Source organism: Phoca vitulina, unplaced genomic scaffold, assembly GCF_004348235.1.
Source record: "Phoca vitulina isolate PV1807 unplaced genomic scaffold, GSC_HSeal_1.0 scaffold1, whole genome shotgun sequence".
Lineage (NCBI taxonomy): Eukaryota > Metazoa > Chordata > Mammalia > Carnivora > Phocidae > Phoca > Phoca vitulina.
Window position 1 is genome coordinate 60582164 of NW_022589704.1, and position 123972 is coordinate 60706135.

The 123972-nt window shown below is 42.2% G+C and overlaps 2 protein-coding genes, 1 non-coding gene and 2 pseudogenes across 8 annotated transcripts in view; 1 reads left to right on the forward strand and 4 right to left on the reverse strand.

Moving 5' to 3' along the window:
- Window positions 1-18896: 18896 nt before the first annotated feature.
- LOC116637989 lies at window positions 18897-19000 on the reverse strand. Its single transcript, XR_004300580.1, has one exon. It is a non-coding gene; the product is annotated as a U6 spliceosomal RNA (small nuclear RNA).
- Window positions 19001-42870: 23870 nt separating this feature from the next.
- On the forward strand, window positions 42871-48914 carry LOC116649086 (annotated as a pseudogene).
- On the reverse strand, window positions 48748-90525 carry GAD1 (glutamate decarboxylase 1). Of its 2 annotated transcripts, XM_032408328.1 has the most exons (18): window positions 90319-90412; window positions 89965-90090; window positions 88741-88885; window positions 85319-85381; window positions 79642-79800; window positions 78021-78263; window positions 72300-72390; window positions 64886-64998; window positions 63669-63784; window positions 63505-63584; window positions 63227-63281; window positions 61812-61928; window positions 60584-60648; window positions 56937-57015; window positions 55679-55828; window positions 53237-53344; window positions 51018-51107; window positions 48748-50227 (listed from the first exon to the last, which is right to left on the reverse strand). In XM_032408328.1, exons 3-18 carry the CDS (start codon window positions 88820-88822, stop codon window positions 50054-50056), a joined length of 1785 nt encoding a protein of 594 aa, XP_032264219.1. In that variant the 5' UTR covers window positions 88823-88885; window positions 89965-90090; window positions 90319-90412; the 3' UTR covers window positions 48748-50053. The 2 variants fall into 2 exon arrangements, with proteins under 2 accessions (XP_032264219.1, XP_032264218.1); XM_032408327.1 differs by lacking the exon at window positions 89965-90090 and having other exon boundaries at window positions 90319-90525.
- Window positions 90526-98233: 7708 nt separating this feature from the next.
- Window positions 98234-101699, reverse strand: LOC116630159 (annotated as a pseudogene).
- Window positions 101700-105106: 3407 nt separating this feature from the next.
- ERICH2 (glutamate rich 2) overlaps window positions 105107-123972 on the reverse strand; it is a 29356-nt gene continuing 10490 nt past the window's right edge. For 2 of the 5 annotated variants that reach the window (XM_032408344.1, XM_032408337.1), the window contains 5 exons: window positions 121218-121366; window positions 118185-118372; window positions 113087-113144; window positions 107001-107072; window positions 105107-106350 (listed from right to left, as the gene is read on the reverse strand). In XM_032408344.1, the coding sequence (XP_032264235.1) occupies window positions 106229-106350; window positions 107001-107072; window positions 113087-113144; window positions 118185-118372; window positions 121218-121366 (589 nt within the window). In that variant the 3' untranslated portion in view covers window positions 105107-106228. Of the gene's footprint in view, window positions 106351-107000; window positions 107073-113086; window positions 113145-118184; window positions 118373-121217; window positions 121367-123385; window positions 123913-123972 lie in introns of those variants that run through there. The other 3 variants (XM_032408359.1, XM_032408350.1, XM_032408334.1) reach the window with 2 other exon arrangements.

Consider the following 123972-nt stretch of genomic DNA (forward strand, 5'->3'; position numbering starts at 1 on the left):
TGAAGTATTCTAGCCCAAAATGTTTAACTTGCTTCTACCATAGTTAGATCTTCCAGTTGTATACAGAGGATAGAGGGAAATGTCAGTAAAATGACATCACAAGGAAATAACCAGGCAAATAAAAGAGGTGGACTGTCCTTCAGAACAGCTGGCCAGTTCTTTTCATCAAATCAGAATTATAAGAAAGGGACTATACTGCATTAAAAGAGACAGGAAGGATGTAATCAGGAGATGCGATGTAAGGTCTTGAGTGGAAGGCTGATTTGGAGAAATTAGCTGTAAAGGACATTTTTGGCTGAAATGGGAAAATTTGGAATATGTACTGAGTATTCGAAGCATTTACTGACATGGAAAAGTGGAAATTATTGACTGAAAAAAAACAGGTTACAAGACACAGTATGTCTGTGAACAATATGAAAACATTTTTTGTGAGCAAAATACATATGTATGTATAAGAAGACGTGAGAGGATATGAACCAAGTGTTACAGTGATGATTTCTGGGTGTGCCAAAAATGTTTTACTTTTTGTTTTTGCTGGTTCTATATTTTCTAATGCTTATGGACTGCTTCTGTAACAATAAAAGTATTTAAAATTTTAAAATAAAAAGTCATTTATCTTTCTTTGCTGTCAATAAACCAATACCAGGTTTTTAGGAGGCCTAATCAACACATGAATACACAAATGAAATCTGCAGTTATTAGGTTCCTCAAGGGCAGGGACTGCAGTGGAGTCAGCTCTATGTTCCTAATACTTAGCAGGGTGCCTGGCAGCTAAGTCATTAATGGATTTAATGTAAAGGAATACATATAAGAACTAGATTTGATGATGTTCTTGTTCTGCTTGACAATTATAATCTTCTTCATGGTGGTGTCATAAGCTGTTGCTATGTTCAATTTTTGTTGAAATTGTCAGATTTTTGTTTCCCAGACGTTTGGCGCTAGCCATGGTTTGCAGAACCCGGGATGTGGACCTTTGGTAGTCCATCAGCAACTCTGGCCCTTCCTTAGAGCTATATTTTATTTCAGTCGTATGAGTGACTATCTGCTATTCCCCATACAGGCCATTTATTTTCTTCCCTTCTTTACCTTATTCATGCTGATCCATACATCTGGAGTGCTCCTTCTTACCTTTATACGTAGAAAAATTCTAACTATCCTGTTAGGTCCATCTCAAATTTTACTTATAGATCCCTAAATTCAGAGGAATGCCTCTCCTCACTCTTAGTTCCTAGAATAGTTAGTTCCTTCATTTCTGGAAACATCATCTTTGTCATAGGCTTGTCTTCCACTATTTATGGTCCATTCATTCAGGGTGACAGTCAGGTTTTTTCATTTTCAGATCCCCAGTTCCTGGTTGAGTCTTGGGAACATGGTAGTAAAGTTTGTTAATTTGAACTCAATGTGTGAAATAGCCTCAAAGCCTTTTCTTTTTCAGGATCAGTTAATAAGTTACCCCTGCTGCTCCTATTTGTGCCTCATCAAAATCTGTGTTATTTTTTAAAAAAGATTCTATTTATTTATTTGACAGAGAGAGAGAGATGCAGGCAGAGGGAGAGGAAGAAGCAGACTCCCTGCTGAGCAGGGAGCCCAATGCAGGGCTCGATCCCAAGACCCTGGGATCATGACCTGAGCTGAAGGCAGACGCTTAACCGATTGAGCCACCCAGATGCCCCAAAATCTGTGTTATTTTTTAGTGGCAATTGGTAGTGGGTGAGGTGCAAGGCTCACCTAATTTGGGACCAAAAATACGTGCTAACCATTGCTCCAATTTTCCTGGTGCCAGTTCTTTCCCTCTTGTAGTTAGGGAATATGCTCAGAAGGCGACGAATAAAATCCTAAGTATGTGGCCAAAGCTAATATAAATAAATATAACATGATGGAGGGGAATACATGGGAGATTATTGTCCAAGACAGTCTCAACTGAAGAAGGAATCTGCGGCAGGCAAGTTGGTATTTTGAAACCTCACAAGCAGCAGAAAAGTGAAAGCCCATAAAGAAACAGTTCGTGATGGAAGGATCTCTGTATCATATTGACTAGTGCAGCCTAATATTTTTGCCTCCAGACTACCCTGGGAAAGTTTGGCTCCTGCTGCATTTGGATAACAACCACGCTTCACAGTCAGACGCCAGGGCCTCCCTAACCCATGGCCCCTTCCTGACCTAGTTAGTTTAGCTGAAGGAGCAAACCTCAGGAGGGGTCATGTTTCGGGCCATGGAACCCCAGTCATAGCTGACTGGAGTAGAGGGGAACCCCCGACTTACTGGAAACCAGCACCTACACTAACTAATAACCTATAAAGTAGCCTGTTAAGAAAAGCTCTGTGGCCCCTCCCCGCAAAAAAACAAACAACAGATGGTAATGATTAACTAGGTCAATCAGATTTTCTCTTTGGGGACTTGGAACTGGGAAATACAAGAGACTCAGTGTAGGTTTATCCATGTATCAGAATGTAAACTCCATGAGGCTTTGCCTGTGTGTCTACCACTGTATACTTAATACTAAGAATGGGCTGGCATAGAATAGTTGCTCAATAAATAGTTATTGAATGAATGAACGGTCCTGTTAGTAGAGAAGTGCTAGAGCAGTGGTTCTTGGGCTTGGATGTGTATCAGAATCAGGGAACTCTGTGAAGATACAGTAGCCCAGTGCTAGTTTATTTCAATGAACCTGGGTCCCAGTAGTCTTTATTAGTTTCCAGGATTCTGGAACACACAAAATCTGAGAACTACCACACTAGAATAATGCTCAATGCATGCTGTTTTGTGGGCACATAACCAATGAGAATCTCTAGAGCTGAGAGGGATCCTTCCAGCAATCAATCACAGCCCCAAGGCCCAATTTATACTGATGTACCTGTGTTTCTTTGGCATTCCCATCACCTTTATTGCCAAACTTCTAGTTTATTTTTAAACAAAACTTTGTTTTGGAGTTTTGGGAATAATTTTAGATTTACAGAAAAGTTGCAGATAGTGCAGAGAGTTCCCATATGCCTCTACCCAGTTTCCCCTACTGTTAGCATCTCATATAACCATGGTACATTTGTCAAAACCAAGAGACCAACATTTGAACCTTAGCATTAACTAAACTCTAAACTTTATTTAAACCTCTCAGGTTTTTCTACTAGTATTTTTTCTGTTCCAGGATGCAATTCAGGATCCTATATCGCAGTAAACTGTCCTATCTCCTTAATCTCCTTAGTCTTCTTTGGTTTGTGCAGTGTCTCAGACTTTCCTGATTTTCAGGACCTTGACAGTTTCAAAGAGCACTTGGTCAGGTATTTTGTAGAATATACCTGCATTTGGGTGTGTCTCATGTTTTTCTCATGATTAGACTGGGCTTATAGGTTTGGGGAGGAAGACCATAGAGGTGAAGTGCTCTTTTCATTACATTGTATCAGGAGTGCATGCCAGTAACATGACTCATTACTGGTGATGTTAACCTTGATCACTTTGTTAAGGTACTGTCTGTCTTAATAGTAAAATTACTATTTTTCCCCTTCCCCTGGGAGCAAGTCACTAAGTCTAGCTCACCCTCAAGCTCCATCTCCTGGAGGATAGGAGATTATCCAAAGATATAATTTGGAATTCTTCCATAAGAAATTTTGCCTCTTCTCTCCTATTTATTTATTTAATCATTGTATTTATATTAGTATGGACTCATGTATACTTATTTTGTACTTTGGTTATAATCCAATACTACATTATTCAATACTGATAGGAATTCAAAATGATATATTTTGTTGTTCAAATTATTCCAGCTTTGCCCCATTGAGACCACTCTCAGTTTAGCTTGTGTGTGTCCTTTTGGCAGGCTCTCATCTTTTTTGTATGTGGTAAAATACATAAAACATAAAGCCTACTATCTTAACCATTTCTAAGTGTACTGTTCAGTGATACTAAGTATATTCATGCTGTTGTGCAACCATTCTTTTGTTATTTCTGTACTTTCTGGCACTACAAAATGCTCCAGGCTCATCTTCCATTTTTTCTGTTCCAGCCCTAGAATCAGTCATTCCTCCAAGAAGCCCAGTTTCTTTAATTGGAGAATGACATTCAGAAACCAAGATCTGGGCTCTGGGTGTGCTCATTGCTATTGAAATGTCACTGCTTTTAGACATTCTCAGCAGACAAAGCTAGGAAACAATATAAATTGATCTATGTATATACACATATCTATAATTATTTCTATATCTGTATAGATATTAAACTAAATAGGAGTTCATACCACCTTGATTCTAATTGAGCCCCACGGGATTCATTTTAGCACTTTCCTTTTGCTTATTTGTAACTTCTTTCTCTGACAGTGAGAAACTTAGCTCTCATTATCTACTATTACATACTTATTTTTTCAAATAAGTATAGTATATACATAAAATACTTTCAAAATTGTTAATATGTATTCCGGTAAGAAGCAAATTTATCAACTAGAGTACCATATTTGTATAGTTTTCTGTCTTTAGCTTTATTTATTTGAGAGAGAGTGTATGAGTGCATGCAAGTGGGGGGAGGGACAGAAGGAGAGAATCTTCAAGCTGACTCCCCGCTGAGCATGGAGCCCTACAGGGGGCTAGATCCCGTGACCCATGAGATCATGACCTGAGCCGAAACCAAGAGTCAGATGCTTACCCAGCTGAGCCACCCAGGCACCCCTCTATCTTTAGCTTTATGGTTTCCAGTCAAAACACCATTTTCCAAAGTCACTTAGGTCAACTCCATTTTCCCCCCTACCCTCTTCAGTGTGATATATGAAGATATACATATATACGTCAGATATATACAATCTTCACTTGTGGAATACAGTTAGATTCACTAGTTCCAGTCTGTATTCCAACCCAGGGATCCCTGACATTCTGGTTGATTTCCTTTTTCTTTCTTTCTTTCTTTCTTTTTTTTTTTTTTTAAGATTTTATTTATTTGAGAGAGACAGAGACAGAGACAGAGATAGTGAGAGAGAGCATGAGTGGGGAAGGGAGGAAGAAACAGTCTCCCCACTGAGCAGGGAGCCCAATGTGGGACTTGACCCCAGGACCCGGGGATCATGACCTGAGCCAAAGGCAGACACATAGCTGACTGAGCCACCCAGGAGCCCCTGGTTGATCTTCCCTTAATTTGCACACATTATAATTCACTCTTTGTGATGTACAGTTCTATGGGTTTTTACAAATGCATGCATCTACCACCCTACTACCATACAGAACATTTCCATCACCCTAAAAATTTCTTTGTGTGTCCCCTTTGTGATGAACCACTTCCCCTTCTTTTAACCCCTGGCAACCACTAATCTGTTTTCCAACCTTATAGTTTTGCTTTTCCCAGAATGTCATATGAACAGAATTCCATAATATGTTGATCTTTTGGTCTGGCTTTTTTCACTTAGCAAAATGCATTTAAGATTCATGCATACTGTGTGTGTCTGTAACTCATTCCTTTTTATTACTGAATAGTATTCCATTGTATAGATGTACCATGATTTGTTTTCCAGTTATTTGTTAAAGGACATCTTGGTTGCTTCCAGTTTTTGACAAGTATCAATAAAGGTGCTATAAACATTCACATATAGATTTTGTGTGAACATAAATTTTTAATTCACTTGGGTAAAAACCTAGGAGTGGATTTGCTGGGTTGCATGGTAGGTTTATGTTTAACTTTATAAGAATCTGCTAAACTGTCTTCCAAAGTGTCTGCACTATTTTGCATTTCCACCAGCAATGAACATGCATTCCTATTGCTCTGCATTCTCACCAGCACCTGGTATTGTCAGTTTTGGGGTTTTAAACATTCTATTAGTTATATAGTAGTATCTCATTATGGTTTTAATTTGCATTTCCCTAATGACAAATGCTATTGAATATCTGTTCATATACTTATATACCATCCATATATCTTCCTTGGCAAATTGTCTGTTCATATATTTTGCCCATTTTAAAACTGGATTATTTATTTTCATACTGTTGACTTTTAAGGGTTCTTGATATGTTCTGGATATGAATCCTTGCCAAATATGTGACTTACACTGACGTTTTGGCTTGTCTTTTCATTCTCTTAACACTATCAATCACAAACATCTATAATTTTTATAAAGTCCAATTTGTCAATTTTTTAATGTATTGCACTTTTGGTATTATATCTAAAAACTTATCACCAAACCCAAGGTCACACAGATTTTCTGCTGTGTTTTCTTCTATAAGTGCTATAGTTTTACACTTTACATCTAGGTCTATGATCCCGTTTGAGTTACATGAGGTGTGTGTCTAGGCTAACTTTTTGTGTGTGTACGCACATCCAAATGTCCCAGCACCTTACGTTGAAACAACTATCCTTTCTCCATTGAATTGTCTCTGCATCTTTGTCAAAGAGAATCTCTAGAGCTGGGTATGATCTTCCCAGCAAACAAACTCCGGAATAAGGCCCAAAATATACAAATGCTCTTACGTTTCTTTGAGATTTCCATACCTTTATTACCACATGTATTTTTAACTAAAACCTGTAGTTTTCAAGGTAGCCTGTTTTTTGGTGGGGTTTATTTGTTTGTTTGTTCGTTCAGACAAAAGAATCTGCTTAAATAGCATTCCCAGGTCTACTTCTTTCAACTGTCTCCTAGCAGCTCAGTCTTTCCTGCAACTTTGTAAGTCTCTTTAGGGAATGAATGCTTAGGTTAATTATTACCTGTTGACCCTTTGAAAATAAAAGGTGCTGGTAGGACCAGTTAGTAGCACAGTTAGAACAATATTGACTTACTGTACCTGCTTTCCTTGCCTGATGGGTTTTTTTCCCCCTTGATATTGTGGAGAGATGGAAATTCATGAGTTGCTCCAAATTATTCCCTCAGAATGTGGACGAGGTTGGTGGAGTTCTGCATGGGTCCTAAGTGTTAGAGCAAAACCAATCTTGTCATCCCAGGTAATTTATTTCTCCTTGCCCCTGCTCTGGATCATGGGACAACGTAAATCATGTCATTAAAGCAAAATGTGTACAGTGATGTTAGGGGCGATTGTTGACAGTCTCTGTGTAAAGATCACAATGTGCTTTCAGGGACTTACAAAGGGCTTGAGAACACATTATTCCTCATTCCCCCTGGAAATTACCCCAAGGGGATAGCTGTTTCATGTGAAGACAAATTCTTTCCCCCCCTGACACTTAAATAACATGTAGGTGAGATAGTCATTCTTAGTCAAATTGCATTCTAGCTGTGGACCTGTGAAATCAAACTGTCATATGCTTCCAAAATATAATCAAGGATCAGCAAACTTTTTCTGTAAAAGACTAGATAGCAAATACTTTAGGCTTTGCAGCCCCTACATCTCCATGGCAATTACTTAACTCTGTCATTGTATATAGTGAGAGCAGCAATTAACAATATGAGGAATTCTTAATCTCAGGAAACAAACTGAAGGTTGCTGGAGTGGTGGGGGGTGGGAGGGATGGGTGGCTGGGTGATAGACATTGGGGAGGGTATGTGCTGTGGTGAACGCTGTGAATTGTGTAAGACTGATGAATCACAGACCTGTACCTCTGAAACAAATAATACATTATATGTTAAAAAAAAAAAAAAAAGAAGAAGAAGATAGCAAGAAGGGAAAAATGAAGGGGGGAAATCAGAGGGGAAGATGAACCATGAGAGACTATGGACTCTGAGAAACAAACTGAGGGTTCTAGAGGGGAGGAGGTGGGAGGATGGGTTAGCCTGGTGATGGGTATTAAAGAGGGCACGTTCTGCATGGAGCACTGGGTGTTATACGCAAACAATGAATCATGGGACACTACATCAAAAACTAATGAGGTAATGTATGGTGATTAACATAACATAATAATAAAAAAAAAACAATAAGTAATTGAGGGGCGCCTGGGTGGCTCAGTGGTTAAGCGTCTGCCTTTGGCTTGGGTCACCCTGGGATCAAGCCCCGCATCAGGCTCCCTGCTCCATGAGCCTGCTTCTCCCTCTTCCTCTGCTGCCCCCCTCCCCCGGCTATGTGCACTCTCTCTCTCTCTCTGTCAAATAAATAAAGTCTTTTAAAAAAACAATAAGTAATTGAGTGGGTGTGGCTGTGTTCTAATAAAACTTTATTTACAAAAACAGGATGCGCTGGACTTGGCCCATAGGCCATGGTTTGCTGACCCCTGAACTAAACAAATCAATTTGCCTAGTTAAAAAAAAAAGTCTTAGTGTTTTTATTGGGATCTTGTTAAACTTATTATTTAGAGAGAACTGACGACTTTATGATGTTGTCTTTCAATCTTAGAATAAGAAATGATTCTCCATTTGTTTAATGCTTATGTGGTATCTGTCCTCAGTAGTTAATTTTTCTTCTATTTATTCAAGTATATATTCAGATTCAATATTTTAGTTCTCATTATTAGGGATACTAAATGTATGTTTAGGTATTCCTTGGCTATTTTCTTTCTCTAGAATTTTCTCTCTAATCCTCTTTATCTCTGTTCATCTGTTTCATTTCTCTTGCTTTTCTTAATCTTGTCCTCCTCGTCTCTTACTGTGTTTTTAACAAAGTCTGTTCTCCATTGTGTTGCCTTCAATGTGGGCTGCAATAGAATGCTTTCAGTGGCAAGTAACATAAACCAACTAAAAGTGGCTTATAAATTGAGGCAATTTTATTATTTCACATAACAAGAAGTTTGGAAACAGTGAAATTCCAGAATTGGCTAACTCATGGTCTCAATGATGTCCGGATACAGGGTGGGTGAGCTTCTCTCTGCTTCTCTCAGCTTTCCACACATGAAAACCAGATGACTATAGCAGCTCCACACATTACATTGTCATGTGACAGTGTATGAGAAGAGAATACATTTTTGGCTTTGTATCTTTTTTAAGACCAAAGCACACTTCCTTAGAAGCCATCCAGAACACTTATGCTTTATCCACCAAGGTTGTATCATATGTTCATGCCTAAATCAGACTCTGACAAAGTGAATAGAATTACCAGGCTTGACCTCCCTAGTCCCAAGGTCAAGGCCCATGAGGCACTTACTATATAGCTTTAGTAATCAAGTCATGCTGATATTGGCTACAGTATAGACACACAGATCCATGGTATAGACACGTATAAGATTAATTGATTTTTGGCAAAAGTACTCAGGCAATTCAATGGAGAAAGGACAGTCTTTTCACCAAATGGTACTGGAACAACTAGACACCCATATTAAAAAGAAAAAAAAGAAAAGAAAAAAATCTCAACGCATACCTCATATCATATACAAAAATTAACTCGAATATATACTCAAGTATATAGATAATATACCTAAATGCAAAACTTAAAATATTTAAGCTTCTAGAAGAAAACATAGGAAAAGATTTTATATAGGACACAAAACATATAAACCATAAAAAATTGGCACATGACATTTCATGAAAGTTAAAAATTTTAACTCTGCAAAAGACGATTATTAAGAAAAAGGAAAGATAGCCATGTACTAGAAGAAAATATTTGCAAAACACATATCTAATAAATATATATACAATAGATAAAGGACTCTCATAGCTCAATAATAAGAAAACAACTCAATTTTTAAATTTTTTTTAGTGTGGGGGTGATGGGCAGAGGGAGAGGGAGAGAGAGAAAATCCTAAGCAGGCTCCACGCCTCGTGTGGAGGGTGATGCAGGGCTCCATCTCCCAACCCCGAGATCATGACCTGAGCTGAAATCAAGAGCTGGACGCTTAACCAACTGAGTCACTCAGGCACCCCAAAACAACTCAATTTTTTAAGTGGACAAAAATGATTCAACAGACATTTTACACACAAAAAGATGTATGGATGACACATAAGGACATGAGAAGATGTTTAACATCATAAGCTTCAGGACGTGAAAACTAAAATCACAGTGAGATACTACTATACACTTATCAGAGTAGCCGAAATAAAAAGAACTGACACTATGAGGCACGAGCAAGAATGCAAAGTAACTTGAATGCTGAAACATTGCTGGTGGAAACACAAAGTAGTCCAGCTACCTTGGAGAACCGTTTGGCAGTTTCTTATGAAGTTAAACAAACGCCATACGATCCAGTGATCTCACTCCTATAAATTTACAGCAGATAAATGCCTACAGAAAATGAACATACAAAAACATACAGACAAGTGTTTACAAGAGCTTAATTTATAATACCAGTCTCAGTATTATATGTCCATCAACTGATGAATGAACTGTGGCGCATCCAAACAATGGAATATTACTCAGAAATAAAAAGGAACTATGGCTATGACATAGATGGATCTCAAAAGCATTATGTTAAGAGAAAGAAGCCAGACAGCAAAGGCTACATGCTGTAGATTTTATTTATTTATTTATTTATTTGTTTATTTATTTATTTATTTAGGTCATTCTGGATAAAGCAAAATTATAGGGACAGAAAACACAGCAGTCTTTGCGGGGGCATGGGAGTGAGGGGACGGAATTGATTATAATTCCTGATTAAAGTGTCAGCTTGGCTACAGGCATATACATTTCCATCTCATATGAATCTAACTGCACAGGAATATATATCAGTTGGACTTTTTGACTGAGACTTACTGTTTTATTAGAAAATTAAAATTCTTCCATGAAACACATAATTTTAAAAGAATAAAAAGTATTGAGAGGCCAATAGACGTTTTGGTGAAAAGATAGAAAGTAGATAGGAAAAGAATCATAAAGGAATTGACTGTAGTTTGATTCAAAACAAGCGAAATGTATTGCTATATATAATTTCAGATGGGTTTCCATAAGAGGTTGACTTATGCCTCTATGACTTCCCAAATCAGGATTAGTTGGGGTGGGGGGGGGGAACTTGGGAGACGTGAATTTTTCTGTATAATGAGATGAAGGATTAGAATGTTGGGGAAGGGTGGGGAGCAGGAAGAGAAAAGAGAGCAACACTAGCATGGGGGCATGTACATGGGTGGAGCAGAAAGAATTGAGAGCCCTCAGGGCAGAGCACCCTATAAAGGGTCTCCCTCTGACTACAAGTGCCACCTTGTGCAACCAATCAAGTAGGCTTTGAGGGCTAGCATTGTCCAAGCAGGGACAGGAGGGTCCACACCCCCAGGGAGTTTGTGTCCCCAGCCAATACCTTCCATCATGAGCCAAGGATGTCATGATGCTTAGGACACTCCCACCATTGCCCTAGACCCTGTCTTTGGGGATGTGTCTCTGTTAGTCAGCCAGAAGTGCTTCCCCAGCCCTATTTTGGAGGAAAATTTCTTTCAATAAGAAAGTTCGGTTCAGTTAGAGAAAAATCGATGAGTTCTCACGCTAGTATATTCTTTGAAGAGGATGCTCTTCCTTTTATAACCAAGGACATGTATTCTTTCCAAATATACCTGATTCTTCTAATGGAAGAGTGTGGTCTTCCATCTGTGCTGTGTTTGAGTATACAGTTAGTATATTCTAGGAGTTTGGGCTTAGAGAAAGGAATGGGTTAGCTTAAGCTATGAATTCCTTCTTTGCCTTCTAAAAGGTGACAAGGGGTATGGAGGAAGATTGACAGTGGTATTGCACACCCATCCCCATCCTGGGGCCTTCATTTGCACCTGCTCAGATGTCTTATTTGAAAAATACTTTGTGTTGGGGCACCTGGGTGGCTCAGTCAGTTAAGTGTCCAACTCTTGATTTCGGCTCAGGTCATGATCTCAGGGTTGTGAGATCCAGCCCTGTGTCAGGCTCTGTGCTGGGCATGGAGCCTGCTTAAGATTCTCTCTCTCCCAGGGCACCTGGGTGGCTCAGTCGGTTAAGCGACTGCCTTCAGCTCAGGTCATGATCTCAGGGTCCTGGGATCGAGTCCCGCATTGGGCTCCTTGCTCAGCGGGAAGCCTGCTTCTCCCTCTCCCACTCCCCCTGCTTGTGCTCTCTCTCTCTGTGTCAAATAAATAAATAAAAATCTTTAAAAAAAAAAAAAAAGACTCTCTCTCCCTCTGCCCCTCCCCCCCAGTTGGCACACACCCTATCTCCAAAAAAAAAAATTATAAAAAATACTGTTTTCATAATACATTTACAAAAATATACAAAAGCAAAGCAAGACCAAAACAAAACTACTATAAAAGCATTCGAGGGCTTCTCAAAATGAGAAAAAAACAATAAAGAGTCTACCCTAGTCCCTGGCTCTTTGACAGGTATGGATGGGAACATTTTCCTAAAGCCAGTGGTGCTTGCCTTTTAAGAAGAGTTGCTAGTGTTCAGTGGAGTCAGAGCAGGTAGATATTGGGCGAAGGGTGTATCTGAGAGAGGACTTCAACTACCTCCATTGTTTCCTCAGTCTGTACTTTCTACGTGATTAAGTTCTTCTTTCCAGCTCTTAACTCAGCCTAGCGACCCGGTGGGCAAAGCATCCCAGGTGGGACTGAAACTACCCCCTCAAGCAATAACGCCTGACCTGATATCAGCAAGACCCCATGTGATTGACCCCAAGACAATGATCAACTGACCTTTACTGCCCACCTGCACTACCCTCTGACCTTTGTCCCACGTTTTCCTTATATAAACCTAGAAGTTTTTTCAGCACTTTGGAGACAGTCTTTGAGACATTAGTCTGCTGTCTTCCCGATGTTGGCCTTACTGAGATAAATTCCTTTCTTGTTTCACCACCGCTCATCTGTCTTTGGATTTTGTCAGGGGCAAGTGGTCAAACCCCATCTGTTTGGGACCCCTAAAGCCCGGTGCTCTTGCACCCCTGCACCCCAGTTACATATATATGGAGGTACTGATGTGGTGGACCCTGGGTTAGCCAGAGCAGGGTCACAGAATAGGGTAAGAGCTGCTGAAGGACCTACTGTGTCTTTGCTGTGAATCTGTCTGGGAACTGAACTTTGAATTCCAGAATGAGGTCTCCCCACCAGGTGTGTATCTTGAGGAGGGGAAGCCCCTCCCCAAGGAGGCTCTTCCTGGTACATGGCTTGATGCCATGACTGTAGAGCAAAGGGACTGCTCGACCACTTATGGTGGAAATATTCATGGTGCAGCCACACAGCATCCGGGTGAAAGTGAGGGAAAAGCTGGGGATAGAGTGAGGGGTACAGGAAGAAAAATAATAAATGCAAGAAAGGAAAGAATGATCTAGCTGGTGGGAAAGAATGGAAATGCTCCCATCATCTCTAATCGCGAACACCCCCTTACACACACACATACACACAGCTTGACTCAGCCCTTCCCTCCTGGAGACTGATCAGGAAGCTGCAGTCTCAGTAGAAGTGCTTAGGGCTTCTCTTTGATCATAAAGAGAATGTTTGATCATAAAGGAATGTTGTCAGGCCATCAGCTTCTTTGGGGAGGGTACCTTTAGTGCCTTCCTTCCAACTATGACACTAAAGGAGAGGAGAATTTGCTGAATTTGGTCACTGCTCTTTTGTTAGGACCAACCATCCCACATGTAAACCCATAAATGTCAAAGTCTGGTGATGATGGAGATGACTCACATGCACCATCTTTGCTCTTTCTGTCCCCTGCAGAGAAGAGCTCCCTTTACTGATTCTTTCTTCAGTGAACACTGCTCATCTTTCAAACTGAGCTCAAGCATCACTACAGAAAGGTTTCCTTAACCATTTGATTAAAAATTAAAAATTCTGTTTTAGATGATAAAAGGGACTGATCTTAAAATAATACAAAGATATATAATTAAAACAATAAAAAGTCCACTAACTCTTACTCTCTACTCTGAGATAATCAATGTTGAGTTTGGTATGTATAGTTCCATTCTTTCCCTCAACAAATATAAACTGATACACACCTAGGTACAAACACGTTGCCTGTTCTTCCCCTCCCCACCACAAGGTCACATACCCAGGTCTTTGCAATTTGCTTTCCCTTCTCCTTTTGTTTAATAATATATCACGGACAGGGGTGCCTGGGTGGCTCAGTTGTTTGAGCGTCTGACTCTTGGTTTCTGCTTAGGTCATGATCTCAGGGTCCTCGGGGTCCTGAGATTGAGCCCTGTATTAGGCTGCGCACTCAGTTGGGAGTTTGCTTGAGGATTCTCTCCCTCCTTCTCTGCCCCTCCCCCTCATGTGCGTGCACGTGCGTGTGCTCTCTCTCAAATAAATAAATCTTATATATATTTCTATTTTAATAGCAATATCATAATTCACAATTTGATACTTGTTACAATGCCCAATTTTATTTTAAATGTGCTGTATTATCTAAGGCTTCCAAAACAAGATGATTGCTAGTGGTATCTTACTCCTGCTTTACATGGAAATGTAGTAAATAATTTATTTAATATGATGTTTGTTTTTAGTTTTTGCTAACTAATCTTTATTACGTTGAGATGGAATCCTGCTAATCTTATTTCAACTTTTTATTAGGAGAAGCTGCAGAATTTTTTCAAATGAGTCTTTGACATATTTCCATTTAATCCATGATTTTTCTCACTTATTAGGTTTTTTAAAACGTTGAAGCTGTTTGCATTCTTTTCGTCATGGTATCATTTCTTCACTATACGGCTGAATTTCATTTACAATACAGTATTTTAGTTATTTAGAAATTTTAGATCTATATAACTGAAATTGCTCTGTAGTTTTTCTATTTATCAAGCTCTGTGTCTCTATAGCACCATAATCATAACCCTATCATAGTACTTACGACCTTGATGAAAATCGTGTATCTAATTGTCTATGCATCAGCAACCGAGAGCAGGGGACGAGGTCATGTTCAATTTTCTGCTTTGTGTCAAGCACAATGCCTAGGACAAGGTAGAAGCTCAATGCATCTGTGCTGAATGAAGGAATGAAAAGTTTTTAGAAATGTTTCCCTTTAATCTAACTTTACCTGCTATTTATAATTTGCCATATATTATCTTTATATCTCTTTTATTCTAATGCCAGTAATGTCCACGTTTCTATCTTCACTAGTTCCCTTATGGAAATACCATTGCTGAATACAACATTGCAGTTAAAATGAATAAACTACAGCCACATGTGTCAACATGGACAGATCTCAAAAGGACAAGGTTAAGCGAGAGAGCAAGGATACATACAGCATGACACTGTCTATACGGTTTTAAACATGCAAACAAGACCGTGCCCTCGTGCGGGTTATGTGCTGTGGGCGCTCAGCCCCACTCCAGCCTTTCTGCGCACTCTCCGTGTTGCAAGGACTTGGCAACCTGTGAACGCCATGTCACAGGCTCTGGTCGGACGTCACAGGAGATGAGGAAACGGAAGAAAGGGAGAAGCCATTTCCCTCTCTGTTCCGGTTGTGCTTCCAGCAACGGCAGCAGCAGCAGCAAGAGGAAGGGGTGACTGGAAATGAGCATTTCCGTATTATCTGTGGCTATTTTAGCAGCCGCAGGGCCAGTGTGCTAGCAACCCAGCAAGAAGGAAGCCAAGGGAATAGCTCCTCTGGTCCCATTCTCCTCTTCCCCTCAACCCCTTGCCAGTAGCTCCTACGGGCCAAAACCAGCCAGGCGTCAGAAGTCGAGAGAGTACAATGAGGCAGTCTGTACGGCTCGGTTTCCTGGGCCCAAAGAAGGATAGAGAATTGATCTGGGAGGCAAATGGATGAAACTAAACATTAGCCCATTTGCTTCTCCAGCCCCTTCTCTACTTCTGTAATTCTCAGTATTAAATCTCCCTTTGTGTGTAATACATAGAGTGATTCCCATTTTCCTGATTGGACAGTAACTGATTCAGCCTAGTTTATGGATACCAACATATGCAGCAAAGGAACAACAACTTGCAGAGGAATAATAAACTCCATATTCAAGATAATGGTTACTTCTCAATGGAAGAAAGCAGAATGGCCCTGGGGATAAGTACACAGGCAGCAGCCTCTGTGTCAGAAATATTTAATTTCTTAAGTTGGAAGCTGAAAATATGGATATTTTTAATGTTATTCTCTATGCTTGTTATATTATTCTCTATTTTGCATATGCCAGAACTATTTAGCTATCCTAAAGATAATAGTACATGCCTTAGAGACTATTGTGATGATTAAGTGGAATAATATATGTAAAAAGGGGGGTGCCTGGGTGGCTCAGTCAGTTAAGCATCTGCCTTCAGCTCAGGTCATGATCCGGGGTCCTGGGATCCAGCCCCGCGAGCCCCGTGGACTCTGCTCAGTGGGGACTCTGTTTTCTCCCTCTGCCTCTGTCCCTCCCCCTGCTCGTGCGTGCTCTCTTTCAAATAAATAAATAAAATTTAAAAAATATATATGTAAAAAGGTCCTAGCTCAGTGCTTAATATGTGACAAGCCCTTAGCAAATCATAGTTTCCTTTTCCTGAACTTTCAGGAAGAATAAGGCCTTGATTTTGATAAACTTTTAATTTCAACAATTATGCTATGTCTCAAGGAGGTGCTTTCTTTCTTGTTTTTTAAAGCCTTTCATGTTCCTTCTCTGATTATAAGAGTGGTGGTGGGTCAATGTAGAAAATTTGAAAAATACAGAAACATATAGGGATGAAAATAAAAGGTACACTGTAATTCTGCCCCCCATAAACTGCTGTAACTATATAAAAATATTAAAATTAGAATAACACTATATAGTTCTGGGACATGGTTCTTTAACTTCACAATATAAGATAAACATTTTTCAGTATCAAATATTCTATGGCGTCACTTCTGCTGGCTGTATATTATTCAAGCAGTTGGGATGTTTAGGTTTTTCTAATATTTCACTACTATAATTAATGGTGCAATGAACTTCCCTGTTGAGAAGTCTTTGCCCACGTTTCTTACTATTTCCTTGAACAAAACGGTTGTGGAAATTTTGGTCAGATGGTATGTGCATTTGATGACACCTTATGGCTATGGCTATTTTGCTTTCCAGAAAGACAAGAAAGATAAGAAAGATAAGAAAGACAAGAAAGACAGACAGACAGAAAGATTGTACCAATTTATACTGCCTGTAGCAATGCTAGAGAGCACTACTCTTCCACATCAGGAGGGTACTTTTTGTTTTTTTAAAGATTTTATTTATTTATTTGACAGAGAGAGACACAGCGAGAGAGGGAACACAAGCAGGGGGAGTGGGAGAGGGAGAAGCAGGCTTCCTGCAGAGCAGGGAGCCCGACGCGGGGCTCGATCCCAGGACCCTGGGATCATGACCTGAGCCGGAGGCAGACGCTTAACGACTGAGCCACTCAGGCGCCCCAGGAGGGTACTTTTTACAAGAGAAACTGGAACAGATATGGACTTAATAGTGGAATGTACAGCAACAGATTCTAACTGGTTTGATGTTTAAAGACTACCAGCGAAGTGCCATACCTTCACAGAGCAGAGCACTTCTGTGGGCCACTGAAATCGAATTGTAACAGGTTGCCATGCAGAGGGATTCCAGTCAAGCTTCTAAGTGTCAACTTCTATCTGGAATCAACTAAACATGGACACCAGTTGGACGTGATTTGGGCACCAACTGATCTGTGGGTTTTCTAAATCCAGACCCGATAGTGATACAGCTCGAATATAATGCAAAACAAGCTAAGCACTCTGCTCCTGGCCAGGGCCTGCGACTTCAATTTCTTATGTCTTGAATATTCAGCTCTAACCTTTCTCCTGCCTCTGGTCTGAAGGGTCTGAGACGCACTCTGAAGTGGTTAAAAAAAAAAAAAAAAAGGAAGATAGCAAAAAACATCGGCTAATAAGAGCTTCCACTCTTTGTTAATTAATTTCTGCAACTCTAACCCTCTGGCATCTGCCAGCCTCACTCTGTATTGGAGCCAACGAATTTCAAAAATAATTAAAATTAATGAACTGCTCTTTGTGATAGGACCCTGAAAACTTAACAGCGATAATTAGTAGGAAGTGGAAAGTGGGGAAAGTGTCACTTGCTGATAAACAGAATTTCCTCATCTTGTTGATACAAGAGTCCTGTCCATCTGTGAAAGTGATGCTCTATTGAGTCAAAGATGACCTACGACTGGGTTTATAAACTGAAAGTAAATGAGGGACAAGTACCGATCTTGAAAATGATCTCCCTAGGCTAAAATCAAACCCCTCTCCCAAAGTTCCACAGTCATTGTATCAAAATGTTGGTAAGAACTCATGACAAAGTGTCCAGCAACCTTAGAGAGTCAGGCATCTGGCCGAAACAGGGCATCGAACTTTACAGCCCTGAGTAACAAAAACAAACATGGGAATTAATGGGTGCTGAGAAGTCAAACACATAAATTGATGGTAGCTCTCTGATTTCAGTTTGGGAAGGATTTTTCAGTGTGAATTTCTTTCTTGAAAGTGAGTACAAATAAAGAGTCTGGAAATGGTGGAAATGGCTTAGTGGCTGGAAGGAAGTGACCGATCTGAGCAGGGGGATCTCACCTAAATGTGGGGTTTCCCCACAGGATTCTGCATATGCCTGCATTCTATTGTAAGATGGTTGTATTTATGTATTTATTTCTAAAGATTTTATTTTTAAGTAATCTTCACACCCAACTTTTGGCTTGAACTCACAACTCTGAGATCAAGAGTTGCGTGCTTCACTGACTGAGCCAGGCAGGTGCCCCAATAAGATGACTTTAGATGGTAAGTGGTCAAACATGTTTTTTTCAGCTTAATAGTTAGGGATTAATTATAATTCATATTTAAACCACTCAACTAGCACAGTAAAACCTTCGTTTCACAAGACTATACTTTCTCTTTCAAAAGAAATGTATTTAAGTTTAAAAAATGAGAGGAGTTTAAAAATTAAATATGAATGTAGGTAGAATTTGGTTCTGCCAAAAATTGAAAACTTGGAATGTTGTGGAAAATTTCAAGGTAGCTATTTTATAATCTTCCTTCTTGAGGTTTAGGAGGTACATTTCATCAAATCTAAGAAAATTTTAATTATAAAATGAAGCATTATTTTATGTACCACGAAGAAACAAAATGCTGCCAACTGAACTATGGCCCATGCTTTCTTAGCACTTAGAATTTTATTTTATGTTTAATGAAAGTGCTCTTTTAGACTTACCAGTCATAATTTTTTTTTTTTTTTTTTTTAATATGGAACGCTTCACAAATTTGCCGGTCATCCTTGCTCTGGGGCCATGCTAATCTTCTCCGTATCATTCCAATTTTAGTACAAAGTGAGCACAGTCATCATTTTTTTTTTTAATCACATATTACAGTGCTCTGTTTCTGTGCCTTCCTGCACGTATAATAAGTTTGCATCTCAATTCATAGCACAGTGGAATCATTTTGAAGATATTTTAACAACAATAAAGCTCAAGTCCTGTGGTAGTGACATTGCGCATAACTCAAATGAAGTGGCAGCCAAGCACCTATGACCACGTTTTCGCATGTAGAGGCAAGGGCGCCCACAATACTTTTTTGCTGCCTCTGATTTCAGAAGAATAAAAAGGTGGGAAAAACTGTGCATCTTAGAATCAGTAACATACAATAACACCACCTTCAAGGGTCTTCTTAAATGTCACCAGGGATTGTTTCCTTTCTTGTGTCCTGGGCTTCTTCCAGGAGCAGAGATCACCAACAAAGGTGAGGTCATTTCGAAAGCCTTAGAGGAAAGAAGGCGTTGGATATCAGAATGCTGTGAGATTTCACACTATCCTGTGCCGTACGGGGTCCTAACTCAGTCACTAGCCAGGCCGGTGCAACGAGGCGACTTCTTCACGCAGCAAATCATCACACAATTGTGATCTATGTGCAACAGTCCCAATCAAGTCAAGAGTAGAGTTTATGTAGGATTGCCCCCCGTGGCTTCATTACCCATCATGCCTTGCACAAACCAGGTTATAGATGAAAGACAGTTGACAGGACAGCGAATTGTAGATAATTTACAATCTCATTCCTCAGTGAAATAATACTGATCTCTCAGTAGTGATATCTGCTAATAAATGCTGCTTATGAATGGCATTATGAGGACTTGCTATCAGCCAAGCACTGTTCTAACTGCTTTATTCTCTTAATTAATTTACTACTTAACAAGCCCCAAAGTAGATACTGTTATTATCCTGACCTTACATATGAGGATGCTGAGGCATGGCGTCGTCACTTAACTTGCCCAGGATCACACAGTTGTGAAATGTCAGAGCCAGATTTGAACTCAGGCAATTTGGCTTAGCATTCATGCACTTAACATTATTGTCTCTACCATATAATACTGAAAAGTTGTCCTAAAAGAATAAAAATAAATATGATTATCTAAATCTGCAGATATGTAGTAAATGTATAAATAAACCATGCTCTCTGGATTTTCAATAAACATTTGTTTATTGGTTGTTCAAAGAATGAGGCAGAAAGAAGTACTCCACGGTATGTTAAAATTAACAGTAGCAAAACCCACACAATCAGCAAATGCTCTGAAGAGGGGGAGGGAGGACTGATCTTAAGACAGTGACCGTGAAGTTGAGGCAAAATGTCAAACCAAAGCAAGAAGTTTCAGGCTCTCCAAAGAGCCCCTACAGAGGATACATTAACTCAGCGTGTAAAAGTCCTCACGTGTGCCGGTCAAGGGTTAAATTCAGGCCTTATTTTGACCACACAACCCTGAGACAACATTTGGAATTAAGTGAGCTACAACAATGAATTACCTTGAACTGAAATCAAGTATCACGAAGTCTCGTCATTGTCTGGTCTGGATCCCGGCAGGCTGTGGTGAGTATTGTGTTAGGAAAGCTAATTAAACCAAGGAATTAAATTTTTTCTTTTTTAAAGAAATGGCCATTGGGTGTTAATCAGCTGTAAAGAAGAAAGCAGAAAGCCAAGGGGATCCATAAAAGAGCTTTGCCCTGTAAGCACAGTTGCTCACCTCTGACCTCCATAACTGGGAAAGAATTTGGCTCTGGCGATATTCTCTGTGAAGTTAGCAGCTTGAATCACTGCCACCAGCAAATGAGTTTTCTCTCCTCAGAATGAACTCTCCTGAACCGCTGAAACAAAGGTCTATGTTCCTGAATGGCTATTGTTTGGAAAATTGCTAGAGATACTGCAAAATCTGCTCCTTTCCCCAACCCCCTTGCCTGGAAGCTGCGAGTTGTGGTATTTAGCCCCAGGTCCTATGGAACAAAACTCACAGAAAGGAAAAACTGGCTGGGCAAGTAGGTGATATGCCCAAGGTGAAAAGTGAAGACAGGCATAATGTTGAGCAAGTAATAAAGGAGGAGGGACTTATTTATTGTGCTACCTCTTACCTTTGAGATAATCCACATGACCGAATTACTGATTTTTGATGGCACCAGAAAGTGGTATTTGGGGACAGGCAAGGTCGAGCAGCTGGATTCTACGGAGTCTGAAGTCTTCTCTGAGTCAGCTGTAGTGAATGACTGACCAGCTGCCACAGGGTCATCATATTCAGAAATTTCCACTTCTCTCGTGTCAATGGTCTGGAGATTTTCACATAAAAATGCTTTAATACACATTACTGTAAAAACTGATAGATGTTCCACTACCATTTCTGGTCCTACTACTTCTATCACTACTCAAAACAATCTCTTGATAGCTTGCCTTTTGTGAAAACACATTCCCGTGAGGTAAGTTGGCTGGCCATAGCGTTACATCACTCTCTCCAGCGCCAAGGAAACCATTTAAGGCATTGTTGCAAATCCCCTTGTCAACCCCAGGTCCTGTTTAGTCACGTGGTTCCATAAAGACAACATATCACTTGGAGAGTATTCTAACTCATCCATTCGGATCCTACCCCGTTCAGTGTTCTGACTATACGTGCTAACTATTTGAAATGAAATACCCCCTAGTCTGCTGAATGCTGAAAAATGGAGTCCCTTTGAAGAAACAAAAACCAAATCACGATAGAAATAACAATATTATTGTAGTATATTTATTTATTTTGGCAAGCGCAGTTCCTGGCTCATAGTAAATACTCAATAAATATTTATCAAATAACTGAAGCATAAATATGTGGTGGATATTGAATGCAGCTGGACATTTTGTATACCTCCCCCACCTCATGCTATCACTCACTGTCTTCCGGTCACTTTTTCTACGTCTTGGCTCCTGGACTGTTCTAGATCTCCCCATATCCTGACCCTACTGTGACAGCCAAGGTGCAAGTAGTCACCCAAGGGCTGCTTCAGTTCCCTCCACATTCTTAGGGGCACATGATCTAGATCTCCCTCCTCTCCGCGTCTGCAGCATGTTACCTAGGGGCTGGGGGTGCGGGGTGGGCATGTGGGAGCACGTGGGCTTGTCCGCCAGCTCCCGGGACTCCTAGAGGCCTTCCTAGGGGACCCCTCTCTCTTTGCCCCTTCACCTGTCATGTGTCACCCATCCATTACATTCAGGTGGCAGCAGTTACGCCTGTACAAGAGAGCCCAGAGACAGTCCCAACAGAGAAAATGGACACGGGACATAGACAGTTTTCTAGGGAAAATACACGAAGCTCCAAGAAAAAGAAACAAAAAGAACAAATCCCACTTGTTGCCAAAGAATACAAAATGAAAAGGATTAGGGTATACCTAGCAGAACGACAAAAAGTAAAAGGAATTGGAGAGAGGATGGGGAAAGGCACACTTACTGTTTGGGGAAAGTAAATCCATACAACTTACTGGAGGACAATTCGGAATACGTATAAAATCCTTAAAAGAAGGATAGTGTCAAATTCAGGAATTTCACTTCTAGGAATTTTCCGAAGGAAAAAGAAATTAGGTAAGATGTATAGTTGACCCTTGAATAACACAGGGTTGAAATGCGTGGATCCACTTACATGTGTATTTTTTTTTTTTTTTTATAAATACAGTACAGTGCTGTAAATGTACTTTCTCTTCCTAATGGTTTTCCTAATAACATTTTCTTTCCTCTAGCTTACTTTATTATAAGAATACAGTGTCTAATACGTATAATATAAATGTGTTAACTGACTGTTTACATTATCAATAAGGTTTCCAGTCAACAGGAGACTATTAGTAATTAAGTTTTTGGGGAACCAGAAACTATATATGTGGATTTTTGACTGAGCAAGGAGTTGGTGCCCCTAACTCCTGCATTGGTCAGAATCAGCTGTATATACGGGGACGTTCAATATAGCAATATTTATAATAGCAGAAGCAGGAGTTTGGTAAAATAAATTGTACTCCATTCTCAGAATTCTGTGTGATCATTAACATGATGTGTGTGTTTGTGTGTATGTGTGTGTATATATATATAGACAGATACAGCTATATAGATATAGATATTTGACACAGGAATTTTTGAATATTGTGTTCAGTGAAAAAGCAGACCACAGGACAGGTGACTGGATGTGATATTTTTGCAAAAAGATTTCTCGCATGCTTATGCTTGAAGTCTGTAGGGATATATACAAAACAGTAACAGTGGTAAGAATACGGACGATCTACATTTTAATCTTTCTTCCAATATACATTTGTGCTTTTTGGCAAAGTAAGTGTGTTATTTCAGCAATAAAAAATAATTGCTCATGTGCAGTAAGAAAACAAAGAGAGGTTTTCATTTTTCTATTCCCAATAAGAAAACCCACAAAAATTATAACATTTTAAGTTGAAAGTGTTCTTAAAGACTAATTTAACCCTTTATTTTACAAATAAGTGGACTGAAGCCCTGGGAGATTAACTAAGTTGCCCGAAGATGTCACCCCAGGCCACTTCAGAGTGAGGCACAGAGTCACAATCTGAACCCAGAACGGCAGTTCATTGCACTTTCTCAAGCAACACGGTCCTTCTGAAGGGGGCTCCAGCACAGAAGTGTTACCAGGAGGGCTGAATGGCAGCCCGGTCTGTGGGCACAGCCAGTCGCTGGCTCTCAGTAGGTCTTGAAAATGGCCCAGAGCATGGCCGGCTGAACAGCTGAAAGAAAACTTTCAGAGCATGAAAAATGTTCCACCAGTCTGCCTGACAAGCTGTATTTTCCCATTTGGTAGGTGAAATCCTCTACAGAAAATGCTACACTATAAAGAGCGCCTTTCTCTGAGGTGTGAGTGACATCTTTCATGAGGAAGGCTCTGAGGTGATCAATTGGATGCCAGGAATAATTAAGCAAGCCCCACAGCCAGGAGAGGACTAATGCAGAGCCTCCATTCAGTGTAGGTTGTACCAGATGAATAGATCAGCTGAGATCAATTAAAAAAAGTAATTAGAGATTCTTACTCATGTGTGCTGCCCTTGCCACAAGGTTAGTTCTTGAGGTGACATTGAGAGGCCTCGCTTCTTCAGTTTTGGGATCTGGGTAACACTCTGGATTGATTCCTGCATCTTTACATCTATCTAGGAGGCAGTTAGCCCTCGTGCAATGGAGCTCTTCAACAGTGCTCGCTCCCTTGGTCCCTTCACCCAGCCTCCTTTAGACTTGGATCAAAATCCAGTCAGATTTAAAATCATTTTCTTCTGGTCAGGCCAAGGGCCATATTAGCATCTCTGAGCTGGTCAGCAGAGTATTTTCAGTTCGGTAACACCCTTAGCTGCTAAGTTGATCTGGTAGCTATATATTTTTCCTGAACTGGTCTTAGGTACCTTTTCCTTGAATCGATCTTTTCTCCTTGCTTTCCAGGGGGTCCTGGGCTAGGACGGCTCAAGAGCTTATCAAAATGTGAACCGTACTTCCATTGGCATGGATTGGGTTGGGCTGTGTATCACGGAAGAATGCCTAACATCTGGCTAACATGGAGAACAGTTTCTGGTCTGGAAGTAGACCCCCTAGGTGTGGTGTTATAGCAGCTTTCTGTGTCCTCAGAGACTCAGCCTGCTATTTTTTTTATTTGCTATATTGATCAGAGTGGCTTCTATTCCCAATGCCATCTCATGATACTGAGAGTTCCAGCCATTTCGACCCATTCCAGGCAGCAGAAAGGATGAAGAGCAGAAATTACATGAAAACAAGTTCCAGTGGAGCCTTGTTAGCCTGGGAGGCATTGTCTTCTTAAGGTGACTTTGATCCTACATACTCTGATCCAGAATGTATTTCTCTGGCATTTTAACTTTTAAGAGGCAGGCATTTCCCTCACTTCCCATTTCTGACACCTTACTGTAGTCCTAAACTATTATAACCAGGATTATCTTAGAGTAAATGATCTCCTTTTACCTCTCTCTAAGTTCCAGGGCAGGATTCCTCCAACTTGTCCTAATGCATCTCAAACAGCCCAGATCTGCCAGTGCAAAATACTCTATCCCTAAAGAAGTAGCCTGTTATTCCTCCTCTCTTCACTTTTAAGTCCTGATTTTACTGATCAAGTCTCTTAGAGACTTTTCCCCATACTTAACATTATAAAGAACTTCCTTATATTTAATCTAAGTGCTTCAAATATAACTCGAACCCATTTTATGTTTTACCTTCTTTGGAAATGGAGACCAATTAGCTCTATTAGACCTAAATCTAAGACTATACTTTCAGTGGTTTGTATTATATCTAAATCTTAGAAATAAGATAAGACTTTAGTTAACAGGTGAGATATGGTGGATTTATTTAGATTTCTATTTGGGGGGAGAGGATTGCAGGGAATTGTAGTATTTTTTTTTAAAGATTTTATTTATTTGAGAGAGAGCGCACAGAGGGAGAGTGAGAGGGAGAAGCAGACTTCCCGCTGAGCAGGGAGCCTGATGCTGGACTTGATCCCAGGACCCTGAGATCATGACCTGAGCCAAAGACAGACACTTAACCAACTGAGCCACCCAGGTGCCCCAGGAATTGTAGCATTTTTAAAATACTATTTAACAAGCTAGAAAATACGTTGGAAATATAGTGTCTATAAGCACTGTACTTCCATGGCTCAAAAACTCATGCAAACATTTGAAGATATCAAGGTCCAATCTTGTGGCTATGACTTGTAGAAAGGACTAGACTGCCTGCTTCAAGGTCATGCTAATATAACTCATCTAGGAATCAGTGACAGATATTCCATGCCTGGTCTTGTTTATCTGGGATAAGAATTTAGTATACCAGAAAATTTCTCAATACCTGAATTAACCCTTTGTAAATCTAAGATTTTAATTAAAAATAAAATTCTGAGGAACAAAAAGAACTTGAGAGGAACCATGCCATATTGAAAAAGAGTATGATCTATAGAGCCAAAGAGACTTGGATTCAAATCCTAGTTCTGTCACTTAATGGCTATATAGTTCTGAAGTCACTTAGTTTTTCTGAGCCTTGGTTTTTTCATCTGCCTAATGGTATCAATCATACCTGTCCTGCAGGTCGGGGGCAAAAGTTTGGGAGGTATATTGCACTAAGCTGGTAGACTGTAAATTGTTTACTCCATAAACGTTTCTAGATTTGAAAACTAGGGACATGGTAGGCTTCATGAGGATTGGACAGTGTCTTTTTTAGGGACAAGCTGGTCAAATCAAGATTTCAGTCATTGGGCACCTGGGTGGCTCAGTTGGTTGAGCTTCCGACTCTTGGTTTCAGCTCAGGTCATGATCTCATGGGTCATGAGATGGAGCCCTACATCGAGCCTCAGCACTGCACCAGTAGGGCTCAGGGCTCCGAGCTCAGCAGGGAGTCTACTTGAGATTCCCTCCTTCTGCCCCTCCCCCCACTGGCACAGGTACGCGTGTGTGCTCTTTCTTTCTCAACAACAAAAAAAAAGATTTCAAACTGTACTGAGGGGGAAAGAAAGAAAAGCCAAGATAAAACTGTAAAACAAATTCTGTGAAAGGCATCAGGAACTTCTATTTTTGTTTTGAATTTCTTTGTCAGGGCGAATTCCCTTCAGACAGGAAAAAGAAGAATGGGGCAAGTTCTGACATAAGGAAATGAGCTCAAATAGGGGAGAAGAGCTTACGGGCTCACCCAGCTCAGTGGTTCTCTGTCCCGGCTGCACCTGAGTATCATCTGAGGGGCTTGTAATTATTGATGCTTGAGCCTCAACCACAGAGCTTCTGATTCTGTGGGCACTGGGAATTAGATTTTAAAAAACCTCCACTCACTCTTCAATGGCTCTTAACTCTGCTGGCACACTAGAATCACCTGGGGTGCTTAAGGAAGCAATACCCTGCTGGTGCCCCCACCCCAGAGATGCTGATTCCATTGGCCTGTGAAGGGACCCAAACACTAGTAGTTTTAAGGTTGTGCGTCTAATGATTCAGGTGATTCTAATGTGCAGCCAGGGTTGAAATCCAGTGACCTAGATGTTCTAAATTAGCTTGAGTGACCTAACCTGATTAAGTTTCAGAGTACTGAAAACACTTGCAAATGAAATCGCTGAACCCCTTTGATCATCTTTAAGGAACTGTGAAGAGTGTGTTGGAAGAATATTTGGGGTGGCTTTGGAAAGACTCGAGATGGGAAAATATGATCCCAATTTTCAAAAAAGTCCAAAAAAAAAAAAAAAGGTACTCTAATCTGTAGTTCTAGCAACTTGGCATTTAGCCCAGGCAATATTTCTTTTTATTACAATATAGTTTATCAATAGCAATCAATACGAGCTTGCACAGGTTCAACAAGAGACACATAAACTAACTGTATTCCTTATTTCAACAAAAGTACCTGACTTCTGGATAAGGGGCATATAATGTATAAATTCACTAAAGGTACAGTAGTCCCCCTTATCCACAGGGCAATATTCCAAGGCCCCCAGGGGATGCCCAAAACTGTGGGTTATAGGCTATGTTTTTTTCCCATACATACACACCTATGATAAAAAGTAATTTATAAATTAGGTACTATAGAAGGTTAACATATCTAATAATAAAACAGAACAATTATAACAATACATTGTAATAAAAGTTATGTGCATGTGGTCCCTCTCCCTCTCAAAATATCTTCTTGTACTGTACTTACCCTTGTGATGTGAGCTGATAAAATGCCCATGTGATGAGATGAAGTGAAGTGAATGATGTAGGCATTGCGACACAGTCTTAGGTTGCTATTGACCTGACAATATGTCAGAAGGAGGGTCATCTGCTTCTGGACCGTAGTTGACTGCCAGTAACTGAAACTACAAAAAGCAAATCTTCAGGTAAGTGGGGACTACTATATGTGGCAAAATTGTGTGTGTGTGTGTGTGTGTGTGTGTGTGTATGTGTTAAGGAACCAAGATCCATGCTTCTCAAATTTTACTGTGCAGTGAATCCCCTGAGCATCTTGTTAAAATGCAGATTCTGATTCTGTAGGTCTAGAGTGGGGCCTGAGAATCTGCCTTTTACTGAGCTCCACAGTGTTGCACTAGCCCACATGCCACACTTTGAGTAGCAAGAGTGTAGACTGCATGACAGTAGTTAGGTAGATTAGTAAGCAACTGAATAGCTATATCAAAAGAAGATTGGGGCACCTGGGTGGCTCAGTTGGTTGAGCATCCAACTCTTGGTTTCAGTTCAGGTCATGGTCTCAGGGTTGTGGGATCGAGCCCTGGTATCGGGCTTCACACCCAGTGATAAATCCACTTGGGTTTCTCTCCCTCTGCTCCTCCCCCGACTTGTGCACTCTCAAGCTCTCTCTCTCTTAAATAAATAAATCTAAATAAAAAGAAGGTTGGTCAATGGGTGACTGTCATTCTGGAGGAAGGTTTCTGCAGTTGGGATACAGTTTTAAGAATATTAATAGTGGCTTAGACATTTTCTAGCTGCTTATCCAATTTTCAGAGGACATAAGGAGAGCTGGTTGACATGAAACTGGAAGAGCTGACGACAGAATCAGCATCCAAATAGCTCTCAACAGGGCCTTCTTCTCTGACCCAGCAAGAAGAGATGGTTCATGTCACATTCTTTTAAAGCCTGCTTTCCAACTGACTGCATTACTAACTAGATGAGTGGACTCAGGTAAATCAGGTAACCTCTTGGACTCCCTGAGTCCACACTACTAACTAGATGAGTGGACTCATCTGTAAAACAAATGGGATTCTCAGCTCAAATTCTGTTCACGGCATGTGACAGGAAACTCACTCAAATTAGTTTAAGAAAAAAAAAAAGACAGACATGCATTGGCTTCTTTGGGCACAGTTAAAGCCGGTAGGTCAAACTAAATTATCAAGGTACTCTCTCTTTCTCCCTCTCTCTGTTCTGCAGGACCTCCCGTTCTTCAGGCCACCTGCAGGCCTTGTCATGTGACGGGAAGAAGGCTTGCTAGTTTAAAAAGATCTAGCTACCATAGAAAAGACTCTAGAGAGTACTCTGGGGGTCACATATCCACTTCTGCACCAACCACTGAGGCCAGCCGGACGGTGTGCTAGAACTGATCCAGCTGTCAGTGGCCTAACTCTGTGGAAAAGGGTGAGGAAGGAAGTTTCCTGAGAGAGGGACAGCTGGGCAGTACCCCCGTGTGTCTACTTGAACCCTTCTATCCATCTTATCAGTCTGTCATTTCATCCATACAGCCCATAGAGTTTCTACAGGTAGTATTTCCATCACCTGGAGTCCACTAGAAGTACATGAGACTTTGGCCACAGGAATTTTGAAAGTCTAGTAGGTCTTGCTATACTGGCCCCAAGAAAGGACTTGTGAAGCATTTTATGGGGTGCTTTTGGAGACCATTAAATAAAATGGTTTTGTCATAAAGCAGTTGGGAGTTTATCAGTTGAATAAAAATATAAGAGGGCCATTTCCATGAGCCGGCTGGTAGAAGTCTTATTAAAATGAGCAATAGGAGCCAATACTAGCAGCGAGAAAAAACATGAACAAAGATCTTACTAGACTTCCATAAGGTGGTTCCCAGGGCAACCTACCAGTGAAAAGCAGGAGCTGTTACTCTGGACGAGCTGATGCAGAAAATGAGTGTGTCAAATGCGGTCTTGAAGCTGTCACTGTGCCCGTTTTCAGGCAGGGACTTCCATTGGTCCAGCAGAGAATTCAGGGCGGCGGGCACCTTCTCTGGCTATACCCACAGCTGCACGAGGGTGACTTGACAAGGTGCAGCCTACGACTTCAGATTTCAGAAGCCACTGGGCCTTTGCCCTGAGGTATTTAAGATGGGGAGAAAACCTTTCATTCACTCCCTAAAGGTAATTTACAGAGCAATTATCACTGGGAAAGGTAACATAGGGATGGCACAAGATCCTATCATAAAAATAAGCTTTGCTCAGACATGCTCTGAATGTCTAAAGATGAGAGGAGGAGAAAGGGAAAAGGAGGTTAATGGGACTGAAAGCAAACTTTGAATCCCTGACACTTTAGCCTGGGGTCAGTTCTTAGGAGAAGTGTTTCCCTGCATAAAAAATGTCTGGGAAAAGCTTACTATGGCCTAATTTAAAAGGGAAAAAAGTAGAGGAAAGATACTGTTTTCAAGTACTTACATGTAAGAAATCTTTTAATGGGCTTCATCTATAGAAAATAAAGATTTTCTGAGAAGTGGGCCACAGTAATACATTCTAGTCCAGGGTCTAGTTTCAGGTTACTGAAAGGAGATGTTGGGATGATCAGAGCACCATATTCAAGGAAGACTTTGAAGGGAAGATGGAGCTAGGTTTGTTGTGGGTGAGACTAGGGGGGCTGCCTTCTTTTGAGTCATCTTTGTGGGCTATTGTACTTTCACATAATAAACGAAAATCTCAGAAATCTTCCCTTTAATTTCACTTATTGTTCTTCTAATGCCATTCATGAGGCAAGGCAATCCATCTAATTAAGTGTACTTGTATATGCAGGTGTTCCCATTAGAGAAATAAAAATCAATGGCAGATTGTGCTAATTTTCACAGCCAACAATATTGGCCCACATTATTGGACTGTTATTAGAGTTAGTTTGCTGTTTATCTGTTGCTAACTTTTTTTTTTAATGATAGCATCAAGTGTAATTATCAAGTAATCTTCAGGGCATAAAAAGGAGCTTCATTCAACTCCTCAGTAATAACAGTCATTACTGTACTCTCTAAAAACAATTGGCTAGTTACTTGTAGCTTCCAAAGAGCTCCCCAATCCGGAAAACTGCAAATTACATAGTAATGATTATTGAGGTTCTGTGGTAACTCCAGTCATAATTTCAATGTAATTGGTAGAGCACAAATAACTATGAATTATGTCATGTATACAATCTATTTACAGGGAACTCACACAGTTATTTGTGGTATGCATAATAAAGCAAAACTTAAATTGAATGTTAATTTTAATAAAAATCACTTTTATACCTCATTTTCATTTGAATGGATACCATCTGTTCTCAGGTGCTAGTAGGGAGCAAAGAAAAAAAAAAGAACTTTGAAAATACAATTATTTGTTGTTTCCACCTTTTCAAATTTAATGCTGAAAGCCCATGAGTGAAACAAGAGACTTTAATACAGATTATTCTCCACCGCAAGGGGTTATCAAAGACATTAATAGACATTAATTAAGAATATATTCCTAAGCATACTAAGAAAGCTCTTGGATTTCAGTCTGGTGTCAGATTTGAGGTCATTGTCTAAGTTGAGGATCATCTAGCAGCAAATCCTCAAGCTAGGGCTTGATCACAAGTAGTTTACTTGGGAGGTAACCCCCAGAAACACCAATGAGGGAGTGAGGATGTGAGGTCAGAAGGGGAAGGAAGCCAATAAGGCATGCATTACCACTGTGGGCAACTGGTGGTCAATGCTGCTGGGGAATCTGGAGATGACACGAGGGACACACCTCAGAATTGTCCCAACCAGGGGCTGAGGAAGTGTATTTACCCACCCACATGTCATCATCTGGAAATGGCTGAGGGATGCTTTAGGGGCATTTACTCTTCAGGCTTGCTTTGAGAGTGGGCAGAGTGGATAAGCGGCCAAGTGTGCTTCCTCAGACAGAGTCACATTCTCCAAAGCGCCCCTAACACATGTGGCAGACTATTAACTGAAGATTTGGGGTAACAGAGGGGATTTACATCTAAATGAAAAAATTCATTCTAAATGAACTTTTAAACTGAATAGTGAACATTGCTATTTGTAAAGGTCCTTGCCATCCCTCCCCTCACCGTTTGTTACGGGTTGAACTGTGTCCCCCCTAAAAAGATATGTTGGAATCCTAATTCCCAGTACCTCAGAATGTAATCTAATTTAAAGATAATTCTACACAGAAGAAATCAAGTTAAAATGAGGTCACCAGGATAAGCCCTAATCTAATGTGACAAGATCCTTATAAAAAAGGGGACATTTGGACACAGAGACAGACGTGTGTGGAGGGAAGATGATAAGAAGAGACACAGGCAGAAGACAGCCATCTGCAAGCCAGAGAGATAGGTCTGGAACAGATCCTTCCCTCAGAGCCCTGGGGAGGAACCAACCCTGCCTACACCTTGATCTTGGACTTCTAGCCTCTAGAACTGTGAGACAACACATTTTTGTTCTTCAAGCCACTCAGTTTGTTGTACTTTGTTACAGCAGTCCTAGGAAACCAATACCCCATTGTACCCAGATCCCCATGCCACCAAGACCTTTCTCTTTCTCTCCTGTATTCCCACTATCATGCTCTTTTGCATAACAGGGAAAGATTCAAATTTTCTGTGATTTTATTGTGAAAAGCAACTGAATGCTCTTTAACTCTTTCTCATCGAGGTTAATCTTCAAGGAGCCTAGCTGTTCATGACCAATCCCATTCATTAGGCTTTCTTAAAAAAAAAAAAAGAGAGAGAGAGAGAGAGCACACAGTTCTTTCCCTACCAGTTAACTTGTTAACTGTCTGGCCTACCAGAATAAAGACCACATTTTCCAGCTCTCTTGCATCTAGATTTGGCCATATGACTATGTTCTGGCCAGTGGAATATAAACATAAGTATCTTAGGGTGATTTCCAGGAACCTTTCAAGGAAAATGACAGGAGGTATGAACCCTTTATCCTCTTCTTTGTTCTGTCTTGTTGGTTATAGACAGATAGCTGGACATAGAATCATCACTGGGGCTTAGGAAGAAGCCATTCCTTGGGAATGGAGGCCATGCTATCTAAAATAAGATAGAAGGAGCCTGGATCCCTGAGATCTTTATGGAGCAAGCCACAGTACTAGCCCTGGGATGCTCATTTTTGGACTTCTACATAAAAAAAACAAAAACAAAAAAACCCTTCTTTTTAAAGCTGCTACCCCCTCCCCCATTCACAACTCAACCCAATTCTAACATATATTCCTTCAGCTTTTACAGCTCCATCACAAATTGGAAAATTCCTTTAGTGTTTGCTAGCTGAAATCTTCCAAGAGAAAGATCTTTCTAGCCTCATTTTTTAAATGCTTACAGCAGAGATGGCTGGCTTCCACCAGAGATTTTGTTCCCTTTCTACTGTGTAGAGTCGTGCTTGGGAAGTAGTTGTACAGTCTAGGAATACAGTCAACCTCGCATGTAGGTGAAACTGTGTGTCTCACTTATGAACCAAAGCTCTTAAGAAGCACCTATTCTCACTTCTCCATCCTCTCTTTCCCCGTTAGCCAGCTGGAAGAGAACTCTAAGGCCATAAGGGGTAGTGGAGTAATTCTATGGAAGGAGACTGGGATCCTGAATTACCATGTAGAAAGCTACCTGCCAAATATCATGTTGAATTATAAGGTGAAAAAGAAATAAGCATTCTTTGTGTAAACACCTGAAATTGAGAGATTTCTCTGTTTCAGGAATTAGCATTACCCTAATACAAGGCAAATCTGTATGCCAGGGTCCCCCTTTCTGACTGTGGATTGGCTGCCTGTGGTAGATGTTGAACTGCTCAACAATTATATCTGGTTCCCCTCCTTGAGGAAGGATTATACTTCCCTGTCATCTTGATCCCAGGCTTGGTCATGTGACTTGCTTTAGCCAGTGGAATGTGAGTAGAAGTGATATGCTTAATTTCCATATAGAAGCCTTTAAAAGCCAAAGGATGATTCATCACTAGAAAAGAAGAGGTTAGCAACTGGCCAGCAACCAGTTCTCCTTCTCCGTGGTATACCAACAGGTAGTAGGTGGGATTAAAAGAAAGGAATTGTTCTTTGTAAATGTGCTAAGTACACCTCCTGGTGACAGATAATAGGGAATCATCACCTAGGAAATGCTTTCAGCCGGACGCTTATCTATGTGGCTTAAGGTAAACAAATTTGAAATTTATGCATTTATGGGGCATGACCCACTGGAAAACTGTCAGCTATGTAATGATTAGAGTATAAATTAGATATTTCATAACCGAAAGTCTCCCTTTTTCTAAGTGAAGCCTTCCTTAAAATTTTAAATCTGAACAAGAACGTGTTCTAATGCAGAAAGGGAGAACCACACTGGTGGTCCCAAGTTTCTCCATGTTTCATTTGTATCTTGGGATTGCCTGTATCTTTTGAATTATTAATACATTTTAGTACCTGGTAAGATCTATGAGCCCTGTGAGTCTGATTTGACAATTCAACCTTTTGTATCATCTTGGCCATTTTGTTCCTCTGCTGTGTGACCAGCAATGCCCCAGTAGGTGGTGCCCCTTCAACCTATCTGGAATTGAAAACAGTTTGGAGAGGAACCCGACCTGGCATATCATGGACATGGGTATGATCATCACCCCTCTCCCCACCATATTCTTCTAAGCCATTAATACTGTGGGTGTTACTTGTTAAGGCAACATAACCTAACCTATCTTGACTATCCTGGGGTCAAGTATCTGCTCTTGGCCAAGTTTTAGGTTGGAATAACATGCTTAGATCCATACCTTCATCAGGATATTCTAGGCAGGACAGTCCCTTAGAAGGGGCTATGGGCAGGTAGGTAGAGTGATCATGTTTACTGCCACTTTATTTCTGACCACTGGCACTCTCCATAGTCCTTTGCAATAGGATTGAGCAACTGTATTATTTAGGATTCTTTTGATTGTAAATGTCAAACTCAATTCAAATAACACTGGCCCACTCTCTTACACCATACACAAAAATTAACTTAAAAAGAATTGAAGGTTTGAATGTGAAACCTGAAATCACAAAACTCCTAGAAAAAAATATACGCAGTAAGCTCTTTGACATAAGTCTTGGCAAAGAGTTTTTAGATTTGACATCAAAAGCAAAGGTGACAAAAGCAAAAACAAAGCGGGACTGTATCAAACTAAAAAGCTGCTGCTCCGCAAAGGGAACAATCAACAAAACAAAAAGGCAACCTACCAAATGGGAGAAAATATTTGCAAATCATATATTTGATAAGGGGTTAATATACAAAATGTATAAATAACTCATACAACACAATAGCAAAAAAACGCAATCGGATTTAAAACTATGCAGAAGAGGGGCACCTGGGTGGCTCAGTCAGTTGAGCGTCTGACTCTTTTGATTTCAGCTCAGGTCATGATCTCGAGCCCTGCATTGGGCTCCCCACCCAGTGGGGAGTCTGCTTCTCACCCTCTCTCTCTCTCCCTCTGCCCCTCCCCACCACTCACATGCGCTCTCTTAAAGAAATAAATAAATCTAAAGAAATAATAAAAAATAAAATTAAAATAGGCAGAAGACCTGAAGAGATGTTTTCCCAAAGACGACATATAGGTGGCCAACAGGTATATGAAAAGATGCTCAACATCACTCATCATGAGGGAAATGCAAACCAAAACCACAATGAGAGATCACATCACACCTATCAGCATGGCTATTATCAAAAAGACAAGAAATAACAAGTATTGGCAAGGATATGAGAAAAGGGAAACCTCGTGCACTGTTGGTGGAAATGCAGATTGGTACAGCCACCATGAAAACAGTATGGAGCTTCCTCAAAAAAAAAAAAAAATTGAATGGATAAAGAAAATGTAGTGTATATACACAATGGAATTTTATTCAGCCATAAAAAAGAGGTAATCTTGCCATTTGCAATGACATGGATGGACCTTGAGGTCATTATGCTAAGTGAAATAAGTCAGACAAAGATACTGTATGATCTCAGTTATATGTGGACTCAAAACAAAAATAAGATCCAAGCTCATAAATACAGAGAACAGATTGGTGGCTGTCAGTGGCAGGGGGTCAGGGGGCGGAAAAATGGGTAAAGGTGATCATAAGGTATGAGCTTCCAGTTATAAAATAAATTAGTCTTGGAATGTAAGGTACAGTATGGTGACTATAGTTAATAATACAGTATTGCATATTTGAAGATTGCTAAGAGAATAAATCGTAAAAGTTCTCATCACAAGAAAAAAATTGTAACTATGTAAGATAACATGTTAACTAGACTTACTGTGGTGGTTGTTTGCAATATATACAAATACCAAATCATGTGCTACATCGGGAACTAATATAATGTTATATGTCAATTATACCTCAACTTAAAAAAAATTCAGACTGAAATATTCCTTATACCCACACTCCTGTGGTCCCCCCAAATCTTCTCCAGGCCCAGAATGCACCCACAGTGTAATAAAAAACAGAATGATCAGAGGACAGATGGTCTCTGCCTAGAATGAATCTCACCACTGCATTTCTGCTAGCCGGTGTCTTGAATAATGACCTTCTAAATGTCAGACTTCGGTCTTAAGGACCAAAGAGTTCCAACCTTATCAGATGCCGCCGGTTCCAGGCCCTCAGCTTCTTGCTAACCACCGATCGCTGTAGGCCACCCCCCCAGTCTTCTGCCTCTTTGGTTCCAGACGCCTAAGGCTCAGCAGCTGCTGAGTTCCCCTGGTCTATCCCGGCTCTCAGGGGTCCCTGGCACTCCTGGCCACTTTCCACCAGCGTAAATCAGCTGCTGCCTCTGCCTCGATGTGACGGCTTCCTTTGAGGGACTAAAACACCATTCACACCCCTGCATTTGGCAGGTGAAGCGAAGTAAGTATGAAATGTCAAACTTGGGCGGGCCACCATTGCGGCTTAGTAGAGCCGACTGTTTGCCCACTAGGTGGCGTCTACCGAGCCTGAAGAGAGAAAGCTTTCCTGTTAAAAGCACAAAGGAAGTGTTCTTTTGCTTCTCTTCTTCCTTTCTATTTATTCCACTCACCACCATCACCACCCCCACTACCTCCAACCCTAGAGGTAACATTAAAACAAGGCACCTTTCTACTTCTTCCTCCCTGGAGGATTCCGGCTTCTCTCAGACTCCCCTGACCTGAGTAAGGCAAGAAGGCGGTGCTTTTACCTTAAGTCCACCATGATTGCCAAACTAGTTTGCCAATGGGTCGTAATTGGAGCCAGCTGAGTGCCAGTAACCTTACCTCATCCCATTCCTTCCTTTCTGCTGATTTTCTCCAAAGCCCACAACCAAGCTTAGCCCGGGGTTTCATTTTCTTCTCTTTTCTTCTTTCCCCCTTTCTCTCTCTTTTACCTTTGTTCCGTTTTAAATTTACTTTGGAAGGCAGTGCAGCGGCAGAAGAAAATGTCTACTATCAATTCAGCAGGACTTAACTACAGGGACTTTGGGGGACATGAGTATCGGCGCAGGCACACGTACACTGGGGTTCAGCCTGTGAATTTGCTCCCACAAAGTAAAAACTGAAGCTATGCTGATAAAAGACATTGCTATCTCCAGGTCGGAGTTGTGCCTCTGAGCTCTTTATAGCAGCTGATTGTCTATAACCCATTTTCCCAGGCCACATGTGCATGGAAGTAAAAATAAGGTCATAGCATTAGGAGCAAACCCCTGTATCTTTGGGGCTAACCCCATCTGCTATCGGAGGGAACTCCAGGCCTGCTCAAATTCTCCCTAGTTAGTTCAGAAAGCCCCAGGAGTGCAGGTGGCAGTGCTGTCCTTCAGGTACCAGGGGGAGCTCACCATTTCCTCCAGCCGAGCTGGGATGCCCTCTCCACTGCCTCCTTCCTGCTGCAGCTCTTGCCCGGACGTACCAAAGGCCCAGGTAGGGGCCGCCCCAGCAAGCCGGGGTGTGGGATATGCTCTCCTACATCTGCAGGCCATCCCCACTTCACTAAATCACCCAGGCACATGGAGCCATTTCCTTGATTGGGCCGCATGGGGATTCCTTTTGTTCCTTCCTTCCAATGTGTAAGTACTTAAGAAATCTACTGAAGTTCTCTGACTTCATCTGCTCACAAATTGGTTGAGCCAGCTTCATGCCCTTTCCTTTGTTTTGGTTCCCCAAAGTCATTTGGGGAAAAAGTCATCTCTCCAGGTGGCTTCTCGCTTCTACGAAAGGGTAGGGCAGCTTGCCTCCTATTAGCAGAACATAAGATCTTTGGTGCCTAATCTGTTACTATAAATTCATTGTAAGCATTTTTGAACAATCCTAATTCTGTGGAGTAAAACATGAAACTGTTTTGTCTTCCAGTCTCTGGTCCCAATTGTTGAACCTCTTTTTCTCACTATGCAGTGAACCCTTTAGGGGCAGCTTACATTCCATAACAGTCCAGCTTGCTTGCTTGATTTATTTATCTATTTAAAGATTTTATTTACTTATTTGACAGAGAGAGACAGCGAGAGAGTGAACACAAGCAGGGGAGTGTGAGAGGGAGAAGCAGGCTTCCTGCTGAGCAGGGAGCCCGATGATGCGGGGCTCGATCCCAGGATCCTGGGACCATGACCTGAGCCGAAGGCAGATGCTTAAAGACTGAGCCACTCAGGCGCCCCTATTTATTTATTTTTTAAGCATTTATTTTTTAAGCACTAAAAAGGTCACTTTTAAATGTCATCTAAAAATAACCACTGTTTACAAGTTGGCATATTTTTTCCCAGAGAATTTATTTTACACGGTCGTGTATTTTCAACTAGGGTTCACCACTGAGACGCAAGGGCCGTTTTAAAACCCTTATTTAATCCGCAGCAGGCGTCACGACCTCAGCAACCTCCCCACCTTCCCTACACACCACACACTCGCACCGACATCCAGAGTTGCTCCCGAGAGCGAGACGCCGCGGGGACGCGCATGTCCTGACGCCAGGTTTGGCCCGCCCTACGCGCCATCGCGCCATCCTGCCATCCGCGCACACTCCGTGGCGGCTTCCAGAACCTTCCACGCGGGCTTGCTGCCGGCACCCTTCAGGTGACTGCACAACAGCGGCCCTCCCGTGTCCCCAGCCCCCGAGGCCAGGCCTGCGGTGGTCAGGGAAGCCCGGTCCCCTCACACTCCTCATGCCCGGATTCCCTCACCTCCCAGGCTTGGGACGCACGCCCCGAGGTCCCCAGCTCCAGCTCTCCAGTCCGTTTCTCCATCTCGCCCGCAGCTGTGCCTCCAGGGACCTGAGGCGGGAGGAGCGGGCCGTGAACTGGGGCGCTCCTCTAGTGGAGGGGGCGCTAGGTGCTCTGGGATGCCTCCTCCCCTTTGACTGCCAGGCTCCAGCGGCTCGGGGGTGTTGGGCGGCAGCTCACAGTCCTGACCAAACGCTTCTGTCCTCTCTGGGGAGGAGGTGGGTTGGAAGTCTGGTTCGAGGCCATGACTAGTGTTGGGATGGCCAGTTCTAGCACCTCGCAGTAAGCTGTGAGCCGGGCGAGCGGCTTAATGGTGGTCAGTTCTCTTTAGGATGTGGTCTTACTGCTTTTTGACTCTAATTGGATCTAAGCACCAATTTGGGGACAAACAGAAAAGCCTCACTCAGAAGCCTACTACAGAGTACAGAACCATCCCTCATGCCCTCATGCCCTCATACACACACGCTTTGAGGACCAGGAGCACAGGCAAAGTCTGGAACAGCTCACCAAGCTACATCCTCCTGCCATTTGGTCTGCCTGTTGTTCCTCCATTCGCGCCCGCTGGAGTGACCCGAGGAGCACCCTGATGGCCAAGTCGTCCTGGCCTTGGAGCAGAAGCATCTGCAGCCCTGGCAGCGGGCTGGCTTTGTCCTTTTCACCCTTCTCTCTTCCCTTGAGTCCTTGAAATGTATTTATGGCTGGGAAAAAAAATACACTCGAAAGTTAACCACTTGGAAGCCATCATCATTCGAGTCTTTTTTCAAGCCAAACTTGATCCAATAATTGAGATCTAGACATAAGGCATGGCCCTTTCCCCAAAAAATTCCCATGTGGATTCCACTCTGTTATGTGGCTACAAAGCCATTGTGTTCTGTGTGTCTCACAGTTTGTAGTGAAACAACTTCTCTTCTTACCACCTCTTCTTCAGATTTCTGACACTAGTTCTTAGGAATAATCCAAGGGCTGCCGCTTCAAAAATTAAAATCTCAACCAGACATTTCCTGCTGAACTTAATGGATTCCTGTTCATACCAAATCATTGTCCTTAGACCCTTAACTGTCTCTTTTCCTCCGATGAAGTTTTTGTCAGGAGGTACCTTGGCCCCCAGTGCGAATTTAACTCATGGTGGATCCTACCCATTGCCACCCTCCCAAGATGTTCTTGTGCCTTATCCCCGAACCGATGAATATGTTACCTTACATGATAAGAGGGAGTTTGCTGATGTGATCAGATTATGGATCTTGAGATGGGGAGATTATGCTGGGTTATTTAAGTAAGCCCAATGTAATCACAAGGGTCCTTATAATGGAAAGAAGGGGACAGGACTGTCCAAGGTGAGGATGCCAAGTAGGGCTATGAGCCAAGGAATTCAGACAGCCTCTAGCAACTGGAAAAGTCAAGGAAATAGAGTCTCTCGTAGAGCTTCCAGAAGGAATTCAACTCTATCTCCAGGACTCTAAGAACATAAATTTATGTTGTTTTAAGCCACTAAATTTGTGGTAGTTACAGCAGCAATAGGAAACTAACATAGCCCTTTGGACAAGCTGAGCCCTTATTAAAGAATCTTAGGGTGAACATAGTGTAGGCTTCCAAGGTGGGGCCCCTGTTCCATCTGTTATGTCAAGGCCAAGATTGCTTAGGCTTCTCACATGTTGCTTTACTCATGGAATCCTTATTGTCTATGGCTTTATGACCTCACTTCAGGAATATCCTCAGCCTGTCTAGGGTCAAGTGTCCAGCGCTATGGTCCAGGGGATGGAATGTCCTGATTTGCCACACTTGAGTCAGGTGATCTCTAGACTCAGGGAGTGGGCTCATCCCTTCAAATTACACTGGGCTATTCTGTTAAAGGAAAATTAGAGTAATGTGATCAGAAAAAGGAAGACTAGATGCCAGGCAGGCATAAAACACAGATGTTTATTATGGAGGCTGAGGGAATAAGAAGAAGCTTTGGAAGTGGTTTTATTAGAATATTAAAGCAAACTTGTATTATAAAAAATTCCAGTCTTCAGCCCCAAATATAGTAAGATCCCTTTCATTAAATTGCTTTACATCATTTGGTCAGATTAAAGGATTTTAAGATTCTTGCAGGTAAATTTGATGCATGTATCTGGTTTCCTTTATCTGTAAGAGACAACAGAATCCCCATAATGCCTAGGAGCAGGGCCCCTTGATGTGACTGAAACATTTCCTGTTTAACAAAGTCACCTTATCTAATAGTTACCCTTTCCAGCTTCAAGGCAGCAAATCACCTGGATCATTGTGCTTTCAAACCAGCCTCACAAATGATGCCCAGGAATTAAAGTTAGAGAGCTCATTCTCAGAGAGGGGCTATTAAAAGGCTTCAGTAAAGAAAAGTTCAAATGCATGCAGATCAAGGAAAAAGAAAATTACCCAAATGGAAGGTCTGAGATGTAAGAACATATCATGCATAAATAGAGTGGTAAATTTGTGGGTATAACTAAGCAAAAATCTATTGAATAAAACTATTAATAATAAACAGATGATACGGTTAAAAAAGAGAGACCTAAGATACTGGATAACAACGGCATGTATATTGGGAGGACGATGATCAGAGTCAAAGTGGTCTAAGGTTCTTATATAATTTATGAGGAAAGTAAAATTATTAACTTTTGAAATTGTAAAGTAATGAAATGGTAAAGTATTCATGCTAATATATTTAGGGTAAGCAATGAAAAACAGACATTAAGACTGTAACTTATGAGCAGTTATATTCTCATAAGTTAAAAGAGAAGAACAACAGAAACAAAAGACAAACCTTAATTAATTAAAATCTTTTACAAGAAAGGGGAAAAACATAAAAGGATAGGACAAATAGCACAAAATAACATAGTAAAATTAATCCAAATATAACAGTAATCACAATAAATGAAATCCTTCAGTTAAATGACAAAGATGGAAAAGATAATAAAATTTAGCTATATGAGACACACCTAAAACATAAGGATACATAAATATAGTCCAAAGAGGAAAAAGCTTATATTAGGCAAAGACTAAAGAAATGTGGTATAGCTGTATTAATATCAGACAAAATAGAAAAGAAGGCAAAAAAGTGGGTCAGCATATAATGATAAAAGTTATGAATCATCAGAAAAATATGACAATTATAAATTTGTTTATACCCAATAACAGAGCAAAAATTAAACTACAAGGAAAATTGACAAATCCATCACATTTAGAATTTAGTGACAACAAAATAATTGTGTGTCAAAACTCGTGGTATATAGCTAAAGGGATAGATGCTTGAGGGAAATATCTATCCTTAGATACTTCCATTAGAAAAGAAGAAATGCTCAGAATTAATGACCTAAGCATAAAACTTGAGAAGTTAGAAAATTTACAGCAGATAAGACTTTTAAAAAAAGGTAGAAAGGAAATCATAAACACAGAAGCAGAAATTAATGAGGTAAAAGCAATCATACAGTAGAGAGCATTTACCAAGACGTTCTCTGAACAGTTTAATGAAACTGACAAGCCTCTGCTGAGATTAATCAATAAAAAAGGAAAGCAGGGGTGCCTGGCTGGCTCAGTTGGGGTTGACTCTTGATCTCGGGGTTGTGAGTTCAAGCCTCATGTTGGATGTAGAAATTACTTATAAATAAAATCTTAAAAAAAAGAAAGCAAACACAATTACCATTATAAGGAAAAAAGTGAAGACTGTAACTATGGTTGCAACAGATTGAAAAAAGAAGATAGCAGGAAGGGAAAAATGAAGGGGGGGGAATCAGAGGGGGAGATGAACCATGAGAGACTATGGACTCTGAGAAACAAACTGAGGGTTCTAGAGGGGAGGGGGGTGGGGGGATGGGTTAGCCTGGTGATGGATATTAAAGAGGGCATGTACTGCATGGAGCACTGGGTGTTACACGCAAACAATGAATCATGGGACACTACATCAAAAACTAATGATGTAATGTATGGTGATTAACATAACATAATAAAAAAAAAGAAGAGGTTATTATGGACACCTTTATGCCAATAAATCTGAAAACTTAAAAATATGTAAAAATTCCTAGAGAATGTAACTTGCAAAAACGGACTCAAAAAGACAGGGAGGTCATTTCCAGGCGGTGCAGGACAGAGTGGCCAATGGCCTGCGGAGCAACATGTCTAAGTTTTAATGTGACTGCTGTGACACATTCCTCACCCATGACTCTCCATCTGTGAGGAAGACACACTGCAGTGGTAGGAAACAGAAAGAGAATGTGAAAGACTACTATCAGAAATGGATGGAAGAGCAGGCTCAGAGCCTGATCAACAAAACAACCGCAGCATTTGAACAAGGAAAGATACCTCCTACTCCATTCTCTGCTCCTCCTCCTGCAGGGGCAATGATCCCACCTCCCCCCAGTCTCCCGGGTCCTCCTCTCCCTGGTAGGATGCCAGCACCCCATGTGGGGGCCCTCCCATGATGCCAATGATGGGCCCTCCTCCTTCTGGGATGATGCCAGTGGGACCTGCTCCTGGAATGAGGCTGCCTATGGGAGGTCACATGCCAATGATGAGACCTCCCACCCGTACCATGATGGTGCCCACTTTGGTAGTGGGACCAAAAAAAAAAAAGAAGCAATTTGTGAAATATGAAAATAAAATTGTCAACTCATTTAGTTAAAAAAAAAGAAAAGACATGGAACACAAATTGTTTATGAGTAATACTATATTAATTAAACATTTATTTATTGCAGAAACTTAGCAAACTAGGAATAAAAAGAAATTTCTTTATCCCAGTAAAGGGGATCTATGAAAAAACCTAAAGGAAACATAAAACTGAATGGTTACGGGTGAAAGCATTCCCTCTAATATCAGGATTACGCCAGGGTGCCTGCTACCAACACTTCTTTTCTGCATCGTACTGCATATCTTGACCAGTGCAGCATATCAAGGAAAAGCGGTGGGGGAAGGTATCAGAATCAAAAATGAATAAATAAAGCTGTCATTATCTGTAGATGGTGTATTTCTCTATTTGGAAAACACTAAAGAACCAAAATTTTTTGAGTTTTAGCAAGCTTTCTGGATACAGAATCATTACCCTAAAGACAATTACATTTGCATACCTCAGCAACAGTTAGAAAATATAATATTTAAAAAAGATTTATTTATTTATTTTAGAGAGAAAGAGAGCACGCGTGAGCAGGAGAGAGAGCAGATGAGGTAGAGAGAGAATCTAAAGCAGACTCTGTGCTGGGCGTGGAGCCCGACGTGGGGCTCAGTCTCACAACCCTGAGATCATTACGTGAGCTGAAATCAAGAGTTGGATGCCCAACTGAGCTACCCAGGTGCCCCTGGAAAATGTAATTTTTAGAAGATGCCATTTTGGGGTGAAATAGAGCAAGAGGATTAAGAATACACTTATTATGGTGAGGACTGAGTAACATATAGAATTATTGAATCATATATAGTACACCTGAAGCTAATATAAGCTAATATAATATTGTATATTATATTGTTATAATTAATTGTTAATTATACTTCAACAAAAAAATGCCATTTAAAATAACAACAATATAGGACACCTAGGAATAGATCTATCAAAAATTGTGCATATCTATTGTAAAACCTTATTGAAAGACATTGAAGATGACCTAGTTAAGTGGAGATATGTACTATGATTATGATTACTATATTCAATATTGAAAATATGCTGATGCTCTTCAAACTGATCCACAGATTCAATAAAATTCCAATAGGATTTTTTTGTGAAAGTTGATGAATTGATTCTAAAATTATATGGAAATTTATATGGAAGAGTAAGGGCTAATAATAGCTCTCACTCTTGAAGAAGAACCAAATACCAAAAAAATCAATTCAAGACAAATAGAGACTTAAATGTGAAAGGAATAAAACCATAAAACTTAGAAGCCAATATATATATGAAAATATCTTTATGACTTTAGGGTAGGGAAGAATTTCTTAAGACACACAAAAAAGCAGAAAATGTAAAGATAAATAACTGATGAATTCCACTACATTAAATTTAACAACTTATGTTTTCAAAAAAGACCATTAATCAGATGAAAATTTAACCTCCAAATTAGGAGAAGATTTGCCAAACGTATAATCAAAAAGAATTAGTACTTGGAATGTATAAAGAACTTCTAAATATCATAAGAAAAAGACAAACAACTCAATTGAAAGTTGGACAAAGGGCATGATTTAGGCATTTCATAGAAGAGAGAACACAAATGATTCATAAAAATATGAAAAGATGCCTCATTTTCAATCAGGGTAAGACAAATTAAAACCACAATGAGATGTTATTTCATACTCACTAGACGGGCAAAATTATTAAGCCAAGTGATGGTGAGGTCATGGAACAATGTGCTGCTGGTTAATGTGCAACTTGGTATGACCGCTCTGCTTTACTCAGTGAAGTTCAGCAACATGACCCAGCGATTTCACTTCTAGATATAAACCTTAGAAAAATATGTTTTTTACACGTGCACCAGCCAGCAAGTACAAGAATGCTCATAGCAACACTGGCCTTAAAGGCAGGAAACTGGAAAAAAATTAATATATCCACCCCCTATAAATGGATAAACCAACTGAAGTATGTTCATGCTATGGAAGAGCTGTAAAAAATGAATGAATTCTGGCTGGAACCATCATCAAAGGTAAATCTCAAAAACATGAGGCCACCACATAAGGCTGTGATTGCAGGCTGCGGCAATGGGTTCAGTAAGCACTGCAGTCTATTCTACGCTCCATGTGCCAAGCTGTACACACTGGCACACGGATGCCTGCCCCTGAAGGGAACGGTGTCTTTTTAATTTTTTTTTTAACTGCACAAAGACCCTCTATAGGTTAGCTCTGGTCCCACAAAATCATAAGATTTTGAATAGAAAGACAAATCAGAGAAGTACATATATTCTGTATTATTGTATTTCTATAAAGTGTGAAGCCAGGTAAAACTAAACAATAATGATTCATATATATGTGGTAAAACTATATAGAAAAACAAGAGAGTGATTAACACAAAATTCAGAATAGTTGGTTATTTCTTGGGAAAGGGGAAGTATCTAGTTAGGAAGGGTTCATGATGGGTTAGACAGCTCTAAGATAGATAATATTCTATTTCTTTGGCTCAGTAGTGGGTACTCCAGTATCATGTTGTCATTCTTTATCCTTTACATGCCTGTTTTTTTTTTTTTAAAACCTCCTTATATATTCCACGTAATGATTTTAAATAAAAGGCACTCCACCCAAGAGTACTGCCTGAGGAGAAGGGCTCCCAACAAAAGGTTTGGACAGGGTAGCTGGCCAAGGGGCGCAGAGCTGAGGGTCTGAGTCCTAAGTAGCCACAGGAGGGGAGACGCTGACTGCCTCATGTGCAATGAGGCGGGAGGACCTCAATGGGATGCGTCAAAAGTGCTTCATGAAAAAGCAAAACCACAGCAAGATGGGGCACCTGGGTGGCTCAGTTGTTGGGCGTCTGCCTTCAGCTCAGGTCATGATCCCAGGGTCCTGGGATCGAGCCCCGCATCAGGCTCCCTGCCCCGTGGGAAGCCTGCTTCTCCCTCTCCCACTACCCCCATTTGTGTTCCCTCTCTTGCTGTCTCTCTCTGTCAAATAAATAAATCTTTAAAAAAAACACACAGCAAGATATGACTATTAGAATGAAAACGTATGTCCATATAAAAACTTGTACACACTTGTATACAAAGGTTCATAGTAGTATTATTTACAATAACCCAAAAATGGAAACAACCCCAATGTCCATTAACTGATGAATGGATAAATAAAATGTAGTATATCTCCAAGTGGAATATTATTCAGCAATAAAGGGAATGAGGTATTGATAAATGCTATAGCATGGATGAACCTTGAAAACATGCTCAGTGAAAGAAGCCAGTCACAAAAGACCACAGATTGTGTGATTTCATTTATATGAAGTGTCTAGAAAAGGCAGATCTGTAGACAGAAAGTAAATGAGTGGTTTCCAGGGGCTAGAGGGAGTGTTTGTGTGAGAATGAAGAGAGACTGCTAATAGGTATAAGGTTTCTTTTTAGGATGATAAAAATGTTCTAAAATTGATTGTGGAAATGGATATACATCTCTGTGAATATACTACAAACCAGGGAGTTGTACACTTTAAATGGGTGAATTATATGGTCATGTAAATTATATCTCAATAAAACTATAACTAAAAAAAAGAAAGGCTAAGTTTTTTAAAAATTGGTAATACCAACTATCAGTGAGAATACAGAGAAATTGGAAAATTTGTACATTGCTGGTGAGACTGCAAAATGGTACAGCCATCTTGGAAAACAGTATAGCAGTTTCTTGTAAAGTTAAACACACTCTATACCGTATGATCTAGCAATTCTATACCTAGGTATTTACCCAGGTTAAATGAAAACCTATGTTCACACAAGTCTGCATACCAACATTTATAGCGACTTAATTTTAATTGCTTCAAAGTGCAAACAAGCCACATTTCCCTCTGTGAGGAAATGGATAAACACACTGGTACATCCATACAAATGGAACACTAGGCAGTAATAAAAGGAACTAACAACTGATGCAGACAACAGCAAGGATGAATTTCAAATGCATTGTGTTAAGTGAAACAAACCAGACTCAAAAGGCTGCATGTTATATGATTTCATTTACATGATGGGAAAGGCAAAACTCTAGGGACAGAAAACAAACCAGAAGTTGCCAGGAATTAGAGATTGGGAGAGGTGCTACATATAAGGGGACAGGGGGACATTTATTGGTGTGATGCACTGTTCTAGATCTTGATTGTGGTGGTGGTTACAGGACTGAATGGGTTCATTAGAACTCACAGAATACTATACACAGTATACTATAAAGAATGAATTTTATTGTATCTTAGATTTTACCTTGATAAAAGAAAAATCCCCACCAACCCCTACGCCCAAATGGTACCATGAGAAAAAAAATCTCATGGACCAGAGGCCCTGATGCTAGATGAGAATTTATCAGCTACCTAAAATTGTGCTTTTTTTACTTTAACCCCTCTGCCCCTAGGGGAAATGCAGTAGCTAGGGAGCAGAGATGAGCTAAAAGAGTAAAAAAAAAAAAGAAGCTGACCTTGTCCCACCACCAGCCTGTCTGCCCCTACCACTATAGGATGGCAGCCTAAAACAGTGCCGGACCAAGGGAGGGGAGAAACTCTCTGTTGTATAAAAACTTGAAGTCTTCCCTTGTTACATTGAGCTGGACATTTGATTGCTAAAATAAAACTGTTCTTGTAACTGAGAGGCCAGAAAAGCTATGGGATTGACCTGAATTCAAACAGGGGCATGGGGAAAGAATCATACCACGGAGGGGATTGGAAGGAACAGTGGCAGAAAGAATAAAGTGACTTTATGATCATCTCCCTGTGGAACCTGGTCTTACTTCAACAGTTAATCATGCGGTCAGTATGCTAATTACAAAGGACTCTTATCCAATCCCTCCACATGCTGAATAGAGAGCTCCTTGTATTCCAAATGAGTGAAATAGTATTATTATAGCTTAACAGAATGTAGAAAGCGGGACCTATTTCCTGATGATCCAGCACCAAGACATATTTCCTGAAAAAGTGAATCAGGCCCACTGTACAAGCATGAGCAGCAGCAAGGCATGATTCCGTGATCGTAGAGGTAGTCAGATACCACAGACGCCAAATGCTGTAAGATCCCCATTAGAAGGAAAATTTGTCTGCCACGCACAGCACTGTAATCCCGGTGCCTAGAACAGTGCCGTGCCTGCGTGCCGTGGAACTCCAAGATGCAAGTAGGAAAATGAGAAACAGGGATGGCTTTTCTTTCTCTGGGCTTGAATTGCAAATTTTATTTAATTGCAATCAGAATGATTTTACAGATCGGGTTTGGGCACCTATGACAGTGCGTTGAGTCCCAACTTAAGAAGGGTAGTGAGCATCACCTAAAGGCAGCTGGTGGAAAGGGGCTGGGCTGGGCTCTGATCTGTAACCATCACTGGAAAGCTCTGTGTATGAAACACAAACTAGAAGAAAATTTTGTTCAAATTCTCCATGGAGAATATTTTTATTTATTTATATTCTTCTTGCATACTCTAAAACGCACAGTGTGAATTTCCTTTCCTCAAAAACAGTTGTGAGCCTGGTCAATTTATGGGAGCTCTTCAGAAGGTCTTCGGGAACGTTGCCTTAGGTTTGAGCTAAGCGAGTCACAGAGATTGGTCATGAACTACTACAAAATTACAGGAGATCTAGTTATTATCCAACAGTTACTAGAAAAGCATTGAGAACACCAGACATATAGCCAGACAGAGAGGGTAATAGAAGAGCAGATGCTATTTAAGTCATGGGATTTCCATACAGATGATTCTATGTACAGTATCAGAATTCTCTTACAGACAGTAAACTTATGCTTTGATCATTATTTTAAGGGCACTCTAATATAAATACAAGTCTCACTAATTTTAATCTTTTTTCTTTGGCTCACAAATGCACGAAAATACCATAAACAGTTTCCCGAACTTACTGCATTAATATATAAATAAGATACATTGCAAATGGGAAGAAAATACAAGACGCCTCTTTAGCATGGTAAATCTCTGAATATAAATAAGCAATTATTTCATTTACCTACAATTTAAACAGTTGTCGTTTACCTATAATTTAAACAGTCATTGAAATCATTACATGTGTTCTTCCCCTATCCCCCAAAGGTCAGACAACAGAAATATACACAATCTACACAAATTAGTCCCCCAAAATACAACAACAGCACACCTGTAACAATGACTCTGCTATGATTTTCCCCTAACAGGATACTAATGGAGAGGGTGTGACTCTTGTCACCCAGTGGTACTTTGTTTCATCTGTCATCACCTCAGGTAGGAGAAACACTGACAACGAGGTCAACTCTCGCCAACAGTATGTCCCTTGGTCCCTATGACACAACATCTTGAAAAACATCTTTCCTGGGATTGTTGGGCAAGCTGGTTTGCAGCATGTTTGGCCCCTCAGTAACTGCTGAAGGTAAAGTTAGTTCTCTTGGAGTGAGAGACATGCTGTGATCTATCACCAAGCCACACTCACGATGATACATACATATACATAGAGAGAGAGACGTATATATAACTGTACATATATACTGGGTTCCTAATGGGCAACTTTTTAAAAAGAACATTATTTCCTACTAACTATAACGAGCTTAAGTAAGGTTTAAACAGTATTCTTTGAGATATTATATTTCCCCTCAATGAAATAGCCTATGGTTTAGCCATTTATAGAGGTTGTTCTAGAGTGCCAGAAGGAAAAGGAATTCCCATAAACTCATGGTCTGTGGAGGGCAATTACAGATCCTGGCCCAGTCTTTCTATCTCCTCAATGAGGAAGTCAATATCAGACTGCGTAGCGGCTGGGTTCGAGATGACCATCCGGAAAAAGTTGGCCTTGTCCCCCTGAGGCTGGTAGCCAACCATGGTCGTGCCAGACTCCATCATCAGCGCTTTGATTTTGGGGGCCACCTTGTGATGGAAAACAAAACAAAACTCAAGACCAACATTAACACCACTCTCTTCTGAACAATGCAACCCATTTCTTAGTTGGAAAAAAGAGCCATTTGCTTTTTACCATCTGTATCCATACTGGCACGAAGGCAAATACTTTATACCTGAGTTTCTTCGGGGGTTAATGTCCAATGACTGAGACTAGCCAATCATAAATTCCCTCAGAAACTACTGTGCGACTGAATTTTGAAAGTCAGTCATAGAACAGTGATAAAATAAAAAACAAAAACAAAAAACTCTTATAGGCTGCAACACAAATTAAGGCTTCTGAATAATCCAGAACCCAGGATCTTGTCTGGCACATAGAGCTGTGCTCAATGAATATTTGTTAGATGAATGAAATATTATATAAATTCAATGCTAATACCAACAACTACAAATAATAAACTGGATATAGAAATCAACAACTAGAACGAATCAGTGTTAGAGTGGACTTGAACTTAGTAAAAGACATTTTAATAGACAGAGTTTAATATGGACGTTCCTAGGAATATGTATATCATTCAACTGTCCTGCATACAGCAACACCAACCTAAAACAGGGATGTGTCCTTTAGAGGGTCCCCCTGTATCTGAATCACAGCAAAGGGACAACCCAGATTCAAAAAGAATATAACAAGATGGCTGCCTACCACCCCAAGTCTTTATTTTTTATTTTTCCTCCATTAGAAGGACACATTAAAGTGTGGATGTTCCGACCGGTTAGAGAAATTGCATAGGGTTAGATGAGACAAGGAGAGATTCCATACCCTGTGTAGTTTTTCCCGTCGTTCAGGGCTATCCGGAATGCCCCTGAGGCTTTGTGGAATATACCAGAAACAGACATTTGTATGCTCAGGCTGCAGAGATTTTCACAAACAAACAAACCAGAAAATTATGAGAACTTGAAAGAAAGTTATTCCCAAACCCCTATGTGCCCTTGGTGGAAGGCTCTCAGACCAAAAAAAAATTTTTTTTCATAAAGGTCTTCAAGTCCATCTTGAAGGCAATGTTACTTCTATACTAGGAAGAACAATGCCTCATTTATCTAGTCATATCTAGCAAGAGAGCTGCTTCCTATAACCAATTTTCTAGATGCCCAAAGGTTACCACCTTTTTTTTTTAAAAAAAAGATTTTATTTATTTTTTGACAGAGAGAGACAGCGGGAGAGGGAACACAGGCAGAGGGAGTGGGAGAGGGAGAAGCAGGCTTCCCGTGAAGCAGGGAGCCCGACGTGGGGCTCGATCCCAGGACCCTGGGATCATGACCTGAGCCGAAGGCAGATGCTCAACCGACTGAGCCACCCAGGCGCCCCACCACCTTTTTTTTTTTTTTTTTGATTTGATTTATTTATCTATCTTAGAGTGTGTGTGTGTGCGTGGACGAGTGGGGATAGGGGCAGAGGGGGAGGAAGAAGGACAAGCAGACTCTGCGCTGAGTGCAGAGCCAGATGCAGGACTCACTCTCACAACCCTGAGACCATGACCTGATCTCACAACCACAAGACCATGACCTGAACCGAAATCAAGAGTTAGCTGCCTAACTGACTGAGCCACCCAGGCACCCCATTCATGATCTCAAAGTTACCACCTTTAAACATTGAAATGTTAAAAAATTATTACATTTGGACAGTTTTTAAAAAGAGTATTATCCGTCTTGCCATTTTGTAGTACCTCATATATAGAAGAGGCTCAGCACAGTTTATCTGAATACTGAATATGTTATGAATTTATTATATTGATACTGAATCTTCTCTTGATGACTCAGGATTATTATAATGGACACTAATACCATGTCTAAACCATAAGATAGGTCTCACTGAGGTGCCTAGAACTCTTTAGTGTCTCTGCTCTAAAACCTCCTATCCTTTTCCAGTTCTTCTGTATTCTTACCATAATTTTTCAATTTCCTTCCACACTGCTGTTTATCACTCTGCCTGCCTCTACCTGGCTTGAGATATCACATTTGTCTCTAAACTGCTAGAATATTCAAAATAGTGTGAATACTCCAAGTGCGGTCCCATAGGTGAAATGCATGAGCACTGTGTCATTAAGTTGAACTGCTCAGGGCTTTTTCTTCCTCATTGGGTGACTCTCCAGCACGTTCCTAATAGTTTAGATTGCCTGTTAAATAGACTAAGTTGAATGTAGGTGGTGTTATACTGGTTTATACTGGCTCCCATTCTAACTTTCTTTATCCAGCTGTGAACTCCATTAAGTCAGCCACAGTGTCTGTTTTGGTTACTACTATATAACCTAGTTCATGGCATGGGATCTAGCACCCAGCAAGCATTTAGTCAATACTAGTATGACAAGTACCTTATCGTGGGCAATGTGGATATGAACTCAGGGCAGAAACAAAAAAAACTTTTTTAAGAGAGAGGGGGTGTGGGGGAGGGGAAGGGCAGAGGGAGAGGGAGAGAGAGAATCTTAAGCAGGCTCCACGCCCAGTGCGTGAGCCCGATGCACGGCTTACACTCACAATCCTGAGATCATGACCTGAGCTGAAATCAAGAGTAGGATGCTTAACCAACAAAGCCACCCGGGTGCCTCAGAGCAGAAACAATTTTATCTTGCTCTCCTCATAATGAATCTATGTAAAGTAGAACTTCATTTTAGAACCAGTCTTGGGAGACAACGTTATACCCACCCTATAAACTTCTTGGAACTGAGAAATACTTTATCATGGAGGTTCGACACAATAATAAGACATATGTAGGAAAGATAAAGGATTCAAACATGCCAAGTAAAGAGTTCTTCTCTGCAAAGGGCTGGTCAAGAGCTGTACCATTTTAGAAAAGGCAAGGGCAAAAGTCATCCCAATGCTATCAAAAGAGAAGTTCATAGACACAGAGGGAAATAAATGAAGAGTACATAAAAATAAAAATTCAGAAGCAGCTTCTGGCAATGTGGGAAAATATGGCTTCAGGAACATCCCTCATTAGATTTTCTGGAAATGCTGTGTATCTAGTCCATGATGACAACTTACCTCCCCATCAAAAACCATCTCAAATTCTTCTCTGTTTTTAATCTTGGCATAGAGGTATTCAGCCAGTTCCAAGCATTTGTTGATCTGATTTTCAAATCCCACTGTGCCCTGGTTTAGAAAAAGAAAAGTCATGTTGGTTGGTGATGGGTTGCATTTTCCTGCAATGAGCAATTGAGAAAGCTATGCTGACCTTGTCTATTGGAGTTACACATAAGAGTATTCTTGGAGATGGTTAAGAAGAGCTACCTAATTAAATGAGTACAGTTTCTTCACAGCACCGAAAACAATAAAAGGAAGCACATCTACTCTCTTTGGAAGGTACTCTAGCTCTGGGCAGTTAGTCTCAATAGGACTTTTAGCTTCCTTCTAGTTACTCACAGCCCGGACCTGAAGCCTATTGTTAGTTTGCTTTAGAATAGTGCTACTCAAAGTGTAGCTGTCCACAAACCGTACGTAACTGGCGCATGCAAATATGAGAACAGAAATGAGATTAAGCAGTAAGAAATTTTAATAGCATTTTGACAGAGTAATTTTATGTCTACTGACTCTAGTTTTTAAAATTGATGTTTAAACTTTATATAGTTTTTTCATTTTTCCAGCAATTCACCATCATTTATTGTATTGGTCCATGATAGGTTAAACAACAACAACAACTGGTTCTTCACCACAGAGTTTGTGAAATGCTACTTTAGAACCCACCTTCCCAGCCGTAAGTCCTAGCCAAGCATGTCCCCATACTCCCTGGCAGGCTACCTTGCACATAACACAGTATCATCTCTTTTCGGTGCCAGGCAGGCAGGCAGGTGGGGAAGCCATTGGTTTTAGTACATGCCCTGAGATTGCAGTAGTAGCTCTAGCTATTGACAAACTGGCTGAGCTCAAGTTTCAAAAGCCAGCATGGCTGATTAATAACAGCGGCATGGGGGTTGTTGAGTGGGTCGGTGTTAGCAAGGTGAGCAGATGCACAAGGCTGGCTTGTGGATTGTTAATGGACCTGGGCAGAATCCAACACAGGCAAAGCATGAGCCTCTCCAAGTAGTCACTGCTGAGTGTGATACCTTGGCCAGTCCACTTTCTTATTTTTTTTTTTCCTTTTGAAAGATTTTATTTATTTATTTGTCAGATAGACAGAGAGAGAGAGAGAGAGAGAGAGAAGAGAGCACACGTATACAAGCAGGGGGAGCGGCAGGCAGAGGGAGAAGCAGACGCCCCGCTGAGCAGGGAGCCCAATGCAGGGCTCGATCCCAGGACCTTGGGATCATGACCTAAGCTGAAGGCAGATGCTCAACCAACTGAGCCACGCAGGCGTCCCTTGGCCAGTCCACTTTCCACTTGAGAAAGAAGCCCGCACTGGGGTCCCACCTCAGCAACCAATTCACTGTGCGCCAAACTCCTGGCAGATGGTTCAAGAGGTTATTGTTAGGCAAAATGAAGACATAAATTACTGATGTAGGCCACATGGTCATTATATTTCTAAATGATAGGGCTCTTTCTCTTGTTGCAATTCATGGCTATTTATATGCTTAAAATACCTATGATTACTTTGTGGTAGAAATCAGACTATTTCTATATTAAGACAAAATGACTTAATGAGGAAAAAAACTAATAATCCATCAAATCCTTCCTACAGAAAAAACATTTGATTAGATGTTTTGCTGGAAAACTTTGTTATTTTGGTATTAGTAGATACAATCTTAAATGTGGAAATTATTAAAATTACTCTACAGTAGGTAAATAAAAACAATGGTTGCAATATAAAGCTGTGAAATCAAAATTGCCTTAGTTGATTGCATACTTTTGAAACAAATAGTCGAAATGGCAATCCTCTCCCTCACCCATATTTAGGGGGAGATTCCAATAGTTTGCTTTTTTTTTTTTTTTAGACACAGAAATGCAATCCGAAAGGTTGATGAATGTAGATGCAGCATGCCTTAGTCTAGCAGTAGGATTTCTCAGAATAAAGTATGCAGTTTTCCAGAATAGCATATAAAGTACAAATAATGGGAAAGCCATTATTTAATAGAACTAAAAACTGTCACATATCTCCCATGATTTGAAGCCTCATAAAGAAATTCAGGGTTCTGCATAGAATAATGCAGTAATTTTATCTCTCTTTCTCTACCTCTGCACTAAATAATTTCAGCATCCCTAAGGATTATGGAGAAAGTCCTTATCTTGGCAAAATTTTTAGTTGTTACAAGAGAAAGTTACAAGAGAACTCCATGTTAATTCAAATTGAGGAGACTGAATGGAAGGAGGGAGATTCTGACATAAGGGATAAAGTGATCTCATTTGCAAACAAAGAAAATACAGTTAACTCAATTATCTAGATATTGATTACACACACATTAAATTATCTGTGATATATCTTTGCCTCTCTTTTGCCAGCCAGCCTCTGCAAATTGCATTTCTGCTCTATGTCCTGAATTCTCTCCTTTGTACCTTTGCTTTCCACATCAGCCAGAACTTGAAAATGTCCACGTGGCGGCCACACTGGATCGCCTTGTCCCCAGTGTCGTAGGAGACATCATACTGCTTGTCCGGCTGGAAAAGGTATCCAGCACACATCTGGTTGCATCCTTGGAGGATACCCTATCAGGAAAAGCAAGACAAGCTTGCATCTGTATTCGTCGGTCAGAGATGTGAATGGCTTTGGAACAGGGCTGGTGGGAAGGAGGGACTTGGGATCACATGCAACCTGTCTTCTAATGTCTTCATAAGACCTTGCATTTGTTCTGATATCTTTCTCAAAAACCACCCTTGGAAAAACTTCTGACCCTTTCTCTCTGTCACTCTGACTAGAAAATGATTTTTTAGTCTCAAATGCTTACAAGAAGGGACCCACCGTCCCCTCTAGGGAGCATTTGGGGTGTTTCGGGTTGTTTCCAAGACTGGGAAGTTCTATGGCATTCAGTGGACAAGGGTTGGGGATATAAACTCCCTGCAGCGGGTGGAACAGTCTCATGCTGTGAAGAATTTCCCTCCCCCAAAGTGCCCCCTTCCCCAAGTCTTCTAGACTTTTCCAGGATCTCCTGTAATGTTAACAGACACTCTATTAGAAAAGTAGTAAAGGGCTTGGGCAGGTTCTGGCTCCTACAAGCTGGAGACAGATTTTTGGAATGCCTCAGTGTACACACATTTTATTGGAGCAGCAATGCTTTTGAAAGCAGGGTCCTATTATTAGACACTTAAAGAACTATCTTATTTACAGAAGCTTTTTAGTCAACATTCCTTATTGTCCTAAGTTGACATTTGCAGTTGTTGTTCTGCCTAATTTACTTCAGCTCTTGGGACCACACACGCATGCTAAGAATTTGTAGTATGTTTAGGGAGCACTTTTTGCGTTCACTGAGGTGAGGGTTGGTGGCTCACCCAATGGCGCTCACTTTTGCTTGTACAAACAGGAAGGAATGAGCAATGAAATAACGTCCTTACAGTTTCCGTCACTTAAAAGGCCCTGAGCGCCGAACAGTAGGAAGGGCAGTAGAGGGCAAGAGCCAAGAGGAGGCACGAGCTGGCCGTAGGCTCAGAGACAAGGGCAGGAGAGAACTGCAATGGTAGTTTCAATGGGGCTGTCAATCTTGCGTGTTTGTCAAGTACAGGAAACCAAATCCAAAACAGAACGAAAACACGCTTTTCTCCTCTTGCGCCTCGTAAAGGACACTCAGGCTGCCGGCTCATCTGTGGAGGAGGTACAGACCTTTTCCTTGACGAGAATCGCAGAGCACTGCAACAGCACGCCCATCATCTTGTGAGGGTTCCAGGTGACTGAGTTGGCCCTGAAAGAAGCACATGACACACTCTGAGGAGAAGGTGCAGGAGTCAGCGAGAGGCAACTGTCCTCTTGAGGAAAACGCCACCCGTTGCAACTGGAGTCGGTATATACGTTTTCGATGCCTACTCCCCCAGATTGGCTAATCAAACAGTAAACAAATATTTTGCAGGCAGTCTCAGGGTCCTACGTTGCAGACTGCCTCTTCTAAATAACCGCTATTAATAATAGCTAACATTCACGAAGAGCGTTTATTATGTGTCCTATCGTTCTGAGAGCTTTACAGGCATTATATCAGTATGGTATGGTGGTTGGGAACTCAGGCTTTGGAGCCGGACTGTCCAAACCTGAATCCTGGCTTTGACATTGGCGAGTTTGGGCAAGTAACCTAACTCCTCTGTGCCTCAGTGTTCCCATCAGTAAAATGGGAGGGGGGAATAGTGTCTCCCTCCCAGAAGTTAATAAAGGATAAATGAGTAGACACATACAAAACGCTAATAACCACTCCTGGAATATCTAATTCTCACAACAACCCTATGATGTAGGGATTCTCATCCCCTCTCTTTTACATGGAGAAACCGAGGCATGAAAGGGTTAAATGCATCACCCAAAGTCAAACAGCCGGGCAGTGCCAGAGCCAAGATTCAAGTCCAGGGAGTCGGACTGCAGAGCCAGCGCTCATAACCCTTCCACCAGCCTGCCTCCCTCTTGGCAGCGGACCCTGGCTTCCCTCTGCCTTCCTGTCCTTATTTATCAAATGGGCTGGCGATGAGGAAGCATGAAGAGTGACACCTAAAAGCAGGGATCACTTGGATAACTCTAGATTTTGACTCCTTAGCAGCATTGTTGAAGTGCCAAATGAACAGGATCTTGCCAGTGTAGGTTGCAATGATGGCTGAACAAGCAGGGTTTCCTAGCAACCACATCAGTCGTTCAGACACAATAAAACGGTTAAGGAGCACACTGGCTAAGCCATTCCAGAGACAACTAAGTCGAGTGCCTGATGACTAAAACGGGGTAACTTGCTTCAGTGGTTTACAGACTCCTTCCCAATGGCCTGGCCCACAGCCTGGCCCCACTTTCATACCTGTGAAGGATATTTTCCCCAGATACAGCTCTGAATTATACTGCCTCTGTTCTCCCTAGAGCTAAATCCTTGCTGTGAATTTTTAACCTCTTCATCTTGGTGAGGTCCTCTAGATGGAGAAGTAAGCCTGAAGTACTTTTTGCCTTTGCACGTAGTACGGTAACCTTGTGAAAGAGACCTGTGAAGAATTCTTTAAAAAGGTGACTAAATGTTTATCACAGTAAAAATCATCAGTGTCGGGCCATATTTAAAAGGTAGTGGATTTAATCAATTTTCTCATAGCTATCATTCACTGAGTCATTAAAATTTTTTTTAAATATTTTTTTAAAGATTTCATTTATTTATTTGAGAGAGAGAATGAGAGAGAGCGCGCGCGCACAAGAGTGGGGAGCGGGAGAGGGAGAAGCAGACTCCCCGCTGAGCAGGGAGCCCAATGCGGAACTCGATCCCGGGACTCCAGGATCATGACTTGAGCCGAAGGCAGTTGCTTAACCAACTGAGCCACCCAGGTGCCCTAAAATTTTTTATTTAGATCTCATAAAATGTCTTAAATGGTTTTTTGAATGTCTTAGAGGTTGGAAGTAAATGGTTCTTTGCTGTTCCAAGTATAAAGTAACAAGACATGATATGGATTCAATTTCTTTTAGAAGACGTATGTGTTTTAAAATGTTAGAAAGATCTGTGCAAAATGTTTCAGTTTTCCTGGACTTAAAGATGGAAAATGGAAATTGCCTGAGAAATCTAAAGTTCAGTTGGACTGGCTCATCTACATTTAGTATATTATCCTCCAAGTCATAGGGTCATATAATTATGCTTCAAAGAGTCCGTCCTACTCACCTTGACCCTGGCCTTCCAAAACTGAAGGGAAGAGGCACAGTAGAGGTAACTGAAACTCAAGCCAGAGTCCTTGCTGTGAGAGAAGCCACTGGTGGGTTTTCCCTGCTCCCAGCCCACCTCTCCACTTCACTCTGCTCTCACCTCTTCTACTTTCTCCAGCCACACTGGCCTCTTTGATGGTCCTCCAATTTGCCAAGAACAGTCCTACCCCAGGGCCTTCATACTTGCCCTTCCACCACCTGGAATACTCTTTTATGTATCCTTGCTTCCTGTCTCCCTTTATCCCAGTATCCACTGCAATGTCACATCCTCAGGAAGGCCTCTGACTACCCTCTCTCAAATGGCATGCCTTTGTCCTTACTACCCTCCTTTATTTTTCTTTACTATGAGGCAGACTGAATATCTCCTTGTTTATGAACAGCTAGCTCACTGGATGGTAAGCTTCAGGAAGGTAAATCTCTTAGTTGATAACACCTTCTAGATACTGCCTTATTTTTCCTACGTGTACCAGATACACATTTTTTTTAGAAAAGTGCCATAGATGGCTAGACTGAAGGCAGGTAACTGAGTATTCACATCCATGCCTGCCTGGCTCATGACAGGTGCTCAGTAATATTTGCTTAATGAATAAATGAATCGAAGTGAGCTCGTTTTGGATCAAATCTTTGGAGTCAGGTTAAAATCATGTTTGGTTTATGACTACATTCTCTCTGATCAGAAGCTTCTGTTCCTGACACGAAATGTGCCAGGTTAGCAAGTGAACACAAGAAATGGTTCTAATTCTAGCTAGTGGGGTAGGGACCTGGTTCTCCTAGGTCAAGGTAGGGGTGTCCTGGCAGCAGTGAATGACTTGGGAAAAGCCCAGATGGGTTTCGATGCCTCAGTGCTCCTCTGGGTAATCTTCTTTGCCTCTTCAGCCCCTGTAGGTGACAGGAGAGGGGACTGCCATTTGCAATGGGTGCAAGATCCAAATATGCCAAAGGCTTTGACCGCCAACCAAATAAACTCAGTGATTGAGAAGAACAGGGAACAAAGGGGGGGCTTCAGTTTGGGAGCTTGTGCAGAAATGGCTCCGATACTGGGCCAGAAAAAATAAAAAGTAGAATGGGTTAGGGGAAAAAAATCATATTTAGCTTAGAACCACCCACTGAACTTAAATGGTGAGCAAGAAAATAAATTAGTTAGATCAACTGATCAACTGAGTTAGATCAACTACATTAGTTAGAACTACCCCACTCTCAGCAGTAAATTTAATGAGAGAGAAGAGTGGACTGAATCCGGGCCCCTTTCTGTGCCCTTGGCAAACTCTCCCTTAGCCTCTAGATCCCTGCACTGCTTACTTTCTCTTCTCTACCAGCTGGCCACCTAGCAATCACGTCTGTCGTGCTTACCACATTGTGTTGTCACTGTTTACTTATCTTTCTCTCTTTCTAAATGGTGAACTCACTGAGGACTCATTTGACTGGGAATCATTTTTGATTTCCCAGGGCCTAGCATACAATAATTGCTCAGTAAATGCCTACTGAACTAAGGTGGACCTAGTCCGATGGAAGTAAGACATTGGGAATCAGGGTGGGGAACATCAGCGGACGGGGCGGCCCAGCATGTCTGACGGCCTGGATGAAAGGCGGCCCTGAGTTCAGGCCCTTACCTTTCTATGCCACTGAGTTTGTGGCGGTGCTTCCTGGACATGAGCAGCCCGCCGCCCCAGGCAGCCTGTGAGGACAGAGACAGGGGAGGGAGGGGGAGCAGTGACATTTAAGACTCACAAACCAATCACTCCACACCTCTAGTAAAATATGAAAGAGAACGTAAATGGTGAAAAGCATGAGTTTGTTTGACAAAAGGAACCCACACTGATTGTTCAACCAGTGGCAGTTGTAATTATTTATCATCTGTCACTTCTTCGTCAAAAGTTCCTCCAGGTTAACCGCAGAGGGGCTGTGCAAATGATACAGATAAATCGGGTCTGAGCCTGGGGTGCCAAGACCCAAAGGCCCAGCATCCTGTGGAAAGCTGAGGACACTCAGTGAGCCCCACCATGGCTCTGGAAGTGACCCAAAGGACTGGAGCCTGCCATCCGATTCTCCCTAGGGTAGAATTCTAAGGGCTCCTGAAAAAAAGTCAGAAAGCAGCAACTCTGCCGGGCTCGGAGGTCCCACAACAGGGAGACATTTTTGTGGGTACGCTGATGCATGTTTACTGAACGGCTTGGGACACCACATGCCACAACAACAGCCTTTGTTGGTCATGTGCTCAACAGTCGGGCAAATTACCCAACTGTCCAGTTGTGAGAAGTTATATCCGTAAGAGAATGGAGAGAGAAAAAGGAAAAAATACACCCAGTCTCACATGTGGAAAATGTACCTTTTATGTTCCTAGGAAAATTTGGGACTAAATCTCTTTGTTGATAACACCTTCCTATAGGGCCATATTTTTCCTACATGCAGATACATGGGTGTTTTTTTTTTAAAGGGTCATAGATGGCTAGACTGAAGGCAGGCAGCTGAGTGTCTGGATTCACGGCTACTTTCTGTACGTTGTAGCTTATACTTTTTTTCCCTCCGAAACCAGCTATATTCCACTCTGTAGCCATTTGTCTAGACACAAGCTTCCTGGAAAGGTGAGGGGGACTGTATTCTCACAAGGACCGCAGAAGACAGCGGTGGGCCAGGGGGGAGCCGGATGAGTCCTAGATGAGGTACAGGCCTGTAGTATGTCCCCATCATGAATGGCCGGCTGGAGGCCACAGGAGGGCGAGCTGATGGGACGTAGAGGGAGGGCTGGCTGGGGCATGGGGAGAAGCTTGCAGCAAATCGTAAGGCAGAGCGGTTTCCACCCCCTAACGGACTGGCTACACTGTGAGTGATAGCACTTACATCGACATGTAGCCATAGGTTATATTTCTCACATATATCTGCAATCTCCTGTATTGGATCAAAAGCTCCATACACCGTCGTACCAGCAGTTGCATTGACATAGAGAGGAACAAATCCCTACAAGGGAAGAAAGACAGGCTGATGAGTCTTTTTAACCCTCTCCTTTCCACATGAAGTAGAAGAGCGGCAATAGCCTTTCTTTCTAACAGAGATCAGCTAAGCCGATGTGCTGTCAGATACGGTATCTGGGAGAATTCTTTGTTGGTCCATTTACTCATTCGTTCAACAAATAGCTTTTGAGCAACATTTATGCGCCAGGCCCTGTTTGCTGAGCTGTAGAGGACTACGGCAGTGAGCACAACAGATGGAGATTTCTGTCCTCATGGAGCTAACATTCTAGTGGGGAGTGACAGACAACAAACAAAATTAAAGCAGCAAAATACACAGTATGTTCAACAGCGATAAGCTCTATGGCAAAGAGGAAAGCAGGAAAGAGTAATAATAAGTGTTTGAAGTGATGGGCGGGTAGCTCTGAACATCATCTGGGTGTTATGCATTTTAGAAGCTGTGTTGCTCTAAGGGTATTGATGTAATAATTATACTGAGGCATTGTTTGGTTATTTAAAACACAGTGGAAGCTGAAACATTCACGAACAGTCGACACAGTAAAATTTTCACGTGAACAAGAAATACATGAGTGAGTGGAGTAATAGGGCTAAGACAGGCTTGGGAGAATCTAGGAGTCCTAGGTTTTTTTCAAGCTCAGCTCCACCCATGCCCGTTGCTCAGTCCTAGTGACATTTCCATCCATCTCCTCTACTGCCCAGCAAACAGCTAAGGCTAGAGAATGAGGTCCAAGGATGTAACCAAAACAACGAGTTGGTAAATGCCTGATAGCTACCTGGCAGTGCCTTGTGGATACATCTGTTCTGTCAGGTTTTTGTTGTTGTTGTTTAATAGAATTTATTGAGGCTAGATTCACCAAGTACCATGGGCCATCTGCCAAGGCATGGAAGCACTCTGCTCAACAGAAGCCTAAGCTAAAATGGTATTTGTTAAAATGAGATTATACCTAACAAGTAGCAAGTAAAAAGCTCAATTAGGCTGTATCTTCATGATGATTGGGTAGTGGATTTATTGAAGTACATCAAACTAATCACTTGGCATAATAAAGATAGGACAAGTGGCTTAATTAAGACTGAGTTTCTCATTTTAAAAAAAATGACATTGTATAGACACAAGTTTAAAGTGGAATCATCTCAAATTGGAAATAAGCAAATACCTGACATTATAATTTTAGAAACACAATAAAATTACCTCTTATATTATCAAAGACTTTTATTGTCTAGGGCAGAAAGAAGATATTTTTAAAAATTTGTATTCACCAGAGTTTAGGTGCACCACAGAGTACATACCTTTTGCTTGGCATCAAGAATTTTTGCCTCTAAATCAGCTGGAATTATCTTCCCTCTATAATTATTTAAAAGGAAGAGAAATTAAAATGAAGAATCAATGAGATTGCACATGAAAAAAACTTCAGCAGCAGCAAAAAGTAATTTAATCGGATATTTTCAACAGACCATTAGCAGCTTGGCACACTGTACTGAGTCAGTGCTTAAGCACAATAAAACAAATTTAACAGATGAACACATTTAATACATCAAGAACCTAATATTCACTCTCCCCTGCCTACCTTTCATTGCACTTTATCAAAATCACATTGTCAGTTCCAAAGCCAAGTGCAGCTCCAGCCTTCTTTATGGAATAGTGACTCTGCAACAAACAGAGGATTGAGGTTAGAAATTAGACAGTCCCTTGTAAAACACCATAATCCACAAGCAAGAGCACCCAACTCACGTGTTCTGAGGTGAAGAGGACCAGTTTGGGAACGGCCGCCATGCCCTTTGTCTTAACTTCCGGGAAGAACTTGTAGCGAGCGGCCATGATGCTGTACATGTTGGAGATGGCTCCCCCTATGAGCAAGCGGATACATTGGGAGATATGAAGCTCCATCATTATTGTTTCTAATAACGAAGACTGAGCTGGTGTCTTAAGAGACAAGGGACGCAGAAAGGGGAGGGACAATATCCTGATAGGTTTTGCTGGCTTCCCTATTGCCAGGCTTCCCTCTGGTCCTTTTGCCTTGGGAATACGAGTAGTCACACTCATTACCAAAGCCATCTAGGCAATTTGGCTGGAGGTGATTCATGTACTCCAAGGCCCATTCCACCTGAAGCCTAGACAGAGATGTAAGAGGTGGCAATGGCAGTGGCTGCAAAGAGACAGGTGAGTTACAACTTTCCTGCTTTGACATTCTGCTCCATCTATTTACTGAACAAAGATGAATCTATTCTCTGAGTCAGAAAGACAGAAAAAGAGAGAGTAATGGAGCCTACAGAAGGAAACAGTGACATTGCCTGGATACTCTCCTCAAAGAATAGCTCAACTGAGTTATTGAGTCATTTAGGAGAGCTCTAAGTTTATTAAAATAAAACTAAACTTGTGTTTACTTAAATAAAGATCACAAGGAGAATGGAAGTAACTATCTAGATATGTCTGGCAATTCCTTGACAATTAAACAGGCAAATTCACGGCCAACTTGAATTGCCTGGACAATTGTAATTCTTATTTCTCTTCTTCCCCTTGTACACAATCATGCTGCTCTGACACCACCCCACAGTGCTTCTTACCTTCAAGAATATCTGTCCTTGTTTTGAAGATTCTTATTGTATTTACATCAAACTAAAGAGTCAAAGTAGATACACTATTTTGGCTGAAATTGGTTAGTCAGTTGATAATGTTGATTCACTGATTCCCAGACTAAGCAAATTGTTCTTGACGGACTAGTTGTTTAGCATGATTTGAACACAACCTTTGTCAGCTTTTACAGCTGAGGCACAGGCTCTGTTAGTGCACATAGTACGCAGCATTCTTGCTAGCCTTCGCCCTGACAAAGACAGGGCAGGAGTATTGAAAAAAATATCTTTTAAGGTCGTTATTCTTTCACAAACTCACTTTATGTTTAGTGTTCTACAAATCTTGAGGAGAGTCAGGGAAAGAGAAGAGAAACATACCAGGAGAAAATATCCCATCACCGTCTTTACTTGACCATCCAACTATCTCTCTCATCTTCTTAAGTGTTATTTGCTCCATGAGGACAAATACTGGTGCAATTTCGTATGTAAACCTGAAAAGGTGGTGAGAAAAAAAATGAACATACAGAAGTCATACCACTTGTTTGGGGAACACAGATGATAGGTTTAGTACTTGTACTTGGGTTCTAAAAAAAGGTGTATTCAAAACCCCTAAAACATTTATTTCCTGGAAATGCAGTAAGTCACCAATCATAAAATATCAGAAACCAGCCTGGGTTACCTAGAGAGGTGGTGGAAGTGCCTGCTCTGTGCTTTCTCATCAACAAAACAGATTTTTATCTGAATGGAATGTCTTAGATGTGGTCCACCCAGAAAAATAGAAGGAAAGAAAATGACTTTCCTGGGTCTCCTTCACCTCTAAGATCTAAGATGATGCAAATGTTAATTGAAAAAATGTATTCTAAGATCTACATAAAATTGGTTTGCAACTGACCGAAACCGACTGCCAGTTTCATACTTGTAGAATCTATAAAACCCAGAGCCAAAATCTATCTTTTAAAAACAATGTAAACATCTGAATGCTAACTGTGAATCTAATTGGAAATATTGACCCAGGTTTTAAAGATCTCAATATAATTATCTACATGGTTTTTCTACTGATAATCCCCAAGGACAGCTATGTTTCTATAATTTCTGAAGTCAATATCCGTCAAGAATAATTATAAGTGATGATTTTCTAATTACCAATTATAAATAATAAGAAGATAGTCAACTGGCATACACAGCTAACTGCAGGCTATCAGATATCCTGGTAGGCTAGCTTTGTCTTCTAACAAACCGATTTAGAAGTAGCAAGCCATACTCTTCTCAAAGCAATTGAGAACAGAAGCACAGTCAAATAGACTAGTCATTGAAACAAGATTGTGTTACCAAGGATAGGGCTTAAGAGAATTCAAAGAAGGCCCATCCATAGAAAATTAAGCCAGAAAACAAAAAGATATTTACTGACTCTGAGGCTCTTTGTCTTTCTGCTTTTTGTTTGGTCTTCTTAAGCATTAAAGCCAGTGGGCTCGGCTCAGACCATGCTTGCTGAAGAGAGATTCCTAGATTGACTCAGCCAAGTGATATGGGGATTGATTAGGGTGTTTGGGCTGAACATCAATGCTGAGGACTAATGGGAGTTCTTGCTGGCTTAATGATTTAGAAAAGCAATTTGCAAGGATGAGGTAACAATTGTACAATAAGACACAGGTGAAGCTACTAAGTTTTAATCATGGAGTTGGGGGGAAGCAATCAAATTAATCACTTGGTGGTAAAAGAGGACAAAGAGATCCTGGAGGACACTCAGGATATATCTGTTGGTAGAAGAATTTTGTTTCCAAAAAGAATATGTCCATTTTCCTTGGGAGGACCCTTGAAATTTAGGAGGAAGACCCTTGGAAATCATGTGTTCAGTTACCATCACCTCTGGAGGTCACAATCATGCTTTGGTTCTGCTCTGAGCCCCATCACCGTAGCAACCAACACTCCCTCATGTCTGATGGCCTGATAAAGGAAGAAGAAGAAAAGGATTCCTGGTTTAGCCTGTGCTGCTGAGTGCACCCAAGAGGCAAACTCATGATGTGCTTCCAACCATTCTTGAACAAACGTGGTATCAATAGTGCCACTGAGTTTTGGAAATGTTGGAATGGCAAAAATGTTTGCATGGTGGAGAGGTACTGGTGGCAATGTGTGTGCTGGAATTTCTCTGGGAAAAGGCAAGGAACAAATGGAATCACACACCATAATATCAGAACCTTATCAAGGATTAGATGAAAGCTGAGTGGGAGTCAAGTCAGTGTTAGATGGCCAGGCAGGAACCACATGGGGAAGGGAGAAGGGATGGCACTGAAGGCCAGGGGGTTGGTCCACTTCATGATTTAAATCAATTTAGATCCTAGGTTTGTATGAATTAGTGATTCTATGTAAGGACCAGGAACATGGCCATTACTCTCAGGATTAGGCGGAAGAGTCTAGAGAGTTTGATCATGAGACTATTTGATCTCATCTGTTTCAGTTTTCTTATCTGTACCAGGTACCCGGTTCCTAAATTTGTCTCTCAGTTTTGTTCAATAAATACATATTGAGTGACTATTCTCTGTGAGGTGGCATCTTATGTACTGAGGAGACAAAGATGTTATGACACCATTCCCAGCCTTGAGGAGGAAACTTACTAGGATGAGTCCAGCATCTGCTTCTTGGCCTTGCAGCATCCTGTTTGACAGTCCCTGCTGGGGTCTGAAGGACCAGTTATCCCATAGCTAACACCAAGCTTATTCTGATCCACGGCTTTAGTCCTGACATCCTCTTCTGGAAGCTGATAGATTGGTCCATGGCTGTTGATCCTCAGCCAAGCCTGACAAATGGGCTAACATAGCGTTCTCTGTTTCTGACACTTTTCTTATCCTTCCTTCCCATCCTGGACCATGTTAACAACTGGGAGTCTGCCTATACCCAAAGCCTTATAGAAGGCCTTGAAGTTCACCCTAGAGCAGTGGTTTTTAATTGGGGTCATGGAAGCCTCTGGGAATCCTAGGAAAGCTATGGTCCCTCTCTCCAGGAAGAAAATGAGGATATGGACATCATTTTTGTATTATAGGAGATTCTTTTCTTGCAACCTGGACTCCAAGTTAGGTACCCTTTCCCTAAATGACAGATAAAAGTAAATAAAGCCAAGAGATCAAAGGTCAAATATGGATTCAAAAGAAGCTGGTTAGATGCTAAAGCCAGAGTACAAGATGACATTTCAGAATCAGAGAACAAGAAGTTAAAACTGCAAAAGGCTGTGGGGTGAAGTTAAGAACATGGGATTGGAAGTAAGGGCTCAAAACAGGATGGTGACGATCATGAGTGACACTCTAAAGGAGAGTTCAGAGACTTTCTATGTTCTGAGTAGGGTAGTGGGTCTGCCCTTTTTAGTGGTTCAACTCAACTTCTTAGTGGGATTCACTCCAAACTAAGGCAAATCGTTAAGAAGCTGTATTTCTCTTGTGGCAAAGTTTGCTGGTTGCTAACCAGTGTCAATTTCCCCTTGCTTCATTCAGGGTTGCAATTCACCTAGATCAAAGGCTACATTTTCTAGCCTCCCTAGGTGTGGCCATGGGACTAAGTTCTGGCTAAAGAGATGCTATGGGAACTGTTGTGTGGAACTTCTGAAAAGGTTTCTTAGAAGGAAAGAGTGTGTTCCCTTTTTGAGCGCTTGCCCTCCCTCCCTCCTCTCCTTTCTTTCCTCCATCTCCCTCCCTCCCTCCCTCCCTCCCTTCCTTCCTCCCTCCCTCTCTCCCTCCTTCCCTCCCTCCCTCCTAATTCTGGAACACATAAGTGATGGCTAGAGCTCCAGCAGCCAGCCTGCACCATGAGGTGACTCTGAGTATGAGAGCCATGTGCTACAGTATGGATTGGAAAGTCACAAGGAACCTGGATCCCTGGTGACTGTCAAACTGGGAACTTCTTTAATCAGAAAAAGAAATAGTTTTCTATGTGGACTCTCTAACTATACACTCCTCTTAGATTTCTCCTTCTTACAGATGTGGCAGGTGGCCCATCTTCACCTTAAAAGATAACATGTCTGAGGGGAAACTTAGTGAGGCTCTCTGGTTTCCAGAGATAATGACATACAGAAACAAAAGAGCTGGGAGGCATCTCAAATGGCGACAGTGACCTGTGTAGTGGCTGCCCCTCCTAGGTGTGTTCATTGCACCTTGCATACACTGGGCACTTAAGACTGGCGCCTTCTCCAGTCTTCAGAGCCGCTCTATAGGATGGATATTATTATGTCTCATTTTCTGAAGGAGGAACTGAGGCTCAAAGAAATCCAGTGATTTGCTTTAAGATCTCAGTATGTTTCAGAGTCAGAATTCCCAGGCTTTTTACCTCCCAGCTGCTTTCCTATGACAAACGAGATCTGCTTACTGCAGGTTCCTCTCTAACAACCTGCCTAGCAGTACAAAATGACTGATAACTCCCACAGAAAATTTCTCCTGTGTAATTTCTATGAAAATAAAGCACGGGATACTTGAAACCATAACCTCATAACAAAGGGCTGTGATAGATCTTGCCACTGAGATCATGTATTGTCATTAGGTGCTTGAGGGAAGGCTGCTGTTTGCACTTGGGCACTGCTCAGCCTGCACAGTTGTGCTCAGGAGCCCTGTTTTGGAAGAAAAGAGCTGGACATGCCATGAACAACTACATATTTGTGAAGTCTTCTTTGGGTCTTCACTGGGTCCTTGCTTGGAAGAATAGATCTCAAAGCTATATGCACAGGCAGGTGTAAAAGCATGAACATCAACATTCTTTCTACTTTCTGTGAGCAGTCAGATCCCTTAAACTTTGCTACTTGAATTGGGAGACTGGATAGTTCTTTCTGAAAGACTATACTGAGGAATATAGTTGTTACTATTTCCAGTGCCACCCAAATGCAATGATAGTGCAGGTCATCAACATGAGTATGTCACTAATTAAATCCTACTCTGCCAAAGACAAATCCTTTTGTCATTCTTTCCCAGGTTTATTTTGAACACTGTCCCCAGTTGGAGAAGAAACTGTCCCAAGGGAGCAAATTTCTGCATCAGCTTCTGACAGTGCTGCCACATTTCATGATCTTCCAGGGGAACGGACTTAGAACAATTTCTAGATAATAGTTATTACTTCTTCAGACAATGCCTTGTCTCTAGAACTGACAGAAACTATTTCACTATTTTAAATAACCTTCTCTATCGATCTGCTGGAATTGGGTCATATTTTATAAATATCCACTGTGTTCAGTACAGCTGCAATTACTATGTGCCATTTAGTTGGACTGGCCTTGACCTCAGATGGCTGGGACATATTTTAGTGTTTCATGGCTGAGCTGAGGTAAGGAAAGAGTAAGGGTCTTGATTTTATGAACACACACAAAAAGGAGAATTTGTGAGATCTCTCTGATTGAAGAAAAGCCTGTTAGGAGAATATCTGGTCATGAACGGTTCAAAAGAGTGAGTTCCTTTTATTTACCTTGAGATTGGGATATATGCACTTAAAGATGCTGGGTGAATTCAGAGCCTATGTTAATATGAGTACTTGGGCTTTAATGGATATATACCTTTCACTCTATTTTTCTCATTAAAAAGTTGTACTTCCCAATTTAAAATTGTTCCTTAGTGTGAAATGCTCCAATTAAGCATTAGTGTCTTTTTTCAAGTTATAATTAGTACATTATGATGTCTGGGCTTGCTGATATATTTTATCTCACAAATCATACCACAGTAAAGGTTGCAAAGGCAAGTTTTTTGTTAGAGGAGGCCATATAAGCACTTGTATCTTTGACCCCAATTCCTCTTGGCTCTTCATAGCCCCAGTGCTCCAACACAGACACTCCATGAAGTTAACCATGACTTGCAAACAGGGAGCATGAAAATCATTTTTGTTTCCAATTAATTTAATCTTTTGTGCCTTTTAGCACTAAAGGCTTCACTTGTCACATTTGCTTTTAAAAAATTTGTCACTGTTGTTTTAAGTTAGCAAACAAAGCAGGAATCCTTAATTAATAGAAACTTTTCTTTCTTCTTTTTTTTTTTTAAAGATTTTCTTTATTTATTTGAGATAGAGAGAGAGAGAGCACAAGCTGGGGAACAGAGGGAGAGGGAGAGGCAAGCTCCCCACTGAGCAGGGAGCCAGATGCGGGCTCGATCCCAGGACCCTGGGATCATGACCTGAGCCAAAGGCAGATGCTTAACCAACTGAGCCACCCAGGTGCCCCAGTAGAAACTTTTCTGAATGTAGTTAGATATTTTGAGTCACAGCATTAAATAGCTTTGGCACACACATGTATCAATGTATAATTTTAAAAAAAGATTTATTTATTTATTTGAGAGAGAGAGAGAGAATGAGAGCGCATGGGATGGGCAGGTGTAGGGTAGAGGGAGAGGGAGAGTCTTAAGGAGACTCTGTGTTGAGTGTGGAATCCTACTTGAGGCTTGATCTCACAACCCTGAGATCACAACCTGAGCCGAAACCAAGAGTCGGATGCTTAACCAACTGTGTTACCCAGGCACCCCAATGTATAATTTAAAGTGACTTTTCAGATTTTGTGGCTGGTAGTAGCTTGTTTAAGAAAAATAGAATACCTGGAACTTCAATAACTTACATTTTATCTTGATATCAAATGGAATTTCTCATTTTAAACAATATGCCCCTTTCACCTAAATTTGTTTTTCAAATCTACTTTACCATGAACTTAAAAAGTAGATGGTTATTTTCTAAGTATTTCCACAGTAACTAAAACTTATATAATTCTTATGTAGCTATATAAAGAATTATTGTTAGAAACTTGTTTTATTATTTTCCCCTGGATACTTTAGTAGAATGTGGTTCCATGGGCTGGGTGTATAGATAATCCTAAAATATTATCACAGTGTTGAGAGAAAAGACAGTACTCAGTAGGCTATAATGACCCTCCATCAACTTGTAACCCGTCTTGTCTCCAAAGAGGGCATGTGTATGTAGAGGAAATTCTGGGGTGACTGCAAGACTACCCAGGAAGTACTTGCACCCCAGGACCTTAGAGTCACTTTCATATAAATGTATAAGAAATTGGAAATGAATGAAGGCTTTGTTGACCCAAACAAGTATGGAAAAAAATGTCAAATTTAGAAAAACAATGAGTTACTTTGAAAGGAATATATATCACTATCAGTTGAATTTTGTTTTAGAATTTTTAGGTAAGCAATAGGTTGATCAAACTGGTTTGTGGCTCTCTGGCAGCTTTAACTGTGAAGGAAATATAGCCCTAAACGATGAGGACCAATCTACTTAGATAGGAAAACGGACCAAGATCATATTCCAAAATATGGAATGGACCACTTTAGATACATCATTAAGGGACATGGAGTCTTTTAACATGAAATTTCACACTAAATTCTGAAAGCTAGAATTATTCTTTCTCACGACCATGTTCTTATTAAATTGCATTATTCATTAAAAATAGCTTATTGAGTATTTACTATTATTTTTTTAAAAAGATTTTATTTATTTATTTGACAGAGAGACACAGCAAGAGAGGGAACACAAGCAGAGGGAGTGGGAGAGGTAGAAGCAGGCTTCCCGCCGAGCAGGGAGCCGGATGTGGGGCTCGATCCCAGGACCCGGGGACCATGACCTGAGCCGAAGGCAGACGCTTAATGACTGAGCCACCCAGGCGCCCGAATATTTACTATTAAATCAGAACTGTGATAAAGCTAAAAGATTTTAAGAGAAAAGATGACTAGGAAAACTGTAATAAATTATTATAGAACCATTGGAAGTGGACTTTTAAAGCAACAAGCCATAATCACATATCATGGTTGCTTATATGAAAATAATATGTGGAACTTACATATTGGTATTGGCAGTTGATGTCAGCCATTCTCCAGCTAAACCAATGATATCCAATCCAGTAGAGAGCTGGTTGAAAAATCGAGGATGACCTGGGAAGATGAGTAACAGGCAAGCATCAAGGCAAACCCAAAATTTTTAAGCTGTCTCCAAAGCAAAAGGCTGGCCATATTGATGGTGCCTCCATCCCAGCAGTCTAACAGGACTGCCCAAGGATATTGGGGAAGGAAGGGCGGGTTGACCCATGCTATACTAACCTTTAGCATTAGTGATGTTCCCCAAACTTATGCTTCTGAAGCAGAATGCTTTTAAAGTTAAAAAAAAAAATCCTATGTCATGACACTAATAATCTTTCCGGTATCTAATTTGTTGATTTTCAGATGAACTTCTCTGTCATAATAATTTTTTAAATTACAAATCAGGATGTGGTGGTCCTAGTTTTATTTATAAATATTTTAACTTTTAATTTAACATCTCAAGGGTTCAAGATCAAGTAGATCAACATTTACTGATGGAGGAGAGCCTGCAGGCCTCAGAGAGGGTCTGTGGCTCTGTGGACCAAACCAAGCCCGGGGAAAGTGCCAGCTCTGAGGCTGATGTTGAGGGCATGCCGTCTCTGGATCTCTGTGTCACTCAAATATGATGTCAAGCATTGGTGTCTTTTGCCCATATATAGTCAGGTGACCATTAAACTAAATTTATTGCTGAGATAGATGACCTGGCATCTCCTCTGTGAAACTGAGGCAAATATAGCCTCCTTTACTCATCAAGTTGTTGGTAAAATAACTGTTATTACTTTATAACTCTGAAACCCTTTGCAACACAGAGGATGCTTTAACAAGCTTTGTTCTCAGCAAACTCAGGATTGTTGCCAAGTTTTGGCCAACTTGGCGTGCACAGGAAATCTCGATCCCACATCAGCAGGCTTGGCTAGGCTGTCGCGAAGGTGTCAATGCAATAGATTATCTAGGGGTGTGTGACAGAGGACTGGTGCTAGGGAGATACGCTGACTGCTGTGTTTCCAGTAGAAATTGCCTTTGCCTCTGAAATAACTGTCAGAGAGCTGGTGTTTGAATGTTCCTGGTCTGAGCCCCCTCTCTGAAAATGTCTATTCCTCCTTGGATGTAATGGAGACTCATTTAGAACATCCAGACTATGACTTCTTAGAGTATACTAATCACCATATCTCCAGAGTCCTCAAAAAATATTCCTGCTCCTCAGGGGAAAAAATGAAAGATTCATAGACAGTAAGCTTAGTGTAATTATGGGGCCAGATTCCAGACATTCATGTAGATTACTCTAAATAGCTTAAGCCAGTCCACTTTATTCTACTTTGCTCACTGCCAACAGAATCTACGAGATCTCCTGCAACCTAACAAATTTTGTTGCTATCCATTAAAAAAATACGCAATATCCATTTGAAAACTTTTAACAATAAATGTTTTTTTAAAGATATTATTTATTTATTTGAGAGAGACAGAGATAGCAATGAGAGAGCAAGAGAGAGCATAAGCGGGGAGGAGAGGGAGAGCAGGCTCCCCGCTGAGCAGGGAGCCCGATATAGGGCTCGATCCCAGTACCCTGGGATCCTGACCTGAGCCAAAGACAGACGCTCAGCCGACTGAGCCACCCAGGCACCCCATAACAATAAACATTTCAAGACAAGACCATATATATATATATATATATATATAATAAACGGAATCACACTATTGGACCATGTATCAAAGCCACTCAATATGGCAGAGACAAAAGATGAACAAAGATAGACAGACTGACACAAATGCCCTCAAATAAACATGAAACAGTATCTCTTTGTTCTTCGGATATATAAAGGAAACGAAGTTGTCTAAAACCTTACTTTTATCTTATGACTACAACATTATGTCCCCAAAATCTTATACCAGAATTTCTATCAAGTAACAAAATGACCTCTTTTAAATGTCAATTTCAAATCTCTTTATTCAATGAAATAACAGATGATAGATGTGGTACCAAGTCAGGTAGTGGGAGAAAGAGTTATTTTTTCAAAGTTAACTTTTTCAATAAATAAACTTCAAGGGAAAAAAATGGAGGGGGAAATCTATTAAGAGATATACTAAACAATTACAATGTGGAGGACTTGCTTGGATCCTGACTCAAATGAATTATAACATTCATGAGACCACTGGGAATTTGAACACTGACTGAATGCTTGATATCAAGGAACTGTGAATTTTGGATTTTTTTGATCTAACAATGATATTGTGGTTCTTTATTTATTTTAAAGATTTATTTTTTACTTTAGAGAGAGAGCGAGAGAGCGCACACATGCACCAATGTGGGGGGAGGGGGAGGGGCAGAGGGAGAGAGAGAATCTCAAGCAGACTGCCCAATGAGTGTGGAGCCTGCCGCAGACTCGATCTCATGACCCTGAGATCATGATCTGAGCTGAAATCAAGAGTCAGCCGCTTAACTGACTGAGCTACCCAGGCACCCCGAGTGGTTATTTATTTTTTAAAGAGTTCTTGAGGGGGCATTGGGGTGGCTCAGTTGGTTAAGTGGCCGACTCTTGATTTCAACTTAGATCATGATCTCAGTGAGCAGGGAGTCTGCTTGAGATTCTCTCTCCCTCTGCCTCTGCCCCTGCCCCCCTCTTAAAAGAAAGGAGTTATTGAGAATGAAGAATATTTATGGGGATGTCTGGGTGGCTCAGTTGGTTAAGCGTCTGCCTTCGGCTCAGGTCATGATCCCGGAGTCCTGGGATCGAACCCCGCATTGGGCTCCCTGCTCAGCGGGGAGCCTGCTTCTCCCTCTGCCTGTCGCTCCCCCTGCTTGTGCTTGTGCTCTCTCTCTCTGTCAAATAAATAAATAAAACTTAAAAAAAATAAATAAACAGGGAAGGTGGCTTCCTCCTGCCCCCCCAAAAGAATATTTATGGATGAAATAGTATATCTGAGATTTGCTTCCATATAATAGAGAAGGGGGAGCGGACAAAGTGAAACAAAGTTGTCAGGAATTGATAAGAGTTGAAGCTGAGTGTTGGTTACGTAGGGTTCATTACACTATTCTACTTCTGTGTAAGTTTAAACTTTTCCCTAATACAGAGTTAAAAAAAGAAGAAGTACGGGAGTTGGCATAGCTACTGTGGCTGCGGACTAACAGTGTCTGTACCAGCTCATGAGGAATCTACACGCACTTGTTCCTTTTTTTTTTTCAGAAATATTTTATTACTTTGTAAAGAAACTTCCAAATACCATCATCTCTTCACAAACTGCAGCCAGCTCAGTCAGAGATAAGAGACAATGTTTTCACTATTAAAGCCCAATTCATTATTTTGGCTGAGTATTAATACCCTTAAAAAAAACAAAACAACTACCTCCCACTGTGTGTGGCTACCTGTGGGGTTTACCCTCTGGCTCTGATCTACATCTGATTACAGCTCAGCAACCAGGAGCTGTGTTTTCATATGGCAGCAACAGTTTACTTTCCCAGGGTCAACACCCTGAGAGGCAGCTGAAGGTTTCACATGGCCCGAGAGAGCATGAACTCTGTAAATGTAAATACCTGCTCCCAGATGCTACGCTGACGAACAGGGATGAACGGCTGCGGGCTAACTAAGTGGAGTCATACACTGCACTCAGAAGAGTCCATGCTCCTATGACCATGTGATGCTTCCGTTTTGTAGGCAGTATAAGCTGCTAGTTAGGAGGAACCCATGTATTTTTCTTTGAAGGACAACACTATTCTGAGCTTTAATGACAGAAGTACATGGTTTCATCTCTCTGAGAAAGTGCATACAGAGAGGCCCGACAAAATGACCAACAGTGGCCTAAACCAAGTCCAGCTAAGACATACATGGAGAATCCAGACTCTTTTTTATCTAGCTATATAACGCTACTTGATCTCCATCAGGAATAGGTTAGCCATCAGGCCAAGGTGAGCGGTAACTAAACTGATGAGTGTGCTTTTCTTTAAAAATCAAACACAGACTTTATGACATAATTAGGCTTTGTCCATCCTGCAATTATTCAAGGAAGCTACACTTATTTCAGTGGCATTGGCAGACCTCAAAAGCTGTTTGGGATTCCTTATTTAAAAATGTCTCTCTCAGGGCGCCTGGGTGGCTCAGTTGGTTAGGCAACTGCCTTCGGCTCAGGTCATGATCCTGGAGTCCCGGGATCGAGTCCCACCCCACATCAGGCTCCCTGCTCGGCGGGGAGTCTGCTTCTCCCTCTGACCCTCCCCCCCTCATGCACTCTCTCTCATTCTCTCTCTCTCAAATAAATAAATAAAATCTTTAAAAAATAAAAATAAAAAATAAAAAATAAAAATGCCTCTCTGACCGGCCTCATTATTCCATTATAACACTTTGTTTTTGACACCCAGTAGTCTTACTCAGCTCTATCACCACCAAGCTCCCTAGTCTTGGCCTTAAATCTCTCTTCAGGTGACTAGGAAGAGTGAGAGGGATAATAAAGGAGAGGGAGAGAGAAAGAAGAAAAAAGAACAAGGGGCTATCAGGGGCTGCCCTGTGGTGGCAACTATGCCACGGATTGCCAGTTCCTGCACAACTGTGTGCCCAAGAGCTCAGGAAAGCCAGACTGCTGTGGGGAAAGAAGCAGTGAGAAGAAACAATTGCTTTACTCCCAGGCTTAGAAACAGCCAGATAGAAACCCAAAAAATCCTTGAACCTGAGGCACCTGGGAAGTAACCACTTTGGCCAGGACCACTGATTAGAGAGGGTTCCTGCAACATGAAAAGGAGGCAAGAGGGCTTCCTCAAGGGCCCCCTGTTAGAGATAGGATTTAGTGACTCAGAGCATCTAAACTCCAGAAGTTGAAGTAGGATGCAAATGGTGTGTATGTATGTGACGTTTTTGCCTTGCCAACAGAAGGTGTTGTGGGTTGAATTGTGTCTGTCAAAAAGATATGATCAAGTCCTAACTCCTGATTACTGTGAGTGTGACCTTATTTGGAAAGAGGGCCTTTGCAGATGTAATCAAGTTAGGATGAGGCCATAACTGATTGGAGTAGGCCTAATCCAAAGACTGGTGTCCTTATAAGAAGAGAAAACTTTGGACACATTCACAGGGAGAAGGCCAAGGGAAGGTGAAGGCAGGGATTAGAGCGATGCATCTACAAGCCAAGGAAAGCCCTCGACCAGCAGCAGCTGGAAGAGGCAAAGACAGATCCTCCCCAAGAGTCTTCAGAGACAGCATGGCCCTGCACACTGAAATTTCAAACTTCCAGCCTCCAGAACTGTGAGAGAATACATTTCTGTTGTTTTGAGTCACCCAGTCTGTGGTAATTTGTTATGGCAGCCCTAGAAAACTAATACAGAAAGGGAGGGAAATGGGCCCAATTCTCCCCAGTTTTAGGGACAGGCAAGGGTAGGATTTATCAGAATGAAATAGGCATGAAACGGAGGAGAGAAAAGAAGTAGGAAGCAGGTCATTCTGCTCTTTTTAGCTTGTGAATAAATCCAAAGAATGAAAACTCTTTATACAGAACTTAACACAGCACCGTGTGTTTGTATTTTTCAATTTATGTTTACAATAAATGATGAGCTTTTGCCCAGGTTGGGCCTTCCAGCCCCGGCACTGCCCAAGGTTGTTCTGTGGTCACTGAACACACTGCTGCCTTCCCTCACCACCTTCCACACGGGTTTGCCATCCTCAACTGGCAGGGGTGTGAGAGAGGGCAAGGTTCCTGCTGCATGTGCATCTGGCTCTCACCCTTACCTGTACGGACCCCATACTTCAGGGTGTCTCTGCAGTCAACCAAGATCTGCTCCAGGGACTCGGGGTGGTCTGACAGCTCCAAGTTGAAGCCCTCCATGCCCTCCAGCAGCTGGTGTGGGTGATGGAAGTCCAGCACCTTGGTGGAGCGATCAAACGTCTTGCGGACATAGTTGAGCAGTATGTCTACCACTTCCAGTAGGAACTGCACAGTTTGCTCCTCCCCATTCTTTGCCGGAAGCAGATCTGATGGGGGAAAGCCAACAAAGGATTATCGCCTGGCCCATGTCTAGGTTTCCTCAGCCCAGAAATCCCAAATACCAGCCATGATATCTTTACAGACCTAATTTACTCCAGGTTATGTATACACATGGAGAATCTGATGTACCGTCTCCCCAGAAAAATGCACATATGCCTACACACAGAGGTTTTGCATACTTTCTGAAGGTTGGCAGACTTTCCAATAGTTAGGCTGCTCATAAACGGAGAGCTCTGAGAAGCCATGAGCAGCTGGTCACTGTTGTTGTCCACTTGTAGGCTGACTGGGCACCTGTCAGGAACGTGATGGAGGAGGCCTCTGCCCTGCTCCCCTGAGACCAGGTGTGTCTCTCTACATCTGGTTCAGACACTGGCCTTCTGGTTGGCCATTATGATACACTTGATCGTTGATGGCAGAGGGTGAGGGTTCTGTGGGTAGAGGCTGAGGTCCCCCCTGCAGAGTAGAGCGGTCTCTGTAGTGTCCTTAGAAAACAAGAGCTCGAAGGTGGGGCTCAGAAAGGTGGGAAAGGAAACTCCCACATCTCTCCCTCTCGACCTCGTCCTTTGGGCTTGGGCTTTGGGATGCCTGGGGGGTGATTTTGGGTTCCAGCCTCTGGTAGGCAGAGTCAGGCTGGGTTAACCTGGGAGGAAAACTATGGGGGGCCCCAACTGAAGTGGTGAGCCATAGCTCAAGAGCAGATTGGCTTTACATAATGCTCTGTGTAGATTCCCAAGATTATCTCTGAGGTTTAGTGAAGTCTTATCGACTGTTTGGGTCTGGCCTCTATGGCCTGTGGGAAGCTAATGGAAGGGGGCACAGGGGGGTTTACCTTCAAGCTGTTCAGGAGAGATGGGGAAAGCTCCTCCTGAGACCAGAGTTGTGGGGACAGAAGTAATAATGAAAGATCTCCAAAAGGAAAATGAGTTTCAGGACAGTACTTGGTCATTAGGCCCAACCACACAGCTTCCCACAGAGTGATTTTGTCGTTGTTGCCGACCTTGGAGGATGAATGCTATTACAGGAATCACTGGATTTTCTTATATGTAAGATTCCTTTGGATTCTGAGAGTCTATGAAACTGTATTTGTCCCTGCAAGTGTCTTTGCAGTTGACTGTTTTTACTGACTGCCCTCATCCAGCTTCCAAAATGATGAAGTCCTAGGCCATAGGGAAGAAGGGAGTATATTATATTTAAATACTGGAAAAATCGTTTCATGACAGTTCAGAAGGAGTAATGATCAATTTGGTCAAAGAAGTAAAATTTTAGGAAAAGGTTAAGAAACCTAAACAAGAAACCTACTGGATAGTACTGGACAGGGCTGGGGAGGGTTGGGGGGTGTGGGGAGGGTAGGGGGGCGGGGACTACCTCGAGCAAACAGGTTGGAGAAGTCGGTCTCTGTGCGCCGGAAACGGCCATCCCTGTCGCTGTTTTCACAGGAAAGCAGGTTCTTGGAGGACTGTCTCTCCTTGAAGGCGCTCACCAGCCGGCTCTTCTCTTCCAGGCTGTTGGTCCTCTGCAAGAAGCCTGTGTAGTACAAGACGCTGGGTCAGAGGGAATGCACGAAATTCCCAGCCTCGGAGCGTCAGCTGCCAGGCCAGGTCCACTGTCCGTGCGGGGTTCCTGCTTCTCCTGAGAAGAAGCTGAGTAACTGCATCTTATGTATAAGGGTTGTGGCACGGCTCGCCTTCCGGCGGGGAAGGGACGGTGCCAAGTGTCATCACTGGTACAGACCCGGTCATGCAAGAGAGGAAAACAGTAAGCAAAGCCCATTCTCCTCTCTGAACATGACTCTGAACTCAGAATTAAGTCAATTGGACAGCTTCCACTCCAGTAACCAGCCCCAGGATGGGGCTTTAAGGGGAAGGACACTATCGGGGAGGATGCTGCTGGCACCAGGTTTATGGGCTGTGCAGCCTGAGGAAGGAGGGGGTGAGGACCAGCACTGGGGGTTAGGGAAGGTGCTTTCCTTGGGCACCAGGTAACGCTCACAGGACTGAAAGTAGGTGCAATTTTTCTGACCCGAACCTGAAGTGCAGCTGCCTCCATACCACCCCCTCTCCTTGAACAAAGGTATTGGGGAAAGAGACAAGGAAGCATAAAACCTTATGTGTGGTGACATTTCTTCCTGTAAATACTGACTGAGCATCTGTTGTGGAAAAGCACTTTGCTAAACATCTAGGACAGAGGACAGATAAAGATAAATGAGACAGATCTCCTACCCTCCAGGAACTGACAGTTTGGCAGATGGGAACCCATGTTGTAATAAAGCCAGAAAGCCACCCCAGAACCCCACAGAGCTGAACTCGCGAGCCTGGGGTGAGATACAAAGCACCTCACATCTGCCCCTCAGAAGGAGTAGAAATCTCTCGTACCTGCGGTGAGCAGCACAAACACCACCAGTGGCAAACAGAGAAGCAGGCTGAGGCAGAAGGCCTGGGGACTCTGCCAGCTAGGAGCACACTCCTTCCCTTCGTACCCACACCCATTCCTTCTGGGGCTCAGGACCTGCTGACCCACTCCTTCTCTCAGCATCTCCTCCCATTATGTCTCGATCTTAGCCCAAAATGCAACACACTGAAAAGAAGAAGAAAGTTCTAAGCTTCTCAGTGACCCCAAAGCTGTCTTTGTAGATACCAAGATCCTTGGGGAGTCATGCACATCACAAGACAGGCTTGGAGGAAAGTCCCAGGAGGTTCAAAGAGAGGCAAGTTAATCTGGGGAATTAGGCTTTACTTCCCCAGGACTGCAATTCAGTGGCAAGGGGTGGAGGAAGGAGGGATGCAGGGGAAAGGCTGCAGGGATTGGAATCCTCCCACACACAGGAGCAGGGTCTATTTTTGGAGGGAAGAATAGGAAGGTAGAGGCCCCAGCCTTTCATTGGTCCCAGCACCTTGTTAACTTATCACTAAAGCCCCAAAGGACATCAGGAGGGGGTAAGACACCATAATAGAGCTCCACACTTGGGTGTAAAGGTGGGGGTTTGTATCCTTTCCCTCACCCTTCCTCCTACTTTCTTCATTTCCCATACAAACCCCAGAGTCCAAAACCAGGAGCCAGCACTCATTTGCCAGAGGCACCTGGTTCCTGAATTCCAAGACTGCTCCCCTAGTCCTGGAAAAGTGAGCTATGGAATTTGCCAGCCTGAAAAGACCAAATCCATGTGGCCTAATGGAGGTAAGGTCCTGCCCTCTGAACTCCTACTCTTTAGGTCTCTGACCTCTGGTTGGCTCTGACTCACTCCTTGGGAAAGCCTTAAGTCTTTACCTCGAAACCCCTTAGGAATGCCTTTCCTCTGGGCAGCGGCAGGACCTATGACTTCGATTTAGGCTTTGGATATTATCTCCAAATCTGACACAGGCAGTTCCAGAGGTGTCCTGATAGGATGGAGAGATGACAATTATGACACAACTTTAAATCTGCATCTCATCCCTGGAGTGCACTAGGAATCAGTATTTCCTATAAATCCTATGTTTATCTTTTGAATAGCATACTTACATTGCATTATAAATTGTGTTTAAACCCATTAATTTGCTAATATAAACACTTAATGCATATTGTTATCAGAATAACAATGTCTTGGAAGGTATCTGTTTTTTAAAATATTGGAAGCCTCAAAAAAGATAAATGACCGAGTTCTCTCAAGGCCCTGAGAGGCTCTGGAAAGAAATGTATGCTTCTCCAAGGATGACCAGGTGGCGGATGACATTGAAGTCAGTGCTTTGACTACTTCCCTGGCTAGCAAGGGGTCCTGGAAGCAGGGGTCCCTGAGACTGAAGCAGATTGGATTCTCTCTTGCTCCGCATACCACCTGTGAGGACCTAGTTTAAGCAGTGAGTGACTGGTAACCCAGCTCAACATTCCCAAGAGGCAAAAAAGAAAAGCAGAGGCAAACCAAAGCTGCACTTGACTTTGGTCAGCTTGTTGCTAGCTTTAAGGGGAGAACAGGAGGCAAACCCTGTCATGACTCCTCCTTTGGGCAGAGGGGAGATCCTGAGGCTGGTTCCTCACTCCTGCCCCCAAACTCAAAGGCCTAGGGGGCCCATTGAGTGGGGAGGAGTGTAGGGAACTAGAGAGCACTTGGTTTGAGCAAGTCTATGAGCTGTGCATGGCAGAAGGGCACAGGGCCAAGGGGGTAAGGAGGGCTAAAGCCCATTCCACCCCCCGCAACCCCTGCTCTTGCTCAGCAAGCTGTAGAGTGGAATTGCATCTACCTGGAGGAAGGAACTTTTTTCCTGATTTTTATGGGCTCAAAATACCTTGCCAGATCTCCCCCGCCCCAACTTCTTACTTCAACAGAAGCCAGAAATACATAATATCTGAAGTCTTTCTGTTTGAAAGTTGTATGGCAACTGACACAAAATCAAACACACACATACACACACTGCATGGGCTAAATAAAAGAGCTCATAGGCTGTAGCTGGCAGCCAGTTTGGGACCTCTGCATATATAAGTGATGGAGGGCCAAGGACACATTGGGAAGTTAGTAGAACCCAGAGCCCCTGCATCTCCTTCTATTTAAGTCATGCCACCATGCTTGTAGCTACCCCATTCTACCTCTTGGCAAACCCTGGGTTTCTTCTACCTGATTATTTTCCCAGGGGATTCTGCCTCTGAAGCAGAGGGTACCACTGGTGAGACCCAGAGCCTTTTTGCAGCTTTCCTCCCTGGCTTCCAGGGAAGGGAGGTAGGAGAGGGGGTGGGAGTTGAATCTTGGCAAGGCACTGAAGATGTTTATGGGGGTCACCTAGGGCAATGGATTTGGAGGTGGGAAGAGGAAAATTAATTCTACTGCTGTCTTAATGTGAAAGGTCAGACCAACCTGGAGAGTGTGAAGAAGGCATCCTCCAGGCTCACGAATGTCTGGGATGAAGGGAGTTGGGGTGTCCCTGAGTGGAGGTGGGAGGCTGTGGATTCAGGTCCAAACCAAAGACTGCACTTCAGAAAGCCAGAGTTGGTCCAAGGTATGGGAAATAAATCCGCCTGGTGTTTTGTTTCCTTTCAGAATCAAGCCTAATGTGAAGCCTCCTAACCTGTGGCCCCCAAAGCTTGCTTTTTAGCAGAAGGCAAGTTCCCGCTCAACAGACTACCAGCCCTTTCCTCCTGTCAAACGGGTTGCAACTTTCCTGAAATTAGTGTTGGCGTGTGTGTGTGTGTGTGTGTGTGTTTAAAACAGGGAAGAAACTCTCCGCGGATGGTAGCCCCCAAATGCTCAAGAGCTCTCCCTCATAGTAAGTTGATGCAAACTCGGGGACCCCTATTCGCGGACCCAACGAAGCTCAACTCTTTCTTGCCCGTTTACCCTTTAGGGGCACTCAGGGCGTGTCTCCGGAAGGGGGCCACAGGGGACACGGCCTGCGGCGCGACGCCTGGCTCAGGGAGTGCAGGAGGGACGAAGGTTGCCGGCCAGGCAGGCCCAGGACCGCGGGGAAGGCAGCCCTCACCCCAAGTCTCCCCCACCCTGCCGGCGACCGCGGCGGGCGCCTTGGGCTTGCTCAGTTCTGCTTGCCCGCCTGCATGACAATGACGGCTGCAGAAGCTGAGCGCCGTGGCCGCCGAAGGGACCGGGCGCGAAACGGGCCATTAAGCCGGGAATGGCGGCTGGGGGAGGGGGCTATTTATAGAACAAAGCTCTGCTGCCGCCAGCCTCCCCCGCCCGCCGACGCCGCCCGGGCCTAGCCCCGCGGGCCTCGCGGGCCGGAGAGAGGGCCGAACCCGGGGCCGCCCCGCGGCAGGGCTGGGCTTTCCCTGGGAGATGGCCGCGTCTAGGAGTTGAGCAACGCTTCCTCACCGTGGATCGAGGGGACAGAGCCCCAGAAGCGTAGGGAGGGCGTCTCGCGGCAAAGCGGGGAAGGGAGGGTGGTTCCCAGGAGCCGCTAAGTAGCCCCTGTCCTCTCCGGGCCCCGCCGCCGCCTTCCTCGGGCCCCCGGACGCAGAGAAGCTGGAAGAGCAGGCCCAGGGAACACTCAGTGGCCGGCTCGCGCTGGGGCGCTCGGGGCTGGGGCGGGCGTGCCCCGCGCCCGCTCCGCCGCTATCTCCCGCGCGCAGCCGCTGACGGATGGCTCTTTAATAAGCCCCTCGTTAATCTTCCCCCGCCCCTCCACCCCCTGCCCGGGAACGTCCGTATTTTCTGGCCCGATAAGGCTAGAGATTTTAGACGGTGAAATGTAGCAAGGAAAGCAAGTCCTCATTGTTCAGCCGGAGCCACTCAGCTGTGTCCCTTCGAATAAGTCTCCTTTTTTCCTTAAAAAAAAAAAAAAATGACGTCCCTTGGGCGTTTTCATTTCAGACCCTCACGTCTCCGGAGAACGGTTCTTTCTCCTCTCCAGCTCCCAGATCTATTTGTCTTCCTCTCTGGCAAATCGTGCCCGACACCCTCTTTCTCCTCTTGAGGCCCCACGCCCCCGCCTGCCCCCTTTTCCTTCCTTCTCCTTCAAGGGCAAGCTCCGCAAACCCTCTGGCCCGAGCCGTCCGCACCTCCCCCAGGCAGGCCACCGAGGGCTGCAGGCAAAGAATGAAAGAACGAAATCTGAATCCGTTATGACATCTCGGGACACATTCTCAAGCTGGGGAGGCCACTTTCAACGTACGCTGGTGGGGACTTGGGGGGGGGGGGACGACGTGCCAGCCTCCGCCTCAGGCGGAAACCATGCCCTAGGCCTGCTCTCCGGGAAAACCAGACCAGTTCACCTCTTCAACCAGACCTTCCCCACGCAGGTAGAGCGCACGCTTAGGATCGGCCCTGACGCCGGCAAGAAGAGCGGGGCTGCCGCGCGGGGGCGCTGTGTCCTAGACCCGGGAAGCCCCGCTGTCTCTTGGGAGTCCCGGACTCCAGCCGAAAACGTACCCCCCAGCCGGGTCAAGGGAAGGCGGAGGAGGTTTAAGACTTGTAGAGGGGCTTCTCGCCAGGCGTCGGGGCTGTAGGTACTTTAGAAAACCAAACCCAAGAGCCGGGATCTCCTTCCTCTTGCGCCCCACTCTCCCAAACCCTCAAAGCCCGAGAGCTGCGCCGCCCTGCTGGGCCCCAGCGGGCCCTTCCACTCACCGCAGATCTTGAGCCCCAGTTTTCTGGTGCATCCATGGGCCACGCCGCACCAGGTGTCATACGCTAGAAAGCAAAAGAGGTGCGATCAGTGAGGTTCGGAGCATGTGGGGGACCGGGTCGAGGGCAAAGGTATTCTGGGGAGGAGAAGGCAGGTCTTTCGCCAGTGCTCCTCAATAAAAACTCCTTCCTGAAAGGAGCAAGAGGCCAGATACGTGGGCCGAAGGGCAGACTCGTGCCCTTCGAGTGCCCATGACACTCCCTTCCTGCTCCCACTTTCAGGTATAGAATGGTGTCTCTGAGAGGCCGAGCACCCATGCGGCCCGCCAGGCCTCCAAGCAACGCCGGCGGGGGGGGGGGGGAGGCGAGACCCGAGTGGACCACGTACAAAAGACCGGGCTAAGCCGCACGTGTTACCCAGCACCCACCCGCCAGGCCCTGTCCCTTGGTCTCCGCCCTGCAGACTCGAAGGGCGACCACAGCAGCCCGGAAAGGGAACACAGAGGCATCTGGGACCAAAACGTCTCATAATTTCTTGGCGGGTCTCCAGCCGAGTGGCAGCTTAAAATAAACTGGCATGAAATGGGGTCGCGGAAGAGTTCAGGAATTAATTGGGTGAAAAATAGTATTTGACTAGATGATCGGGCTCGCATGACTGCTCTTCAGTCGGACCCAGAGTCGGGAAACAATAGTGTGCCTCCGGTCCTCATCGCGGATCCCCTCTTCCCAACCTGCCCCTCATTAACCCTTCCCTCAGACGTCTCAGGTCTGGAGCAGGCGAAGGCAAAGGGAATCAGGCGCCTTTCCTCCGGGTCCGAATGGCCGACCTAGGAGCCGTTGTGTTTTCCTTCTTTACCAGGCTGTTCTCAAACTCCTCAGGGTCTCTCCTGCCCTCGGGGTTCAGCTAGCAGGAAGGAGCACGGGGGTGCCTGTGGAGCCCGCGCGCGCTGGTGCGGTGGGCCCAGCGTGAAATTCCCTTCGTATCTCTCAAAGCAAGGCGCTTCCAATCACTCCCATCCCCCACCCCACCCTGGTCCGAGCTTTCAGCTCCGCGCGAATGTCGGCGGCGATAAGGAGAGTGACATCCATTAAACCCGGCACAACAGAGCCCCAGCGGGGAGAAGAAATAGACCGACGTCAGTGAGACAGCGTGTCACAGATGGAGTTCCTGCCACAGACAGGAAATCGGTGCGAAAGCAAAACCCTTACAATAAATAATACCTGGCGGGTAAAGAGCTATTTCCACTCAAAAAGTGCTTTCGCTTTAAACACCATCTCAGCTAATCCTCAGAACAACTCTATGAAACAAGAAGAGTGTTTATCTAAGATTCATTTTACAAATAAAAAATAGGGATTCAGAGAGGTTAAGCGATTTTTCCAAGGTTACTCAGCTGGGGCACTGGTGTTCAGACCCAATGCACTGCCTGTCAGAGCTGGGGGTTACAGTAATAAAGGGACAGAGGGATGGGGGAGAGGAAGTGAGAGATCCCCTTTGGTGTAGCGAAGAGGCTGAGTAAGGTTGTGCGGATTGAGCAAGGCCACCTCCCAGGAGGCCTTGAAGAGAGAGAGAAGCGGAGCCCGCTGGGCGGGCGAGGGTGTGTCTGCAAGGGAGGACGAGAGCGGGCAGAGAGCCCGGCGTGCGCCCGCAGCCTAGGGTGCCCAACCCGCAGCTGGGCTGCCGGGGGGAGGGGGGCGGGGGGGCGGGCGACGACGTTCTCAGGACAGATGCTGCACGCTCTTCCCAGGCAGAGTCCTCGACTATCTTCCCTCTGCCTCGGTGCCTTCCGGGCGCGCCAGGCCATGTGCGAACTCAGGTCAGCGCCTCCACTGGTTCTCGGCCCTGAGGTTGGGCGTATGCGCTCCACCGCGGGCTGCCGCCGGGAGGTAACGTTAACCCGGGTGAGGTGGGATGGGGCAGGACTCTGAGGTGGGTGAACACTGCGGTCGCCCTGCCCTGTCAGGCAGCAAAAAAGGGGCGGGAAATGTGGAGAGGTCTGGAAAAAAAATCCATCAAGGCCTGAGCAACAGACAAAGGCAGGCAGGCCTCGCGTTCCTCCCGGCCTGATCCGGCCAGCGGCCGCCAGTGCCCGGCTCACGTGCCACCAGGGCTGGCGGCTCTCCCGAGCCCCTCTTTGTTGTGTGGGTAATTGTAGCTCGCCTGGGGGGCGGGGAGAGGGAGCTGCAAAGGGAACTGAAACGCAACCTCAGGACTTAGGACAAGGCCTCCGGGCCCGGGAGCCAGTGGCTGCGCCAAGGGATTGGAGAGGGGGCTCCCGGGATAACATTCCCCCATCTTCGTTGATGGGAACGATCGACATTTTCTCAAGCCTATAGAAAGTGCCATAAAAGCATAGCAATAAGCCCTCCTAACCACACTGCCATTTCTAAACCGCTCTTATATAGAAAATCTGGGGCTGTTACTACTGGAGCTGATAGATTGGGGGAAGGGGACTCATTTCAACCCAAACTGCAAAAAAAGAAAAACAACTCTTCCATCGCCAGACTTCTACAGAAAGGTAGGAAATAAATCTGAATTAAAGACAAAATCTGGAAATGGGCTGAAGAGCACACTGAGCTAGAGGTGGGGAAGCATAGAACTCACGTCCCCCCTTTTATCTGGTTCCCCTTTTCTTCTCTTTTGCCGACCTGTCAATTGCTGACAGATCTCCTGCCCTGGAGAAAAGAGAAGGGTGCTCTCTCCTCCCGCCCTGGCAAAGCTTCTTGCCGCTTCCTGGCTCTCCACCTCTCTCCACTCAGGTTGCTGCCCGCTGCTGTTTTTTTGTTTTTTGTTTTTTTTTTTTTGGTCTGAGATGTAATTAATTGTCTAAAATGTCGAGGCTCAGTCTCAAACCGTTTTATGCACCTTTCTCGCCCCTGGCTTCTCCCTCACTCGTCAATAGCGCGACGAAAATTTGGAGCAATTAGGGACCCCGAGTTTTCTAAAAGCTGCAATTAACGTCGAAATTTCTGCTGATTATAGACTTTGAGCACAGCGCAGGGGGAAAGGAGGAGGGGGTCAGATCTCAGCTCAACGAGAGCTGGAGACAGAAAACTCTCTATTCCCGCCGAGACTAGAGTCTCCTCACACCGCCCTCTGTCCCGACCCCCCGTCGTCCCACCAAGCCAAAGAAACCACACACAACAAAAACAACACTCTCGCCGCCCGTCCCTCCCTCGAAGCGAAGCCCCCAACGATCGCCGCTACTCGAACCTTGCGTGGTTCCCACTTTCCAGCGCCCCAGAATCGCCTAGCATTTCTGGCAGTCAAACGACCTCTGGCCGAGACCCAGGTCAGAGCCCCATTTCTTTCCAGCCTCCATCGTCTCCACGCTCCCCCTTCCCTTTCCACCAGCGCAGCCTCCTCACGTCCCAGCGCCCCCATCTTCCCCGCAGTCCATTCGATAGGAAACTGGGGCAGAACCTACTTGTGGGGCGCAGGTTGGTAGTATTGGGGTCCGCTCCCGCATTCGAGGAGGTTGCGGACGAAGAAGGGGTCGAAGACGCCATCAGCTTGGTCGTCCCGGGGCCTCTGCTGTCCGAGGTCCTCGGCCAGTCGGGCGCAGGAACAGGCTGCAAAGAGATGCGAGAGCAGTGCGGGGAGGGCTTCCGGGGTCCTGCGCGGGAGGCGACTGAGCGGTCGGGGGCGCGGACGCTCCCCCCCAGAAGTCAGGGCTTGGGACAGAGAGGCGGGAGAAAGGGCACCTAACAGGCTGAGTCGGGGTGCGCCGAGGGGAGGAGGAGACGTGCGCGCGAGCTCTGGGACTCCGGCGCCGGCAACGTAGCCCAGGGCTGCTCTCCAGTCTGGCGGCGGAGCGGGGTGACCTGGAGTGCAGCGCAGAGACTAGGGGAGCCCAAGGCCAGTTCAGGACGCAGGGGTGGGGGGGATAGGGCTAGGAGGGCAAGGGAGCCTCAGTGCGCGATTTTCCAGCCGAGCCACGACAAGCCCCATTGGGCTCTCAGCAGCCGGAGGGCGGGCAGGCGGGGGGGAGTGCGCACGGGGCGGGCACGTCTGGTTCGGTGTCTGGTTCCCGTTGTTGTGTCTGGTTAATTCCCTGGAAAGAAGGAGGCTAACTGCTCCGAGGACCGGGGACTTTGGTGAGACACGGTGAGAGGAAAAAAAGGGTCCATATCTTTACGTTCTCTCTCGGACTTGGCGGGGAAGAACTACAGTCACCTTGCACTCTAGACAGCCAGAAAGCAGCGGGTCGGAACCTTGTCTCCCTCTTGTCCCACCCCGTTTTGAGCCATGTGGAAGCCTAGGACGAGGCTTGGTCCGGGTTTCTGTGTTCCCTCTCCACCCAACTCTCTGAGGTCCCCGGATTTTTCGCTGTACAAAGCCGAAGAGGTTGAGTGTGGCAAGAAAGGGGAACATTACTGGGGAAACGAACTTGCCCTCTGCGCTCGGAAGGCGGCAGACTAGGATCGGTGCGCGACGCCCCTGTACTGTGCTCGGCGCTGGCGCGATGGCTACCGAAGGCCCCGGGACAGAGGTGCCGGCCAATCTGGGTAGATCTAAGACCCCGCAGAGTAGCACCTGCTCGCCACCGCCTTCACACGCACCCTGGGATCCCACACCTAGCCCTGCGTGCGCATTCATACTGTAACGCCGGCCACGGTAGACCGCAGCTTCTGGGGAAGTAACAGGTTACCGCTCGGAGTCGTGCCTTTGGCAGCTGCTGCTCAGGAGCCCTTTGGTGAGACGGGCGCTCACCGCCGGGAAGCGATGGGGAAAATCCTCTCTCCACTTCAGCGCGGGTGTCAGCCTCTGGGCATCCCTAGGCGTGAATTTCGCCGGTGGGGGTAGGATGAGCGCGAGGTCGGGGGTCGCTGCGCCGCGCACCAAGGGAGAGCCGGGAGTAGGGCAGGCGGGACGCGCTCTGCTAGGGAGGGTAGATGGCTGTCGCTGGGAGTGCGGGTTGGCCAAGAAACCGCGGGTCAAGAGGACCCAGCTGAACAGCTGAAGCCGGGCACTGGAAAGTCCGGGCGGCCGCGCGCTTACCCACCTGGGCTAGGCGACAGCAAGCAGGGCGCTCCTGCCGCTCCTCTGCGCAGCGCGCAGCGATCCGCTCGGCCCCGGCCCTGCCACAGGCGTAATCTTCCCGGCGTCACCTCCAGCTGCCGCCGGGCTCCCGCCAGCACCGTCCCGCACGCGAGCTCCGGAAGGAGAAGAGAGCGGTCGGGAGAGGCAGCTGGTAGGCTTCGGGGGAGGCGGGGGCGGAGTGGGGAGGCGGGGACGGCTCGGCGGGGGAATCACGAGGCCGCTGCTCGCGGGGGCAGCTCGTCGGCAGAGCGGTGGGGCTCCTTTGCAGGTGCCTGATCGCCTCTGGAGCTCTAAAGGGCGATTATAAATCCAGATCACGGTTTGGGGCTCGGAAAAAAAAGGCCCTATGAGTAATCCAGAACGTACTCAACATGCTCTATTTTTTGAAAGAGGGTATCGGGTAAGACGAGGGAAAAGATAATTCCTATGAAGAGTTCTGCCTCGTTGAGTGCTTCTTCTTCATCCTTCTCCCCCTTTCCCTTCCCCTCCCATATTTTCGGGAAGACTAGAACAGTGGCTTTGCCTCAATTTCTTTCCTCGCGGTTCCCCCAGATCTACGACCCCGCGACTCTTACCTGAGTAAAAGCGAGCTCTGGCGTTGTGTCCTCGCTGGCTCTCTACTGAGCCAGGACTGTTGTAAAAGCAAAGGAGGCAGAGATTGGAGGGGAACACTCAGACCCCGGAGGAGACCCCGTCTCCTTTCACTTCAGTTTCTTCATCCAGCTCAGAGCCTCCCCAAAGTACTTTACCTGAGTACCGCTACCCACGGCCACCCGCAGAGAAAAGGTCCCGTTTCCCATCCACTGTGCACTCCCTGCTAGTTTTGGTCCTCTTGGTAATGGGGAAAGAAGTCCTCCTGATTGATCACATCTGAAGGTTAATAACACGCACGAGCGCGGCTTCACACAAACGGAAACCCGAGCACAGAGGTGGCCCCAGGGGGCGGGGTGGGGGTGGGCTCCCTGCTCTGCCCATCCCCTCACCCCACCCCCTACGATTTTGCGCTCTTTAAGGATTCTCCCTTTGCATTATTTAAGCATATTTAATGAATTGCCGCTTTCGGAAAAGCACCTCACAATAAGAAGGCGTTCGCCGAAAATTTTCCACCAGGGGGCGCCAGGCGCCCAGAGACCGCGAGGCCCTGTGCGGGCGGGGTCTTTCCTCCCCGCGGGAGCTAACTAACCCCTGGAAGTGCTGTCTGGGCTCTATTACTCTCCCGCCTCTTCAAGCCATCCCTCAGCCAGCCTCGTCGCTAATGTATGTTCTCCTCCTTCGTCTACCTCAGTGTCTTTTCCTTTAGGGCAAAAAAAAAAAAAAAAAAAAAAAAAAGTTGATCTTTGTGTGTGGCTGGGTGATACCGTGTAACCAGTGATTCCTTTACTCGTTTCACAGTGATTTTTTTCCCCCTGTTACTGTGCAGCAGGCAGGGGTTATTTATGGACACGTCTGCGGCCTTGCTGGTCCAACCGAAGCCCGTACCTTCTCTCTGAACGACAGAAAATCTTACTAATAACCGAAAATTCCCTAATAAGATCGAAGATTCCGCCCTGAGAAGATATAGTCCCATTAGTAAGAGGGATAGCGCTCTGAGGTTTGAAATAACCGCGTTGCCCTTGATAGTGAAGAAAATACTGTTGTCCTCTCTCTACCTCACAATAAAAGCTCGGGCACTTTTTAAGGACACAAAAGCATCCTGAACGGCGGCGGGAGGGCAGTCACCGCAGCTCTGGGCGCAGAAGCTCCAGGCTGGGCAAGGTGGGCGTGCCCACTCAGCGAAGGAAAGGTCCCTTCAAAACCTTGCACCGCTACGCTTGAAATGTGCGGTTGACTCCGAAATGAGGCTCGGAATTCCACCCACGCCCCCTCCTCAGGCCTCCCTAAATGAGATGGTTGCACCAATCAGAGAGCCCAGTGCCCGTGCTAAATCATGGAAGACGCAAGGAGCAAGGAGACCGGCGGGAGGAGGCAACAAATCCCGATGCCCCTCAGGGGCCGTTGTCCCAGAAAGATGCCTGCTCGCCCTGGCTCCTCAACCCTCTCCCAAGACCCGAGATTCCCCTGAAAGGAAGATTCATTTACTTTCACCTGTGGCTTGAGACTGAGAAATTTCCAGCCACTCCCTCTTCTGACCCCAGTGTCCAAAACGTTCACCCCTAACGTTTTAGCCAAGAAAATGATCCCGTTGGCAAAAAAAAAATCTACAAAAAGCAGGTATCACAAATTAAAGTTGAGTCCGTCCAACTGCAAGGACATCCCTCCCTTTCTCCTTTATGGAGGGGGAGGGAATGAAGTCTCGTCCTTAATTTAAAAATGTTTAACTAAATATTTAAAAATTAGGTAATTAAACGAATATTTATTAATCACTTACTATGCGACAGGCGCTGTTCTCAGGGAGTTTTACACTGTTCCAGCAACTTATATTATCTCTGCACTCATGGAGTTGACATTCCAGTTAGGCAGGGAAAGTAACAGACTTGGGGACTTATGGTTTTGGTTTAATTTCCAATTATCTCCCCTTCCAACCTAGACTCTTGGACTCAGCGAGATGTTAAGGAGCCAAGGGCCTGGAATTACAGCCAGTGAATTGGGAGACAGGGCGTGGCTGTTTCAGGACCACGGACAGCGCCCGCCGTTCTGTCCCTTAGGCCTCCCTTTAGTCGGCTTCAGTCACCAGCTCTCGGCCAACCGGCCCCACAGACCCTGCCCGCCTCCCCTCCCGGCTGTAACTGCGGTGTTTTCCCCCTGTTGGAGTGGGGGCTGGGGGATTAGAGTATTTCGTCCTCTACTTCTCGGTAAGAATTTGTAGTGAGGGTTGTTGTGCTTGTCTTTTGGCTCTTTAGAACATTTGGAATCCCTATTTTTGTTTGTTTTTCACTATTCTTTTTATCTTTTATTACTCCCGGGGTGGTGGGGAGGAGATGCTGTGGACAATGGGGGTGGAAAATAGATATCCTCTACAGGGACTCGAACCGGTGGTGAGGGGTGGTCCGGAAAGGAGTGGTGTCCGCCCAGCTGTTTCGTTTGCATTTGATGTAAGGTTTAGAGCTTTGAAGAAATGGGAACGCGGAGCCCAGAGGCGGAAGGAGTGGGCGAGCGCGAGCCCTCCGGTCTCTCCTGGGTGTTAGGGGTTTCCGAGCCTGCAGCCCTGGCTACTCGATCCTGTCCACCCAGGACAACCTTCCTTTAGGTCAGCGACGGCTGGGACTTGGGAACACGACCCTCCGCCCACAATGCCCTTTCCCAGGGATGTTTAAAGATATTCCAATCGGATTTGGAGCCGAGCCTTTCAGCAAAAGAAAAAAGGGAATGGGTGGGAGGAGAGTAAGGCGTGGAAGGGGCCCCAAACAGGCTGCGGGAGAGATTTTTATGCGTAAAATATTGTCCACGTCAAGGTGAGTAAATGAGAAATGTCATTCTTTTTTTTTTTTTTTTCTTTTAAACGCATTTAGCATTTTTAGCCTCCAGGAAAGGTAATTTGGAGCCACGGTGTTGGTTCATTTCCGCTGGCTCTTTAAGATCTATTTTAAGTATCTAATTTATGACCAAAAAAGAGGGGGAAAAAATGGCAGTGCTCACCGTTTAAACGTCTGTCTCCTGAGACGAGAACTGTGGGAAGCGTTGTTAACCTTACACTCGGCTTTTCTTAAGTCGAGGCTAAAGCCTATTCGGTGTGTTTGAGTACTTTAAAGATAGTTCCCAAATTATTCTGGACTTTCTTTGGGGACCATCGCTAAATCGACACCCCTACTTCAACAGATCACACCATAGTCACTCCTGAAAGGCAGGAAAGGGTTAAAAGGGTTGTGAGGAAGGCAGAATTTCAGCCAGAACGAGGGAAAGGACTCCGGAAATTACAATCTTTTCTGCTAATGAAGAGAGCTGAGTTCCTCAGATAATCGTCAAATGGTCCTTCCTCCTTGGTATTCAAAAGATGAAAATATTCTAATATTAAAGAAATTAATCAAGGAGGACACAGTGATTTGTATTTGGGCAAATCTTGCGTAAATCTTAAACCCAATTCCTGCTATTCCAAACACGCAGACGAGGGACCAGCAGGTGGCGATAGATTACAATTTCTGAGAGGAAACAACAGCCCCACAAGGGAGCAGTTCTTCAACGAAAACTGCAGGCCCGTCCCCGTTCACATTCATACCCTGCCATATTTCACAAAGCAGGGCGGTTTAAAATGCTGAGAGATGCTGCCGGAAGTGGGCTGAAACACCCAGGGTCTCTGTCCCTTTGGTGAAAGAGACGGGAATGTGAATATCCATTTCTTTCCCCACAGAGCTTTACCCCAAAGGTAGCCTTAGGAAAGGAACTCTTTGATAGAGGCAAGGTATTTCACTGCAAAAGTGGAGACCAAGGAAATAACAGATCTGGACTGCAATTCTGACTGAGAGCTTTTAAGATGTATCTATATTTTCTACTCTTCTTTCAACAAAAACTAAGGCAAAATCAGTCTTTTCCCAAAAGAGTGGATGCAACAAAGTTGATTTCCCACATGAGATGCTTTGGTGAAATGGTATGGAATGGGAGAGTGGCTACAATAATATTTTATCTATTTATTTCAGTGTAAAAGCTCTTACTGTTTAAAATAACAGGAAGTTAGCCTTTGTTTTTAGATGTAGGTGACTTGGACTATTGTTTATGAGAAGCCTCTGGAAGGTTCTGACTCAGTCATGGAATATCTGAGAATTTAAATTTCTGTTTCAGATTGGGTTCCTTTCCGAATCCTGGCCAGTTACTCAGGGAAGAAAACTGGAAATTTAATGGGAGGGATTCATCTGAGCTGTTGTAGCTCAGTCCCTTTTATGTCAAGAACTTACATGTGAGAGCTCACTGGAATGTATTCACAGCCAAATTTCTCACCTGTATCATCTGCAAACAGTACCATGGGTTTCCCCAAAGCACTTAGTCACCTGGAGCTCATTCTTTCTATCTTACCCTCAGTTCCAAGACTGAGGTCCTGTTTTCTTTGCCTTTGGGTAAGTCTGGGACCCCTCAAGCAATGCCTAAATATGTGGGTTAAATGATAATATCTTCTCACTGGGGCTATAGGCACATTATCTCAACTTCAAAGCCAGGGACAAGCCACAGACAAGCGGCTGAATAGACAATATATTCCTAAAAATCTTCAGGTGGCCATCTGGAAGGCACCTAGCAACTGAGGAATGAGTGTGCAGAGTCATTTTGCACCAGTTGTTTTTTCTTGTTATATCTGGATTCAGATGAGTTGAAAAGAAAATGTAGAGAAGGAAGAAGTAAGTCTCAAAAAGTCAGAACCATCTACAGGACCTCAACTAGCCTACGAAGGAGCCACCAGTTACATTAGTATTTAAGCCATCGCTTTAACAGGTTGTAAAAGAGCTCAATTTAGCAAGTTTTATTTTGAGACAACTTTCTCAAAGTATTCTTTTAATTCTGTTTAGTACATGATTTTTAATATTTTTCTTCTTATTTTCTTTCATTGGTGAGTTACAAACTAAGAGAAGGAGGCTTTGGGATGATGCTGCTGCCTGCTGATTTGTGTATTCTGCCTCACCTTTAGATGAGTTCTTTTGACGCCAGTAGGAAGAAACTGAACTTGGTGCCTGTTATGATGAGGAAGAGATTTTCCTCCTAATACACTGTCCAGTGGTAGACAGGGTACTGTGAAATTTATCATCTTTACAGAGTGATCATTTTCAAGTAATCCTTTTTATGGAAAGGCGTTTAAAATAATTTTTATTAGAGGTGAAGATAAACTTAGGACCTGAGAGCATGAAGCAGAAAAAACTGCATTTCAGAGTGGAGAGGAGGCAAGTTACAGTATTAATAAAGGAGGAAAGGAGCTCATGAAAGTTAACCAACTATTTGTCGGGGAGAAATAATTTTCTCTGCTCTTCAAGGTCTTCCTAGCTGGACAAAGAATCAAATTGATATGAGACAGATTAACAGGAGAAAATCAAATTTCATTTTGTACATAGGAAATCCACACAGACATGAAATTCCAAAGCTAGGCAGGCAAAATGAGGAATATATATCATCCTGAACTAAGGAGAAGAGATTAGGGGTCTGGGACCTCAAAGGGAAGGAATGCAATTCACAGGAAGATGAAAAAGAGTAAACACTGTTTAACCCAACAAATGTTTGCTGAGCCACTCAGGAACAATGGGACATAGAGGATTTGATCAAATAGACTTTGTTAGGTTCCTCCTTGTCTACCACACCTAGTTCATATTATACTGTAGTTATGTATGGTGATAGCTCTCTTCTTAGATTGGGTCCTCTATCTAAATTCTTTTTAGGCAGTTGATGGGGAGGTAAAGAGCTTTTTCTGAATCTGCTGGGGTTTTTAAAATTTATTGTTATTATTTCTTTCTAACTCAAAAGAATCTTTCTGCCAAAGTGGCCTCTTGGGGTGGCCTGCCCTTGACCCCTATAATTAAAAATATATTTGTACAGTTATTCAGCAATAGGAGCAATAATAAGTTCTAAGAAAATAGGGACTTTGGGGGGTGCTATTGATGTTGGATTGCAATTTTTGCTACTTAAATTATCCAATTAAATGTAAGGGTAAGCAAGTTTGTGAGTATATTAACTGTTCTATGAAGATCAGCAAGTTTCTATATCAGATGACATTTCTTTTCTGAACATAATGGCCTATTTATTTACTTATCAGTATTTATCCTCATTAGAAGCTTCTAGCATACCAAAAAGAATACTCAGGCCTGCTAAAATGGCTCACATATAATAGGCACTCCACAAATATTGATCTCTCGTTTCTGCTTTGCCTTGTGTTAACTTTTCTGTACCTCAGGTCAATTTTACCTTAACTCTTTTTAAAAGTTTATTTTAAAAAATACATAATTTTTACTTTAAGATAATATGTAATTGTTGAAGAAAGTATAAGACTCTATAATGAATTGAAATAACCTCATCACCCAAACTCAACCATAGTTAAACGTTTATTTTATTTTTTCCCCAGATTTCCACCCCCCCACCCCACTTCATGTATAGGCTTAATTAAAAAGTTTTTCGTATTGGACAGATATTTGTACACCCATGTTCAGAGCAACATTATTCGTAATAGCCAAAATGTGGACCCAACCCAAGTGTCTTAACAATGGATGAAAGGATAAACAAAATGTGATATATACACAGTGGAATATTATTTAGCTATAACAAGGAATGAAGTATTGATACATACTATGATGCTGATTAATCTTGAAGACATTATGCTAAGTGAAATAAACCAGTCAAAAAAGGATAAATATTTTAAGATTCCACTTATATGTGGTACCTAGAATGGTCAAATTCATACCGATAGAAAGTAGAACAATGGTTGCCTGGGGCTGGAGGGAGGGGGAATAGAAGTTATTGTTTACTGGGTATAGAGTTTCAGTCTGAGAAAATGAAGTTCTTAAGATGCATAGTGGTGATATTATCACAACAATATGAAAATACTAAATGCTACTCAACTATACACTTAAAAATGATTAAAATGGTAAAATGTATGTTATGAATATTTTACCACAATAAAAGTGATGCATGCCCATGACAAAAAAAAAAAAGAGAGAACAAATAAAAACTATAAATTAAAAAATAAACTCTTCTTACCTACCTCCCCTCCTCAATTGCACAACCCAGGGATAACCATTCAAACCAGTTTCATGCAGGCATACCTTGGAGATATTGAGGGTTCAGTTCCAGACCACTGCAATTTAGCAAATGTCACAATAAAGCAAGTCAAATGAATTTTTTGGCTTCCCAGTACATATAAAAGTTAAGTTTACATTATACTGTAGTCTATTAAGTGTTAGCATTATGTCTAAAAAATCTAATGTACATACTTTAACTTAAAAATACTTTGTTAAAAAACACTAACCATCATCTGAGCTTTCAGTGAGTCATGATCTTTTTGCTGGTGGAGCTTCCTGCCTAGATGTTGATGGCTGCTAACTAATAAGGGCTGTGGTTGGTGAAGGTTTGCAATTTCTTAAAATAAATTTATTTTTATTTTTATTTCTTTTTTATTTTTTTTAAAGATTTTATTTATTTATTTGAAAGAGAGAGACAAAGTGAGAGAAGGAACACAAGCCGGGGGGTGAGAGAGGGAGAAGCAGGCCTCCCGCTGAGCAGGGAGCCTGATGCGAAACCAGGACCCTGGGATCATGACCCAAGACGAAGGCAGACACCCAACGACTGAGCCAACCAGGCGCCCTTAAAATAAATTTCTTAAAATAAAGCAACAAGGAAGTTTGCCTTATTGATTGACTCTTCCTTTCATGAACGACTTCTCTGTAGCATGTGATGTTGTTCAATAGCATTTTACCCAAAGCAGAACTTCTTTCAAAATTGGAGTCAATCTATCAAGCCCGGCCACTGCTTTATCAACTAAGTTTATGTAATATTCTAAATCCTTCTTTGTCATTTGAACAATCTTCACATCATCTTCACCAGGAATAGATACCATCTCAAGAGTCCACTTTCGTTGCTCATCCATAAGAAGCAACTTCTCAGAGGCGCCTGGGTGGCTCAGTCGGTTAAGCGTCTGCCTTTCGCTCAGGTCATGATCCCAGGGTCCTGGGATCAAGCCCCATGTCAGGCTTCCTGCTCAGTGGGCAGTCTGCTTCTCCCTCTTCCTCTGGCCTTCCTCCCTGCTTGTGCTCTCAATCTTTTTCTCTCAAATAAATACATAAATAATCTTAAAAAAAAAAAAAAAAAAGAAGCAACTCCTTATCAGTTCAAGTTTTATCATGAAATTGCAGCAATACAGTCACATTTTTAGGCTTCACTCCTAGTCCTCTTGCTATTTCCACCACATCTGCAATTACTTCCTCCACTGAGTCTTGAAACCCTTAAAGTCATCCATGAGGCTTGGAATCAACTTCTTTCAAACTCCTGTTAATGTTGATATTTTTACTTCTTTTCATGAATCACCCATGTTCTTAATGACATCTACAATGGTGAATACTTTCCAGAAGGTTTTCAATTTACTTTGCCTAGATCTATCAGAGGAATCACTATCACTGGCAACTATAGTCTACAAAATGTATTTCTTATACAATAAAGACTTGAAAGTTAAAGTTCCTCTTTGATCCTTGGGCTGCAAAATGGATGTGTTAGTAGGCATGAAAACAACATTAATCTCATTATACAGCTCCATCAGAGCTCTTGGGTAACCAGGTGCATTGTCAATGAACAGTAATATTTTGAAAGGATTTTTTTCTGAGCAGTGGGTCTCAACAGTAGGCTTAAAATATTCAGTATGCCATATTGTAAGCAGACGTGCTGTCATTCAGGCTTTGTTGTTCCATTTATAGAGCATATAGGCAGAGTAGATTTAGTATAATTCTTAAAGGCCCTTATTTTTTTTCCAAGTTTTTATTTAAATTCCTGTTAATTAACATACAGTGTAATATTAGTGATTCAACACTTACATACATCACCAGTGCTCATCACAAGTACACTCCTTAATCCCCATCACCTATTTGACCCATCCCCCCACCTACCTTCCTTTTGATAACCACCGGTTTGTTCTCTGTCATTAAGAGTCTGTTCTTGGTTTTCCTCTCGTTATTTCCCCCTATGTTCATTTGTTTTGTTTCTTAAGTTCCACATATGAGTGAAATTATATGGTGTTTGTCTTTCTCTGACTTATTTTGCATAGCATAATACTCTCTAGCTCCACCCACATCATTGCAAATGGCAAGATTTCATTCTTTTTGATGGCTGAGTAATATTCCTGTGTGTGTGTGTGTGTGTGTGTGTGTGTGTGTGTGTGTGTGTATACACATCTTTATCCACTCATCAGCCATGGACATTTGTATTCTTTCCATAATTTGACTATTGTTGATAATGCTGCTATAAACATAGGTGTGCATGTATCCCTTTGAGTTATTATTTTTGTATCCTTTGGTAAATATTTATAGTGTAATTGCTGGGTTGTAGGGTAGTTCTATTTTTAACTTTCTGAGGCAAGTCCATACTGTTTTCCAGAAATGGCTACATCAGTTTGCATTCCCACCAACAGTGTAAGAGGGCTCCCCTTTATCTGCATCCTCGCCAACTGAGGGCCCTTAGGTTTTCAGAATGGCAAATGAGCATTGGCTTTAACTTCAAGCCACCAGCTTCATTAGCCCCTGACAAATGAGTCAGCCTGTTATTTGAAGCTTTGAAGCCAGGCATTGACTTCTCTCTGGCTATGAAAGTCCTAGATGGCATCTTCTTCTTAAAGAAGGCTGTTTTGTCTATTGAAAATCTATTGTTTAGGGTAGCCATCTTCATTCATTATCTTAGCCAGATCTTCCGGTTAACTTACCGCAGCTTCTACATCAGTACTTGCTGCTTCATTTTGCACTTCTATGCTGTGGAGAAGGCTTCTTTCCTTAAACCTCAGGAACAAACTTCTGCTAGCTTCCAACTTTTCTTCTGAAGCCTCCTCACCTCTCTCAGCCTTCAGAGAATTGAAGAAAGTTAGGGCCTTGCTCTGGATTAGGCTTTGACTCAGGGGAATGTTGTGGCTGGTTTGATTTTCTATCCAGACCACTAAAACCTTCTCCATATCAGCAGTAAGGCTGTTGCGCTTTCTTATCATTTTTATGTTCACTGGAGTAGCACTTTCAATTTCCTTAAGAACTTTTCCTTTGTATTCACAACTTGGCCTAACTGGTGCATGAGGCTTAGCTTTCAGGCTATCTCAGCTTTCAACATGCCTCCCTCAGTAAGCTTAATCATTTCTAGCTTTTGATTTAAAGTGAGAGATATGTGACTCTTCTTTTCATTTGAACACTTAGAGGCCACTGTAGGGTTATTAATTGGTTTCGTTTCAACATTATTGTGTTTCAGGGAATAGGGGGGCCTGAGGACAGGGAGAGAGAGAGAGAGAGAGAGAGAGAGAGAGAGAAGGGTAGGTCGGTAGAGGAGTCAGCACACACACATTTATCAATTAAGTTTGCTGTCTTCTATGGGCATAGTTCATGGCACCAGAAAATAATTACAATAGTGACACCAAATCACATGCAGATCACCATAACAGATCACCATAACAAATATAATAATAATGAAAAAGTTTTAATATTGTGAGAATTACCAAAATGGCACCAAGAGACTTATTCAATGCAGGGTTGCCACAAACCTACAATTTGTAAAAAAAATGCAGTATCTGCAGAGTGCAATAAAGCAAAGCACAATAAAATGAGTTATGCCTATATTTCTATTTTACACATACTGTGAACTGGCACAAGGGTCCACCAATTCCCCTTCCTTGGCTTTGAGTGGCCATGACCCCTTGGAGACCTGAGGGTAACCTTAAGAGCCCAGTTTGGCTTACAGTCTTAAGAGGATGTTATCGGTCATCATGTTTGCTATGCTGTGACATGGACATTAGGAAGGGCTCTCTTGACTATAAGTAATAGAAAATCTGAAACAAATAGGCTTGAATGGTAAGAAAATATATTGTCTTACATAGGATATTCAGAGATAGGGCAGGTATTAAACCAGAGTTAGCCCCATTATAACTCCTAACCCATGGCAGCTGGTGAGTTTATTAGGAAAGCCAATCAGAGAGACCTTTCCCTTCTTAGTCTGGCCTTGGCAGCCTTATCCTACCCCTACTGTGAACTCTCAGTACCTCATGACAGTGGACACTTGCCCAGAACCCCAAAACATTTCCAATAGATCTAGGCTTTCCTTCACATCTGGCACTATGAGTTATGATCAAGCATTCACTCTTATTGAACATCAGTATTTTAGGCAAATATCAAAATTACATATATCTTACAGGTCAACCAGGGTAAAGTTAAAGGGAAAAACCACACTGCAATGAAAGGGAATGCAGGTTGTCACCTTGTTTAATATATAAAGAACTGTAGGATAACTGAAGGCTTTATAAAGACCAATACTGGGGAACAAAGGAGAGGCATCTCTGATTCCATGCTTGGGACTGCTGGGGCAGTGGTCCAAACAGAACCAACCACCACAAACCAAGGTTATGTTACATGCATTTTCTGAGGTATTAGATAGGCTTTACTTGACAAATCATCTCCCTTTCTTCAATCTGTTTCTCTCTACTGACCTTTTAGGGAGGAAAGCACAGGGGTGAAGGGTAGGGCAGCATTAGATTAAAATAACCTGGATTTGGAATACCTGGCACTCTCCCTTTCCAACCTGGGCCCAGCAGAATGGCTCTCTCACAAAGAAGAGCAGTGAGTAGGGCCACTCTGTCACCAGTGAGCTAGTGACCAGACCAGAGAACACACCATCAACATTCACAAGTGCATCATCCATGGAATAGGCTTTAAGAGGTATGCTCCTCAGGCACTCACAGAGATCTGAAAATTTGCCATAAAGGAGATGGGAACTCCAGATGTGCTCATTGACACCAGGCTCAACAAAGCTGTCTGGGCCAAAGAAAATAGGGAATGCCCCATAAAGGAGTATACAGTGTTTACGTGCAGTCATCCAGAAAATGGAATGAGGATGAAGATTTGCCAAATAAACTCTGTATACGTTAGATACTTAGGTACCTATCCCACTTTCAAAAACCTAGTCAGTCAGTGTGGATGAGAAATGACCAGATGGTCAAATAGTTATGAAACCACCACACACACACCAAAAAAAGAGACCTAGATTTGAATCTGCTAATTCCCAGGTATGTGATCTTTAGAAAGATACTCTCAATTTCTCTAGGCCTCAGTTACTTCAAATGTAAATGGGAGATAATAATGCCCACCCTGTACAGGTGTTATAAAGATGAAAAACATTAACATACGGAATGCTTAGTACATCCCACAATATGCACAATGCGTAACAGCTAATCAGTACATATAATCATCATCCTTCCTACTAAACCTGCTCACCTTAAACATTTAAAAAAATATTCCTTTTCCCTATGTCTTCCAACAATACTTCATCTTCTCCTTTATATCAAACTCCTTGCTTTCCTTTTCAACTCCAGTGCACTCAAACTCACTGAAATATGGCTCTCCCCCACCCCACTCGACTGACCCTGCTCTCCCTAATGTCTCCAACCACCTCTTTGTGCTACCCAACACCTTTTTTTGTTTTTATCTTACTTATCCTCTTTACAATGTTTGGCCAAGCAGACCTTTCCGGGCCTAGAAGCTCTCCTGCATTTCTGTAGTAGTATTCATTATTAGGTAGGATGTTTTTGGCAGCAAATAAAAAAAAAAACCCTCAATCCAAACCATTTTGAATAATAAGAATGCTATCTCACATAACAATAAGCACAAACAGAGGGCTGGCTTCCAGAGCAGTTAACTGCGTGGCTGAACATCACCAGAAATCTAGGTTCTTTTTGCTCTGCCATCCACAGCATTAGCTTCATCCTAAGATTCAGTCCCCTCATCATCATAAAATGGCTGCCAGCAGTAAGAAGGGCAGCATCCTTCCTGGTTCTTAACCAGAAGGATGGAGGAATCTCTCCTTCCAATCATGAAATAAAGTCCTTGGTCTGGTTGGGCCAATGTAGGTCACATGACCTCCTTTGGAACAGTAACAGTCACCAAAGAAATGCCATGTACTGATTGGCTGAGGGTACCTTTCTTGAGTCCCATGGCTATGTGTGTGCGGAGTGAATATCCTAACAGAATCAGAGCTCTCTTAGCAAAGATGCAGGGAGGGATAGATGCTGAGTGGGCAACCAATAGCACCCACTATATTCACTTCCTTGATTTTCCTGCTGGCTGTTCTTCTCTTTGTGCACTTCTCTTTCTTAGACTACCACTTAAATGTTTATCATTTAAGATAATTTTATTTTCAGTCCTCTTCTATACAGACTATACTTTCTCTGTGAGCCATCACTTCCTTATCTTTGATTACTATCTCTAACCAAAGAGATACTTCTGTTATGTGTTATCTAATTGAGTCTAAACTGATGAGTCCTAATTAAGGCATCTATTTCCAACCAAAGTGTTTCTTCCAAGCTCCATACCATGAATTCGAAAATATGAATACTTACCCAATACTTCCTATGGTAGGAAGAATGATTTCCCCCCACTCTCAATGATGTGTATGTATGTCCTAATCCCCAGAACCCATAAGTGTGTGAGGTTACATGGCAAAGAGCAATTAAGATTACAGATTCAATTAAAGTTGCTAATCAGCTGACTCTAAAATAGGGACGATTATAGATTACCCTGGATTATTCAGACATAAGTGTCTTTAAAAACGGAAGAAGATGGGGCACCTGGGTGGCTCAGTCATTAAGCATCTGCCTTCGGTTCAGGTCATGATCCCAGGGTCCTGGGATCGAGCCCCGCATTGGGCTACCGTGCTCTGCGGGAAGCCTGCTTCTCCTTCTCCCACTCCCCTGCTTGTGTTCCCTCTCTCGCTCTCTGTCAAATAAATAAAATCTTTAAAAAAATAAAAAACAAAATAAAAATGGAAGAAGATGGGGTGCCTGGGTGGCTCAGTTGGCCTAGCATCTCACTCATGATTTCAGCTCAGGTAATGATCTCAGGGTCATGATTTCAGGGTCATGAGATCGAGCCCCATGTTGAGCCCCTGGTCTGGCTTTCCACTTAGCAGTGAGTCTGCTTCTCTCCCTCTGCCACTCCCCCATAAATCTTTTTTTTTTTAAAGATTTTATTTATTTATTTGAGAGAGAAACAGAGAGAGCACGAGCAGGAGGGCAGAGGGAGAGGGACAAGCAGTCTCCCCACTGAGTGTGGAGCCAGATGTGGGGCTCGATCCCAGGACCCTGAGACCATGACCTGAGCTGAAGGCAGATGCCTAACCAACCGAGCCACCCAGGGGCCCCCAAATAAATCTTTAAAAGTGGAAGGAGGAGATAGGGTGTTGAGAGTTTAGCTAAACTATTCCATATTATTGCTGCCTTGGCATCCATTTTGTGTGCCTAAGCACACTAGCCTCTCTCTCAAGCTCATGAGATAACCACCCATAGATAATAGCCTACAGAATCATAAGTGTAAACTGATATAACTTCCCCAATACCCCTGGTGATAAACAATCTCTTCTGCCTCCCAACTGCTTCCCCTGTGCACCCCTTAGATAAGACCCCCACTGAGCTTACCAAAACCCTGAACTTTTTGGTTTGAATTGGCCAATCCAGCCTTAGCCTGGGAACCCCAAAAGCACCCACTCATGGCCCTAATAAAGGCATGCCCCAGGTCCTGCTTTCCACTTTCTGTCTGCGCCTTGACCTCCCTATGTGGCCCCTCTGATGCATGCCATGTACCTCCCCCAGGACCTGTAATAAACTTCTCTATTTTACTTTCTCTTGTGGTATTTGTGGAAGCATCACTTGCCATCTGACACACCAGGGGTCTCCTTAACAAATGTTAATTTAACAAACATCACAACACAGGGGAGAGAGGATTAGAGAGATGGCAACATGAGAATGTCTCAGCCAGATGTTGCTGGTTTTGAAGACGCAGGAAGGGGCCATGAGCCAAGGACTGTGCATAAGCTCTAGAAGTTGGAAAAAGCAAGGAAAGAGATTTTCTCCTAGAGCCTCCAGAAAGAGTGCAGCCTTGCTGACACCCTGATTTTGGCTGAGTGACACTCATTTTGGTCTTCTGACCTCCAGAACTATAAGATAATAAATTTGTGTTGTTTTAAGCTGAACCTCATGGGTTTGTTGGATTAAATAAACTAATATGTGCAGAACAGGACCTGGCACACGGTTGGTGCTATGTAAGTATTTTCCATTATTAATTTCCTCTCTGAGTAACTCACATAGAGGTAAGACCTAAATCTTAAGAAGGAGCTCAAACCAATATGGATAAACTATAAGAACTGTGTGACAAATAAAGAACAATCAGATTAAAATGCAGCGTTGTTCTTTATATTTCCATGGTATACAGTAATGAAAATACATGAAGATTGAACCATAGCAGCAACTTTCATCACCCGTCTTCACATTCATCAGAGCTTTCTTCACTTAGCTCCTCACTGCTTTCTCCTTCACTCTCACCGCTACTATCTTCTTCACTATCTTCATCATCTTCCTCAAAATTTTGGGATTTCTCTGCCATGGAAAGGAAGAGAATTGCTTAAAATGTTCTTGATATTTCTACTCTTTGAAAAATCCTAACTCTCCTTGCTTCCCCCTCCACTAAGAAATACCCATCTTTGGAACATGAGGACTGAGCCAAACTTTGCTAACTGTATGTAGGATTCAAAGTAGTAGTACAAAGAAGACTATATTCTTACTGGTATAAAGATGTTTATGGATTTAGAGTAAATTTAAAACATAGGTCTATAAAAATATATATATATATTTTTTACTATTGTTACCATAATTCTTAGTTAAATAGGAGTGAGATGCAGGGTAATTTAGAGGGTACTGCTTTTCCTTGGAATTGTGGGATAGCTCCTCTAACATGTGTGGCAATGAGCATGTTCTGTGCCCTGTGAAGACTCTGTCAGTGCCCGATGCCTGGTGTCCAGGAACCTGCTTCACTTGGGCAGTTCCACAACCCCACGGAGAAAAGGGAGTCACCTTGACCACCCACAAAGCCCAAGCTGGTTTCATTAAACCATCCAAAGACAACCAGTTAGCCTTTTCTTAACCACTTCCTGAGGGTGTACTTCACCAATCTCCTGGGATAATGGGTTTTTAAATAGTGACTGCTCATAGTTCTATGAGAAAGAAGGAATTTCAATTTTTAAATTTACCCATCAGCAACATTTCTTCAATAAGTAAGAAAAACTCCTTGGCTTCAGGATTTTCTGGTTCATAGATTAGGACTGAAAATAGACAACAGAAGGTTTGTTACTAACAAAGTGTTTCAGCAAACAGGTTCCTCAGAATGAGACACTGGAGTTGTCAGAGTAAGTGAAAATGCACAAAGCAATAAATACCAACAATTATTCCAGAGGAATACCTAAGTGCAAATAGAGAAAATGTTCTACTTATCATAGGTGCACTGTAAGAGAAATAATTCTCATTATATTTTCTACATCCTGTCTAAAGAATGCAATCTCCATCACTATGAGGCTTTCCCCACAGGCCTTGTAGACAAAGTGTTTTTTGACTAAAACCAAACAAGGGACATATCCTGCAAAATGTGGAGGCTTCGCTAATGAGAAGACTGTGCACCTTGAGGAGTATTCATAATTCTGCTTTATCCGTTTAATGTTGTGACTCCCATGTAATATCTTGATGGCCCCCAGGGGGCACTGAAACATCAAGTGTGCCGTTCACCTGACTAAGAGTAAGACAAATAATTGTGGATGGTTCAACTAGGCTCCGGGGCTTATAGGACATCATCCCATATGGCTTTCCTCCTGACACACCAAACCAGTGTCTCTCTTTCCTAATCTACCTACATAACAATTTACTATCGATCTGGGTTAGCATGACTGTGCACCTGCTCAGAAGCTGCTTTTAAGGATCCTATAGGTATTTAGACACCTTTTAAGGTTTCTAATAAAAGTATCTTTTAATTCATTTTAAGTGGGACTCAAATATGCTTATCATTAGCAGTCTAAATCTTTCTCCAAGCCTCTTCTTAGAGCAGTTTCTCTAACTCGCCCCTTGAGATACTAGGTTCTTAAAATGTTAATACATATTTGGGAAACTAGGTCAAATGAGGTTAATCAGGGAAAGTTTACAATAGGAGCAACTGCAGGATTTTACAGAACCACTAATATGCTCATAACTATTATGAATCTTATAGAGTGGAGAATGTGGTTTCCCCAACTTATTATTCCCATGGAATCCTTTTTGATGTAACACTCAGTAAGAAATCTTAAGTACAGTTTAGAAAATTTCATGTTGGAATTAGGATTATTCCATGGGACTGGAGTATAGAATCCGCTACTCTTATGGTTTAACAAAAACCACTGGCAAATGTCAATTTTCAAAGTGAGGGAAAGGTATCTGCTTTGAAACTTAGCCCAGAAATATGTATTCTAGGTGAATACAAAATTCTCCTTACTCTTTCACAGGCTAGTAGGGTTTGTAAAAGGGTAAGAAAAGTCTCTAGCACACTCAGTTAGGGTCTGGGAGTTGTTCCCAACCTGAGCCCATAAGCAGATCCCAGTATGGGTCCTGAAGAAAGACTCAGATGTGAATCCTGGTTCTGCTACTATCTAGTTGGGTCTCCTTGGGGAAAATATTTAATATCTCTGTATCTCAGTTTCCTTATCTGTAATAAAACTATTGGCCACATTAGGCTGTTCTGATGAATCAATGAGATCATGTAGATAAAGCACTTAATCCAGTCCTTGGTGCAAGGTGAGTTTTCCGGAAATAGTTTTGGACCTAGAGAAAGACTTGGCTCCTTCCCAAACATTCAGTGGATGTTTCCTTCTGGCTAAAGAGCTGGGGCAGGAGCCAGGGGATTCTGCTGCCCGTAGGGCTCTCAGTCCCTCATACTGGAGGCTAGTCTAGGGTAGACAGAACATTGGTCTTTTTCACTGTTGCATGCCTAGGAGAGTGCCTGACACAGAGCTGGAGCCCTCAAAACATTAAAAAATGGAATAAGTGAATAGTAGAAAGCAGTCCTTTTATGCCTAGATAAAATTATACTGTAGGTTAATAGGAAAAAGTGATTTATTTTACCCAAAAAAAGAAAGATGGGATGCCTGGGTGGCTCAGTCGGTTAAGCGTCTGCCTTCAGCTCAGGTCATGATCCCAGAGTCCTGGGATCGGTTCCCACATCGGGCTCCTTGCTCAGAGGGGAGCCTGCTTCTCCCTCCGCCTGCCATTCCCTCTGCTTGTGCGCTTTCTGACAAATAAACAAATAAAATCTTAAAAAAAAAAAAAAAAGAAGGAAGGAAGGAAACTTCATTGTAACTATCCTTTCTGAAGATATATCCATCTGTATTTTGTTAGACCAAAGTGATGAGAAACATTTTGGTTTTGTGACCATTATTTTTAAACACTTAAAATTATAATTGATGAAGTAGGTCTTCCAGGCCTCAATGTTTCTTTGGTGTAAAATGTTGGGCTGCCTGTGAGCAGCACTGCTGTGCTGAGGAGAGTGAGCAGCAGGTTCCCTTCCTACAGGTAAAGAGACCAATAAACAGAAAGATTGGCATAAAATGTCATAGTCAATTATGAGCTGAACTAAGAAAAGTACTTGGAACTCTTGACTTTGTCTAATATAAAAACCACTTTTCCAGGATGCTTCCAATGCCTGGCAAGAAATGGCATACAGCTGAGACCTCAGTTCTGCACAACATAGCAGGAAAACCGCTGAGGAAATACTGGGCACATACAGAAATTGTGTGTGGAAGACATAAAATTCAAGCCTTCACTGACAAAATTTCTTGGGGGAATCCAATACAAATTTTTTTTTAAGTCAGGACAAAGAGAAAAGAAACCATAGGCACGTGGACTGCCAGGCGGGAAGCCCTGAAGCCCAATGGAGATATAAATGACTTTACTGTGATTGGACAGCAAGGAAACATACTAGCAACCAGCAGCTTTATTCAGAAAATGAGTTTATAAAACATTTTAGAAGGGACAAGGATGCATTATTTTATATAAACTAATTGCCTTTGATACAAAGAAAATATATTAGTTGACCACAGGAGCCATTTTAAGCCTGACTGACCCATAAAAGTACCCCCTTTCCAAGTCCCTGCCTCCTTGACCAGAAATATAAGTTTATGAATCAAATGAGGAAATGGAAATATTGTAGGATATCAGAGGCTTTCAAGCCAGACCTAGGATCTAATCCTAACTCTACCTCTTAGTAGTTGTGTGACTTTGGTGAATTAGTATTCCTTGCTAAGACTCAGTTTCCTCATCTGTAAAGTGGGGTTCATAATATCTGCCTCATAGAATTGTTTTAAGAATTAAACAAGGTATTCAAGAATGCTCCCATTATTAGTAGGTGGTCAATACATATATATATAAATATATAAACATGTAAATAATCTGTTTACATACATAAATATACAAATACATATAGAGAGAAAAGGGGAAGTGTTCTGTAGAAGAGCTAGAAGATAGAAAAAAAAAGACAAAACAATATACTGTAAGCACTTACATATAAAATATTTTGGGGTCCATCCTAGATGAAAAAAATTCATTTTGTCTGTTCTTCTGAATACAGAGAGGAACTTTGGGCAGTCCTCAGCCAAGTGTTTCCTATTAGCATCAAACTAGTACTTTCTCCTCCCTGAGACAGAGCGCCTCCAACTCTCTGTTCTTTCTTGAACTTGTTTGACATTGCTAATCCTGGGTCTCCCTAATTTCATACGGTTGGCTGGAATCTGCCTCAGGGGTAGCCAATCCTATTTTGCATGCACCCAGCCCGCACTCCCATCTCTGAGCCTCTCTGCCCAAGTTTCCAGTCATTCCCCTTCCTCCCGGGAGCAGCGTTCTTTCCCAACTGGCTCCCTGGATCATGGAGCCTGTCTTAGGGCTCTCCACACGTCCTTTCCTGTAGTCTCATCCTGAGTTTGAGGCACTGCTATTTGACACTGACAGAAAAGAGTGACTAGTATTTCTGGATGAGCCAGTAGGGGTAAAAACCAAACCAAACCATAGTTAATGTCAAACCCAAAATGGTTTAGAGCATGTGTGCTAGGATTCCTGCTTTCTCTCCAGCTCCCAGCATAATGTCTGGTACAGAGCTGGTGCTTGATATGTAGAGGAAGGAAGGAAGGAAGGAAGGAAGGAAGGGAGGAAGGGAGGAAGGGAGGAAGGGAGGGAGGGAGGGAGGGAAATGTTTTACAGGGACATAACCCCATTAGGATAGATCAGCTTGAACTTTTTCATCCCCACTGACCTGGCACTTAATGTGTGTTCACTGGTTTGAGTCAGATCAATAAGCATTTTATTGAGCACCTACTGTTTATGTAGCATACTGCAGGGCTAACAGCCAAAACTCAATGACAGATGTGGTGATGTCAGGGCATATATTTTGTAAGCTTCAGCCAGAGGCTTTCTAAAATGACCGATGCATATGGAAATAAAATATATACATTTTCCCATCACTAGGCTCCACAAGAGACTCTGAGAACTGAGAGGGAAAGCTGCGGGCTCACTCCCTTCCACAGCAGTCCGCAAAGAGGAAAGGTGCTGTGGGAGGCGGCAGCTTGAGTCCGGGTTCTGGCTGTGCCGCTAGCCCCTCGAAGAGTGCTGAGCAAGCGGCTTATCCTCTCTCTGCTTCTGCTTCCTTATTTACAAAAATAGACAACTGCACACGGTGCTCTGGAAGGATTCCTTCTGATCAGAAATTGTATGTTTGTGTACCACCCCCAAATAGTTTTAATCCAAATATTTATTTGATGGCTCTAAAGGTCAAAGTGCTTGAAAGGATTACACAAGGCAAATTATTTTGGATAATAAATAAGTAGTGTAAAAGCATTCAAGAAACCCCTTTTAAAAATCAGCCAACGATTTAAGAAGTACTGTATCCACAGTGGAGAGTCTGTGTGAGGCAAGTGAGAGTAGGTCCTCACGAGCCCTATACTACATTTTCACTGAAGGACTTGCACTGTAAGACTTAGGTCTAACACTAGCTAATATTTTGAGTCCTATTATCAATAAAGTTTAATTGTAGAGTTGCCATTTTCTCTTTCAAAATAATTATGACTAATGTATTATATATATATATATGATGTATATATACATATATAATGTAATATATATATTAGATTTTTATTTATTTATTGGACGGGGGAAGAGGGAACACAAGCAGGGGGGAACAGCAGAGGGAGAAGCAGGCTCTCCGCTGAGCAAGGAGCCTGAGCTGGGGCTCGATCCCAGGACCCTGGGCTCATGACCTGAGCCAAAGGCAGACGCTTAACCGACTGTCACTAGATAGTTTAAACAGCAGATTGAACACAGCAGAAGATAGGATAGGTTAACTCAAAAACAGGTAGGTCAATAGAAAAATTCCAAAATGAAGGATAGAAATAAAAAGAAATGGAAAAACAAGAGCTGAGTATAAGATACATCAGCCAAATCACTAAAAATCAAAGAAAAAGAAAAATAAGGTAGATCAGATCATTCCTCTACTCAAAAGCATCCAATGATTTCCCACCTTGCTCAGAGAAAAAGCCAAAGTCCTTAAATTGTGAAAAGGTACTATGCAATCTACAGAACCCCCAAACCATAACCTCTCTGACCTCATCCCCTGTCACACTTCCCCTTGCATATTCTACTCTGGTTACATTGTCCTCCTTGCTGTTCCTCCTCAGGCACACTCACATCTTGGCACATTTGCTATGAACCCTGCCTTCCTGGACCATCCTATTCAAAACTGCTTTGCCTCTTTCTAGTACTTTCTCTTCCCTCTTCACTACTTTATTTTTCTCCACAGCACCTATCATTTATGACACGCTAATTATGTATGAATTTGTTATCTGCTGGATACTAGATATAAATGTGGGATTATCTGTCTTACTGACTGCTGTATTTCCAGTGCCTAACAGTGCCTGGCACATGTAGGCACTCAAATGTTGTGAAATAAATGCATGTTGAGTAAGGTTTGCTGCACTCCCTCACACTTCTTTGAAACTAAAGGCATAAAGTTACTAACCCATTATCTATAAGGTAAAGATTGTGACTTATTTTCCAGTGATGATTAGTTTTTGTTAGTTTATCCCACTCAAAGTTATTCTAGAAGTCTAAATTAGTCTTTATACCAATCAACTTAACTTATTAATAAGGAATAACTGATAACTGAGATAGTATCAGGGAATTCACTAGGCTATAATCATCAGACCATCTTACATACTATGGAATGCATTTAGAAACAAAGAAAAAATTAGAAAACAGGAAAGTATTTTGTACTTACTCATCTGACATAATTTTTTTGCCAAATGGTAGTCTTGGCCCATTTCTGCTCTCAGGAACTGGAAAACATTAAGAAATTCTTCAGGTAAGTACTTTCCCCAGAGAGAATTTAAATGTCAATTATAAACTCCCTAAAAAATATTCCATTAATGTCGAACTATTTGGCTTTTAACATTTACATGTTTTTCCAGGAGTGAGTCTATAATCAATCGATCTATGATTTAAGGACTTCCCATGGCAAGGCAACAGAGAACAAGTAGGACACCTCCATGTTGCTGCAGCCAGACTACGTACCTACCACTTAACAACTTGAGAATAAATAGGTTGATTCAACTGGCAGAGATAGTAAAGACATTAATCACCTTAATATACCTTTGGTTCAGACACTTTTATTTGTAAACTTCATCCATGATTACATGACAATATTAAGTTTAAAAAATTTAGATTTACAATGATGTATATTTAATATTTTCCAGCTCTTATACCATCCAGTTTTTGTTTTACTATTTTATTCTATTTTTGTTGTTACAAAGTAGTACATATTTTTGTATGTAGGAAATTTAAAAGCTAAATAAACACATTCTGTCCCCAATTAAAAAGCATTTATATTTCTACCATCCAGGGATGTTTATTTTTAGCATCTTCATGTGTATTGTTTTAGTGTTTTTCCATCGATGAACACATATTTCCAAAAACTAGGATTACTCAGTAACTTTTTAAAAATAAACCACATATCATGATCTTTTTCTCCCCGTAGAATTAAATATTCTTGTATTTTTTACTTAGGCTACAGTTTACTAATCTCCTATTCTAACTTATTTAGACTGCTTCCATTAAAAAATAACCCTACACTTGGATGATTGTTGTTGCTTGTGTGAGATATATTCTGAACGGCAGGTACACTAGGCTTACTGGGCAAGAGACAGGGGCATGGAGTATTAGAAAAGACACTTCCCACACGTTTCCAGACATGTGATACATACCCAGGTACCATTTTAAGAAGTTCTCTACCAGTTTTCTCGGTTTCTTCCATGAGTATTAGATTATTTAATTTTTCTAAAGTAAACAGAATTCTTCTGAAGATTTTTCTATAAGCCATTACTTTCACCACAATCCCCACTTATTGCCATATTAATAAATGCTACATTAAACTCATTAAATAGAATTCTTATATTTTCAAAATAAAAAGTTGAGGGGCACCTGCGTGGCTGAGTCAGTTAAGGGTCCATCTCTTGATTTCAGCTCAGGTCATGAACTTATGGGTCATGAAATCAAGCCCTGCACCAGGCTCCAAGATCAGCAGGGAGTCTGCTTGAGATTCTCTCTCTCTCTCCCTCAGCACCCCCCTCAAATAAATAGATCTTTTTTTTTTTAACTTTTTTTTTAAAGATTTTATTTATTTATTTGACAGAGCGAGACAGTGGGGGAGGTAACACAAGCAGGGGCGGGGGTGGTGGGAGAGGCAGAAGCAGGCTTCCCGCCAAGCAGGGAGCCCGATGTGGGGCTCGATCCCAGGACCCTGGGATCATGACCTGAGCCGAAGGCAGACACTTAACAACTAAGCCACCCAGGGGCCCCTCAAATAAATAAATCTTAAAAAAATAAAAAAATTATAAGTTGAGAAATTAAAAAGGGATGCATTCTGAAAACAGAAGAGCTTAAGCACAGGTATAGCTAAGATATGAAAATAAGCAATCTCATATTGTCTGAATATTTATCTGAAAATGAAGTCATGGATTACTTTTATAATTAAATGTCAAAAAACAAATAGAAAAGAAATAAAATGAACAAACTCCAAAGAATTTGGTTATGGCAAATAGGGTCTTTGAATGCTCTATGATTCATGAATAATTTAGATGTTCAGTCAAAGGAAATGTGGTTAAGTAAAATCTTTCCAATACTTGGCATCAATTTTTTTCTCCCTTGGTAAAAGCAACTTATAATATTAAGATAGTTTCAAAACTATATATGCTTTATTCTAGGAGGAAAATACAGTGAAATGTGTCCGATTTCTTTATATGATTCCATGGCTAGCATTTGGGTCAAATTATATAAAAAGGCAAGCACATTAGTATTTTCTTTATGCTAAAACTCTAATTGAGGCTTCTAGCCATGATGAAGTTAACAGAGACCAGATCTACTCTCCTTCCTAAAACAACCAGAAAAGTACAAAATATATGAAACAAGTTTTCAGTAATTGACAGCAGGTGTCATAGGAGAATGATCTGAGAGAAGGGAAACAGGTGGGTCCTATGATTGCCTCAGTTTACAGCTGTGGGCTGTCTCCAGGTACCAGCACAGAGAGGGAGCATCCAGAGACCAGTGATCTGAGTTGAAATAAGACAGTCTGAAGTTCAGAGAGGCCAATGTTATATTTTCAAGAGAGCTCCAGCAATCTGCAGAGGTGTCTTTTTGAGTCTTTGGCTGGAATTCATCTGCATGAGTATGCAGAAACTAACTGAGGCTAGAGAAAGAATTGTTGGAATGATCAGGTAGAACAATCACTGGATCTCACACAGGGTCTGAACAGAGCTCATGTTTTCTCCAGCCAGAGTGGAAGGTCCTCTTAATACACAGAGCACTGGGAAGAGTCCTCATTAGGGCATTGCCTTAGTAGTCTCCCTACAATGTAAAGGCTGCTCTGGACCCTCTCAACAAAGCTTAAAAAGCAAGACTCCAAAAGGGAAACCTGCTTCCAAGAAACTCAACTATATCCCAGATGAAAATCCAAAAATATTTAAAGGAAAACAACAAAACTTGTATCAAAGAACATAAAATTTATAATGTCTAGGATTCAGTAAAGAGTTACCAGGCATGCAAAGATGCAGAAAAATATGACCCATACACTGGAGAAAACTTAATCAATAGAAACTGACCCAGAATTTCAAAAATGATAGCACAGCAGACAAGCATGTTAAAATAGCTATTATAAATATGTCATATGCTCAAAAGTCAAATATGAACATGAGGAGAGAATAGATATAAAAATATTTAAATAAAATCTGTACAGATGACAAAATATATGAAATTTTATATATATACACACATATGGAGAGAGCAAAAGATGGAGAGAAGAAGGGCGGGAGGATGGGATTAACAGCAGATTATAACTACAAAGAAAAGATCAGAACTTGAAGACAGAACAATAGAAATTTCTAAAATGAAATATATAGAGAAAACAAACAAAAAAGGAACATCAGTGACCTTTGGATCAACATTGGGTGGTCTAACATACATGTAACTTGTAGCCCAGAAGAAGAGAGGGAGAGCAGAGGTCAAAAAAAATTATTTGAAGACTTAATAACTGAACACTTTCCAAATCTGGTGTAAACTATAAACTCATAGATCCAAGAACCTCAATGAACAGAAGCAACATGAAGAATACCACATCAAGGTATATCATAATCAAATTGCCAAAAATAAAAATACAAAAGAAAAAAACTTTAAAGTCAGAAAAAGACATATACAGGTGGTCAAAAATAGTAACAGCAGACATCTTGTCTGAAACTACGCAAACTATTTGACAATGAAGCAACCTTTCAAAGTACAGATCTTCCTCAACTTACGATGGGGTTATATCCCAATAAACACATCGTAAGTTGAAATATGCATTTAATACACCTAACCTACAAAACATCATAGCTTAGCCTAGCCTACCTTAAACATGCTCAGAACACTTACATTAGGGCAAAATCATCTATTTTATAATAAAGTACTGAATATCTCATGTAATTTATTGAATACTGTACTAAAAGTGAAAAACATAATGGTTGTAAGTGTATCACTTGTTTATCCTCATGATGGCATGGCTGGCAGGGAGTTACAGCTGCCCAGCATCATGAGAGAGCAATCATACCACACATCGCTAGCCAAGGAAGAAATAAAAATTCAAAATTCAGTTTCTACTGAATGCGTATCATTTTCACATAACTGTAAAGTCAAAAAATTCTAAGTTGAACTATGTAAGTCAGGGACCGTCTGTACTGAAAAATACCTGGCAACCTACAAATCTCTAGCTCACGCATCCTTTAAAAATGAAGATAAAATTAGGACTTTTTCAGATAGACAAAAGCTGAGAGTATTCACTGCTGGCAGAACTGCATTATAAAAAAAATGTTATAGCAAGTTTTTCAGGTAAAAGGAAATAATATCAGGTGAAAATTCGGATCTACACAAAGCTACAGAGAACACAAGAAATGTATTCCAAAAAAAGATATTTTCCAATTAAAAAAAACTTTTTAAAAGATTGACCATTAAAAATAAAAATAATAATATATCATTGGGCTTACAGTATATATGGAAGTAAAATGTATGACAATAATACAAAGGATAAGAAGGGGGAGGTTAAAATGTACTGTTATGAAGTTCTTACAATATACGTGAAGTTGTATAATGTTAACTGTGACACAAGTGGGGTAAAACTGTTTTGCTCTCCACAGAATTATCAGTAAATGTTTATGTATAATTTTTGCATGTGATCTTTCAGGCTTCAGTGCCTTTTTATATATTGTTTCCTATGCCAGGAATGCCTTCTCCACTTGTTTACCAGATGAATTCCTGAGCTTCCCTCTTCCTTCAAGATTCTAAGACTCCATGTCTCTTCCTCTAAAAATTCTTCCTTTATCCCGTTTCTCCTACTTCTATTCTCAATTAGTCACTTAATCCTTATTCCCGGAGAACCTCATAAATCCTTCTGCTAGCACACATTTCACCTTATTATAAATTGTACTATATACATAATATGTAACTGTTAGTTCTCAAGGGTAAGGACCTATCTTTCTTATTTACCTCTAAATATCCCCCAAAACTAGCATGGTGCCCAGTTATGTAGAAAGCATTCCTTAAAGCAGTCCTTGCAGAGTTTTATGCCAAGACTTCTTTGATTCCTGCTTCTGCCTTTACCAAAATACTGTAAGTCACTTCCAGAATCTTCTCTCACCTCTAACCTCATGAAGTAGTGAGAGAGATGAGTAGCTAGGTAAGCATCTGTATATGGGCAAGGATCTCTTTACTATTTTTTAAATCTTCAATGCTATACACTATTTAGTAATTTTAATATTTTTAAGTTTCTTAAATTACAATGCGCAAGTTAAACTTACTTCTGCCATTAATTCTAATGGGGCATGAGTATCCTTATTAGGGTTACTATCTTCATCATTATCTTCATCATTGGTATCATCTTCACCATCATCATCCGTTGATTCAGACAACTTATCATCAATATCCTGAAGGCAATGTTTGTTATTTTTCTCCTGCTCTGCAAGGACTGCATCTTTGCTCACTTGACCTAAAATATACATAATTTAATCAATAAATATTGAAAAGTTCAAACATTAAAAATGGTTACTCCTAAATTAAAATTTAACAAATGACATGTTTACTCTATTGTTTCCTAGAGTTTATTTTTTTCATGACTAAATAGCACCACAATGAACTTATGTGATTTCCATTTCCAAAAAAAGTAATAAAACTGCCATGACGAAAAAATCCAAAACCAATAACACTGAATTAATGTTAGTGTTAATTGTTTGGTGCTTAAAATTTTAATATATGGAAAACAATTTGTTTATAAAAAAAGTAATGATTTCAAGAAAAAAGAAATTAATGCTAGTCTATCTCCAGAAATACATTTCCTAAACTGTTCTTATAGGAAAGTAAATATGAAATAAAGCCTGGAGACTAAAATAAGACTGGAGAGGCTGAACAGTAAATAATTCTTAGGCAGGTCAGGTCACTGCTTGGATACTTGAGAATAAAGTTCTTTCTTTTTCTACACACACAGACAACTTAGGAGGAGACATGTCAAGTATTCTAGATATAACCAGAGGCTACAGAACATTATTAATGATTCTTCTTAATGTCAAGACACAGGAGTTATGACCAAACGCAGATGACTGAAAAGTAAAAATAAGCACTAATGACTACCCCATTCAGTGCCCAGCACTATGAGGAGTCATAGGAACACAAAAATGAATAGCTCTTGTCCTTAGGTACTCATTCACACTCTAAGTGGGGAGTCAGAAACATAATGGATAGCTATAAAACAGTATGGAAGTACGGTGACAGACGTGTGCTAGGTAAATGAGCGCACAAAGGAGGGCCCCCTGCCACTCTGGAAAGTAGTCAGGAATTGTCCAGTCTGAGTGGATCAGTTTTTCCAAGGAGAGAGGACAACATGAGCCAATGCAGAAACAAGAATGTGTGTGGCGCGACAAAGCACTCTGACGCTGCTTGGGGGTCAAGGTTGAGACTGCAATGGTGACAGATGTGTCTGGAAGGGTAAGTAGATCATGGGGTCTTATGGACCGGAAGTCTTGGAGTTAGGACCATATTCTAAGAATAAAGGGGCTACTAATAAAGGATTTTGAGTAGGAAAACAAGTATGAAGAATTCTGCATTTCTGAAGGAACACTTGGCTAGCAGGGTGACAGTATAGTGGAGGGGAGACTGAAAAAAAAAAAAAGAGCAAGGAGAGAGGCTATAGGTCTCTTTAAAAAGTCCAGGTGAGAGAGATGATTAATGATAGGGCACTGGTAAAACAGGGATGGAGAGGAAGGACAGATTAGAGAAATATTTAAGAAGTAAAATCTCCATGATACAATCTACTGGAACATTTTCCAATAGTTTAATTCTTACACTATCTTCATTCATTTTGCGATATATGAGTATCACCTATACTATTTACTCAGTATTTTTCCTTGAATCTACTTTAACATATAGATTTTATCAGATCATAATATTACTATCCATGAAACTGATATATGTATGAATAAAAGTAACATACAATAATCTTAACAAACATTATATACCATTACTCTTCTGAACATCACATATGTTAACTCATTTAATTTTCTCAACATCTCAATGAGGTGTATACTGTTGTCACCCTGTTCATAGATGAAACTGAGGGACAGAGAGGTTAAATAACCTACCCGACTTCACACTACTAATTTAAGTGGCAGATCTGGGAGTCAGTGTGGCTCAAGTCCATATTCGTAACCATGTCTTACTTTTTTCTGACACATATGGAAATACAGTACCATTAAACTAATTTTTTTTTTTAAAGTTTACTGTGTGTTTCCAAAAATTATCTCTTTGCGAAAGACTACTGAGTGAGCTTGTCAACTGGTCTGGCTCTACCGACATCTTAACAGTTTCAAACTGAGCTTGCGTGACACCTCGCTTTTGTGTAAGATTTTGAGTGTTGGGAAGTCTTGTGACATGGGAGTTTGGCCATTAGCTACTCCAAATCATGTAGAAACACTTGTTAGAAAGAAAATGAGGAAATCCAGGAGAGCTCAAGAGAGGACAATGTTAAGAAAACCCAGGCCAAAAAAGAAAAAAAGGAAAAGCTGATAAAAACTCCCCACTCTAAAGCAAACTCCTGACTAAACAAAAAAAAATGCTACCCTGGAAAGGGATACCGGTCCTTCCTAGAATGGCTGGGCTCTTCAGGCCATCTACCTGCTTCTGTTTCATTTACAGTCTCCATTCAGCTCACAGCCACCCTGATCGATCTTCCAGTGGGTACCCAGCCTGCTCAGACTCATCACACTGATGTCATCAGGGGAAGGTCATAATAAGGAATTAAGGACTTCATGTGATGTCACAGGAACTGTCTCCTTCAATTCACAAACACTGAGCATCAAGGGAAATTTTCTGATCCCTAGAGCTAAGATAGTCCTCCCCTAGGTGCCATTTATTTCTATAATAGCACCCCCCACAACATGTCACTGCTTTATTTTTTATTATTTATTTCTAATAGTTGACTATCTCCCACTAGAATGTGAACCTCATAAAAGTAAGGACCTTGTCTATTTGCCAACTATTGTATCCACAGCTTCTAAAACAGTCCTGGCACTCAATAAACCATTGTTGAATGAATGGAACTTAATGCTTTCATAGGTATTTTAGTTCATTTTAAAATTTAATACCGCATCATTATCATTTTATATAATGTATACGGTGGATGCCATACCTGACTGCATCTCAGAATCATGTGGTACATGAATTTCAAAAATTACTGGTTCCTATGACCCGCTCCAGACCTATAGAGTTGTCAGGAACCCAAAGGTCACGCAGGACGGCTCATGTAGAAGCTACATTTACTCGCACGAAACAAATGTTATCACCTGTGTTTTCCTTTAAGAAGGAAGATGACCATAGCTTAGACTGTAGATTCATTTCTGTATCTTTATTTTCAATACACTTTGAAGATACTCTATTTTCAGTGTTCCTTAAAGAAGCTGTATTTTCAATAGTTTTTGAAGAGACTTCCTTCCTAAATGTTAAATAGTGAAAAAATACTTTCCTAGGTCACAGTTCTTTTTAAAGCTTCATATGCATTCATACACACACACTTAATATAAACACAGAATATATCAACAATAAACTGAATAGCTAAAATGTAATATCTTTTTTGTGGAAAAGCATTAAAAATCATTTTTACTGATGATTAAAATTCTATTTCTACTTGGCATTTGTCATTGTGTAATGATCCTTAAAATCTTTTCAGGGTTCTTTAACATAGAGCATACAAGCAATCAATTATATGAATGTCTTTGCCATATCATTGTAATATGTTGGAATAAAACTAGGAACACTAGCCTTGAGGTTTTTTCTAGATTTATAGACCAGTTCTCACCATTGCTAAATGCTACACTTACGGAGAGAGTCCAAGATGAATATCAAACCTTGGTCATAACATAAAGTAGACTGCTTTTTCATTAAGTAGCTGAAATAAAAATGGGTTAATTTCTCTTTTAGCCTTTAAGCCCTGAAACTTCATGTCAATAATAATGCATTAAGACAGAGGATTCATGTGTGGTGCACTCTGTTTACAAAGACAGGTACTCATGCTGGTGAAAAAATAATCCCAAGTCTCTTTTCTGTGGTCTTAAGATTCTTTTAAAAAAATGTCTCCTTTACCAAATTAAAAAAATTCAACTTCTACTTTGCATGTCAAGATATAAAAAGATGTGAAGTATTTTCTTTCCCCAGTTACGGTGGCTCTTTTACCCACTGCCATATGAATCCAGAACATGAGTATAGTTAAGTCAGTGATCTTGTATAGTGATTTAGCAAACAGGCTGAATAGCTTGTTATATTCTTAATATTATGGGAGGGAACGGAATCTCACTTCCTCAGTATATGCTCCTAAAGCAAAACCCCTCTCTAGTAATGAAAAATGCAAAGTTGATTTGCATTTGTTCTGCCTCTGCCCTCCTTGATTTTCTAATTATGAAAAAAAAAAAAAGCATCGAAGATGAAACTCTACATCTAAAAAGTTGGGAAGTCAGTTAAGTATTTAATTTCTAGTGAGATTCCTGTTATGTCAAAGCTTGCCACAAGTGATTACTAGAATTTATATGCTCTACTATCTAATCTAAGTGAAAGAACTTTGCTGTCTTCCCCCCACAACGAATTAGTGTTTTGTTGAATCTCAGATACCATGTATTTACTATAAGATATACTGTTATTTAAGAAAGAAAAAGCACTGCGAAATTTAAGTGTAAGATGCCATCAATTGTAAGAGAGTATGTGTGCTTTAGAATCTATGAGATATGGTACTTACATATTCACTAATTATATCCCTAAGAGAGGGAATTTATCTGGTATAGTTCTGGGTATTTAGATAATGGGAAATGCCTCTAATAACCTTAATGACACAACATGGAGGAAGCCAATGCCCAATATTAAATGGGATATTACTATTTGGAAGCAGTGAACATACCGTCAAAATACATATGAGAATTGACAAAATCATCATTTTAACAGTAAAATATGAATTCCTTTTCTGCTCACTTTCTGTAGTCTTTCTCATACATAGTTTCAAAGAATCAAAGTCCCAAAGTCCAACCTCCTCTTCAACTATAATCTTTTGACTTCCATTTGAGAAAATGACATTATTTACGGTAATGCCTCTAACCATTTAAGAAAAATAGGTAACTAGTATACTCTAAAAGATTTGTTTTCTTTAATTCAAATAGTTACAGTTGAGGAAAGATTCAAATTTTTACTTTATGTAATATCCTTTGGAAATGGAAGATATTTAATTTAGGTCAGAGAGTCAGTCAAGTTAGATATCCTACTGAAACATATTTATGTTAGAGCACAGATATCCTAGATTTTAGGACTGTTCCTAAAAATCTATTGAGAGCTTTAGGCATATTTATGAAGTGGCCCCAAATTTCTATTGGAATTAATAATTTTGTCAGTAAGTTTAGATTTTAAACTTTGCTTAAAAAATCATTTAAACTTATCAAACATAGGCTTAAAACTGAAATTGATTAAAACTTACTTTTCTGAGAATGTCCTAGCTACATTTAGAGAGACTTGTGTTGGTAAGGTACAAAGTTTGCTTGCCAATCTTGCTCTACGTCCAAAGAGGCATTTACTTAAGGTATAAAAATAGAAATTAAAAAAATAGCTTGTCATTCATCTTAGAAGAGATAAAACATGATTATGGAAAACCTATAGGTACATTTTTTTCAATTGAATGCTGTGGATTTACTTCAGCCATTCCCCTCAACATCTTTTTATGCTTGAAAGCTTGACCCCAAACCCAAGAGATCAAAGGTCCGAGATCTATAAAACTTCATCTAGCATTAAAGATATATTGTACTTCTTTGCTGAAAATTGTTAATTAAGTGCAATTTGTTGGGTAGACAAAATCTTTCACACATGGGATCCATGGGGAAAAGAGGAAATAATAAATGTGGGCTTTGCATGCCCCAAAATTTGAAACTCTTTGTTTCTCAGTCCATACACTCCTTATGCCTCAGACTAAAGAAGCAATCAGAAGACTAAGGCAAATGCACTCCCACTGCTTCACCTGACAAAGGAGGAAGTGGAGTTGGGGGCGGGGGGGGGGGGGGGGGGGGGGGG

Coding starts and splice junctions, on each gene's coding strand:
- GAD1 (XM_032408327.1), bottom strand. CDS start 88,822: ATGGCGTCTTCGACCCCTTCTTCGTCCGCAACCTCCTCGAATGCGGGA. Junction 79,801..85,318: donor ACTGGGGCTCAAGATCTGCG/GTGAGTGGAAGG, acceptor TGTACTACACAG/GCTTCTTGCAGAGGACCAAC. Junction 72,391..78,020: donor GAAGTATGGGGTCCGTACAG/GTAAGGGTGAGA, acceptor TCATCTTCCCAG/GTCATCCTCGATTTTTCAAC.